This window comes from Rutilus rutilus, assembly GCF_951802725.1.
Source record: "Rutilus rutilus genome assembly, chromosome: 11".
NCBI classification, from domain to species: Eukaryota; Metazoa; Chordata; class Actinopteri; order Cypriniformes; family Leuciscidae; genus Rutilus; species Rutilus rutilus.
Window position 1 is genome coordinate 23611848 of NC_140216.1, and position 144179 is coordinate 23756026.

Genomic DNA, 144179 nt, shown 5'->3' on the forward strand with positions numbered 1-144179 from the left:
GCACATGTGGAAAAATGTAATTAATAAGTAGAATGGCCAGCAGAGGGCAGTAGAAGACCACTTATTGGCTCACTTTCACTTTAAACCTCATGATTTTGACCAGTTTTCTGCACTAAAGCAAACCAGTGTTTCCATGTTAACTCAATAATGCATACTTGCTACATATGCTACACACAATAATGCTACACACACACACACACACACACACACACACAAATGTTTCAGTGATATTGGTGTCACATTCACCTTCATCACATTCACCTTCTGTCTTCATCACATTCACCATCTGTCGTCATCACCTGCACCTGCTCCTCATCACCCTCCTCATCATCACCTGCTCCTCATCATCATAACCGTCACCTGTTGTCCTTGTCTTGATCTGTGTATTTAAGTTCCCCTCTCATCCATTATCATTGTCGGTTATTGTTTGTGCACTAGCACTCTGTTATGTTTGTTTTCATGTTGGAAAATAAAACCTTTGTTATATTTGTACCACACACACACACACACACACACACACACACACACACACACACACAAACACACACACACACCATCATTTATCATGATTTACCATGGCTGATACCAATACCAATATGAGAAAATGACTATTTTAAACAGCAGGGGGCAGTAAAATACCACTTATTGGCTTAACATGCCATTAATTCATATCATTTTCACCTTTTTAACTGTTATAGAGGCAAATTTTGTCCGATCTGTCTGAAAATTTTCATGCTTGTTCAGGGTGATATTTCACACGTTCTGACTTGTTTTTAAGAAGGTCTGAGCATTGATTAAAATCGATATAGACTTGGTAAAGGCCAGATTTTGAAGTGAACCTATTATAGCTATCCAAATGAAGTAGTTCAACTTTTTCTGACAATTATTGATCTAGTGAGTCCAGAGAATTGTATTGCACTAGTTTTGAACATTATGATATGAAAATTATATGATCAGAGATGGAAAAGACCATTTACAGCCAATACAGGCAGTTTACCATAGGAAATATATGATTTTAAAGCTTTTTAACAGTTATAGCGCCACCTATCGTCCGATCTCCATAGAATTTTTCATGCTTGTTAATGATGTTATGTCACATATGCTGACCAATTTTTGTGAAGTTCTGAGTTTTTATTTAGGATTTATAGGCTTTTTAATGTATTTTGACACGCCCATTTTATAAATGACCCTATTACAGCCATCCAAATGCAAAAGTTCAACTTTTTTTTGATAATTATTGATCTAGAGAGTCCAGAGAATTGTCCTAGACTCGTTTGGTTCCGATCGGGCAAAAAACCAGGGACTAGTTCGCAAAAGTAGGTTTTTAACATATTCGTGAATAATTAATAAACTGTTTGATTGACAGCAATGGTTCTAGAGGCAAAGTTGTTCAGCATAAGCAGATCTATCAAATGATATGCATTTTGTGATGATAAGTGTAACACCACGTGATTACAGAGCCATAAAACTCATTAGCGCCAACTAGTGGCCGATTTCTTTCAAAATTCTTACAGACCTCTAGGGCCATGAGCCGAACATGCCCATTGAGTTTCGTTCCGATCGGCCTCCGTTAACCTTGTCTAATAGGTGCTCAAACTTCATTGGCCGATGGCGGCCATGTTTTTTGAGATACGCCAATGTCCCCATACACATACATGGCACCTTGGACCAAGACACTGCATACCAATTTTCAAGTCAATCGGACTAACGGTCAGGTGGTTATAGCCTGTTTTATGTTTTTTTCATATTATAGCGCCACCATGAGGCCAATCACCGCGATTTTTTTACTGTGACCTCAACTTGAGCTCTTACATATGTGTACCGAGTTTGGTGAAAATATCTCATTTCGTTCACGAGTTATAGCCATTTTCGTATAATTAGCTCCGCCTCCTGCGAACGTTTTGATACCCCTTAGCAACCGTGGATCGAAATTTTACATTTTTTTCGATAATTATTGATCTTCAGACTCCTGTGAATATTTCTGCACTGGTTTGGTTCCGATCGGGCGAAAAACCAGGGACTAGTTCGCAAAAGTAGGTTTTGGACATAATCCAAAATGGCGGGAAAATTTGCATACCGGAAATGAAATCCTTGAGGCCTTTTTTGTTCGGCTTGACCCAAGGATTCCAAAGATATAAGACACTTGAGTCTGTGACAAAGGGTTGATGAGATTTAAGCAAAAATATGCCATTTTTTTGTTTTTTGCACTGTAGCGCCACCTATTGGCCAATCTAGCTCATATTCTCTGAACCTCTCCTCGATTTTTGTACTACCTTCTGGCCAAGTTTCAAGTCTCTAGCACTTACGGTTTAGGCTGCACGATGCGTTTTACGGCAGAATAATAATAATAATAATAATTAAAGCTGCAAGCAGCATTTATCGGGGTTCAAGCAATTAAGGCCTTTAAGGCCTTTAAGCATAAAAGCATCAAAAGTTATTAAGATTTATTTAGCAAGCATGTAACTACTGACATAATAGATGAAAAAGACCACTTACCATAGGAAATATATGGTTTTAAAGCTTTTTAACAGTTATAGCGCCACCTTTGGTCCAATCTCCATAAAATTTTGAATGCTTGTTAATGATGGTATGTCACATATGCTCACCAATTTTTGTGAAGTTCTGAGTTTTTGTTTAGGATTTATAGGCTTTTGATTGCATTTTGCCACGCCCATTTTATAAATGACCCTATTACAGCAATCCAAATGCAAAAGTTCAACTTTTTTTTGATAATTATTGATCTAGAGAGTCCAGAGAATTGTCCTAGACTGGTCTGGTTCCGATCGGGCGAAAAACCTAGGACTAGTTCGCAAAAGTAGGTTTTTAACATATTCATGAATATTTAATGAACTGTTTGATTGACAGCAATGGTTCTAGAGGCAAAGTTGTTCAGCATGAGCAGATCTATCATATGATATGCATTTTGTGACGATAAGTGTAACACCACGTGATTACAGAGCCACAAAACTCGTTAGCGCCAACTAGTGGCCGATTTCTTTCAAAATTCTTACAGACCTCTAGGGGCTTGAGCCGAACATGCCCACTGAGTTTTGTTCCAATCGGCCTCTGTTAACCTTGTCTAATAGGTGCTCAAAGTTCATTGGCCGATAGCGGCCATGTTTTTCGAGATACACCAATGTCCTCATAGACATACATGGCACCTTGGACCAAGACACTGCATACCAATTTTCAAGTCAATCGGACTAACGGTCAGGTGGTTATAGCCTGTTTTATGTTTTTTTCATATTATAGCGCCACCATGAGGCCAATCACCGCGATTTTTTTACTGTGACCTCAACTTGAGCTCATACATATGTGTACCGAGTTTGGTGAAAATATCTCATTTCGTTCACGAGTTATAGCCATTTTCGCATAATTAGCTCCGCCTCCTGCGAACATTTTGATGCCCCTTAGCAACCGTGGATCGAAATTTTAACTTTTTTTCGATAATTATTGATATTCAGACTCCTGTGAATATTTCTGCACTGGTTTGGTTCCGATCGGGCGAAAAACCAGGGACTAGTTCGTAAAAGTAGCTTTTGGACAAAATCCAAAATGGCGGAAAAATTTGCATACCGGAAATGAAATCCTTGAGGCCTTTTTTGTTCGGCTTGACCCAAGGATTCCAAAGATATAAGACACTTGAGTCTGTGACAAAGGGTTGATGAGATTTAAGCAAAAATATGCAATTTTTTTGTTTTTTGCACTGTAGCGCCACCTATTGGCCAATCTAGCTCATATTCTCTGAACCTCTCCTCGATTTTTGTACTACCTTCTGGCCAAGTTTCAAGTCTCTAGCACTTACGGTTTAGGCTGCACGATGCGTTTTACGGCAGAATAATAATAATAATAATAAAAATCAGCACAATTACAATAGGGTTTCAGCATTTCATGCTTGAACCCCTAAAAATCAGCACAATTACAATAGGGTTTCAGCATTTCATGCTTGAACCCCTAATTAAAGCTGCAAGCAGCATTTATCGGGGTTCAAGCATTTAAGGCCTTTAAGCACATAAGCATTTAAGACATTAAAATTTATTTAGAAATCTTTTAACCACTGAAATAATAGATGGAAAAGTCAATTTACAGCCAATACAGGCATTTTGCCATAGGAAATACATGGTTTTAAAGCTTTTTAACAGTTATAGCGCCACCTATCATCCGATGTCCATAACATTGTTCATGCTTGTTAATGATGTTATTGTACATATGCTCACCAATTTTTGTGAAGTTCTGAGTTTTCATTTAGGATTTATAGGCTTTTTAGTGTATTTTGCCACGCCCATTTTCTAAATGACCCTGTTACAGCCACCCAAATGTAAAAGTTCAACTTTTTTTTGATAATTATTGATCTAGAGAGTCCAGAGAATTGTCCTAGACTGGTTTGGTTCTGATCGGGCGAAAAACCTAGGACTAGTTCGCAAAAGTAGGTTTTTAACATATTCATGAATATTTAATGAACTGTTTGATTGACAGCAATAGTTCTTGAGGCAAAGTTGTTCAAGATGAGGAGGTCTATCAAATGATATGCATTTTGTGACAATAAGTGTAACACCACGTGATTACAGAGGGCGTAAACCTCGTTAGCGCCAACTAGTGGCCGATTTCTTTCAAAATTCTTACAGACCTCTAGGGCCATGAGTCGAATATGCCCATCGAGTTTCGTTCCGATCGGCCTCCGTTAACCTTGTCTAATAGGTGCTCAAACTTCATTGGCCGATGGCGGCCATGTTTTTCAAGATACGCCAATGTCCTCATACACATACATGGCACCTTGGACCAAGACACTGCATACCAATTTTCAAGTCAATCGGACTAACGGTCAGGTGGTTATAGCCTGTTTTATGTTTTTGTCATGTTATAGCGCCACCATGTGGCCAATCACCGCGATTTTTTTACTGTGACCTCAGATTGACCTCTTACACATGTGTACCGAGTTTGGTGAAGATACCTGATTTACTTCTGGAGTTATAGCCATTTTAGTAAAATAGGCTCCGCCTTCTTCGAACGTTTTGGCGCCCCTTAGTGACCGTGAATCGAAATTTCAACTTTTTTTCAATAATTATTGATATTCAGACTCCAGACAACATTTCTGCACTGGTTTGGTTCCGATCGGGCGAAAAACCTAGGACTAGTTCGCAAAAGTAGGTTTTGGACAAAATCCAAAATGGCGGAAAAATTTGCATACCGGAAATGAAATCCTTGAGGCCAATTTTGTTCGGCTTGACCCAAGGATTCCAATGATATAAGACACTTGAGTCTGTGACAAACGGTTAATGACATTTAAGCAAAAATGTGCAATTTTTTTGTTTTTTGCGCTGTAGCGCCACCTATTGGCCAATCTGGGTCATATTCTCTGAACCTCTCCTCGATTTTTGTACTACCTTCTGGCCAAGTTTCAAGTCTCTAGCACTTACGGTTTGGGCTGCACGATGCGTTTTAGCGGAGAAGAAAAATAATAATAATAATTAAAGCTGCAAGCAGCATTTATCGGGGTTCAAGCAGTTAAGGCCTTTAAGCACACAAGCATCAAAAGACATTAAGTTTTATTTAGCAGGCATTTAACAATTGACATAATAGACGGAAAAGACCATTTACAGCCAATACAGGCAGTTTACCATGGGAAATATATGGTTTTAAAGCTTTTTAACAGTTATAGCGCCACCTTTGGTCCGATCTCCATAAAATTTGGCATGCTTGTTAATGATGTTATGTCACATATGCTCACCAATTTTTGTGAAGTTCTGAGTTTTCATTTATGATTTATAGGCATTTTAGTGTATTTTGCCAAGCCCCTTTTGTAAATGACCCTGTTACAGCCAGGCAAATGCAAAAGTTCAACTTTTTTTCGATAATTATTTATCTAGAGAGTCCAGAGAATTGTCCTAGACTGGTCTGGTTCCGATCGGGCGAAAAACCAGGGACTAGTTCACAAAAGTAGGTTTTTAACATATTCATGAATATTTAATGAACTGTTTGATTGACAGCAATGGTTCTAGAGGCAAAGTTGTTCAGCATGAGCAGATCTATCATATGATATGCATTTTGTGACGATAAGTGTAACACCACGTGATTACAGAGCCATAAAACTCGTTAGCGCCAACTAGTGGCCGATTTCTTTCAAAGTTCTTACAGACCTCTAGGGGCTTGAGCCGAACAGGCCCACTGAGTTTCGTTCTGATCGGCCTCCGTTAACCTTGTCTAATAGGTGCTCAAACTTCATTGGCCGATAGCGGCCATGTTTTTTGAGATACACCAATGTCCTCATAGACATACATGGCACCTTGGACCAAGACACTGCATACCAATTTTCAAGTCAATCGGACTAACGGTCAGGTGGTTATAGCCTGTTTTATGTTTTTTTCATATTATAGCGCCACCATGAGGCCAATCACCGCGATTTTTTTACTGTGACCTCAACTTGAGCTCTTACATATGTGTACCGAGTTTGGTGAAAATATCTCATTTCGTTCACGAGTTATAGCCATTTTTGTATAATTAGCTCCGCCTCCTGCGAACGTTTTGATACCCTTTAGCAACCGTGGATCGAAATTTTACATTTTTTTCAATAATTATTGATCTTCAGACTCCTGTGAATATTTCTGCACTGGTTTGGTTCCGATCAGGCGAAAAACCAGGGACTAGTTCGCAAAAGTAGGTTTTGGACAAAATCCAAAATGGCGGGAAAATTTGCATACCGGAAATGAAATCCTTGAGGCCTTTTTTGTTCGGCTTGACCCAAGGATTCCAAAGATATAAGACACTTGAGTCTGTGACAAAGGGTTGATGAGATTTAAGCAAAAATATGCCATTTTTTTGTTTTTTGCACTGTAGCGCCACCTATTGGCCAATCTAGCTCATATTCTCTGAACCTCTCCTCGATTTTTGTACTACCTTCTGGCCAAGTTTCAAGTCTCTAGCACTTACGGTTTAGGCTGCACGATGCGTTTTACGGCAGAATAATAATAATAATTAAAGCTGCAAGCAGCATTTATCGGGGTTCAAGCAGTTAAGGCCTTTAAGACCTTTAAGCACAAAAGCATCAAAAGTTATTAAGTTTTATTTAGCAAGCATTTAACCACTGACATATATGACTCCAACGTCACAGTCAGTGTTATGGTGGGATTCACTCATTTTTCAGCGGTCTTTTGCAAACAGGAGATTTACACATGAAGGAGAAAACAATGGTGTTTGAGGCTCACGGTATGTCAGTTCCATGTCCAGAACTCTTATCATTCAACTATGCCAAGATAAATACAGTTTTCAATTGTATGGCACCTTTAAAAATAGATGATTAGTAATGTAATGCTTACTTGCAGTCTGAAATGGCTTTAACAAAAGAAGAAAAATATTCTTAGATTTCTGTTCATTCTAATCATGTACAAATAAAGTAGCACAGTAAGATTACATTTATTTGAATGCATTAGTGAGATTGTGCTGTGTGTGCAGCTTATCAATACTAAAAGTGAAGGTGTAGTTGATATCTTTGGTGATAATATCTGTAATCATAAAAAACAAAAACAATTAAGAAATAAAGAATTAAAATTACAAATAATATTCTATTAAGATATGAGTTGCAATAACATGATTTGTAATAGTAATAATATCAATAATATATGCACAATACACACAGTTTAGACTATCAGGTCTGTGTTTTACAAAAACATTAGTATTGCAGCCAATGTGAGTCTGTGGGATTTATAAACAGACAAAATATGATTTGAAATGTTATTTTAATGATTTTATTAAGTTTAAACAATATTTCAAATGGGAAAAAAAAATGAAAAATAATATTTTAGTGGGTAGAATGAACCAATGAGTGTTCTTCTTCTGGTGGTTAAAATGTAAATGAAAACAATAATACTTAAACAATAATACTTAATACACTAACCATGCTTGAACACACACATGCACACACATTTTGTTGTAGATGTAGATATTTAAAATAAAAGATAGGTAACAAAATGATAATTGCAAATCTCCTCTGTATAACACCATTTTCAGATTTCAAATTAATCACTGAGAGGCAGAATTGTTCAAACTGAGAGCTCAGTACAAATTAAGTGATAAACTTTGACAAAACATGATTGTGTTATAATAGGTGATTTTCATGCAAGTAATTTTATATAGTCCAAAACTTAATGCAAAAGCACAGATGAAAATATTTTATTAAGTAGAATGTCCTGCAGAGGGCAGTAGAAGACCACTAATTGACTCACTTTCATTTGAAAGACTTTTTTATCCACCAGTAAAACAAAGCAGTTTCTCCATGTTCTTTCCATTAAGCATGCTTACACACACAGACACACACACAGACACAAACACATCCACACACACAAAGACAAATGTTTTCAATGTTTTTAGGATGTGATATTGTGAAAATATCTTCATCTCCTCATCCTGAACAACTTTGACTCAAGAATTACTAATGTCAATCAAACCGTTCATAATCATAATAAAAAAAAAATATATATATATACAAATATCATAATAAAATAAAAAAAACATCATAATAAAAAAAGATTGCTTCTTAAAGCATTTGTTTATTTCCCAATACTGAAAGCGAATTAAAAGATCATGCGTAATCCTGCTCCCGAGGCCCGCGACCATACGTTTCGATCAAGAGCCCGGAGACGTCCTTACCATCAAAATTTGAACGCGCAGCGACTTTCCGTTTTCGAGTTATGAGTGAATTTGTACTGGGGGGGCGTGGCCTAAATGGCGGCCTCCGTTTTTACTTTCGTTTCTGGATTCCATTCATTAATGTGACACAATTGTCAATAGTAATACTTCAATAGATGAGTTTTGACAAAATGTGATTGTAAATGTTAAAATAATGATTTTATAAAGTCTAAATATGAATTATATAGCAATATTAGGGAGTAGTATGATGAAATGACAGCAGGGGGCAGTACAATACCACTTATTGGCTTAATATGCCATGTTATATATTTTTTTACATTTTTAACTGTTATAGAGGCAAATTTTGTCCGATCTGTCTGAAATTTTTCATACTTCTTAAGAGTCACATGTTCTGACTTGTTTTTATTAAAGAGATATAGGCTTTTGGAGACACTTGGTCAAGGCTACATATTGAAGTGACACTATTATAGCCATCCAAATGAAGAAGTTATACTTTTTCTGATAATTATTGATCTAGAGAGTCCAGAGAATTGCACTGCACTGGTTTTGAACATTATTATATGAACATTATATGATTATAGAAGGAAAATACCATTTACAAGCAATACGGGCAATTTACCATATAATATATGATTTTAAAGCGTTTTAACAGTTATAGCGCCACCTATTGTCCGATCTCCATGAAATGTTGCATGCTTGTTAAGGATGTTATGTCACATATGCTCACCAATTTTTGTGAAGTTCTGAGTTTTTATTTAGGATTTATAGACTTTTTAGTGTATTTTGCCACGCCCATTTTATAAATGACCCTATTACAGCCATTCAAATGCAAAAGTTCAACGTTTTTTCGATAATTATTGATCTAGAGAGTCCAAAGAATTGTCCTAGACTGGTTTGGTTCCGATCGGGCGAAAAACCAGGGACTAGTTCGCAAAAGTAGGTTTTTAACATGTTCGCGAATATTTAATGAACGGTTTGATTGACAGCAATGGTTCTAGAGGCAAAGTTGTTCAGCATAAGGAGATCTATCAAATGATATGCATTTTGTGATGATAAGTGTAACACCACGTGATTACAGAGCCATAAAACTCATTAGCGCCAACTAGTGGCCGATTTCTTTCAAAATTCTTACAGACCTCTAGGGCCATGAGCTGAACATGCCCATTGAGTTTCGTTCCGATCGGCCTCCGTTAACCTTGTCTAATAGGTGCTCAAACTTCGTTGGCCGATGGCGGCCATGTTTTTTGAGATACGCCAATGTCCTCATACACATACATGGCACCTTGGACCAAGACACTGCATACCAATTTTCAAGTCAATCGGACTAACGGTCAGGTGGTTATAGCCTGTTTTATGTTTTTTTCATTTTATAGCGCCACCATGAGGCCAATCGTCGCGATTTTTTTACTGTGACCCCAGATTGAACTCATACACATGTGTACCAAGTTTGGTGAAGATACCTCATTTACATCGGGAGTTATAGCCATTTTAGTAAAATAGGCCCCTCCCACAACGTACGTTTTGGCGCCCCTTAGCGACCGTGAATCGAAATTTCCACTTTTTTTCGATAATTATTGATATTCAGACTCCAGAGAACATTTCTGCACTGGTTTGGTTCCAATCGGGCAAAAAACCAGGGACTAGTTCGCAAAAGTAGGTTTTTGACAAAATTCAAAATGGCGGAAAATCTATCATGGCGGAAATGAAATCGGAGATATACGTTTTGTTCGTCAGGCATCCAGCTTTCCAATGATATAAGACACTTGAGTCTACGACATACGGTCTAGGAGTTATGAACATTTTCGCGCTTTTGGTTGCTATAGCGCCACCTATGGGCCAATCGGGGTCATAATCTCTGAACCTTTCCTCGATTTTTGTACTACCATCTGTCAAAGTTTCAAAGTTCCAGCTCTTACGGTTTGGGCTGCACGATGCGTTTTACGGCGGAATAATAATAATAATAATAATAATAATAATAATTAAAGCTGCAAGCAGCATTTATCGGGGTTCAAGCAGTTAAGGCCTTTAAGGCCTTTAAGCACACAAGCATCAAAAGACATTAAGTTTTATTTAGCAGGCATTTAACAATTGACATAATAGACGGAAAAGACCATTTACAGCCAATACAGGCAGTTTACCATGGGAAATATATGGTTTTAAAGCTTTTTAACAGTTATAGCGCCACCTTTGGTCCGATCTCCATAAAATTTGGCATGCTTGTTAATGATGTTATGTCATATATGCTCACCAATTTTTGTGAAGTTCTGAGTTTTCATTTATGATTTATAGGCATTTTAGTGTATTTTGCCACGCCCCTTTTGTAAATTACCCTGTTACAGCCAGGCAAATGCAAAAGTTCAACTTTTTTTCGATAATTATTTATCTAGAGAGTCCAGAGAATTGTCCTAGACTGGTCTGGTTCCGATCGGGCGAAAAACCAGGGACTAGTTCGCAAAAGTAGGTTTTTAACATATTCATGAATATTTAATGAACGGTTTGATTGACAGCAATGGTTCTTGAGGCAAAGTTGTTCAGCATGAGGAGATCTATCAAATGATATGCATTTTGTGACAATAAGTGTAACACCACGTGATTACAGAGCCTTAAAACTCGTTAGCGCCAACTAGTGGCCGATTTCTTTCAAAATTGTTACAGACCTCTAGGGGCTTGAGCCGAACATGCCCACCGAGTTTCGCTCCGATCGGACTTCGTTAACGGTGCTCAAACCTCATTGGCCAATGGCGGCCATGTTTTTCGAGATACGCCAATATCCTTTTACACATACATGGCCCCTTAGGCCAAGACACTGCATACCAAATTTCAAGTCATTCGGAAAAACGGTCAGGTGTCTATACGTTTTTTTTTTTTATAGCGCCACCATGTGGCCAATTGACGCATTTTTTTTATTGTGACCTCAGAGTGGCCTCTTACACATGTGTACCAAGTTTGGTGAAGTTTACTTAATTACTTCTTGAGTTATAGCCATTTTAGTAAAATAGGCTCCTCCTACAACGTTAATTTTGCACCCCCTAGGTACCATGAATCGAAATTTCAACGTTTTTTCAATAATTATTGATCTTCAGACTCCAGAGAACAATTCTGCACTGGTTTGGTTCCGATCGGGCGAAAAACCAGGGACTAGTTTGCAAAAGTAGTTTTTTGACAAAATTCAAAATGGCGAAAAATCTATCATGGCGGAAATGAAATCGGAGATATACGTTTTTTTCTTCAGGAGCTCTGGATTTCAATGATATAAGACACTTGAAGCTACGCCTTACGGTCTGGGAGTTCTGAGCAGTTTCGCGCTTTTGATTGCTATAGCGCCACCTATGGGCCGATTGGGCTGAGTCCGTGTATCTGAGTAGCGAGCAATAGTACTACCATCTGGCAAAGTTTCAAGTCTCTAGGTCTTACGGTTTGGGCTGCACGATGCGTTTTATGGCGGAAAAATAATAATAATAAAAATCAGGACAATTACAATAGGGTTTCAGCACTTCGTGCTTGAACCCCTAATAAAAATCAGCACAATTACAATAGGGTTTCAGCACTTCGTGCTTGAACCCCTAATAATAAAAATCAGCACAATTACAATAGGGTTTCAGCATTTCATGCTTGAACCCCTAATAATAAAAATCCTTACAATTACAATAGGGTTTCAGCACTTCGTGCTTGAACCCCTAATTAAAGCTGCAAGCAGCATTTATCGGGGTTCAAGCAGTTAAGGCCTTTAAGCACAAAAGCATCAAAAGTGATTAAGTTTTATTTAGCAAGCATGTAACTACTGACATAATAGATGGAAAAGACCATTTACAGGAAATACCTTAGGAAATATATGGTTTTAAAGCTTTTTAGCAGTTATAGCGCCACCTATGGTCCGATCTCCATAAAAATTGGCATGCTTGTTAATGATGTTATGTCACATATGCTCACCAATTTTTGTGAAGTTCTGAGTTTTCATTTAGGATTTATAGGCTTTTCAGTGTTTTTTTGCCACGCCCCTTTTCTAAATGACCCTATTACAGCCATCTACATGCAAAAGTTCAACTTTTTTTGATAATTATTGATCTAGAGTGTCCAGAGAATTGTCCTAGACTGGTCTGGTTTCGATCGGGCGAAAAACCTAGGACTAGTTTGCAAAAGTAGGTTTATAACATAATTACGAATATTTAATAACCGGTTTAATTGACAGCATTAGTTCTTGAGGCAAAGTTGTTCAGCATGAGCAGATCTATCAGATGATATGCATTTTGTGACGATAAGTGTAACACCACGTGATTACAGAGCCATAAAACTCGTTAGCGCCAACTAGTGGCCGATTTCTTTCAAAACTCTTACAGACCTCTAGGGCCATGAGTCGAACATGCCCATCGAGTTTCGTTCCGATCGGCCTCCGTTAACCTTGTCTAATAGGTGCTCAAATTTCATTGGTCGATGGCGGCCATGTTTTTCGAGATACGCCAATGTCCTCATAGACATACATGGCACCTTGGACCAAGACACTGCATACCAATTTTCAAGTCAATCGGACTAACGGTCACGTGGTCATAGCCGTTTTCATGTTTTTTTCATGTTATAGCGCCACCTAGTGATCAATCGTCGCGATTTTTTTACTGTGACCCCAGATTGAACTCATACACATGTGCACCAAGTTTGGTGAAGATATCTAATTTCCTTCTCGAGTTATAGCCATTTTAGTAAAATAGGCTCCTCCCACAACATTAATTTATCACCCCCTGGCGATCAGGAATCGAAATTTCGACTTTTTTTCGATAATTATTGATATTCAGACTCCAGAGAACATTTCTGCACTGGTTTGGATCCAATTGGACAAAAAACCTAGGACTAGTTCGCAAAAGTCGGTTTTTAACCAAATTCAAAATGGCGGACAATTTGCATACAGGAAATGAAATCGGAGATATACGTTTTGACCATCAGGTTTCCAGCTTTCCAGTGATATAAGACACTTGAGTCTACGTCATACGGTCTAGGAGTTATGAGCAGTTTCGCGCTTTTGGTTGCTATAGCGCCACCTATGGGCCAATTGGGGTCATATTCTCTGAACCTCTCCTCGATTTTTGTACTACCATCTGGCAAAGTTTCAAGGTTCCAGCTCTTACGGTTTGGGCTGCACGATGCGTTTTACGGCAGAATAATAATAATAATTAAAGCTGCAAGCAGCATTTAGCGGGGTTCAAGCATTTAGGGTCTTTAAGCACATAAGGCAGTTTAGTGAGTTGTCTGAGTTTTTGTTTAGGATTTACAGGCTTTTGAGTGTTTTTTGCCATACCCATTTTCTAAATGATCCTGTTATGGCTACCCAATGGATAAAGTTAAAGTTTTTTATATAATTAATAATCTAGAGCAGTGGTTCTCAAACCTGTCCTGGCGTACCCCCAACACTGCACGTTTTCTTTGTCGCCCTAATCAAACACACCTGATTCAACTCATCAGCTCATTATAACATGGGTGAATGAGCTGATGAGTTGAATCAGGTGTGTTTTATTAGGGAGACAAAGAAAACGTGCAGTGTTGGGGGTACGCCAGGACAGGTTTGAGAACCACTGATCTAGAGCTTCCAGAGAATTGTACTGCACTGGTATATTTCCGATCGGGCGAAAAACCTAGGACTAGTTCGCAAAAGTAGGTTTTTAACATAATCGCAAGTATTTAATGAACAAATTGATTGACAGCAGTAGTTCTTGAGGCAAAGTTGTTCAGTATGAGGAGATCTATCAAATGATATGCATCACATGATTACATAGCCGTAAAACCTGTTAGCATCAACTAGTGGCTGATTTTTCAAAATTCTTACAGACCTCTAGGGCCACGAGTCGAACATGCCCATCGAGTTTCGTTCTGATCGGCCTCCGTTAAGAGCAAACTAACAGCTTTGAATTAAAATGGTGAGGTATCCTGTTGTAAACATCAACCATGCCTGTTGACAGTTTTGTGGGAAGGGAATGAAAAGTTCTCAAATCCACAGCACAGCCTCAGACATAACATTTATATCCATGATCTGCCATTTTCACTATTGTCCTTGCTTGCTTCTTCACAATACCTGCAGATCTTCTGATGATTCGGCTGTGCAGGTCCACATTAACACTGCCTGGCCTAGAACATGGACTGGAAAATGCAAATTTGGGGGGTATAAATATTAATGATCCTGACTCCAACATCACAGTCGGTGTTATGGTGGGATTCACTCATTTTTCAGCGGTCTTTTGCAAACAGGAGATTTACACATGAAGGAGGAAACAATGGTGTTTGAGGCTCACGGTATGTCAGTTCCATGTCCAGAACTCTTATCATTCAACTATGCCAAGATAAATACAGTTTTCAATTGTATGGCACCTTTAAAATAGATGATTAGTAATATAATGCTTACTTGGAGTCTGAAATGGCTTTAACAAAAGAAGAAAAATATTCTTAGATTTCTGTTCATTCTAATCATGTACAAATAAAGTAGCACAGTAAGATTACATTTATTTGAATGCATTAGTGAGTGTGTGATTGTGCTGTGTGTGCAGCGTGTCAATACTAAAAGTGAAGGTGTAGTTGATATCTTTGGTGATAATATCTGTAGTAATCATAAAAAAACAATTAAGAAATAAAGAATTAAAATTACAAATAATATTCTATTAAGATATGAGTTACAATAACATGATTTGCAATAGTAATAATATCAATAATATATGCACAATACACACAGATTAGACTATCAGGTCTGTGTTTTACAAAAACATTAGTATTGCAGCCAATGTGAGTCTGTGGGATTTATAAACAGACAAAATATGATTTGAAATGTTATTTTAATGATTTTATTAAGTTTAAATAATATTTCAAATGGAAAAAAAATGAAATATAATATTTTAGTGAGCAGAATGAACCAATGAGTGTTCTTCATCTGGTGGTTAAAATGTAAATGAAAACAATAATACTTAAACAATAATACTTAATACACTAACCATGCTTGAACACACACATGCACACACATTTTGTTGTAGATGGAGATATTTAAAATAAAAGATAGGTAACAAAATGATAATTGCAAATCTCCTCTGTATAACACCATTTTCAGATTTCAAATTAATCACTGAGAGGCAGAATTGTTCAAACTGAGAGCTCAGTACAAATGAAGTGATAAACTTTGACAAAACATGACTGTGTTATAATAGGTGATTTTCATGCAAGTAATTTGATATAGTCCAAAAACTAATGCAAAAGCACAGATGAAAATATTTTATTAAGTAGAATGTCCTGCAGAGGGCAGTAGAAGACCACTAATTGACTCACTTTCATTTGAAAGACTTTTTTATCCACCAGTAAAACAAAGCAGTTTCTCCATGTTCTTTCCATTAAGCATGCTTACACACACAGACACACACACAAACACAAACACATCCACACACACACACACACACACACACACACACACACACACAAAGACAAATATGTTTTCAATGTTTTTAGGATGTGATATTGTGAAAATATCTTCATCTCCTCATCTTGAACAACTTTGCCTCAAGAATCACTAATGTCAATCAAACCGTTCATAATCATAATAAAAAAATAAAATATATACAAATATCATAATAAAAAAAACATCATAATAAAAAAGATTGCTTCTTAAAGCATTTGTTTATTTCCCAATACTGAAGCGAATTAAAAGATCATGCGTAATCCTGCTGCTCCCTCTAGTGGACAACAGTGGTATTATAGCTTACATTTTACAGTTGAGGTGTTTGAATGAATGAATGGGAATTAGTTTTTTTACTTATATCTCAGGAACCAAAAGGCGAAAAATTCTGAAACTCAGAGCATAGATAGTGCTTGAGGAGCCCTGTTGAATGAGACCATCAAGGTGTTTTTGGGCGATTGGGGCTGGGAGTTATGACTGTTATAAGGCATATCTGTTCGGGCTATTATCTCTGGAATGCCCAGGGCAGATAACACCACATTTGAATCGAAGCTAGCCAAGGACGTGCCCTTTCCAACGAGCTCTTACACAATGTTCGGGGTGGTCTGGGTCGGCAGTAATGGCCGTTCAAAATCGGGGGTCCCGCGGGCTGGCGATGCGCGGGGGGCGCGCTCCCGAGGCCCGCGACGACACGTTTCGATCAAGAGCCCGGAGAGGTCCTCACCATCAAAATTTGAGCGCGCAACGACTTTCCGTTTTCGAGTTATGAATGAATTTGTATTCGGGGGCGTGGCTTAAATGCCGTTATACTTTCGTTTCATTTCATTCACTTACTTTCGTCCATTTCCATATCTCAGTGTAACACAATTGTCAATAGTAATACTCAATAGATGAGTTTTGACAAAATGTGATTGTAAATGTTAAAATAATGATTTTATAAAGTCTAAATATGAATTTTATAACAATATTAGGGAGTAGTATGATGAAATGACAGCAGGGGGCAGTAAAATACCACTTATTGGCTTAATATGTCATTATATTCATATAAAATCACCTTTTGAAGAAGTTAAACTTTTTTTCTGATAATTATTGATCTAGAGAGTTCAGAGAATTGTGCTGCACTGGTTTTGAACATTATGATATGAACATTATACAATAATAGATAGAAGACACCATTTACAGCAAATACAGGCAATTTACCATAGGAAATATATGGCTTTAAAGCATTTTAACAGTTATAGCGCCACCTATGCTCCGATCTCCATAAAAATGTCCATGCTTCTTTAGCATGTTATGTCACATATGCTCATCAATTTTTGTGAAGTTCTGAGTTTTCATTTAGGATTTATAGGCTTTTTAGTGTATTTTGCCACGCCCATTTTCTAAATGACCCTATTACAGCCATCCAAATGCAAAAGTTCAACTTTTTTTCGATAATTATTGATCTAGAGAGTCCAGAGAATTACCCTAGACTGGTCTGGTTCTGATCGGGCAAAAAACCAGGGACTAGTTCGCAAAAGTAGGTTTTTAACATGTTTGCGAATATTTAATGAACAGTTTGATTGACAGTAGTGGTTCTTGAGGCAAAGTTGTTCAGCATGAGCAGATCTATCAAATGATATGCATAATGTGACAATAAGTTTAACACCACGTGATTACAGAGCCATAAAACTCGTTAGCGCCAACTAGTGGCCGATTTCTTTCAAAAATCTTACATACCTCTAGGGCCATGAGTTGAACATGCCCATCGAGTTTTGTTCCGATCGGCCTCCGTTAACCTTGTCTAATAGGTGCTCAACTTCATTGGCCGATGGCGGCCATGTTTTTCGAGATACGCCAATATCATCATAGATATACATGGCACCCTGGACCATGAGACTGCATACCAATTTTCAAGTCAATTGGACTAACGGTCAGGTGGTTATAGCCCTTTTCATGTTTTTTTCATGTTATAACGCCACCTAGTGTTCAATCGTCGCGATTTTTTTACTGTGACCCCAGATTGAACTCATACACATGTGTTCCGAGTTTGGTGAAAATATCTAATTTCGTTCATGAGTTATAACCATTTTAGTAAACTGGCTCCGCCTCCTGCGAACGTTTTGACGCCCCTTAGCAACCGTGGATCGAAATTTCAACTTTTTTTCGATAATTACTGATAATCAGACTCCAGAGAACATTTCTGCACTGGTTTGGTTCCGATTGGCCAAAAAAACCCTCTACTAGTTTGCAAAAGTAGGTTTTAGACAAAATTCAAAATGGCGGAAAAATTTGCATACCGGAAATGAAATCGAAGATATACATTTTGTCCGTCTTGAGACAAGGATTACAGTGATATAAGACACTTGAGTCTGTGACAAAGGGTTAAGGAGATTTAAGCAAAACCGTGATTTTTTTTGGTTTTTGGCACTATAGCGCCACCTATGGGCCAATCGGGGTCATACTCTCTGAACCTCTCCTCGATTTTTGTACTACCTTCTGGCCAAGTTTCAAGTCTCTAGCACTTACGGTTTGGGCTGCACGATGCGTTTTACGGCAGAAGAATAATAATAATAATAAAAATCAGTACAATTACAATAGGGTTTCAGCACTTCGTGCTTGAACCCCTAATAAAAATCAGCACAATTACAATAGGGTTTCAGCATTTCATGCTTGAACCCCTAATTAAAGCTGCAAGCAGCATTTATCGGGGTTCAAGCAGTTAAGGCCTTTAAGGCATTTAAGCACAAAAGCATCAAAAGTTATTAAGAGTTATTAAGCAAGCATGTAACCACTGACATAGTAGATGGAAAAGACCATTTACTGCCAATACAGGCAATGTACCATAGGAAATATATGATTTTAAAGCTTTTTAACAGTTATAGCGCCACCTTTGGTCCGATCTCCATAAAATTTGGTACGCTTGTTAATGATGTTATGTCACATATGCGCACCAATTTTTGTCAAATTCTGAGTTTTCATTTATGATTTATAGGCTTTTTAGTGTATTTTGCCACGCCCCTTTTATAAATTACCCTATTACAGCCACCAAAATTAAAAAAAGTTCAACTTTTTTTCGATAATTATTGATCTAGAGAGTCCAGAGAATTGTTCTAGACTGGTCTGGTTCCGATCGGGCAAAAAACCAGGGACTAGTTTGCAAAAGTAGGTTTTTAACATATTCATGAATATTTAATGAACGGTTTGATTGACAGCAATAGTTCTTGAGGCAAAGTTGTTCAGCATAAGTAGATCTATCAGATGATATGCATTTTGTGATGATAAGTGTAACACCACGTGATTACAGAGCCATAAAACTCGTTAGCGCCAACTAGTGGCCGATTTCTTTCAAAATTCTTACAGACCTCTAGGGGCTTGAGCCGAACATGCCCACCGAGTTTCGCTCCGATCGGACTTCGTCAACGGTGCTCAAACCTCATTGGCCAATGGCGGCCATGTTTTTTTAGATACGCCATATTCCTTTTAGACATACATGGCCCCTTGGGCCAAGACACTGCATACCAAATTTCAAGTCAATCGGACTAACGGTCAGGTGTCTATACGTTTTTTTTGTTTTATAGCGCCACCATGTGGCCAATCGACGCAATTTTTTTACTGTGACCTCAGATTGACCTCTTACACACGTTTAGCAAGTTTGGTGAAGTTTACTGAATTACTTCTTGAGTTATAGCCATTTTAGTAAAATAGGCTCCTCCCACAACGTTAATTTTGCACCCCCTAGCGACCGTGAATCGAAATTTCAACTTTTTTTCGATAATTATTGATCTTCAGACTCCACAGAACAATTCTGCACTGGTTTGGTTCCGATCGGGCGAAAAACCAGGGACTAGTTCGCAAAAGTAGGTTTTCGACAAAATTCAAAATGGCGGAAAATCTATCATGGCGGAAATAAAATCGGAGATATACGTTTTGTTCGTCAGGCGTCCAGCTTTCCTCTGATATAAGACACTTGAGTCTATGACTTACGGTCTAGGAGTTATGAGCAGTTTCGCGCTTTTGGTTGCTATAGCGCCACCTATGGGCCAATCGGGGTCATAATTTGATAACCTCTCCTCGATTTTTGTACTACCATCTGGCAAAGTTTCAAGGTTCCAGCTCTTACGGTTTGGGCTGCACGATGCGTTTTACGGCAGAAGAAAAATAATAATAATAATAATTAAAGCTGCAAGCAGCATTTATCGGGGTTCAAGCAGTTAAGGCCTTTAAGGCATTTAAGCACAAAAGCATCAAAAGTTATTAAGATTTATTTAGCAAGCATGTAACCACTGACATAATAGATGGAAAAGACCATTTACAGCCAATACAGGCAATTTGCCATGGGATATATATGGTTTTAAAGCTTTTTAACAGTTATAGCGCCACCTATGGTCCGATCTCCATAAAATTGTTTACTGTGACCTCAAATTGAACCCATACACATGTGTACTGAGTTTGGTGAAGATATCTCATTTACTTCTTGAGTTATAGCCATTTGAGTAAAATAGGCTCCTCCCACAACGATTTGCCACATTCTAGAATTATTTAATATGATTCTAGCATGATTTACTATCATATACCATGTTCCAGAATGATTTATTAGGATTCTAGCATGATTTACCTTGATACACCTCATTTCAGTATTATTTACTATGATTTACAATGTTTCTAGCATGATTAACCACATTACTAGCAATTATGTGAAGTGTCAGTGCAAATGAGGTGATGAACACTGACAAAATATTATTGTGTTATAATAGTTACGTGATTTTTAGTGTGTGTCCAAGTATGAATGCAAAAGCACATGTAAAATATTTCATTATTAAGTAGAATGGCCAGCAGAGGGCACTAGAAGACCACTTATTGGCTCACTTTCACTTTAAACCAGTTTTCTGCACTAAAGCAAACCAGTTTTTCCATGTTAACTCAATGCATGCTTACACACACACACACACACACACACACACACACACACACACACACACACACACACACACACACACACACACACACACACACACACACATACACACACAGCATAGTTAACCATGATTTACCATGATATACCATGTTCTAGTATTATTTACCAGGAGATAAACGACAATCTAGTATTATTTACTTTGATTTACCATGTTTGTAGCCTGATTTATCACATTACTAGCAATTATTTGAAGTGTCAGTGCAAATAAAGTGATTAACACTGACAAAATATGATTGTGTTATAATAGTTATTGCTATATAAGTGATTTTTTTAGTGTGTATTCAAGTATGAATGCAAGCACATGTTGAAATATTTCATTAATAAGTAGAATGGCCAGCAGAGGGCAGTAGAAGACCACTTATTGGCTCACTTTCACTTTAAACCAGTTTTCTGCACTAAAGCAAACCATTTTATCCATGTTAACTCAATGCATGCTTACACACACACACACACACACACACACACATACACACACACACACACACACACACACACACACACACACACACACACAGCATAGTTAACCATGATTTACCATGATTTATCACATTACTAGCAATTATTTGAAGTGTCAGTGCAAATAAAGTGATTAACACTGACAAAATATGATTGTGTTATAATAGTTATTGCTATATAAGTGATTTTTAGTGTGTATTCAAGTATAAATGCAAGCACATGTGGAAAATTTTAATTAATAAGTAGAATGGCCAGCAGAGGGCAGTAGAAGACCACTTATTGGCTCACTTTCACTTTAAACCTCATGATTTTGACCAGTTTTCTGCACTAAAGCAAACCAGTGTTTCCATGTTAACTCAATAATGCATACTTGCTACATATGCTACACACAATAATGCTACACACACACACACACACACACACACACACACAAATGTTTCAGTGATATTGGTGTCACATTCACCTTCATCACATTCACCTTCTGTCTTCATCACATTCACCATCTGTCGTCATCACCTGCACCTGCTCCTCATCACCCTCCTCATCATCACCTGCTCCTCATCATCATAACCGTCACCTGTTGTCCTTGTCTTGATCTGTGTATTTAAGTTCCCCTCTCATCCATTATCATTGTCGGTTATTGTTTGTGCACTAGCACTCTGTTATGTTTGTTTTCATGTTGGAAAATAAAACCTTTGTTATATTTGTACCACGCACACACACACACACACACACACACACACACACACACACACACACACACACACACACACACACACACACACACACCATCATTTATCATGATTTACCATGGCTGATACCAATACCAATATGAGAAAATGACTATTTTAAACAGCAGGGGGCAGTAAAATACCACTTATTGGCTTAACATGCCATTAATTCATATCATTTTCACCTTTTTAACTGTTATAGAGGCAAATTTTGTCCGATCTGTCTGAAAATTTTCATGCTTGTTCAGGGTGATATTTCACACGTTCTGACTTGTTTTTAAGAAGGTCTGAGCATTGATTAAAGAGATATAGGCTTTCGGGGACACTTGGTAAAGGCCAGATTTTGAAGTGAACCTATTATAGCTATCCAAATGAAGTAGTTCAACTTTTTCTGACAATTATTGATCTAGTGAGTCCAGAGAATTGTATTGCACTAGTTTTGAACATTATGATATGAAAATTATATGATCAGAGATGGAAAAGACCATTTACAGCCAATACAGGCAGTTTACCATAGGAAATATATGATTTTAAAGCTTTTTAACAGTTATAGCGCCACCTATAGTCCGATCTCCATAGAATTTTTCATGCTTGTTAATGATGTTATGTCACATATGCTGACCAATTTTTGTGAAGTTCTGAGTTTTTATTTAGGATTTATAGGCTTTTTAATGTATTTTGACACGCCCATTTTATAAATGACCCTATTACAGCCATCCAAATGCAAAAGTTCAACTTTTTTTTGATAATTATTGATCTAGAGAGTCCAGAGAATTGTCCTAGACTCGTTTGGTTCCGATCGGGCAAAAAACCAGGGACTAGTTCGCAAAAGTAGGTTTTTAACATATTCGTGAATAATTAATAAACTGTTTGATTGACAGCAATGGTTCTAGAGGCAAAGTTGTTCAGCATAAGCAGATCTATCAAATGATATGCATTTTGTGATGATAAGTGTAACACCACGTGATTACAGAGCCATAAAACTCATTAGCGCCAACTAGTGGCCGATTTCTTTCAAAATTCTTACAGACCTCTAGGGCCATGAGCCGAACATGCCCATTGAGTTTCGTTCCGATCGGCCTCCGTTAACCTTGTCTAATAGGTGCTCAAACTTCATTGGCCGATGGCGGCCATGTTTTTTGAGATACGCCAATGTCCTCATACACATACATGGCACCTTGGACCAAGACACTGCATACCAATTTTCAAGTCAATCGGACTAACGGTCAGGTGGTTATAGCCTGTTTTATGTTTTTTTCATATTATAGCGCCACCATGAGGCCAATCACCGCGATTTTTTTACTGTGACCTCAACTTGAGCTCTTACATATGTGTACCGAGTTTGGTGAAAATATCTCATTTCGTTCACGAGTTATAGCCATTTTCGTATAATTAGCTCCGCCTCCTGCGAACGTTTTGATACCCCTTAGCAACCGTGGATCGAAATTTTACATTTTTTTCGATAATTATTGATCTTCAGACTCCTGTGAATATTTCTGCACTGGTTTGGTTCCGATCGGGCGAAAAACCAGGGACTAGTTCGCAAAAGTAGGTTTTGGACATAATCCAAAATGGCGGGAAAATTTGCATACCGGAAATGAAATCCTTGAGGCCCTTTTTGTTCGGCTTGACCCAAGGATTCCAAAGATATAAGACACTTGAGTCTGTGACAAAGGGTTGATGAGATTTAAGCAAAAATATGCATTTTTTTTGTTTTTTGCACTGTAGCGCCACCTATTGGCCAATCTAGCTCATATTCTCTGAACCTCTCCTCGATTTTTGTACTACCTTCTGGCCAAGTTTCAAGTCTCTAGCACTTACGGTTTAGGCTGCACGATGCGTTTTACGGCAGAATAATAATAATAATAATTAAAGCTGCAAGCAGCATTTATCGGGGTTCAAGCATTTAAGGCCTTTAAGCACATAAGCATTTAAGACATTTTAACCACTAAAATAATAGATGGAAAAGACCATTTAGAGCCAAAACAGGCAATTTACCAAAGGAAATATATGGTTTTCAAAGCTGTTTAACAGTTATAGCGCCACCTATCGTCCGATCTTCATGAAATTTTACATGCTTGTTTAGAATGTTATGGCACATATGCTCACCATTTTTTGTGAAGTTCTGAGTTTTCGTTTAGGATTTATAGGCTTTTGAGTGCATTTTGCCACGCCCATTTTCTTTATGACCCAATGTACCCATGCGAAAAATGCTAAAGTTCAACTTTTTTTTGATAATTATTGATCTAGAGAGTCCAGAGAATTGTCCTAGACTGGTCTGGTTCCGATCGGGCGAAAAACCTAGGACTAGTTCGCAAAAGTATGTTTTTAACATATTCATGAATATTTAATGAACTGTTTGATTGACAGCAATGGTTCTAGAGGCAAAGTTGTTCAGCATGAGCAGATCTATCATATGATATGCATTTTGTGACGATAAGTGTAACACCACGTGATTACAGAGCCATAAAACTCGTTAGCGCCAACTAGTGGCCGATTTCTTTCAAAATTCTTACAGACCTCTAGGGGCTTGAGCCGAACATGCCCACTGAGTTTCGTTCTGATCGGCCTCCGTTAACCTTGTCTAATAGGTGCTCAAACTTCATTGGCCGATAGCGGCCATGTTTTTTGAGATACACCAATGTCCTCATAGACATACATGGCACCTTGGACCAAGACACTGCATACCAATTTTCAAGTCAATCGGACTAACGGTCAGGTGGTTATAGCCTGTTTTATGTTTTTTTCATATTATAGCGCCACCATGAGGCCAATCACCGCGATTTTTTTACTGTCACCTCAACTTGAGCTCATACATATGTGTACCGAGTTTGGTGAAAATATCTCATTTCGTTCACGAGTTATAGCCATTTTCGTATAATTAGCTCCGCCTCCTGCGAACGTTTTGATACCCCTTAGCAACCGTGGATCGAAATTTTACATTTTTTTCGATAATTATTGATCTTCAGACTCCTGTGAATATTTCTGCACTGGTTTGGTTCCGATCGGGCGAAAAACCAGGGACTAGTTCGCAAAAGTAGGTTTTGGACAAAATCCAAAATGGCGGAAAAATTTGCATACCGGAAATGAAATCCTTGAGGCCTTTTTTGTTCGGCTTGACCCAAGGATTCCAAAGATATAAGACACTTGAGTCTGTGACAAAGGGTTGATGAGATTTAAGCAAAAATATGCCATTTTTTTGTTTTTTGCACTGTAGCGCCACCTATTGGCCAATCTAGCTCATATTCTCTGAACCTCTCCTCGATTTTTGTACTACCTTCTGGCCAAGTTTCAAGTCTCTAGCACTTACGGTTTAGGCTGCACGATGCGTTTTACGGCAGAATAATAATAATAATAATAAAAATCAGCACAATTACAATAGGGTTTCAGCATTTCATGCTTGAACCCCTAATAAAAATCAGCACAATTACAATAGGGTTTCAGCATTTCATGCTTGAACCCCTAATAATAAAAATCAGCACAATTACAATAGGGTTTCAGCATTTCATGCTTGAACCCCTAAAAATCCTTACAATTACAATAGGGTTTCAGCATTTCATGCTTGAACCCCTAATAATAATTAAAGCTGCAAGCAGCATTTATCGGGGTTCAAGCAGTTAAGGCCTTTAAGGCATTTAAGCACAAAAGCATCAAAAGTTATTAAGATTTATTTAGCAAGCATGTAACCACTGACATAATAGATGGAAAAGACCATTTACAGCCAATACAGGCAATTTGCCATGGGATATATATGGTTTTAAAGCTTTTTAACAGTTATAGCGCCACCTATGGTCCGATCTCCATAAAATTGTTTACTGTGACCTCAAATTGAACCCATACACATGTGTACTGAGTTTGGTGAAGATATCTCATTTGCTTCTTGAGTTATAGCCATTTGAGTAAAATAGGCTCCTCCCACAACGATTTGCCACATTCTAGAATTATTTAATATGATTCTAGCATGATTTACTATCATATACCATGTTCCAGAATGATTTATTAGGATTCTAGCATGATTTACCTTGATACACCTCATTTCAGTATTATTTACTATGATTTACAATGTTTCTAGCATGATTAACCACATTACTAGCAATTATGTGAAGTGTCAGTGCAAATGAGGTGATGAACACTGACAAAATATTATTGTGTTATAATAGTTAGTTATATACGTGATTTTTAGTGTGTGTCCAAGTATGAATGCAAAACCACATGTAAAATATTTCATTATTAAGTAGAATGGCCAGCAGAGGGCACTAGAAGACCACTTATTGGCTCACTTTCACTTTAAACCAGTTTTCTGCACTAAAGCAAACCAGTTTTTCCATGTTAACTCAATGCATGCTTACACACACACACACACACACACACACACACACACACACGCACACACAGCATAGTTAACCATGATTTACCATGATATACCACGTTCTAGTATTATTTACCAGGAGATAAACGACAATCTAGTATTATTTACTTTGATTTACCATGTTTCTAGCCTGATTTATCACATTACTAGCAATTATTTGAAGTGTCAGTGCAAATAAAGTGATTAACACTGACAAAATATGATTGTGTTATAATAGTTATTGCTATATAAGTGATTTTTAGTGTGTATTCAAGTATAAATGCAAGCACATGTGGAAAATTTTAATTAATAAGTAGAATGGCCAGCAGAGGGCAGTAGAAGACCACTTATTGGCTCACTTTCACTTTAAACCTCATGATTTTGACCAGTTTTCTGCACTAAAGCAAACCAGTGTTTCCATGTTAACTCAATAATGCATACTTGCTACATATGCTACACACAATAATGCTACACACACACACACACACACACACACAAATGTTTCAGTGATATTGGTGTCACATTCACCTTCATCACATTCACCTTCTGTCTTCATCACATTCACCATCTGTCGTCATCACCTGTACCTGCTCCTCATCACCCTCCTCATCATCACCTGCTCCTCATCATCATAACCGTCACCTGTTGTCCTTGTCTTGATCTGTGTATTTAAGTTCCCCTCTCATCCATTATCATTGTCGGTTATTGTTTGTGCACTAGCACTCTGTTATGTTTGTTTTCATGTTGGAAAATAAAACCTTTGTTATATTTGTACCACACACACACACACACACACACACACACACACACACACACACACACACACACACACACACACACACACCATCATTTATCATGATTTACCATGGCTGATACCAATACCAATATGAGAAAATGACTATTTTAAACAGCAGGGGGCAGTAAAATACCACTTATTGGCTTAACATGCCATTAATTCATATCAGTTTCACCTTTTTAACTGTTATAGAGGCAAATTTTGTCCGATCTGTCTGAAAATTTTCATGCTTGTTCAGGGTGATATTTCACACGTTCTGACTTGTTTTTAAGAAGGTCTGAGCATTGATTAAAGAGATATAGGCTTTCGGGGACACTTGGTAAAGGCCAGATTTTGAAGTGAACCTATTATAGCTATCCAAATGAAGTAGTTCAACTTTTTCTGACAATTATTGATCTAGTGAGTCCAGAGAATTGTATTGCACTAGTTTTGAACATTATGATATGAAAATTATATGATCAGAGATGGAAAAGACCATTTACAGCCAATACAGGCAGTTTACCATAGGAAATATATGATTTTAAAGCTTTTTAACAGTTATAGCGCCACCTATCGTCCGATCTCCATAGAATTTTTCATGCTTGTTAATGATGTTATGTCACATATGCTGACCAATTTTTGTGAAGTTCTGAGTTTTTATTTAGGATTTATAGGCTTTTTAATGTATTTTGACACGCCCATTTTATAAATTACCCTATTACAGCCATCCAAATGCAAAAGTTCAACTTTTTTTTGATAATTATTGATCTAGAGAGTCCAGAGAATTGTCCTAGACTGGTCTGGTTCCGATCGGGCAAAAAACCTAGGACTAGTTCGCAAAAGTAGGTTTTTAACATATTAATGAATAATTAATGAACAGTTTGATTGACAGCAATGGTTCTTGAGGCAAAGTTGTTCAGCATAAGCAGATCTATCAAATGATATGCATTTTGTGATGATAAGTGTAACACCACGTGATTACAGAGCCATAAAACTCATTAGCGCCAACTAGTGGCCGATTTCTTTCAAAATTCTTACAGACCTCTAGGGCCATGAGCCGAACATGCCCATTGAGTTTCGTTCCGATCGGCCTCCGTTAACCTTGTCTAATAGGTGCTCAAACTTCATTGGCCGATGGCGGCCATGTTTTTTGAGATACGCCAATGTCCTCATACACATACATGGCACCTTGGACCAAGACACTGCATACCAATTTTCAAGTCAATCGGACTAACGGTCAGGTGGTTATAGCCTGTTTTATGTTTTTTTCATTTTATAGCGCCACCATGAGGCCAATCGTCGCGATTTTTTTACTGTGACCCCAGATTAAACTCATACACATGTGTACCAAGCTTGGTGAAGATACCTCATTTACATCGGGAGTTATAGCCATTTTAGTAAAATAGGCCCCTCCCACAACGTACGTTTTGGCGCCCCTTAGCGACCGTGAATCGAAATTTCCACTTTTTTTCGATAATTATTGATATTCAGACTCCAGAGAACATTTCTGCACTAGTTTGGTTCCAATCGGGCAAAAAACCAGGGACTAGTTCGCAAAAGTAGATTTTTGACAAAATTCAAAATGGCGGAAAATCTATCATGGCGGAAATTAAATCGGAGATATACGTTTTGTTCGTCAGGCGTCCAGCTTTCCAATGATATAAGACACTTGAGTCTACGACATACGGTCTAGGAGTTATGAGCAGTTTCGCGCTTTTGGTTGTTATAGCGCCACCTATGGGCCAATCGGGGTCATAATCTCTGAACCTTTCCTCGATTTTTGTACTACCATCTGTCAAAGTTTCAAAGTTCCAGCTCTTACGGTTTGGGCTGCACGATGCGTTTTACGGCGGAATAATAATAATAATAATAATTAAAGCTGCAAGCAGCATTTATCGGGGTTCAAGCAGTTAAGGCCTTTAAGGACTTTAAGCACAAAAGCATCAAAAGTTGTTAAGTTTTACACCACGTGATTACAGAGCCATAAAACTCATTAGCGCCAACTAGTGGCCGATTTCTTTCAAAACTCTTACAGACCTCTAGGGCCATGAGTCGAACATGCCCATCAAGTTTCGTTCCGATCGGCCTCCGTTAACCTTGTCTAATAGGTGCTCAAATTTCATTGGTCGATGGCGGCCATGTTTTTCGAGATACGCCAACGTCCTCATAGACATACATGGCACCTTGGACCAAGACACTGCATACCAATTTTCAAGTCAATTGGACTAACGGTCAGGTGGTTATAGCCTGTTTTATGTTTGGAACATGTTTTGTTCCTCGCGGAGTACCTCTGGAATGCTTCTGCGGAGGTTTATTGTTTTATCCGCAGCAATAAAGTTTGTCGGCGTCTAAATGGATCGCGCTCTGGATCACTAACAGGAATTATTCTCGTCATGTATACACTTAACTTGATGAAAAGCGGGATTGACGCACTGCAAGCAGAGAGATGATTTCTGGCTGCCTCCGCAAAAATTGTCTTCGGCGGACAGCCCGCTGTCTTTGGAACGATTTTAGTACTTTTGCGGCAGACAAACACATGTGTTTCTCTTTCTGGATCTTTTCTTTGAAAACAAAACCAAAGGTTAAAAAAAAAAAAAGAACAAATGTGAAGCGAGCAATTCTATCCATTTTGACGCCTTTTCATTCATTACCAAGCAACACGATTACGCACCAGCTGCAACTTGATGACACAAGCATACTGCGGTTCGGATACAAATAATATGTGAACACAAGTCCATCGGGGGCAGGGGGGGAGCAATCGAACTCGGGTTAGGAACAGGCAATCGAACCAAGTGTGAAAGCGCCCTTAGTCTAGTTTTAGTCAATGAAAATTGTATTTTAGTCTCTTTTTAGAAATGCAATTCTATTTAACCCAGTCAATATAGTGTATCACTATGGAAAAATAGCGAAAATAGTGAACAGAAAAGTAACACTCGTCTCATTCGTGGAGGTTGAAAAACAAGTTCTTTCTGACATCCAAGATTTACTGTATTAATTTAAATGCAAAAGAAAAGGCATGAGAGTCGGTTGTTTTTGTCAATTTTAAGTTTTAATTTAAAATATTTGTCATTTTAATATAACTATATGGCTAAATATTTTACCACTTGCTAATAAATCTAGATAGAAGTAGTGCATTGAATACATTGTTTAAATTGTGCTTAAAAGTGAATTACGACCATTAAAGAGTATGTGTGTACAAAGAGAATCGTAATGCTGACAAAACTTTTTTTAAATAAAAGTATTTGATAACTTCTGGATTTGAAATAAAAATAGTGAGTATGTGTTTGTGGTTCAGCCGTGGATCAGTTACGCACTGCAAACGCAGCATATGTGAAAGCACTATAGCGAGTGCTGCTCCTGCACCGCATATGCACTGCACACGGAGTATGGGCCCTATCTTGCACCCAGCGCAATTGACTTTGTACACCGACGCATGTATCATTCCTATTTTGCACCCGCGCACAGCTGACTTTTCCCTCCACAGACGCACGTCGGTTAACTAAGAAATACACTTGCGCTCCCGGGGGCAGTTCAGCGCAAAGAGGCGGCGTGTTCCGGCGCAAACGTTCCCTCATGCTATTTTGCACGTTTAGAAAACAATTCCGCCACTAACTGAAAAAATCTAGTTTAAAGTCAGTGGCGCGTTGCACATGTTATTCTTATGCTATTTTAAGGGCGCATGCTTGGCCATAATCAATGTAGCGTGTGCACAACGCACATACACTTTGATTCTCTCACACAGAAGCAGCCGTTTTCATTTTTGCAAATCATACATTACGATAGATAGATAGATAGATAGATAGATAGATAGATAATTATAAAAGCATACTTCTAGTTTACACATTTACCCAAATTATCATACGCCTGTTTAACCGAAGTTAATTTGGGTGTGTTTCTCCATCCCCAATGTCACTTCTCTGTGTTTTACGGCCCTGACGAGAACGTCGGTCTCCTCGGCTGTGAATCGCTGCTGGCGCGCGTCTGGCAAATCCACCGTTATAATAGGAATCCGCTATAGAATAAGCGCGTCTGCTCTTAAAGTGAATGTGAGATGACGCTCTGATTGGTTTATTTCACGTTACGCCCAAACCACACCTATGAGTAATGAAGCTACTGCAGACCAACACATTTTAGATTTGCGTTGAGCGCAAGAGTAATTTATCCCGCCGGTATAATAGCAACAGCGCCCAAGACCCGGCCACAAAGTTACTTGCGTTTCGCGCTTGATACTTGCGTTTCAGATCGTTAAAATCGGGCCCTATGTGTGAAACGGGCGTCAGACTTAACTTTGTTTGTTGTCGTTTACGCTAACTCACCGCAGCTGCATCTTCTAAATAATGCCGCGAGTGGGGCTTGAGGAAGTGACGTCGTCTGCGCAGTGCGCCCTGATGCAGCCCCTGAAGTGAGACACGGGAAACAGAAATACTGCAAAATAATAATAATAATAATAATGTGACTAAACAAGACGAAATAGCGTCATAACATTTCATCTCGTTTTGGTCAACGAAAATGAAGAGACATTTTAACATAGTTTTTATTTTGTAAACCACATTTAGTCTCGTTTTTATTCGTCAACAATATTGCATTATACATTTAATTATAGTTATTGTCACATGACCAGCATTTACGTTGCGTCTCGTTTTCGTCACGTGGTTCGTTGACGACAATATTTAGTTATAATTTTTGTTGACGAAAGAAATACTAGTAATCCGATATCGGATTTGACTCAAAAGACAATGTGATTCATCATTCCTTCCAATTAACCACCTTATCTTTGTATAGTAAAATAGTATGTTCAACAACATGAATAACGACGTAGCTGACCAGAGTTCGTGAATCAAATGATTCAGTTTAAAGAGTTGTTCAGACTTCTCTCGATCAGTTGAAGTCTCTCCATTTCAGATGTAAAAATAAATTAATTTATTTCACAAATTAAAAGTCCTGTGAGTCCGAAAAACAAAAGAAAATTGTAATTATCCTACCAGTTGATGGTTTCAAATTATGGTTCAAAGTGGAAACCGGTCCATGGGCACTGGTCAGCTAGCCATTTGTGCATATTTAATTGTATTCAATAGGCAGGCGATTCACCTTCACAGGATTATTTATGGCACAAAACAGGATACACTTGCCGATCACGTTCACATAGGAAAAAAAACAGAGAACAAGAAAACGCAGCCTTGGAAAACACAAGGCAAACGTACCATAATTCATTTCTGATTCAACATTTCAGTAACAAATCATATACATGCGCAGTTCAAATGACACATTAATCGAACTTTTCGACAGTTACTTAACACAGACACTCATTAATCACTCAATGGGTCTCATTCATGAAATCGTAAATATACGAGTAAATATGTGAGTGATTTGCGCGTAAAGGCGACATTCCCGAAAATTCTTCTCCTGATTCAGAAATACTTCGTAAACGTCAGATGTGATAGTGAAATGTGTGTGTTAATGAATTCCAATCAGTTGTAAATGGGACGCGTGTGCACGCTCATTCTCTAAATTACCATAAATCCCGCCCATTAAAACCGACTGAAAACTATAGGCTATATGGGCATCATATTATGACACCAAACGAAGGATTTCAACTTGTCTTCTCAAAAACGAATGAAGAAGAGAAATTTCTCAGATGCAGAAATTGAAGTTTATTATCAGAAGTTCATTCAAAACGCCACATTTTGTTTTCAAGCGTACATAGTGGCGTATCAGGCCTAAAAAAAAGGAAGCTTGGCAGCATAGATGCAGTTAATGGAGTTTCATCTGTTAATCGAACAGTCCCAGAAGTGAAAAGAAAATGGTTTGACATGAAGCTTGACTGCATTATTTGTGACTTGCGGACTTGTAAAAGAATAAACAGCTTGAATAAAAAAATTAAATAAAAAAAACTTGCGGACTTTTGTTCCGTTTGCATAGATGGCTCTCGTAATTACTGGCTGTCGTAATAAAAGTAAAAAGAAAAACCGTATGTAATTACTATATATAATATTTGGTAACACTTTACAATACAGGTGCACTAATAACCATTAATTCATGCTTAACTAATGCACAGATAATCATGTGTTAATGTATGACTCATGAAGAACTAAACCATTAATTAATGATTACTGCATCATGAAGATTCTAAATGATTAATATAAAGTAATATATGAATTGTTATTAATTAAATGTGTCATAATGTATTAATTCATTAATAACTTATTTTATTAACTAAAAGTCTAAATCAATGCGTTAATTACCACAATTGGTCAAGGCAATGTACTTCAACTTCCAGTTGTCTGCTTTAATTAATCATTAACTAATGATTTGCAAATGCATCATTATGTTATGACTTTACTTGTTGAGGCACATGACTATTAACTAATTGTTAAGTAATATGCCATTTTGGTTTTGACATCCACACTAAGCCATGGATTTCAATTTCCAACCATGTACAACCAAGATTTCACTGAGTCCGATGAACTTTGTTGTTCATGGCACAGGACTGTCAGGTTAACATACACTGAGAACATGCGGTTGAGCGCTGCTAGTTCATAACACTGTGTCTAGACTGGACAAAGACAATAGAACGTCCATTATAGTCAGTGATACTACACTGGATGCGTCGCGACACTACACGACAAAACCCAGTCAGTAAACCGATGCCACACTCTATTACTGACGTACTCTGAGCTCTTGTGCTAGTTCTGTTACGAAGGACTAATGGACTTGCGATGGTCTGTCATGTCCAGGTGTAGACAGCTGGTCTCGTCCAGTGTAAACACAGTATAACAGCTTCAGGAGTTCAGATTCTGGTGTGCTGATATTTGTGTGCAGCCCAACTCACCCCATCCTTCACACACATTCACCAACATTACATTCACTGCATGTGCAAACTGTCAAAACCCATAAATGGCATATTACTTAACAATTAGTTAATAGTCATGTGCCTCAACAAGTAAAGTCATAACATAATGATGCATTTGCAAATCATTAGTTAATAATTAATTAAAGCAGACAACTGGAAGTTGAAGTACATTGCTTTGACCAACTGTGGTAATTAACGCATTCATTTACACTTTTAGTTAATAAAATAAGTTATTAATTAATTAATACATTGACACATTTAATTAATAACAATTCATATATTACTTAATCTATTAATCATTTAGAATCTTTATTAGTTGCTGATGCAGTAATCATTAATTAATGGTTTAGTTCTTCATGAGTTATACATTAACACATGATTATCTGTGCATTAGTTAAATATGAATTAATGCAGATTAGTGCACCCGTATTGTAAAGTGTTACCTAATATTTTTTCAAAATGCTGTGTAAATATGTACACGATTAAGGTGAATTAAAATGCAGCCTTATTAATGAGCAAAACGTTCGGATGTTAAACGCACTATTTACGCGTGGCTGGAGCAGGTGTAGATCTCTTTCGTACCAACTAACGTTTGGAAAATACGAACATTTTAATGAATCCGAAAATTTACGTCAGAACCACTTTACACACGATTTACACAAAAATTCGTTCTGCTCGTGTTTCATGAATAAGACCCATTGTCTCAACTCATGACACAATGATCATTGTTATACGTGATAGCTTTAGCCTACGGCTAATTAGTTCAGCTCGCGCTGTGCGGCCTACACTCAGCTCATATCAAATCATTTCTGAAATTGACATATCTTTCATAAGATAACATATGATTAAAAAAATGTCACTCACCAAAACGAGATTGCATCACATATTCAATAAAAAAAAGACTACCGGTATTCAATAAAGATTACCGCTCTGGGATCCACTAAATCTTTACTCCGATTTCCACTTCACCTCTCTCTGACGACAACACTCCAGGCCGAAGCATCCAAAGTTTACAAGTGCACACAATCACAGTTCTCGATAGATTATGATTATCATTTAGTGCAAGGAGTTTCTGGAGAAATGCTCCGTGTCTCATTTGATCTGTTCTCATCTGATTCTCTGTTTATGCTGACAGCGGCAGCGCCTGCGCGACCTGTGGGCGGGCCTTATGAATATGCCGCTTCTGTTGGCTCTCAGGGGTGTCAGTCACAGCAGCACAATCAGTGATTGGATGAATCGTGTGTTATTGCCCAGTGGTGTAATCGAGTGCATCAAGTAAAGAAAAAAAAAAAGAACTGATTGTAAAATATAATTTGTCCAGAACAGATCGACACGACTCAATTTAAACTGTTATAGAAGAGCTAATATACTAAGAATGCACTGGTCTCTCAAGGATTGTCTCTCTGCTTTATTTTATAAGAAATATCTCTGTGTCTAAAGTTCCTAATGTCCTGTACTCTCAACTTTTGTATAATAGTACTAGTCATAATTTTTACACCAGGCATGAATAAAAGCAGTAAAATACCACTTATTGGCTTAATGACATGTTATATAATTTTTACCTTTTTGACTGTTATAGAGGCAAATTTTGTCTGATCTGTCTGAAATGTTTCATGCTTATTAAGAGTCATGAACATTATTATATGAAAATTATTTCATTTTGATCAAATTATTTCCTATGGAATTTTTCATAGAAAAAGACCATTCACAGCCAATACAGGCAATTTACCATAGGAAATATATGGTTTTAAAGTGTTTTAACAGTTATAGCGCCACCTTTGGTCCGATCTCCATACAAATTTCCAGGCTTCTTTAGCATGTTATGACAAATATGCGCATACATTTTTGTGAAGTTCTGTGTTTTCGTTTAGGTTTTATAGGCTTTTGAGTGCATTTTGCCACGCCCATTTTCTTTATGACCCAATATACCCATGAGAAAAATGCAAAAGTTCAACTTTTTTTTGATAATTATTGACCTAGAGAGTCCATAGAATTGTCCTAGACTGGTTTGGTTCTGATTGGGCGAAAAACCAGGGACTAGTTCGCAAAAGTAGGTTTTTAACATAATTACGAATATTTAATGAACGGTTTGATTGACAGCAATGGTTCTTGAGGCAAAGTTGTTCAACAAGAGGAGATCTATCAAATGGTATGCATTTTGTGACAATAAGTGTAACACCACGTGATTACAGAGCCATTAAACTCGTTAGCGCCAACTAGTGGCCGATTTCTTTCAAAATTCTTACAGACCTCTAGGGCCATGAGTCGAACATGCCTACCGAGTTTTGTTCCGATCAGCCTCCGTAAACCTTGTCTAATAGGTGCTCAAATTTCATTGGCCGATGGCGGCCATGTTTTTTGAGATACGCCAATGTCCTCATAGACATACATGGCACCTTGGACCAAGACACTGCATACGAATTTTCAAGTCAATCGGACTAACGGTCAGGTGGTTATAGCCTGTTTTATGTTTTTTTCATATTATAGCGCCACCATGTGGCAAATCGCCGCGATTTTTTTACTGTTACCTCATATTGAGCTCATACATATGTGTACCGAGTTTAGTGAAGATACCTCATTTACTTCTGGAGTTATAGCCATTTTAGTAAAATAGGCCCCTCCCACAACGTACGTTTTGGCGCCCCTTAGCGTCCGTGAATCGAAATTTCGACTTTTTTTCGATAATTATTGATCTTCAGTTTCTAGAGAACATTTCTGCACTGGTTTGGTTCCGATCGGGTGAAAAACCAGGGACTAGTTCGCAAAAATAGGTTTTTGACAAAATTCAAAATGGCGGAAAATCCATCATGGCGGAAATGAAATCGGAGATATACGTTTTGTTCGTCAGGCGTCCAGCTTTCCAATGATATAAGACACTTGAGTCTACGACATACGGTCTAGGAGTTCTGAGCAGTTTCGCGCTTTTGGTTGCTATAGCGCCACCTATGGGCCAATCGGGGTCATAATTTGATAACCTCTCCTCGATTTTTGTACTACCATCTGGCAAAGTTTCAAGGTTCCAGCTCTTACGGTTTGGGCTGCACGATGCGTTTTACGGCAGAAGAAAAATAATAATAAAAATCAGGACAATTACAATAGGGTTTCAGCACTTCGTGCTTGAACCCCTAATTAAAGCTGCAAGCAGCATTTATCGGGGTTCAAGCAGTTAAGGCCTTTAAGGCATTTAAGCACAAAAGCATCAAAAGTTATTAAGATTTATTTAGCAAGCATGTAACCACTGACATAATAGATGGAAAAGACCATTTACAGCCAATACAGGCAATTTGCCATGGGATATATATGGTTTTAAAGCTTTTTAACAGTTACAGCGCCACCTATGGTCCGATCTCCATAAAATTGTTTACTGTGACCTCAAATTGAACCCATACACATGTGTACTGAGTTTGGTGAAGATATCTCATTTACTTCTTGAGTTATAGCCATTTGAGTAAAATAGGCTCCTCCCACAACGATTTGCCACATTCTAGAATTATTTAATATGATTCTAGCATGATTTACTATCATATACCATGTTCCAGAATGATTTATTAGGATTCTAGCATGATTTACCTTGATACACCTCATTTCAGTATTATTTACTATGATTTACAATGTTTCTAGCATGATTAACCACATTACTAGCAATTATGTGAAGTGTCAGTGCAAATGAGGTGATGAACACTGACAAAATATTATTGTGTTATAATAGTTAGTTATATACGTGATTTTTTGTGTGTGTCCAAGTATGAATGCAAAAGCACATGTAAAATATTTCATTATTAAGTAGAATGGCCAGCAGAGGGCACTAGAAGACCACTTATTGGCTCACTTTCACTTTAAACCAGTTTTCTGCACTAAAGCAAACCAGTTTTTCCATGTTAACTCAATGCATGCTTACACACACACACACACACACACACACACACACACACACACACACACACACACACACACACACACACAGCATAGTTAACCATGATTTACCATGATATACCACGTTCTAGTATTATTTACCAGGAGATAAACGACAATCTAGTATTATTTACTTTGATTTACCATGTTTCTAGCCTGATTTATCACATTACTAGCAATTATTTGAAGTGTCAGTGCAAATAAAGTGATTAACACTGACAAAATATGATTGTGTTATAATAGTTATTGCTATATAAGTGATTTTTTTAGTGTGTATTCAAGTATGAATGCAAGCACATGTTGAAATATTTCATTAATAAGTAGAATGGCCAGCAGAGGGCAGTAGAAGACCACTTATTGGCTCACTTTCACTTTAAACCAGTTTTCTGCACTAAAGCAAACCAGTTTATCCATGTTAACTCAATGCATGCTTACACACACACACACACACACACACACACACACACACACACACACACACACACACACACACACACACACACACACACACAGCATAGTTAACCATGATTTACCATGATTTACCACATTACTAGCAATTATTTGAAGTGTCAGTGCAAATAAAGTGATTAACACTGACAAAATATGATTGTGTTATAATAGTTATTGCTATATAAGTGATTTTTAGTGTGTATTCAAGTATAAATGCAAGCACATGTGGAAAAATTTAATTAATAAGTAGAATGGCCAGCAGAGGGCAGTAGAAGACCACTTATTGGCTCACTTTCACTTTAAACCTCATGATTTTGACCAGTTTTCTGCACTAAAGCAAACCAGTGTTTCCATGTTAACTCAATAATGCATACTTGCTACATATGCTACACACAATAATGCTACACACACACACACACACACAAATGTTTCAGTGATATTGGTGTCACATTCACCTTCATCACATTCACCATCTGTCGTCATCACCTGCACCTGCTCCTCATCACCCTCCTCATCATCACCTGCTCCTCATCATCATAACCGTCACCTGTTGTCCTTGTCTTGATCTGTGTATTTAAGTTCCCCTCTCATCCATTATCATTGTCGGTTATTGTTTGTGCACTAGCACTCTGTTATGTTTGTTTTCATGTTGGAAAATAAAACCTTTGTTATATTTGTACCACACACACACACACACACACACACACACACACACGCCATCATTTATCATGATTTACCATGGCTGATACCAATACCAATATGAGAAAATGACTATTTTAAACAGTAGGGGGCAGTAAAATACCAATTATTGGCTTAACATGCCATTAATTCATATCATTTTCACCTTTTTAACTGTTATAGAGGCAAATTTTGTCCGATCTGTCTGAAAATTTTCATGCTTGTTCAGGGTGATATTTCACACGTTCTGACTTGTTTTTAAGAAGGTCTGAGCATTGATTAAAGAGATATAGGCTTTCGGGGACACTTGGTAAAGGCCAGATTTTGAAGTGAACCTATTATAGCTATCCAAATGAAGTAGTTCAACTTTTTCTGACAATTATTGATCTAGTGAGTCCAGAGAATTGTATTGCACTAGTTTTGAACATTATGATATGAAAATTATATGATCAGAGATGGAAAAGACCATTTACAGCCAATACAGGCAGTTTACCATAGGAAATATATGATTTTAAAGCTTTTTAACAGTTATAGCGCCACCTATCGTCCGATCTCCATAGAATTTTTCATGCTTGTTAATGATGTTATGTCACATATGCTGACCAATTTTTGTGAAGTTCTGAGTTTTTATTTAGGATTTATAGGCTTTTTAATGTATTTTGACACGCCCATTTTATAAATTACCCTATTACAGCCATCCAAATGCAAAAGTTCAACTTTTTTTTGATAATTATTGATCTAGAGAGTCCAGAGAATTGTCCTAGACTGGTCTGGTTCCGATCGGGCGAAAAACCTAGGACTAGTTCGCAAAAGTAGGTTTTTAACATATTCATGAATATTTAATGAACTGTTTGATTGACAGCAATGGTTCTAGAGGCAAAGTTGTTCAGCATGAGCAGATCTATCATATGATATGCATTTTGTGACGATAAGTGTAACACCACGTGATTACAGAGCCATAAAACTCGTTAGCGCCAACTAGTGGCCGATTTCTTTCAAAATTCTTACAGACCTCTAGGGGCTTGAGCCGAACATGCCCACTGAGTTTTGTTCCGATCGGCCTCCGTTAACCTTGTCTAATAGGTGCTCAAACTTCATTGGCCGATAGCGGCCATGTTTTTTGAGATACACCAATGTCCTCATAGACATACATGGCACCTTGGACCAAGACACTGCATACCAATTTTCAAGTCAATCGGACTAACGGTCAGGTGGTTATAGCCTGTTTTATGTTTTTTTCATATTATAGCGCCACCATGAGGCCAATCACCGCGATTTTTTTACTGTGACCTCAACTTGAGCTCTTACATATGTGTACCGAGTTTGGTGAAAATATCTCATTTCGTTCACGAGTTATAGCCATTTTCGTATAATTAGCTCCGCCTCCTGCGAACGTTTTGATACCCCTTAGCAACCGTGGATCGAAATTTTACATTTTTTTCAATAATTATTGATCTTCAGACTCCTGTGAATATTTCTGCACTGGTTTGGTTCCGATCGGGCGAAAAACCAGGGACTAGTTCGCAAAAGTAGGTTTTGGACAAAATCCAAAATGGCGGGAAAATTTGCATACCGGAAATGAAATCCTTGAGGCCTTTTTTGTTCGGCTTGACCCAAGGATTCCAAAGATATAAGACACTTGAGTCTGTGACAAAGGGTTGATGAGATTTAAGCAAAAATATGCCATTTTTTTGTTTTTTGCACTGTAGCGCCACCTATTGGCCAATCTAGCTCATATTCTCTGAACCTCTCCTCGATTTTTGTACTACCTTCTGGCCAAGTTTCAAGTCTCTAGCACTTACGGTTTAGGCTGCACGATGCGTTTTACGGCAGAATAATAATAATAATTAAAGCTGCAAGCAGCATTTATCGGGGTTCAAGCAGTTAAGGCCTTTAAGGCATTTAAGCACAAAAGCATCAAAAGTTATTAAGATTTATTTAGCAAGCATGTAACCACTGACATAATAGATGGAAAAGACCATTTACAGCCAATACAGGCAATTTGCCATGGGATATATATGGTTTTAAAGCTTTTTAACAGTTATAGCGCCACCTATGGTCCGATCTCCATAAAATTGTTTACTGTGACCTCAAATTGAACCCATACACATGTGTACTGAGTTTGGTGAAGATATCTCATTTACTTCTTGAGTTATAGCCATTTTAGTAAAATAGGCTCCTCCCACAACAATTTACCACATTCTAGTATTATTTACTATGATTCTAGCATGATTTGCCATATTCTAGCAGGATTTACCATGATATACTACATTCTAGTATGATTTACCATACATTCTAGTATGATTTACCATTGTTTACTGTGATTCTAGCATGGTTCACCATAGTTTATCATGATTTATCATAGTTTACCATGATTTACCCTGTTCTAGCAACGTTTACCATGATTTACCATGTTCTAGCATGATGTACCATGATATACCATGTTCTAGAATGATGTACCAGGATTATAGTATGATTTACCTTGATACACCACATTCTAGTATTATTTACTATGATTTACCATGTTTTTAGCGTGATTTACCATGATTTACCACATTGTTAGCAATTATGTGAAGTTAGGTTTCTGAATAAATTCTGAATAATCTGATTAATAGTTTACAAAGACTTTGTGAAGTGTTTATAGACCATTCAAATATATTTTCATAATGACATATCCCAATAGCATTGAAAAAACAACATTTGTGTGTGTGTGTGTGTGTGTGTGTGTGATCTGTCTGAAAATGTTCATGCATGTTTAGAGTGATATTTCACATGTTCTGACTTGTTTTTAAGAAGGTCTGAGCATCTTAAAAGATATAAGCTTTCGGGGACACTTGGTCAAGGCCACGTATTGAAGTGACCCTATTATAGTCATCCAAATGAAGTAGTTCAACTTTTTCTGATAATTATTGATCTAGAGAGTCCAGAGAATTGTACTGCACTAGTTTTGAACATTATGATATGAAAATTATTTGATCATAGATGAAACAGACCATTTGCAGCCAATACAGGCAATTTACCATAGGAAATATATGGTTTTAAAGCTTTTTAACAATTATAGCGCCAACTATGGTCCGATCTCCATAAAATTTGGCATGCTTGTTAAAGATGTTATGGCACATATTCCCACCAATTTTTGTGAAGTTCTGAGTTTTCATTTATGATTTATAGGCTTTTTAGTGCATTTTGCCACACCCATTTTCTTTATGACCCTATTATAGCCATGCGCAAAATGCAAAAGTTCAACTTTTTTTTGATAATTATAGATCTAGAGAGTCCATAGAATTGTCCTAGACTGGTCTGGTTCCGATCGGGCGAAAAACCTAGGACTAGTTCGCAAAAGTAGGTTTTTAACATATTCGCAAATAATTAATGAACGGTTTGATTGACAGCAATGGTTCTTGAGGCAAAGTTGTTCAGCATGAGCAGATCTATTAAATGATATGCATTTTGTGACAATAAGTGTAACACCACGTGATTACAGAGCCATAAAACTCGTTAGCACCAACTAGTGGCCGATTTCTTTCAAAATTCTTACAGACCTCTAGGGCCATGAGTCGAACATGCCCACCGAGTTTCGTTCCGATCGGCCTCCGTTAACCTTGTCTAATAGGTGCTCAAACTTCATTGGCCGATGGCGGCCATGTTTTTTGAGATACACCAATGTCCTCATAGACATACATGGGGCCTTGGACCAAGACACTGCATGCCAATTTTCAAGTCAATCGGACTAACGGTCAGGTGGTTATAGCCTGTTTTATGTTTTTTTCATGTTATAGCGCCACCATGTGGCCAATCGCCACGATTTTTTTACTGTGACCTCAGATTGACCTCTTACATATACGTACCAAGTTTGGTGAATATATCTCATTCATTTCTGGAGTTATAGCTGTTTTAGTACAATAGGCTCCTCCCACAACATACATTTTGGCGCCCCTTAGCGACCGTGAATCGAAATTTCGACTTTTTTCCGATAATTATTGATATTCAGACTCCAGAGAACATTTCTGCACTGGTTTGGTTCCGATCGGACGAAAAACCTAGGACTAGTTCGCAAAAGTAGGTTTATAACAAAATTCAAAATGGCGGAAAAATTTGCATACCGGAAATGAAATCGGAGATATACGTTTTGTTCTTCAAGTGTCCAGCTTTCCAATGATATAAGACACTTGAGTCTACGACATACGGTCTAGGAGTTATGAACAGTTTCGCGCTTTTGGTTGCTATAGCGCCACCTATGGGCCAATCGGGGTCATACTCTCTGAACCTCTCCTCGATTTTTGTACTACCATCTGGCAAAGTTTCAAGGTTCCAGCTCTTACGGTTTGGGCTGCACGATGCGTTTTAGCGGAGAAGAAAAATAATAATAAAAATCAGTACAATTACAATAGGGTTTCAGCACTTCGTGCTTGAACCCCTAATAATAAAAATCAGCACAATTACAATAGGGTTTCAGCATTTCATGCTTGAACCCCTAATTAAAGCTGCAAGCAGCATTTATCGGGGTTCAAGCATTTAAGGCCTTTAAGCACATAAGCATTTAAGACATTTTAACCACTAAAATAATAGATGGAAAAGACCATTTAGAGCCAAAACAGGCAATTTACCAAAGGAAATATATGGTTTTCAAAGCTGTTTAACAGTTATAGCGCCACCTATCGTCCGATCTTCATGAAATTTTACATGCTTGTTTAGAATGTTATGGCACATATGCTCACCATTTTTTGTGAAGTTCTGAGTTTTCGTTTAGGATTTATAGGCTTTTGAGTGCATTTTGCCACGCCCATTTTCTTTATGACCCAATGTACCCATGCGAAAAATGCTAAAGTTCAACTTTTTTTTGATAATTATTGATCTAGAGAGTCCAGAGAATTGTCCTAGACTGGTCTGGTTCCGATCGGGCGAAAAACCTAGGACTAGTTCGCAAAAGTATGTTTTTAACATATTCATGAATATTTAATGAACTGTTTGATTGACAGCAATGGTTCTAGAGGCAAAGTTGTTCAGCATGAGCAGATCTATCATATGATATGCATTTTGTGACGATAAGTGTAACACCACGTGATTACAGAGCCATAAAACTCGTTAGCGCCAACTAGTGGCCGATTTCTTTCAAAATTCTTACAGACCTCTAGGGGCTTGAGCCGAACATGCCCACTGAGTTTCGTTCTGATCGGCCTCCGTTAACCTTGTCTAATAGGTGCTCAAACTTCATTGGCCGATAGCGGCCATGTTTTTTGAGATACACCAATGTCCTCATAGACATACATGGCACCTTGGACCAAGACACTGCATACCAATTTTCAAGTCAATCGGACTAACGGTCAGGTGGTTATAGCCTGTTTTATGTTTTTTTCATATTATAGCGCCACCATGAGGCCAATCACCGCGATTTTTTTACTGTCACCTCAACTTGAGCTCATACATATGTGTACCGAGTTTGGTGAAAATATCTCATTTCGTTCACGAGTTATAGCCATTTTCGTATAATTAGCTCCGCCTCCTGCGAACGTTTTGATACCCCTTAGCAACCGTGGATCGAAATTTTACATTTTTTTCGATAATTATTGATCTTCAGACTCCTGTGAATATTTCTGCACTGGTTTGGTTCCGATCGGGCGAAAAACCAGGGACTAGTTCGCAAAAGTAGGTTTTGGACAAAATCCAAAATGGCGGAAAAATTTGCATACCGGAAATGAAATCCTTGAGGCCTTTTTTGTTCGGCTTGACCCAAGGATTCCAAAGATATAAGACACTTGAGTCTGTGACAAAGGGTTGATGAGATTTAAGCAAAAATATGCCATTTTTTTGTTTTTTGCACTGTAGCGCCACCTATTGGCCAATCTAGCTCATATTCTCTGAACCTCTCCTCGATTTTTGTACTACCTTCTGGCCAAGTTTCAAGTCTCTAGCACTTACGGTTTAGGCTGCACGATGCGTTTTACGGCAGAATAATAATAATAATTAAAGCTGCAAGCAGCATTTATCGGGGTTCAAGCAATTAAGGCCTTTAAGGCCTTTAAGCATAAAAGCATCAAAAGTTATTAAGATTTATTTAGCAAGCATGTAACTACTGACATAATAGATGAAAAAGACCATGTACCATAGGAAATATATGGTTTTAAAGCTTTTTAACAGTTATAGCGCCACCTTTGGTCCAATCTCCATAAAATTTTGCATGCTTGTTAATGATGGTATGTCACATATGCTCACCAATTTTTGTGAAGTTCTGAGTTTTTGTTTAGGATTTATAGGCTTTTGATTGCATTTTGCCACGCCCATTTTATAAATGACCCTATTACAGCAATCCAAATGCAAAAGTTCAACTTTTTTTTGATAATTATTGATCTAGAGAGTCCAGAGAATTGTCCTAGACTGGTCTGGTTCCGATCGGGCAAAAAACCTAGGACTAGTTCGCAAAAGTAGGTTTTTAACATATTCATGAATATTTAATGAACTGTTTGATTGACAGCAATGGTTCTAGAGGCAAAGTTGTTCAGCATGAGCAGATCTATAAAATGATATGCATTTTGTGACGATAAGTGTAACACCACGTGATTACAGAGCCACAAAACTCGTTAGCGCCAACTAGTGGCCGATTTCTTTCAAAATTCTGACAGACCTCTAGGGGCTTGAGCCGAACATGCCCACTGAGTTTTGTTCCGATCGGCCTCCGTTAACCTTGTCTAATAGGTGCTCAAACTTCATTGGCCGATAGCGGCCATGTTTTTTGAGATACACCAATGTCCTCATAGACATACATGGCACCTTGGACCAAGACACTGCATACCAATTTTCAAGTCAATCGGACTAACGGTCAGGTGGTTATAGCCTGTTTTATGTTTTTTTCATATTATAGCGCCACCATGAGGCCAATCGCCGCGATTTTTTTACTGTGACCTCAGATTGACCTCTTACACATGTGTACCGAGTTTAGTGAAGATACCTGATTTACTTCTGGAGTTATAGCCATTTTAGTAAAATAGGCTCCGCCTTCTTCAAACGTTTTGGCGCCCCTTAGTGACCGTGAATCGAAATTTCAACTTTTTTTCGATAATTATTGATATTCAGACTCCAGACAACATTTCTGCACTGGTTTGGTTCCGATCGGGCGAAAAACCTAGGACTAGTTCGCAAAAGTAGGTTTTGGACAAAATCCAAAATGGCGGAAAAATTTGCATACCGGAAATGAAATCCTTGAGGCCAATTTTGTTCGGCTTGACCCAAGGATTCCAATGATATAAGACACTTGAGTCTGTGACAAACGGTTAATGAGATTTAAGCAAAAATGTGCAATTTTTTTGTTTTTTGCGCTGTAGCGCCACCTATTGGCCAATCTGGGTCATATTCTCTGAACCTCTCCTCGATTTTTGTACTACCCTCTGGCCAAGTTTCAAGTCTCTAGCACTTACGGTTTGGGCTGCACGATGCGTTTTAGCGGAGAAGAAAAATAATAATAATAAAAATCCTTACAATTACAATAGGGTTTCAGCATTTCATGCTTGAACCCCTAATAATAATTAAAGCTGCAAGCAGCATTTAGCGGGGTTCAAGCATTTAGGGTCTTTAAGCACATAAGGCAGTTTAGTGAGTTGTCTGAGTTTTTGTTTAGGATTTACAGGCTTTTGAGTGTTTTTTGCCATACCCATTTTCTAAATGATCCTGTTATGGCTACCCAATGGATAAAGTTAAAGTTTTTTATATAATTAATAATCTAGAGCTTCCAGAGAATTGTACTGCACTGGTATATTTCCGATCGGGCGAAAAACCTAGGACTAGTTCGCAAAAGTAGGTTTTTAACATAATCGCAAGTATTTAATGAACAAATTGATTGACAGCAGTAGTTCTTGAGGCAAAGTTGTTCAGTATGAGGAGATCTATCAAATGATATGCATCACATGATTACATAGCCGTAAAACCTGTTAGCATCAACTAGTGGCTGATTTTTCAAAATTCTTACAGACCTCTAGGGCCACGAGTCGAACATGCCCATCGAGTTTCGTTCTGATCGGCCTCCGTTAAGAGCAAACTAACAGCTTTGAATTAAAATGGTGAGGTATCCTGTTGTAAACATCAACCATGCCTGTTGACAGTTCTTTTTTGTGGGAAGGGAATGAAAAGTTCTCAAATCCGCAGCACAGCCTCAGACATAACATTTATATCCATGATCTGCCATTTTCACTATTGTCCTTGCTTGCTTCTTCACAATACCTGCAGATCTTCTGATGATTCGGCTGTGCAGGTCCACATTAACACTGCCTGGCCTAGAACATGGACTGGAAAATGCAAATTTGGGGGGTATAAATATTAATGATCCTGACTCCAACGTCACAGTCGGTGTTATGGTGGGATTCACTCATTTTTCAGCGGTCTTTTGCAAACAAGAGATTTACACATGAAGGAGGAAACAATGGTGTTTGAGGCTCACGGTATGTCAGTTCCATGTCCAGAACTCTTATCATTCAACTATGCCAAGATAAATACAGTTTTCAATTGTATGGCACCTTTAAAATAGATGATTAGTAATATAATGCTTACTTGGAGTCTGAAATGGCTTTAACAAAAGAAGAAAAATATTCTTAGATTTCTGTTCATTCTAATCATGTACAAATAAAGTAGCACAGTAAGATTACATTTATTTGAATGCATTAGTGAGTGTGTGATTGTGCTGTGTGTGCAGCGTGTCAATACTAAAAGTGAAGGTGTAGTTGATATCTTTGGTGATAATATCTGTAGTAATCATAAAAAAACAATTAAGAAATAAAGAATTAAAATTACAAATAATATTCTATTAAGATATGAGTTACAATAACATGATTTGCAATAGTAATAATATCAATAATATATGCACAATACACACAGATTAGACTATCAGGTCTGTGTTTTACAAAAACATTAGTATTGCAGCCAATGTGAGTCTGTGGGATTTATAAACAGACAAAATATGATTTGAAATGTTATTTTAATGATTTTATTAAGTTTAAATAATATTTCAAATGGAAAAAAAATGAAATATAATATTTTAGTGAGCAGAATGAACCAATGAGTGTTCTTCTTCTGGTGGTTAAAATGTAAATGAAAACAATAATACTTAAACAATAATACTTAATACACTAACCATGCTTGAACACACACGCACACACATTTTGTTGTAGATGTAGATATTTAAAATAAAAGATAGGTAACAAAATGATAATTGCAAATCTCCTCTGTATAACACCATTTTCAGATTTCAAATTAATCACTGAGAGGCAGAATTGTTCAAACTGAGAGCTCAGTACAAATGAAGTGATAAACTTTGACAAAACATGACTGTGTTATAATAGGTGATTTTCATGCAATAATTTTATATAGTCCAAAAACTTATGCAAAAGCACAGATGAAAATATTTTATTAAGTAGAATGTCCTGCTTCCATAGTAGAAGACCACTAATTGACTCACTTTCATTTGAAAGACTTTTTTTATCCACCAGTAAAACAAAGCAGTTTCTCCATGTTCTTTCCATTAAGCATGCTTAAACAGACAGACACACACACAAACACATCCACACACACACACACACACACACACACACACACACACACACACACACACACACACACACACACACACACACAAAGACAAATATGTTTTCAATGTTTTTAGGATGTGATATTGTGAAAATATCTTCATCTCCTCATCTTGAACAACTTTGCCTCAAGAATCACTAATGTCAATCAAACCGTTCATAATCATAATAAAAAAATAAAATATATACAAATATCATAATAAAAAAAAAAAATCATAATAAAAAAGATTGCTTCTTAAAGCATTTGTTTATTTCCCAATACTGAAAGCGAATTAAAAGATCATGCGTAATCCTGCTGCTCCCTCTAGTGGACAACAGTGGTATCATAGCTTACATTTTACAGTTGAAGTGTTTGAATGAATGAATGGGAATTTGTTTTTTTACTTATATCTCAGGAACCAAAAGGCGAAAAATTCTGAAACTCAGAGCATAGATAGTGCTTGAGGAGCCCTGTTGAATGAGACCATCAAGGTGTTTTTGGGCGATTGGGGCTGGGAGTTATGGCTGTTATAAGGCATATCTGTTCGGGCTATTATCTCTGGAATGCCCAGGGCAAATAACACCACATTTGAATCGAAGCTAGCCAAAGACGGGACCTTTCCAACGAGCTCTCACACAATGTTCGGGGTGGTCTGGGTCGGGAGTAATGGTCGTTCAAAATCGGGGGTCCCGCGGACTGGCGATGCGCGGGGGGCGCGCTCCCGAGGCCCGCGACGACACGTTTCGATCAAGAGCCCGGAGATGTCCTCACCATCAAAATTTGAGCGCGCAACGACTTTCCGTTTTCGAGTTATGAATGAATTTGTATTCGGGGGCGTGGCTTAAATGCCGTTATACTTTCGTTTCATTTCATTCATTTACTTTCGTCCATTTCCATATCTCAGTGTAACACAATTGTCAATAGTAATACTCAATAGATGAGTTTTGACAAAATGTGATTGTAAATGTTAAAATAATGATTTTATAAAGTCTAAATATGAATTTTATAACAATATTAGGGAGTAGTATGATGAAATGACAGCAGGGGGCAGTAAAATACCACTTATTGGCTTAATATGTCATTATATTCATATAAAATCACCTTTTGAAGAAGTTAAACTTTTTTTCTGATAATTATTGATCTAGAGAGTTCAGAGAATTGTGCTGCACTGGTTTTGAACATTATGATATGAACATTATATGATGATAGAAGACACCATTTACAGCAAATACAGGCAATTTACCATAGGAAATATATGGTTTTAAAGCGTTTTAACAGTTATAGCGCCAACTATGGTCCGATCTCCATAAAATTTCCCATGCTTCTTTAGCAGGTTATGACACATATGCTCATCAATTTTTGTGAAGTTCTGAGTTTTCGTTTAGGATTTATAGGCTTTTGAGTGCATTTTACCACGCCCCTTTTCTAAATGACCCTATTACAGCCATACTCATGCAAAAGTTAAACTTTTTTTTGATAATTATTGATCTAGAGAGTCCAGAGAATTGTCCTAGACTGGTGTGGTTCCGATCGGGCGAAAAACCAGGGACTAGTTCGCAAAAGTAGGTTTTTAACATATTCATGAATATTTAATGAACGGTTTAATTGACAGCAATGGTTCTAGAGGCAAAGTTGTTCAGGATGAGCAGATCTATCAAATGATATGCATTTTGTGACGATAAGTGTAACACCACGTGATTACAGAGCCATAAAACTCGTTAGCGCCAACTAGTGGCCGATTTCTTTCAAAATTCTTACAGACCTTTAGGGCCATGAGTCGAACATGCTCATCGAGTTTCGTTCCGATCGGCCTCCGTTAACCTTGTCTAATAGGTGCTCAAACTTCATTGGCCGATGGCGGCCATGTTTTTTGAGATACGCCAATGTCCTCATACACATACATGGCACCTTGGACCAAGACACTGCATACCAATTTTCAAGTCAATCGGACTAACGGTCAGGTGGTTATAGCCTGTTTTATGTTTTTTTCAATTTATAGCGCCACCATGAGGCCAATCGTCGCGATTTTTTTACTGTGACCCCAGATTAAACTCATACACATGTGTACCAAGCTTGGTGAAGATACCTCATTTACATCGGGAGTTATAGCCATTTTAGTAAAATAGGCCCCTCCCACAACGTACGTTTTGGCGCCCCTTAGCGACCGTGAATCGAAATTTCCACTTTTTTTCGATAATTATTGATATTCAGTCTCCAGAGAACATTTCTGCACTAGTTTGGTTCCAATCGGGCAAAAAACCAGGGACTAGTTCGCAAAAGTAGGTTTTTGACAAAATTCAAAATGGCGGAAAATCTATCATGGCGGAAATGAAATCGGAGATATACGTTTTGTTCGTCAGGCGTCTAGCTTTCCAATGATATAAGACACTTGAGTCTACGACATACGGTCTAGGAGTTATGAGCAGTTTCGCGCTTTTGGTTGTTATAGCGCCACCTATGGGCCAATCGGGGTCATAATCTCTGAACCTTTCCTCGATTTTTGTACTACCATCTGACAAAGTTTCAAAGTTCCAGCTCTTACGGTTTGGGCTGCACGATGCGTTTTACGGCGGAATAATAATAATAATAATAATAATAATAATAATAAAAATCAGCACAATTACAATAGGGTTTCAGCACTTCGTGCTTGAACCCCTAAAAATCAGCACAATTACAATAGGGTTTCAGCATTTCATGCTTGAACCCCTAATAATTAAAGCTGCAAGCAGCATTTATCGGGGTTCAAGCATTTAAGGCCTTTAAGCACATAAGCATTTAAGACATTTTAACCACTAAAATAATAGATGGAAAAGACCATTTAGAGCCAAAACAGGCAATTTACCAAAGGAAATATATGGTTTTCAAAGCTGTTTAACAGTTATAGCGCCACCTATCGTCCGATCTTCATGAAATTTTACATGCTTGTTTAGAATGTTATGGCACATATGCTCACCATTTTTTGTGAAGTTCTGAGTTTTCGTTTAGGATTTATAGGCTTTTGAGTGCATTTTGCCACGCCCATTTTCTTTATGACCCAATGTACCCATGCGAAAAATGCTAAAGTTCAACTTTTTTTTGATAATTATTGATCTAGAGAGTCCAGAGAATTGTCCTAGACTGGTCTGGTTCCGATCGGGCGAAAAACCTAGGACTAGTTCGCAAAAGTATGTTTTTAACATATTCATGAATATTTAATGAACTGTTTGATTGACAGCAATGGTTCTAGAGGCAAAGTTGTTCAGCATGAGCAGATCTATCATATGATATGCATTTTGTGACGATAAGTGTAACACCACGTGATTACAGAGCCATAAAACTCGTTAGCGCCAACTAGTGGCCGATTTCTTTCAAAATTCTTACAGACCTCTAGGGGCTTGAGCCGAACATGCCCACTGAGTTTCGTTCTGATCGGCCTCCGTTAACCTTGTCTAATAGGTGCTCAAACTTCATTGGCCGATAGCGGCCATGTTTTTTGAGATACACCAATGTCCTCATAGACATACATGGCACCTTGGACCAAGACACTGCATACCAATTTTCAAGTCAATCGGACTAACGGTCAGGTGGTTATAGCCTGTTTTATGTTTTTTTCATATTATAGCGCCACCATGAGGCCAATCACCGCGATTTTTTTACTGTCACCTCAACTTGAGCTCATACATATGTGTACCGAGTTTGGTGAAAATATCTCATTTCGTTCACGAGTTATAGCCATTTTCGTATAATTAGCTCCGCCTCCTGCGAACGTTTTGATACCCCTTAGCAACCGTGGATCGAAATTTTACATTTTTTTCGATAATTATTGATCTTCAGACTCCTGTGAATATTTCTGCACTGGTTTGGTTCCGATCGGGCGAAAAACCAGGGACTAGTTCGCAAAAGTAGGTTTTGGACAAAATCCAAAATGGCGGAAAAATTTGCATACCGGAAATGAAATCCTTGAGGCCTTTTTTGTTCGGCTTGACCCAAGGATTCCAAAGATATAAGACACTTGAGTCTGTGACAAAGGGTTGATGAGATTTAAGCAAAAATATGCCATTTTTTTGTTTTTTGCACTGTAGCGCCACCTATTGGCCAATCTAGCTCATATTCTCTGAACCTCTCCTCGATTTTTGTACTACCTTCTGGCCAAGTTTCAAGTCTCTAGCACTTACGGTTTAGGCTGCACGATGCGTTTTACGGCAGAATAATAATAATAATTAAAGCTGCAAGCAGCATTTATCGGGGTTCAAGCAATTAAGGCCTTTAAGGCCTTTAAGCATAAAAGCATCAAAAGTTATTAAGATTTATTTAGCAAGCATGTAACTACTGACATAATAGATGAAAAAGACCATTTACCATAGGAAATATATGGTTTTAAAGCTTTTTAACAGTTATAGTGCCACCTTTGGTCCAATCTCCATAAAATTTTGCATGCTTGTTAAGGATGGTATGTCACATATGCTCACCAATTTTTGTGAAGTTCTGAGTTTTTGTTTAGGATTTATAGGCTTTTGATTGTATTTTGCCACGCCCATTTTATAAATGACCCTATTACAGCAATCCAAATGCAAAAGTTCAACTTTTTTTTGATAATTATTGATCTAGAGAGTCCAGAGAATTGTCCTAGACTGGTCTGGTTCCGATCGGGCGAAAAACCTAGGACTAGTTCGCAAAAGTAGGTTTTTAACATATTCATGAATATTTAATGAACTGTTTGATTGACAGCAATGGTTCTAGAGGCAAAGTTGTTCAGCATGAGCAGATCTATCATATGATATGCATTTTGTGACGATAAGTGTAACACCACGTGATTACAGAGCCATAAAACTCGTTAGCGCCAACTAGTGGCCGATTTCTTTCAAAGTTCTTACAGACCTCTAGGGGCTTGAGCCGAACATGCCCACTGAGTTTCATTCTGATCGGCCTCCGTTAACCTTGTCTAATAGGTGCTCAAACTTCATTGGCCGATAGCGGCCATGTTTTTTGAGATACACCAATGTCCTCATAGACATACATGGCACCTTGGACCAAGACACTGCATACCAATTTTCAAGTCAATCGGACTAACGGTCAGGTGGTTATAGCCTGTTTTATGTTTTTTTCATATTATAGCGCCACCATGAGGCCAATCACCGCGATTTTTTTACTGTGACCTCAACTTGAGCTCTTACATATGTGTACCGAGTTTGGTGAAAATATCTCATTTCGTTCACGAGTTATAGCCATTTTTGTATAATTAGCTCCGCCTCCTGCAAACGTTTTGATACTCCTTAGCAACCGTGGATCGAAATTTTACATTTTTTTCGATAATTATTGATCTTCAGACTCCTGTGAATATTTCTGCACTGGTTTGGTTCCGATCGGGCGAAAAACCAGGGACTAGTTCGCAAAAGTAGGTTTTGGACAAAATCCAAAATGGCGGGAAAATTTGCATACCGGAAATGAAATCCTTGAGGCCTTTTTTGTTCGGCTTGACCCAAGGATTCCAAAGATATAAGACACTTGAGTCTGTGACAAAGGGTTGATGAGATTTAAGCAAAAATATGCCATTTTTTTGTTTTTTGCACTGTAGCGCCACCTATTGGCCAATCTAGCTCATATTCTCTGAACCTCTCCTCGATTTTTGTACTACCTTCTGGCCAAGTTTCAAGTCTCTAGCACTTACGGTTTAGGCTGCACGATGCGTTTTACGGCAGAATAATAATAATAATTAAAGCTGCAAGCAGCATTTATCGGGGTTCAAGCAGTTAAGGCCTTTAAGGCATTTAAGCACAAAAGCATCAAAAGTTATTAAGATTTATTTAGCAAGCATGTAACCACTGACATAATAGATGGAAAAGACCATTTACAGCCAATACAGGCAATTTGCCATGGGATATATATGGTTTTAAAGCTTTTTAACAGTTATAGCGCCACCTATGGTCCGATCTCCATAAAATTGTTTACTGTGACCTCAAATTGAACCCATACACATGTGTACTGAGTTTGGTGAAGATATCTCATTTACTTCTTGAGTTATAGCCATTTGAGTAAAATAGGCTCCTCCCACAACGATTTGCCACATTCTAGAATTATTTAATATGATTCTAGCATGATTTACTATCATATACCATGTTCCAGAATGATTTATTAGGATTCTAGCATGATTTACCTTGATACACCTCATTTCAGTATTATTTACTATGATTTACAATGTTTCTAGCATGATTAACCACATTACTAGCAATTATGTGAAGTGTCAGTGCAAATGAGGTGATGAACACTGACAAAATATTATTGTGTTATAATAGTTAGTTATATACGTGATTTTTAGTGTGTGTCCAAGTATGAATGCAAAAGCACATGTAAAATATTTCATTATTAAGTAGAATGGCCAGCAGAGGGCACTAGAAGACCACTTATTGGCTCACTTTCACTTTAAACCAGTTTTCTGCACTAAAGCAAACCAGTTTTTCCATGTTAACTCAATGCATGCTTACACACACACACACACACACACACACACACACACACACACACACACACACACACACACACACAGCATAGTTAACCATGATTTACCATGATATACCACGTTCTAGTATTATTTACCAGGAGATAAACGACAATCTAGTATTATTTACTTTGATTTACCATGTTTCTAGCCTGATTTATCACATTACTAGCAATTATTTGAAGTGTCAGTGCAAATAAAGTGATTAACACTGACAAAATATGATTGTGTTATAATAGTTATTGCTATATAAGTGATTTTTTTAGTGTGTATTCAAGTATGAATGCAAGCACATGTTGAAATATTTCATTAATAAGTAGAATGGCCAGCAGAGGGCAGTAGAAGACCACTTATTGGCTCACTTTCACTTTAAACCAGTTTTCTGCACTAAAGCAAACCAGTTTATCCATGTTAACTCAATGCATGCTTACACACACACACACACACACACACACACACACACACACACACACACACACACACAGCATAGTTAACCATGATTTACCATGATTTACCACATTACTAGCAATTATTTGAAGTGTCAGTGCAAATAAAGTGATTAACACTGACAAAATATGATTGTGTTATAATAGTTATTGCTATATAAGTGATTTTTAGTGTGTATTCAAGTATAAATGCAAGCACATGTGGAAAAATTTAATTAATAAGTAGAATGGCCAGCAGAGGGCAGTAGAAGACCACTTATTGGCTCACTTTCACTTTAAACCTCATGATTTTGACCAGTTTTCTGCACTAAAGCAAACCAGTGTTTCCATGTTAACTCAATAATGCATACTTGCTACATATGCTACACACAATAATGCTACACACACACACACACACACAAATGTTTCAGTGATATTGGTGTCACATTCACCTTCATCACATTCACCTTCTGTCTTCATCACATTCACCATCTGTCGTCATCACCTGCACCTGCTCCTCATCACCCTCCTCATCATCACCTGCTCCTCATCATCATAACCGTCACCTGTTGTCCTTGTCTTGATCTGTGTATTTAAGTTCCCCTCTCATCCATTATCATTGTCGGTTATTGTTTGTGCACTAGCACTCTGTTATGTTTGTTTTCATGTTGGAAAATAAAACCTTTGTTATATTTGTACCACACACACACACACACACACACACACACACACACACACGCCATCATTTATCATGATTTACCATGGCTGATACCAATACCAATATGAGAAAATGACTATTTTAAACAGTAGGGGGCAGTAAAATACCAATTATTGGCTTAACATGCCATTAATTCATATCATTTTCACCTTTTTAACTGTTATAGAGGCAAATTTTGTCCGATCTGTCTGAAAATTTTCATGCTTGTTCAGGGTGATATTTCACACGTTCTGACTTGTTTTTAAGAAGGTCTGAGCATTGATTAAAGAGATATAGGCTTTCGGGGACACTTGGTAAAGGCCAGATTTTGAAGTGAACCTATTATAGCTATCCAAATGAAGTAGTTCAACTTTTTCTGACAATTATTGATCTAGTGAGTCCAGAGAATTGTATTGCACTAGTTTTGAACATTATGATATGAAAATTATATGATCAGAGATGGAAAAGACCATTTACAGCCAATACAGGCAGTTTACCATAGGAAATATATGATTTTAAAGCTTTTTAACAGTTATAGCGCCACCTATCGTCCGATCTCCATAGAATTTTTCATGCTTGTTAATGATGTTATGTCACATATGCTGACCAATTTTTGTGAAGTTCTGAGTTTTTATTTAGGATTTATAGGCTTTTTAATGTATTTTGACACGCCCATTTTATAAATTACCCTATTACAGCCATCCAAATGCAAAAGTTCAACTTTTTTTTGATAATTATTGATCTAGAGAGTCCAGAGAATTGTCCTAGACTGGTCTGGTTCCGATCGGGCGAAAAACCTAGGACTAGTTCGCAAAAGTAGGTTTTTAACATATTCATGAATATTTAATGAACTGTTTGATTGACAGCAATGGTTCTAGAGGCAAAGTTGTTCAGCATGAGCAGATCTATCATATGATATGCATTTTGTGACGATAAGTGTAACACCACGTGATTACAGAGCCATAAAACTCGTTAGCGCCAACTAGTGGCCGATTTCTTTCAAAATTCTTACAGACCTCTAGGGGCTTGAGCCGAACATGCCCACTGAGTTTTGTTCCGATCGGCCTCCGTTAACCTTGTCTAATAGGTGCTCAAACTTCATTGGCCGATAGCGGCCATGTTTTTTGAGATACACCAATGTCCTCATAGACATACATGGCACCTTGGACCAAGACACTGCATACCAATTTTCAAGTCAATCGGACTAACGGTCAGGTGGTTATAGCCTGTTTTATGTTTTTTTCATATTATAGCGCCACCATGAGGCCAATCACCGCGATTTTTTTACTGTGACCTCAACTTGAGCTCTTACATATGTGTACCGAGTTTGGTGAAAATATCTCATTTCGTTCACGAGTTATAGCCATTTTCGTATAATTAGCTCCGCCTCCTGCGAACGTTTTGATACCCCTTAGCAACCGTGGATCGAAATTTTACATTTTTTTCAATAATTATTGATCTTCAGACTCCTGTGAATATTTCTGCACTGGTTTGGTTCCGATCGGGCGAAAAACCAGGGACTAGTTCGCAAAAGTAGGTTTTGGACAAAATCCAAAATGGCGGGAAAATTTGCATACCGGAAATGAAATCCTTGAGGCCTTTTTTGTTCGGCTTGACCCAAGGATTCCAAAGATATAAGACACTTGAGTCTGTGACAAAGGGTTGATGAGATTTAAGCAAAAATATGCCATTTTTTTGTTTTTTGCACTGTAGCGCCACCTATTGGCCAATCTAGCTCATATTCTCTGAACCTCTCCTCGATTTTTGTACTACCTTCTGGCCAAGTTTCAAGTCTCTAGCACTTACGGTTTAGGCTGCACGATGCGTTTTACGGCAGAATAATAATAATAATAATAAAAATCAGCACAATTACAATAGGGTTTCAGCATTTCATGCTTGAACCCCTAATTAAAGCTGCAAGCAGCATTTATCGGGGTTCAAGCAGTTAAGGCCTTTAAGGCATTTAAGCACAAAAGCATCAAAAGTTATTAAGATTTATTTAGCAAGCATGTAACCACTGACATAATAGATGGAAAAGACCATTTACAGCCAATACAGGCAATTTGCCATGGGATATATATGGTTTTAAAGCTTTTTAACAGTTATAGCGCCACCTATGGTCCGATCTCCATAAAATTGTTTACTGTGACCTCAAATTGAACCCATACACATGTGTACTGAGTTTGGTGAAGATATCTCATTTACTTCTTGAGTTATAGCCATTTGAGTAAAATAGGCTCCTCCCACAACAATTTGCCACATTCTAGAATTATTTAATATGATTCTAGCATGATTTACTATCATATACCATGTTCCAGAATGATTTATTAGGATTCTAGCATGATTTACCTTGATACACCTCATTTCAGTATTATTTACTATGATTTACAATGTTTCTAGCATGATTAACCACATTACTAGCAATTATGTGAAGTGTCAGTGCAAATGAGGTGATGAACACTGACAAAATATTATTGTGTTATAATAGTTAGTTATATACGTGATTTTTAGTGTGTGTCCAAGTATGAATGCAAAAGCACATGTAAAATATTTCATTATTAAGTAGAATGGCCAGCAGAGGGCACTAGAAGACCACTTATTGGCTCACTTTCACTTTAAACCAGTTTTTCCATGTTAACTCAATGCATGCTTACACACACACACACACACACACACACACACACACACACACACACAGCATAGTTAACCATGATTTACCATGATATACCACGTTCTAGTATTATTTATCAGGAGATAAACGACAATCTAGTATTATTTACTTTGATTTACCATGTTTCTAGCCTGATTTATCACATTACTAGCAATTATTTGAAGTGTCAGTGCAAATAAAGTGATTAACACTGACAAAATATGATTGTGTTATAATAGTTATTGCTATATAAGTGATTTTTTTAGTGTGTATTCAAGTATGAATGCAAGCACATGTTGAAATATTTCATTAATAAGTAGAATGGCCAGCAGAGGGCAGTAGAAGACCACTTATTGGCTCACTTTCACTTTAAACCAGTTTTCTGCACTAAAGCAAACCAGTTTATCCATGTTAACTCAATGCATGCTTACACACACACACACACACACAGCATAGTTAACCATGATTTACCATGATTTACCACATTACTAGCAATTATTTGAAGTGTCAGTGCAAATAAAGTGATTAACACTGACAAAATATGATTGTGTTATAATAGTTATTGCTATATAAGTGATTTTTAGTGTGTATTCAAGTATAAATGCAAGCACATGTGGAAAAATTTAATTAATAAGTAGAATGGCCAGCAGAGGGCAGTAGAAGACCACTTATTGGCTCACTTTCACTTTAAACCTCATGATTTTGACCAGTTTTCTGCACTAAAGCAAACCAGTGTTTCCATGTTAACTCAATAATGCATACTTGCTACATATGCTACACACAATAATGCTACACACACACACACACACACACACACACACAAATGTTTCAGTGATATTGGTGTCACATTCACCTTCATCACATTCACCTTCTGTCTTCATCACATTCACCATCTGTCGTCATCACCTGCACCTGCTCCTCATCACCCTCCTCATCAACACCTGCTCCTCATCATCATAACCGTCACCTGTTGTCCTTGTCTTGATCTGTGTATTTAAGTTCCCCTCTCATCCATTATCATTGTCGGTTATTGTTTGTGCACTAGCACTCTGTTATGTTTGTTTTCATGTTGGAAAATAAAACCTTTGTTATATTTGTACCACACACACACACACACACACACACACACACACACACACACACACACACACACACACACACACACACACACACACACACCATCATTTATCATGATTTACCATGGCTGATACCAATACCAATATGAGAAAATGACTATTTTAAACAGCAGGGGGCAGTAAAATACCACTTATTGGCTTAACATGCCATTAATTCATATCATTTTCACCTTTTTAACTGTTATAGAGGCAAATTTTGTCCGATCTGTCTGAAAATTTTCATGCTTGTTCAGGGTGATATTTCACACGTTCTGACTTGTTTTTAAGAAGGTCTGAGCATTGATTAAAGAGATATAGGCTTTCGGGGACACTTGGTAAAGGCCAGATTTTGAAGTGAACCTATTATAGCTATCCAAATGAAGTAGTTCAACTTTTTCTGACAATTATTGATCTAGTGAGTCCAGAGAATTGTATTGCACTAGTTTTGAACATTATGATATGAAAATTATATGATCAGAGATGGAAAAGACCATTTACAGCCAATACAGGCAGTTTACCATAGGAAATATATGATTTTAAAGCTTTTTAACAGTTATAGCGCCACCTATCGTCCGATCTCCATAGAATTTGTCATGCTTGTTAATGATGTTATGTCACATATGCTGACCAATTTTTGTGAAGTTCTGAGTTTTTATTTAGGATTTATAGGCTTTTTAATGTATTTTGACACGCCCATTTTATAAATTACCCTATTACAGCCATCCAAATGCAAAAGTTCAACTTTTTTTTGATAATTATTGATCTAGAGAGTCCAGAGAATTGTCCTAGACTCGTTTGGTTCCGATCGGGCAAAAAACCAGGGACTAGTTCGCAAAAGTAGGTTTTTAACATATTCGTGAATAATTAATAAACTGTTTGATTGACAGCAATGGTTCTAGAGGCAAAGTTGTTCAGCATAAGCAGATCTATCAAATGATATGCATTTTGTGATGATAAGTGTAACACCACGTGATTACAGAGCCATAAAACTCATTAGCGCCAACTAGTGGCCGATTTCTTTCAAAATTCTTACAGACCTCTAGGGCCATGAGCCGAACATGCCCATTGAGTTTCGTTCTGATCGGCCTCCGTTAACCTTGTCTAATAGGTGCTCAAACTTCATTGGCCGATGGCGGCCATGTTTTTTGAGATACGCCAATGTCCTCATACACATACATGGCACCTTGGACCAAGACACTGCATACCAATTTTCAAGTCAATCGGACTAACGGTCAGGTGGTTATAGCCTGTTTTATGTTTTTTTCATATTATAGCGCCACCATGAGGCCAATCACCGCGATTTTTTTACTGTGACCTTAACTTGAGCTCTTACATATGTGTACCGAGTTTGGTGAAAATATCTCATTTCCTTCACGAGTTATAGCCATTTTCGTATAATTAGCTCCGCCTCCTGCGAACGTTTTGATACCCCTTAGCAACCGTGGATCGAAATTTTACATTTTTTTCGATAATTATTGATCTTCAGACTCCTGTGAATATTTCTGCACTGGTTTGGTTCCGATCGGGCGAAAAACCAGGGACTAGTTCGCAAAAGTAGGTTTTGGACATAATCCAAAATGGCGGGAAAATTTGCATACCGGAAATGAAATCCTTGAGGCCTTTTTTGTTCGGCTTGACCCAAGGATTCCAAAGATATAAGACACTTGAGTCTGTGACAAAGGGTTGATGAGATTTAAGCAAAAATATGCCATTTTTTTGTTTTTTGCACTGTAGCGCCACCTATTGGCCAATCTAGCTCATATTCTCTGAACCTCTCCTCGATTTTTGTACTACCTTCTGGCCAAGTTTCAAGTCTCTAGCACTTACGGTTTAGGCTGCACGATGCGTTTTACGGCAGAATAATAATAATAATAATAAAAATCAGCACAATTACAATAGGGTTTCAGCATTTCATGCTTGAACCCCTAATAATAAAAATCAGCACAATTACAATAGGGTTTCAGCATTTCATGCTTGAACCCCTAATAATAAAAATCAGCACAATTACAATAGGGTTTCAGCATTTCATGCTTGAACCCCTAATTAAAGCTGCAAGCAGCATTTATCGGGGTTCAAGCAGTTAAGGCCTTTAAGCACACAAGCATCAAAAGACATTAAGTTTTATTTAGCAGGCATTTAACAATTGACATAATAGACGGAAAAGACCATTTACAGCCAATACAGGCAGTTTACCATGGGAAATATATGGTTTTAAAGCTTTTTAACAGTTATAGCGCCACCTTTGGTCCGATCTCCATAAAATTTGGCATGCTTGTTAATGATGTTATGTCACATATGCTCACCAATTTTTGTGAAGTTCTGAGTTTTCATTTATGATTTATAGGCATTTTAGTGTATTTTGCCAAGCCCCTTTTGTAAATTACCCTGTTACAGCCAGGCAAATGCAAAAGTTCAACTTTTTTTCGATAATTATTTATCTAGAGAGTCCAGAGAATTGTCCTAGACTGGTCTGGTTCCGATCGGGCGAAAAACCAGGGACTAGTTCGCAAAAGTAGGTTTTTAACATATTCATGAATATTTAATGAACTGTTTGATTGACAGCAATGGTTCTAGAGGCAAAGTTGTTCAGCATGAGCAGATCTATCATATGATATGCATTTTGTGACGATAAGTGTAACACCACGTGATTACAGAGCCATAAAACTCGTTAGCGCCAACTAGTGGCCGATTTCTTTCAAAGTTCTTACAGACCTCTAGGGGCTTGAGCCGAACAGGCCCACTGAGTTTCGTTCTGATCGGCCTCCGTTAACCTTGTCTAATAGGTGCTCAAACTTCATTGGCCGATAGCGGCCATGTTTTTTGAGATACACCAATGTCCTCATAGACATACATGGCACCTTGGACCAAGACACTGCATACCAATTTTCAAGTCAATCGGACTAACGGTCAGGTGGTTATAGCCTGTTTTATGTTTTTTTCATATTATAGCGCCACCATGAGGCCAATCACCGCGATTTTTTTACTGTGACCTCAACTTGAGCTCTTACATATGTGTACCGAGTTTGGTGAAAATATCTCATTTCGTTCACGAGTTATAGCCATTTTTGTATAATTAGCTCCGCCTCCTGCGAACGTTTTGATACCCTTTAGCAACCGTGGATCGAAATTTTACATTTTTTTCAATAATTATTGATCTTCAGACTCCTGTGAATATTTCTGCACTGGTTTGGTTCCGATCAGGCGAAAAACCAGGGACTAGTTCGCAAAAGTAGGTTTTGGACAAAATCCAAAATGGCGGGAAAATTTGCATACCGGAAATGAAATCCTTGAGGCCTTTTTTGTTCGGCTTGACCCAAGGATTCCAAAGATATAAGACACTTGAGTCTGTGACAAAGGGTTGATGAGATTTAAGCAAAAATATGCCATTTTTTTGTTTTTTGCACTGTAGCGCCACCTATTGGCCAATCTAGCTCATATTCTCTGAACCTCTCCTCGATTTTTGTACTACCTTCTGGCCAAGTTTCAAGTCTCTAGCACTTACGGTTTAGGCTGCACGATGCGTTTTACGGCAGAATAATAATAATAATTAAAGCTGCAAGCAGCATTTATCGGGGTTCAAGCAGTTAAGGCCTTTAAGCACAAAAGCATCAAAAGTGATTAAGTTTTATTTAGCAAGCATGTAACTACTGACATAATAGATGGAAAAGACCATTTACAGGAAATACCATAGGAAATATATGGTTTTAAAGCTTTTTAGCAGTTATAGCGCCACCTATGGTCCGATCTCCATAAAAATTGGCATGCTTGTTAATGATGTTATGTCACATATGCTCACCAATTTTTGTGAAGTTCTGAGTTTTCATTTAGGATTTATAGGCTTTTTAGTGTTTTTTTGCCGCGCCCCTTTTCTAAATGACCCTATTACAGCCATCTACATGCAAAAGTTCAACTTTTTTTTGATAATTATTGATCTAGAGTGTCCAGAGAATTGTCCTAGACTGGTCTGGTTTCGATCGGGCGAAAAACCTAGGACTAGTTTGCAAAAGTAGGTTTTTAACATAATTACGAATATTTAATAAACGGTTTAATTGACAGCATTAGTTCTTGAGGCAAAGTTGTTCAGCATGAGCAGATCTATCAGATGATATGCATTTTGTGACGATAAGTGTAACACCACGTGATTACAGAGCCATAAAACTCGTTAGCGCCAACTAGTGGCCGATTTCTTTCAAAACTCTTAGAGACCTCTAGGGCCATGAGTCGAACATGCCCATCGAGTTTCGTTCCGATCGGCCTCCGTTAACCTTGTCTAATAGGTGCTCAAATTTCATTGGTCGATGGCGGCCATGTTTTTCGAGATACGCCAATGTCCTCATAGACATACATGGTACCTTGGACCAAGACACTGCATACCAATTTTCAAGTCAATCGGACTAACGGTCACGTGGTCATAGCCGTTTTCATGTTTTTTTCATGTTATAGCGCCACCTAGTGATCAATCGTCGCGATTTTTTTACTGTGACCCCAGATTGAACTCATACACATGTGCACCAAGTTTGGTGAAGATATCTAATTTTATTCTCGAGTTATAGCCATTTTAGTAAAATAGGCTCCTCCCACAACATTAATTTATCACCCCCTGGCGATCAGGAATCGAAATTTCGACTTTTTTTCGATAATTATTGATATTCAGACTCCAGAGAACATTTCTGCACTGTTTTGGATCCAATTGGACAAAAAACCTAGGACTAGTTCGCAAAAGTAGGTTTTTAACTAAATTCAAAATGGCGGACAATTTGCATACAGGAAATGAAATCGGAGATATACGTTTTGACCTTCAGGTTTCCATCTTTCCAGTGATATAAGACACTTGAGTCTACGTCATACGGTCTAGGAGTTATGAGCAGTTTCGCGCTTTTGGTTGCTATAGCGCCACCTATGGGCCAATTGGGGTCATATTCTCTGAACCTCTCCTCGATTTTTGTACTACCATCTGGCAAAGTTTCAAAGCTCCAGCTCTTACGGTTTGGGCTGCACGATGAGTTTTACGGCAGAAGAAAAATAATAATAATAATAATAATAATAATAATAATAATAATAATAAAAATCAGTACAATTACAATAGGGTTTCAGCACTTCGTGCTTGAACCCCTAATTAAAGCTGCAAGCAGCATTTATCGGGGTTCAAGCAGTTAAGGCCTTTAAGCACAAAAGCATCAAAAGTGATTAAGTTTTATTTAGCAAGCATGTAACTACTGACACAATAGATGGAAAAGACCATTTACAGGAAATACCATAGGAAATATATGGTTTTAAAGCTTTTTAGCAGTTATAGCGCCACCTATGGTCCGATCTCCATAAAAATTGGCATGCTTGTTAATGATGTTATGTCACATATGCTCACCAATTTTTGTGAAGTTCTGAGTTTTCATTTAGGATTTATAGGCTTTTTAGTGTTTTTTTGCCACGCCCCTTTTCTAAATGACCCTATTACAGCCATCTACATGCAAAAGTTCAACTTTTTTTTGATAATTATTGATCTAGAATGTCCAGAGAATTGTCCTAGACTGGTCTGGTTTCGATCGGGCGAAAAACCTAGGACTAGTTTGCAAAAGTAGGTTTATAACATAATTACGAATATTTAATAACCGTTTTAATTGACAGCATTAGTTCTTGAGGCAAAGTTGTTCAGCGTGAGCAGATCTATCAGATGATATGCATTTTGTGACGATAAGTGTAACACCACGTGATTACAGAGCCATAAAACTCGTTAGCGCCAACTAGTGGCCGATTTCTTTCAAAACTCTTACAGACCTCTAGGGCCATGAGTCGAACAAGCCCATCGAGTTTCGTTCCGATCGGCCTCCGTTAACCTTGTCTAATAGGTGCTCAAATTTCATTGGTTGATGGCGGCCATGTTTTTCGAGATACGCCAATGTCCTCATAGACATACATGGCACCTTGGACCAAGACACTGCATACCAATTTTCAAGTCAATCGGACTAACGGTCACGTGGTCATAGCCGTTTTCATGTTTTTTTCATGTTATAGCGCCACCTAGTGATCAATCGTCGCGATTTTTTTACTGTGACCCCAGATTGAACTCATACAAATGTGCACCAAGTTTGGTGAAGATATCTAATTTCATTCTCGAGTTATAGCCATTTTAGTAAAATAGGCTCCTCCCACAACATTAATTTATCACCCCCTGGCGATCAGGAATCGAAATTTCGACTTTTTTTCGATAATTATTGATATTCAGACTCCAGAGAAAATTTCTGCACTGTTTTGGATCCAATTGGACAAAAAACCTAGGACTAGTTCGCAAAAGTAGGTTTTTAACTAAATTCAAAATGGCGGACAATTTGCATACAGGAAATGAAATCGGAGATATACGTTTTGACCTTCAGGTTTCCAGCTTTCCAGTGATATAAGACAGTTGAGTCTACGTCATACGGTCTAGGAGTTATGAGCAGTTTCGCGCTTTTGGTTGCTATAGCGCCACCTATGGGCCAATTGGGGTCATATTCTCTGAACCTCTCCTCGATTTTTGTACTACCATCTGGCAAAGTTTCAAAGCTCCAGCTCTTACGGTTTGGGCTGCACGATGAGTTTTACGGCAGAAGAAAAATAATAATAATAATAATAATAATAATAATAATAATAATAATAAAAATCAGTACAATTACAATAGGGTTTCAGCACTTCGTGCTTGAACCCCTAATAATAAAAATCAGCACAATTACAATAGGGTTTCAGCATTTCATGCTTGAACCCCTAATAATAATAAAAATCAGCACAATTACAATAGGGTTTCAGCACTTCGTGCTTGAACCCCTAATAATAATAATAAAAATCAGTACAATTACAATAGGGTTTCAGCACTTCGTGCTTGAACCCCTAATAAAAATCAGCACAATTACAATAGGGTTTCAGCACTTCGTGCTTGAACCCCTAATAAAAATCAGGGCAATTACAATAGGGTTTCAGCACTTCGTGCTTGAACCCCTAAAAATCAGAGCAATTACAATAGGGTTTCAGCACTTCGTGCTTGAACCCCTAATTAAAGCTGCAAGCAGCATTTATCGGGGTTCAAGCAGTTAAGGCCTTTAAGACCTTTAAGCACAAAAGCATCAAAAGTTATTAAGTTTTATTTAGCAAGCATTTAACCACTGACATATATGACTCCAACGTCACAGTCAGTGTTATGCTGGGATTCACTCATTTTTCAGCGGTCTTTTGCAAACAGGAGATTTACACATGAAGGAGAAAACAATGGTGTTTGAGGCTCACGGTATGTCAGTTCCATGTCCAGAACTCTTATCATTCAACTATGCCAAGATAAATACAGTTTTCAATTGTATGGCACCTTTAAAATAGATGATTAGTAATGTAATGCTTACTTGCAGTCTGAAATGGCTTTAACAAAAGAAGAAAAATATTCTTAGATTTCTGTTCATTCTAATCATGTACAAATAAAGTAGCACAGTAAGATTACATTTATTTGAATGCATTAGTGAGTGTGTGATTGTGCTGTGTGTGCAGCTTATCAATACTAAAAGTGAAGGTGTAGTTGATATCTTTGGTGATAATATCTGTAATCATAAAAAACAAAAACAATTAAGAAATAAAGAATTAAAATTACAAATAATATTCTATTAAGATATGAGTTACAATAACATGATTTGTAATAGTAATAATATCAATAATATATGCACAATACACACAGTTTAGACTATCAGGTCTGTGTTTTACAAAAACATTAGTATTGCAGCCAATGTGAGTCTGTGGGATTTATAAACAGACAAAATATGATTTGAAATGTTATTTTAATGATTTTATTAAGTTTAAACAATATTTCAAATGGGAAAAAAAAAAGAAAAATAATATTTTAGTGGGTAGAATGAACCAATGAGTGTTCTTCTTCTGGTGGTTAAAATGTAAATGAAAACAATAATACTTAAACAATAATACTTAATACACTAACCATGCTTGAACACACACATGCACACACATTTTGTTGTAGATGTAGATATTTAAAATAAAAGATAGGTAACAAAATGATAATTGCAAATCTCCTCTGTATAACACCATTTTCAGATTTCAAATTAATCACTGAGAGGCAGAATTGTTCAAACTGAGAGCTCAGTAAAAATGAAGTGATAAACTTTGACAAAACATGACTGTGTTATAATAGGTGATTTTCATGCAAGTCATTTTATATAGTCCAAAACTTAATGCAAAAGCACAGATGAAAATATTTTATTAAGTAGAATGTCCTGCAGAGGGCAGTAGAAGACCACTAATTGACTCACTTTCATTTGAAAGACTTTTTTATCCACCAGTAAAACAAAGCAGTTTCTCCATGTTCTTTCCATTAAGCATGCTTACACACACAGACACACACACAGACACAAACACATCCACACACACAAAGACAAATGTTTTCAATGTTTTTAGGATGTGATATTGTGAAAATATCTTCATCTCCTCATCCTGAACAACTTTGACTCAAGAATTACTAATGTCAATCAAACTGTTCATAATCATAATAAAATATATATATATATATATATATATATATACAAATATCATAAAAAAAAAAACATCATAATAAAAAAAGATTGCTTCTTAAAGCATTTGTTTATTTCCCAATACTGAAAGCGAATTAAAAGATCATGCGTAATCCTGCTGCTCCCTCTAGTGGACAACAGTGGAATTACAGTCTCCATCTTACAGTTGAAGTGTTTGAATGAATGAATGGGAATTTGGTTTTTCACTTATATCTCGGGAACCAGAAGGCGAAAAATTCTGAAACTCAGAGCATAGATAGTGCTTGAGGAGTCCTGTTGAATGAGACCATCGCAGTGTTTTTGGGCGATTGGGCCCGGGAGTTATGAGGCATATTATTTTGGGGCTTTTATCTCTGGAATGCCCAGGGCAAATTACACCACATTTGAATCGATGCTAGCCAAGGACGCGCCCTTTCCAACGAGCTCTCACACAAGGTTCGGGGTGGTCTGGGTCGGGAGTTACGGCGTTCAAAGTCGGGGTCCCGCGGACTAACGATCCGCGGGGGGGGGGGGGCGCTCCCGAGGCCCGCGACCATACGTTTCGATCAAGAGCCCGGAGACGTCCTTACCATCAAAATTTGAACGCGCAGCGACTTTCCGTTTTCGAGTTATGAGTGAATTTGTACTGGGGGGGGCGTGGCCTAAATGGCGGCCTCCGTTTTTACTTTCGTTTCTGGATTCCATTCATTAATGTGACACAATTGTCAATAGTAATACTTCAATAGATGAGTTTTGACAAAATGTGATTGTAAATGTTAAAATAATGATTTTATAAAGTCTAAATATGAATTATATAGCAATATTAGGGAGTAGTATGATGAAATGACAGCAGGGGGCAGTACAATACCACTTATTGGCTTAATATGCCATGTTATATATTTTTTTTACATTTTTAACTGTTATAGACGCAAATTTTGTCCGATCTGTCTGAAATTTTTCATACTTCTTAAGAGTCACATGTTCTGACTTGTTTTTATTAAAGAGATATAGGCTTTTGGAGACACTTGGTCAAGGCTACATATTGAAGTGACACTATTATAGCCATCCAAATGAAGAAGTTATACTTTTTCTGATAATTATTGATCTAGAGAGTCCAGAGAATTGCACTGCACTGGTTTTGAACATTATTATATGAACATTATATGATTATAGATGGAAAATACCATTTACAGCCAATACGGGCAATTTACCATATAATATATGATTTTAAAGCGTTTTAACAGTTATAGCGCCACCTATTGTCCGATCTCCATGAAATGTTGCATGCTTGTTAATGATGTTATGTCACATATGCTCACCAATTTTTGTGAAGTTCTGAGTTTTTATTTAGGATTTATAGACTTTTTAGTGTATTTTGCCACGCCCATTTTATAAATGACCCTATTACAGCCATTCAAATGCAAAAGTTCAACTTTTTTTCGATAATTATTGATCTAGAGAGTCCAAAGAATTGTCCTAGACTGGTTTGGTTCCGATCGGGCGAAAAACCAGGGACTAGTTCGCAAAAGTAGGTTTTTAACATGTTCGCGAATATTTAATGAACGGTTTGATTGACAGCAATGGTTCTAGAGGCAAAGTTGTTCAGCATAAGCAGATCTATCAAATGATATGCATTTTGTGATGATAAGTGTAACACCACGTGATTACAGAGCCTTAAAACTCATTAGCGCCAACTAGTGGCCGATTTCTTTCAAAATTCTTACAGACCTCTAGGGCCATGAGCCGAACATGCCCATTGAGTTTCGTTCCGATCGGCCTCCGTTAACCTTGTCTAATAGATGCTCAAACTTCATTGGCCGATGGCGGCCATGTTTTTTGAGATACGCCAATGTCCTCATACACATACATGGCACCTTGGACCAAGACACTGCATACCAATTTTCAAGTCAATCGGACTAACGGTCAGGTGGTTATAGCCTGTTATATGTTTTTTTCATTTTATAGCGCCACCATGAGGCCAATCGTCGCGATTTTTTTACTGTGACCCCAGATTGAACTCATACACATGTGTACCAAGTTTGGTGAAGATACCTCATTTACATCGGGAGTTATAGCCATTTTAGTAAAATAGGCCCCTCCCACAACGTACGTTTTGGCGCCCCTTAGCGACCGTGAAGCGAAATTTCCACGTTTTTTCGATAATTATTGATATTCAGACTCCAGAGAACATTTCTGCACTGGTTTGGTTCCAATCGGGCAAAAAACCAGGGACTAGTTCGCAAAAGTAGGTTTTTGACAAAATTCAAAATGGCGGAAAATCTATCATGGCGGAAATGAAATCGGAGATATACGTTTTGTTCGTCAGGCATCCAGCTTTCCAATGATATAAGACACTTGAGTCTACGACATACGGTCTAGGAGTTATGAACAGTTTCGCGCTTTTGGTTGCTATAGCGCCACCTATGGGCCAATCGGGGTCATAATCTCTGAACCTTTCCTCGATTTTTGTACTACCATCTGTCAAAGTTTCAAAGTTCCAGCTCTTACGGTTTGGGCTGCACGATGCGTTTTACGGCGGAATAATAATAATAATTAAAGCTGCAAGCAGCATTTATCGGGGTTCAAGCAGTTAAGGCCTTTAAGGCATTTAAGCACAAAAGCATCAAAAGTTATTAAGATTTATTTAGCAAGCATGTAACCACTGACATAATAGATGGAAAAGACCATTTACAGCCAATACAGGCAATTTGCCATGGGATATATATGGTTTTAAAGCTTTTTAACAGTTATAGCGCCACCTATGGTCCGATCTCCATAAAATTGTTTACTGTGACCTCAAATTGAACCCATACACATGTGTACTGAGTTTGGTGAAGATATCTCATTTACTTCTTGAGTTATAGCCATTTGAGTAAATAGGCTCCTCCCACAACGATTTGCCACATTCTAGAATTATTTAATATGATTCTAGCATGATTTACTATCATATACCATGTTCCAGAATGATTTATTAGGATTCTAGCATGATTTACCTTGATACACCTCATTTCAGTATTATTTACTATGATTTACAATGTTTCTAGCATGATTAACAACATTACTAGCAATTATGTGAAGTGTCAGTGCAAATGAGGTGATGAACACTGACAAAATATTATTGTGTTATAATAGTTAGTTATATACGTGATTTTTTGTGTGTGTCCAAGTATGAATGCAAAAGCACATGTAAAATATTTCATTATTAAGTAGAATGGCCAGCAGAGGGCACTAGAAGACCACTTATTGGCTCACTTTCACTTTAAACCAGTTTTCTGCACTAAAGCAAACCAGTTTTTCCATGTTAACTCAATGCATGCTTACACACACACACACACACACAAACACACACACACACACACACCATCATTTATCATGATTTACCATGGCTGATACCAATACCAATATGAGAAAATGACTATTTTAAACAGCAGGGGGCAGTAAAATACCACTTATTGGCTTAACATGCCATTAATTCATATCATTTTCACCTTTTTAACTGTTATAGAGGCAAATTTTGTCCGATCTGTCTGAAAATTTTCATGCTTGTTCAGGGTGATATTTCACACGTTCTGACTTGTTTTTAAGAAGGTCTGAGCATTGATTAAAGAGATATAGGCTTTCGGGGACACTTGGTAAAGGCCAGATTTTGAAGTGAACCTATTATAGCTATCCAAATGAAGTAGTTCAACTTTTTCTGACAATTATTGATCTAGTGAGTCCAGAGAATTGTATTGCACTAGTTTTGAACATTATGATATGAAAATTATATGATCAGAGATGGAAAAGACCATTTACAGCCAATACAGGCAGTTTACCATAGGAAATATATGATTTTAAAGCTTTTTAACAGTTAAAGCGCCAGCTATCGTCCGATCTCCATAGAATTTTTCATGCTTGTTAATGATGTTATGTCACATATGCTGACCAATTTTTGTGAAGTTCTGAGTTTTCATTTAGGATTTATAGGCTTTTTAATGTATTTTGACACGCCCATTTTATAAATTACCCTATTACAGCCATCCAAATGCAAAAGTTCAACTTTTTTTTTATAATTACTGATCTAGAGAGTCCAGAGAATTGTCCTAGACTGGTCTGGTTCCGATCGGGCAAAAAACCTAGGACTAGTTCGCAAAAGTAGGTTTTTAACATATTAATGAATAATTAATGAACAGTTTGATTGACAGCAATGGTTCTTGAGGCAAAGTTGTTCAGGATGAGGAGATCTATCAAATGATATGCATATTGTGTGGATATTTGTAACACCACGTGATTACAGAGCCTTAAAACTCGTTAGCGCCAACTAGTGGCCGATTTCTTTCAAAATTCTTACAGACCTTTAGGGCCATGAGCCGAACATGCCCATTGAGTTTCGTTCCGATCGGCCTCCGTTAACCTTGTCTAATAGGTGCTCAAACTTCGTTGGCCGATGGCGGCCATGTTTTTTGAGATACGCCAATGTCCTCATACACATACATGGCACCTTGGACCAAGACACTGCATACCAATTTTCAAGTCAATCGGACTAACGGTCAGGTGGTTATAGCCTGTTTTATGTTTTTTTCATTTTATAGCGCCACCATGAGGCCAATCGTCGCGATTTTTTTACTGTGACCCCAGAGTAAGCTCATACACATGTGGACCAAGTTTGGTGAAGATACCTCATTTACATCGGGAGTTATAGCCATTTTAGTAAAATAGGCCCCTCCCACAACGTACGTTTTGGCGCCCCTTAGCGACCGTGAATCGAAATTTCCACTTTTTTTCGATAATTATTGATATTCAGTCTCCAGAGAACATTTCTGCACTAGTTTGGTTCCAATCGGGCAAAAAACCAGGGACTAGTTCGCAAAAGTAGATTTTTGATAAAATTCAAAATGGCGGAAAATCTATCATGGCGGAAATGAAATCGGAGATATACGTTTTGTTCGTCAGGCGTCCAGCTTTCCAATGATATAAGACACTTGAGTCTACGACATACGGTCTAGGAGTTATGAGCAGTTTCGCGCTTTTGGTTGTTATAGCGCCACCTATGGGCCAATCGGGGTCATAATCTCTGAACCTTTCCTCGATTTTTGTACTACCATCTGTCAAAGTTTCAAAGTTCCAGCTCTTACGGTTTGGGCTGCACGATGCGTTTTAGGGCGGAATAATAATAATAATTAAAGCTGCAAGCAGCATTTATCGGGGTTCAAGCAGTTAAGGCCTTTAAGACCTTTAAGCACAAAAGCATCAAAAGTTATTAAGTTTTATTTAGCAAGCATTTAACCACTGACATATATGACTCCAACGTCACAGTCAGTGTTATGCTGGGATTCACTCATTTTTCAGCGGTCTTTTGCAAACAGGAGATTTACACATGAAGGAGAAAACAATGGTGTTTGAGGCTCACGGTATGTCAGTTCCATGTCCAGAACTCTTATCATTCAACTATGCCAAGATAAATACAGTTTTCAATTGTATGGCACCTTTAAAATAGATGATTAGTAATGTAATGCTTACTTGCAGTCTGAAATGGCTTTAACAAAAGAAGAAAAATATTCTTAGATTTCTGTTCATTCTAATCATGTACAAATAAAGTAGCACAGTAAGATTACATTTATTTGAATGCATTAGTGAGTGTGTGATTGTGCTGTGTGTGCAGCTTATCAATACTAAAAGTGAAGGTGTAGTTGATATCTTTGGTGATAATATCTGTAATCATAAAAAACAAAAACAATTAAGAAATAAAGAATTAAAATTACAAATAATATTCTATTAAGATATGAGTTACAATAACATGATTTGTAATAGTAATAATATCAATAATATATGCACAATACACACAGTTTAGACTATCAGGTCTGTGTTTTACAAAAACATTAGTATTGCAGCCAATGTGAGTCTGTGGGATTTATAAACAGACAAAATATGATTTGAAATGTTATTTTAATGATTTTATTAAGTTTAAACAATATTTCAAATGGGAAAAAAAATGAAAAATAATATTTTAGTGGGTAGAATGAACCAATGAGTGTTCTTCTTCTGGTGGTTAAAATGTAAATGAAAACAATAATACTTAAACAATAATACTTAATACACTAACCATGCTTGAACACACACATGCACACATTTTGTTGTAGATGTAGATATTTAAAATAAAAGATAGGTAACAAAATGATCATTGCAAATCTCCTCTGTATAACACCATTTTCAGATTTCAAATTAATCACTGAGAGGCAGAATTGTTCAAACTGAGAGCTCAGTACAAATGAAGTGATAAACTTTGACAAAACATGATTGTGTTATAATAGGTGATTTTCATGCAAGTAATTTTATATAGTCCAAAACTTAATGCAAAAGCACAGATGAAAATATTTTATTAAGTAGAATGTCCTGCAGAGGGCAGTAGAAGACCACTAATTGACTCACTTTCATTTGAAAGACTTTTTTATCCACCAGTAAAACAAAGCAGTTTCTCCATGTTCTTTCCATTAAGCATGCTTACACACACAGACACACACACAGACACAAACACATCCACACACACAAAGACAAATGTTTTCAATGTTTTTAGGATGTGATATTGTGAAAATATCTTCATCTCCTCATCCTGAACAACTTTGACTCAAGAATTACTAATGTCAATCAAACCGTTCATAATCATAATAAAAAAAAAATATATATATATATATATATATATATACAAATATCATAATAAAATAAAAAAACATCATAAAAAAAGATTGCTTCTTAAAGCATTTGTTTATTTCCCAATACTGAAAGCGAATTAAAAGATCATGCGTAATCCTGCTGCTCCCTCTAGTGGACAACAGTGGAATTACAGTCTCCATCTTACAGTTGAAGTGTTTGAATGAATGAATGGGAATTTGGTTTTTCACTTATATCTCGGGAACCAGAAGGCGAAAAATTCTGAAACTCAGAGCATAGATAGTGCTTGAGGAGTCCTGTTGAATGAGACCATCGCAGTGTTTTTGGGCGATTGGGCCCGGGAGTTATGAGGCATATTATTTTGGGGCTTTTATCTCTGGAATGCCCAGGGCAAATTACACCACATTTGAATCGATGTTAGCCAAGGACGCGCCCTTTCCAACGAGCTCTCACACAAGGTTCGGGGTGGTCTGGGTCGGGAGTTACGGGCGTTCAAAGTCGGGGTCCCGCGGACTAACGATCCGCGGGGGGGGGGCGCTCCCGAGGCCCGCGACCATACGTTTCGATCAAGAGCCCGGAGACGTCCTTACCATCAAAATTTGAGCGCGCAGCGACTTTCCGTTTTCGAGTTATGAGTGAATTTGTACTGGGGGGGCGTGGCCTAAATGGCGGCCTCCGTTTTTACTTTCGTTTCTGGATTCCATTCATTAATGTGACACAATTGTCAATAGTAATACTTCAATAGATGAGTTTTGACAAAATGTGATTGTAAATGTTAAAATAATGATTTTATAAAGTCTAAATATGAATTATATAGCAATATTAGGGAGTAGTATGATGAAATGACAGCAGGGGGCAGTACAATACCACTTATTGGCTTAATATGCCATGTTATATATTTTTTTACATTTTTAACTGTTATAGAGGCAAATTTTGTCCGATCTGTCTGAAATTTTTCATACTTCTTAAGAGTCACATGTTCTGACTTGTTTTTATTAAAGAGATATAGGCTTTTGGAGACACTTGGTCAAGGCTACATATTGAAGTGACACTATTATAGCCATCCAAATGAAGAAGTTATACTTTTTCTGATAATTATTGATCTAGAGAGTCCAGAGAATTGCACTGCACTGGTTTTGAACATTATTATATGAACATTATATGATTATATGAAAATACCATTTACAGCCAATACGGGCAATTTACCATATAATATATGATTTTAAAGCGTTTTAACAGTTATAGCGCCACCTATTGTCCGATCTCCATGAAATGTTGCATGCTTGTTAAGGATGTTATGTCACATATGCTCACCAATTTTTGTGAAGTTCTGAGTTTTTATTTAGGATTTATAGACTTTTTAGTGTATTTTGCCACGCCCATTTTATAAATGACCCTATTACAGCCATTCAAATGCAAAAGTTCAACTTTTTTTCGATAATTATTGATCTAGAGAGTCCAAAGAATTGTCCTAGACTGGTTTGGTTCCGATCGGGCGAAAAACCAGGGACTAGTTCGCAAAAGTAGGTTTTTAACATGTTCGCGAATATTTAATGAACGGTTTGATTGACAGCAATGGTTCTAGAGGCAAAGTTGTTCAGCATAAGCAGATCTATCAAATGATATGCATTTTGTGATGATAAGTGTAACACCACGTGATTACAGAGCCATAAAACTCATTAGCGCCAACTAGTGGCCGATTTCTTTCAAAATTCTTACAGACCTCTAGGGCCATGAGCCGAACATGCCCATTGAGTTTCGTTCCGATCGGCCTCCGCTAACCTTGTCTAATAGGTGCTCAAACTTCATTGGCCGATGGCGGCCATGTTTTTTGAGATACGCCAATGTTCTCATACACATACATGGCACCTTGGACCAAGACACTGCATACCAATTTTCAAGTCAATCGGAGTAACGGTCAGGTGGTTATAGCCTGTTTTATGTTTTTTTCATGTTATAGCGCCACCATGAGGCCAATCGTCGCGATTTTTTTACTGTGACCCCAGATTGAACTCATACACATGTGTACCAAGTTTGGTGAAGATACCTCATTTACTTCGGGAGTTATAGCCATTTTAGTAAAATAGGCCCCTCCCACAACGTACGTTTTGGCGCCCCTTAGCGACCGTGAATCGAAATTTCCACTTTTTTTCGATAATTATTGATAATCAGACTCCAGAGAACATTTCTGCACTGGTTTGGTTCCAATCGGGCAAAAAACCAGGGACTAGTTCGCAAAAGTAGGTTTTTGACAAAATTCAAAATGGCGGAAAATCTATCATGGCGGAAATGAAATCGGAGATATACGTTTTGTTCGTCAGGCATCCAGCTTTCCAATGATATAAGACACTTGAGTCTACGACATACGGTCTAGGAGTTATGAACAGTTTCGCGCTTTTGGTTGCTATAGCGCCACCTATGGGCCAATCGGGGTCATAATCTCTGAACCTTTCCTCGATTTTTGTACTACCATCTGTCAAAGTTTCAAAGTTCCAGCTCTTACGGTTTGGGCTGCACGATGCGTTTTACGGCGGAATAATAATAATAATAATAATAATAATAATAATAATAATAAAAATCAGCACAATTACAATAGGGTTTCAGCACTTCGTGCTTGAACCCCTAATAATAATTAAAGCTGCAAGCAGCATTTATCGGGGTTCAAGCAGTTAAGGCCTTTAAGCACAAAAGCATCAAAAGTGATTACGTTTTATTTAGCAAGCATGTAACTACTGACATAATAGATGGAAAAGACCATTTACAGGAAATACCATAGGAAATATATGGTTTTAAAGCTTTTTAGCAGTTATAGCGCCACCTATGGTCCGATCTCCATAAAAATTGGCATGCTTGTTAATGATGTTATGTCACATATGCTCACCAATTTTTGTGAAGTTCTGAGTTTTCATTTAGGATTTATAGGCTTTTTAGTGTTTTTTGCCACGCCCCTTTTATAAATGACCCTATTACAGCCATCTACATGCAAAAGTTCAACTTTTTTTTGATAATTATTGATCTAGAGTGTCCAGAGAATTGTCCTAGACTGGTCTGGTTTCGATCGGGCGAAAAACCTAGGACTAGTTTGCAAAAGTAGGTTTTTAACATAATTACAAATATTTAATAAACGGTTTAATTGACAGCATTAGTTCTTGAGGCAAAGTTGTTCAGCATGAGCAGATCTATCAGATGATATGCCTTTTGTGACGATAAGTGTAACACCACGTGATTACAGAGCCATAAAACTCGTTAGCGCCAACTAGTGGCCGATTTCTTTCAAAACTCTTACAGACCTCTAGGGCCATGAGTCGAACATGCCCATCGAGTTTCGTTCCGATCGGCCTCCGTTAACCTTGTCTAATAGGTGCTCAAATTTCATTGGTTGATGGCGGCCATGTTTTTCGAGATACGCCAATGTCCTCATAGACATACATGGCACCTTGGACCAAGACACTGCATACCAATTTTCAAGTCAATCGGACTAACGGTCACGTGGTCATAGCTGTTTTCATGTTTTTTTCATGTTATAGCGCCACCTAGTGATCAATCGTCGCGATTTTTTTACTGTGACCCCAGATTGAACTCATACACATGTGCACCAAGTTTGGTGAAGATATCTAATTTCATTCTCGAGTTATAGCCATTTTAGTAAAATAGGCTCCTCCCACAACATTAATTTATCACCCCCTGGCGATCAGGAATCGAAATTTCGACTTTTTTTCGATAATTATTGATATTCAGACTCCAGAGAACATTTCTGCACTGGTTTGAATCCAATTGGACAAAAAACCTAGGACTAGTTCGCAAAAGTAGGTTTTTAACTAAATTCAAAATGGCGGACAATTTGCATACAGGAAATGAAATCGGAGATATACGTTTTGACCTTCAGGTTTCCAGCTTTCCAGTGATATAAGACACTTGAGTCTACGTCATACGGTCTAGGAGTTATGAGCAGTTTCGCGCTTTTGGTTGCTATAGCGCCACCTATGGGCCAATTGGGGTCATATTCTCTGAACCTCTCCTCGATTTTTGTACTACCATCTGGCAAAGTTTCAAAGCTCCAGCTCTTACGGTTTGGGCTGCACGATGAGTTTTACGGCAGAAGAAAAATAATAATAATAATAATAATAATAATAATAATAATAATAATAAAAATCAGTACAATTACAATAGGGTTTCAGCACTTCGTGCTTGAACCCCTAATAATTAAAGCTGCAAGCAGCATTTATCGGGGTTCAAGCAGTTAAGGCCTTTAAGGTATTTAAGCACAAAAGCATCAAAAGTTATTAAGATTTATTTAGCAAGCATGTAACCACTGACATAATAGATGGAAAAGACCATTTACAGCCAATACAGGCAATTTGCCATGGGATATATATGGTTTTAAAGCTTTTTAACAGTTATAGCGCCACCTATGGTCTGATCTCCATAAAATTGTTTACTGTGACCTCAAATTGAACCCATACACATGTGTACTGAGTTTGGTGAAGATATCTCATTTACTTCTTGAGTTATAGCCATTTGAGTAAAATAGGCTCCTCCCACAACGATTTGCCACATTCTAGAATTATTTAATATGATTCTAGCATGATTTACTATCATATACCATGTTCCAGAATGATTTATTAGGATTCTAGCATGATTTACCTTGATACACCTCATTTCAGTATTATTTACTATGATTTACAATGTTTCTAGCATGATTAACCACATTACTAGCAATTATGTGAAGTGTCAGTGCAAATGAGGTGATGAACACTGACAAAATATTATTGTGTTATAGTAGTTAGTTATATACGTGATTTTTAGTGTGTGTCCAAGTATGAATGCAAAAGCACATGTAAAATATTTCATTATTAAGTAGAATGGCCAGCAGAGGGCACTAGAAGACCACTTATTGGCTCACTTTCACTTTAAACCAGTTTTCTGCACTAAAGCAAACCAGTTTTTCCATGTTAACTCAATGCATGCTTACACACACACACACACACACACACACACACACACACACACACACACACACACACACACACACACACACACACACACACACACACACAGCATAGTTAACCATGATTTACCATGATATACCACGTTCTAGTATTATTTACCAGGAGATAAACGACAATCTAGTATTATTTACTTTGATTTACCATGTTTCTAGCCTGATTTATCACATTACTAGCAATTATTTGAAGTGTCAGTGCAAATAAAGTGATTAACACTGACAAAATATGATTGTGTTATAATAGTTATTGCTATATAAGTGATTTTTTTAGTGTGTATTCAAGTATGAATGCAAGCACATGTTGAAATATTTCATTAATAAGTAGAATGGCCAGCAGAGGGCAGTAGAAGACCACTTATTGGCTCACTTTCACTTTAAACCAGTTTTCTGCACTAAAGCAAAACAGTTTATCCATGTTAACTCAATGCATGCTTACACACACACACACACACACACACACACACACACACACACACACACACACACACACACACACACACACACACACACACACACAGCATAGTTAACCATGATTTACCATGATTTACCACATTACTAGCAATTATTTGAAGTGTCAGTGCAAATAAAGTGATTAACACTGACAAAATATGATTGTGTTATAATAGTTATTGCTATATAAGTGATTTTTAGTGTGTATTCAAGTATAAATGCAAGCACATGTGGAAAAATTTAATTAATAAGTAGAATGGCCAGCAGAGGGCAGTAGAAGACCACTTATTGGCTCACTTTCACTTTAAACCTCATGATTTTGACCAGTTTTCTGCACTAAAGCAAACCATTGTTTCCATGTTAACTCAATAATGCATACTTGCTACATATGCTACACACAATAATGCTACACACACACACACACACAAATGTTTCAGTGATATTGGTGTCACATTCACCTTCATCACATTCACCTTCTGTCTTCATCACATTCACCATCTGTCGTCATCACCTGCACCTGTTCCTCATCACCCTCCTCATCATCACCTGCTCCTCATCATCATAACCGTCACCTGTTGTCCTTGTCTTGATCTGTGTATTTAAGTTCCCCTCTCATCCATTATCATTGTCGGTTATTGTTTGTGCACTAGCACTCTGTTATGTTTGTTTTCATGTTGGAAAATAAAACCTTTGTTATATTTGTACCACACACACACACACACACACACACACACACACACACACACACACACACACACACACCATCATTTATCATGATTTACCATGGCTGATACCAATACCAATATGAGAAAATGACTATTTTAAACAGCAGGGGGCAGTAAAATACCACTTATTGGCTTAACATGCCATTAATTCATATCATTTTCACCTTTTTAACTGTTATAGAGGCAAATTTTGTCCGATCTGTCTGAAAATTTTCATGCTTGTTCAGGGTGATATTTCACACGTTCTGACTTGTTTTTAAGAAGGTCTGAGCATTGATTAAAATCGATATAGACTTGGTAAAGGCCAGATTTTGAAGTGAACCTATTATAGCTATCCAAATGAAGTAGTTCAACTTTTTCTGACAATTATTGATCTAGTGAGTCCAGAGAATTGTATTGCACTAGTTTTGAACATTATGATATGAAAATTATATGATCAGAGATGGAAAAGACCATTTACAGCCAATACAGGCAGTTTACCATAGGAAATATATGATTTTAAAGCTTTTTAACAGTTATAGCGCCACCTATCGTCCGATCTCCTTAGAATTTTTCATGCTTGTTAATGATGTTATGTCACATATGCTGACCAATTTTTGTGAAGTTCTGAGTTTTTATTTAGGATTTATAGGCTTTTTAATGTATTTTGACACGCCCATTTTATAAATGACCCTATTACAGCCATCCAAATGCAAAAGTTCAACTTTTTTTTTGATAATTATTGATCTAGAGAGTCCAGAGAATTGTCCTAGACTCGTTTGGTTCCGATCGGGCAAAAAACCAGGGACTAGTTCGCAAAAGTAGGTTTTTAACATATTCGTGAATAATTAATAAACTGTTTGATTGACAGCAATGGTTCTAGAGGCAAAGTTGTTCAGCATAAGCAGATCTATCAAATGATATGCATTTTGTGATGATAAGTGTAACACCACGTGATTACAGAGCCATAAAACTCATTAGCGCCAACTAGTGGCCGATTTCTTTCAAAATTTTTACAGACCTCTAGGGCCATGAGCCGAACATGCCCATTGAGTTTCGTTCCGATCGGCCTCCGTTAACCTTGTCTAATAGGTGCTCAAACTTCATTGGCCGATGGCGGCCATGTTTTTTGAGATACGCCAATGTCCTCATACACATACATGGCACCTTGGACCAAGACACTGCATACCAATTTTCAAGTCAATCGGACTAACGGTCAGGTGGTTATAGCCTGTTTTATGTCTTTTTCATATTATAGCGCCACCATGAGGCCAATCACCGCGATTTTTTTACTGTGACCTCAACTTGAGCTCTTACATATGTGTACCGAGTTTGGTGAAAATATCTCATTTCGTTCACGAGTTATAGCCATTTTCGTATAATTAGCTCCGCCTCCTGCGAACGTTTTGATACCCCTTAGCAACCGTGGATCGAAATTTTACATTTTTTTCGATAATTATTGATCTTCAGACTCCTGTGAATATTTCTGCACTGGTTTGGTTCCGATCGGGCGAAAAACCAGGGACTAGTTCGCAAAAGTAGGTTTTGGACATAATCCAAAATGGCGGGAAAATTTGCATACCGGAAATGAAATCCTTGAGGCCTTTTTTGTTCGGCTTGACCCAAGGATTCCAAAGATATAAGACACTTGAGTCTGTGACAAAGGGTTGATGAGATTTAAGCAAAAATATGCCATTTTTTTGTTTTTTGCACTGTAGCGCCACCTATTGGCCAATCTAGCTCATATTCTCTGAACCTCTCCTCGATTTTTGTACTACCTTCTGGCCAAGTTTCAAGTCTCTAGCACTTACGGTTTAGGCTGCACGATGCGTTTTACGGCAGAATAATAATAATAATAATAAAAATCAGCACAATTACAATAGGGTTTCAGCATTTCATGCTTGAACCCCTAATTAAAGCTGCAAGCAGCATTTATCGGGGTTCAAGCAGTTAAGGCCGTTAAGGACTTTAAGCACAAAAGCATCAAAAGTTATAAAGTTTTATTTAGGAAGCATGTAACCATTGACATCATAGATGGAAAAGACCATGTTCTAGCATCATTTACCATGATATACCACATTCTAGCATGATTTACCATAGTATATCGTGATATACCATGGTTTACCATGATTTACCATGAATTTATCTCAGTTTATCTTGATTTACCATGTTCTAGCATGATTTACCATGATATACCACATTCTAGCATGATTTACCATAGTTTATCATGATTTACCATGGCTTACCATGATTTACCTTGTTCTAACATAGTTTACCATGAATTTATCTGTTTACCTTGATTTACCATGTTCTAGCATGATTTACCATGATATACCACATTCTAGCATGATTTACCATAGTTTATCTTGATTTACCATGGTTTACCATGATTTACCCTGTTCTAGCATAGTTTACCATGAATTTATTTTAGTTTACCTTGATTTACCATGTTCTAGCATAATTTACCATGATATACCACATTCTAGCATGATTTACCATAGTTTATCATGATTTACCATGGTTTACCATGATTTACCCTGTTCTAGCATGATATACCATGATATATCACGTTCTAGAATGATTTACCAGGATTCTAGCATGATTTACCTTGATACACCACATTCTAGTATGATTTACTATGATTTACCATGTTTCTAGCGTGATTTACCATGATTTACCACATTACTAGCAATTATGTGAAGTGTCAGTGTAAATGAAGTGATAAACACTGTCAAAATATGATTTTGTTATAATAGTTATTGTTATATAAGTGATTTGCACAAAGCACATGTGAAAAGACTTCATAAGTAGAATGGCCAGCAGAGGGCACTAGAAGACCACTTATTGGCTCAGTTTCACTTTAAATGTCATTATTTTTACCAGTTTTCTGCACTAAATCAAACCAGTTTTTCCATGTTAACTCAATAATGCATGCTTACACACACACACACACACAAAGACAAATGTTGTTGTTTTTTCAATGCTATTGGGATATGTCATTATGAAAATGTATTTCAATGGTCTATAAACATTTCACAAAGTATTTGTAAGCTATTAAGCAGAGATTATTCAGAATTTATTCAGAAACCTAAGACTACACACACACATTATGTTGTAGATACAGATATTTGAAATATATAATGTGATCAAACTGTCAATACTAATATTTTAACAGATGGATTTTGAGTAAATGTAATTGTAAATGTTAAAATAGGGATTTTATAAAGTCTAAATATAAATTATAGAACAATATGACAAAATGACTATTTTAAACAGCAGGGGGCAGTAAAATACCACTTATTGGCTTAATATGCCATTATATCCATATCCTTTTCACCTTTTTAACTGTTATAGAGGCAAATTTTGTCTGATCTGTCTGAAAATTTTCATGCATGTTCAGAGTGATATTTCACATGTTCTGACTTGTTTTTAAGAAGGTTTGAACATTCATTAAAGAGATATAGGCTTTCGGGGACACTTGGTAAAGGCTACATTTTGAAGTGAACCTATTATAGCTATCCAAATGAAGTAGTTCAACTTTTTCTGTCAATTATTGTTCTAGTGAGTCCAGAGAATTGTATTGCACTAGTTTTTAACATTATGATATGACAATTATATGATCAGAGATGGAAAAGACCATTTATAGCCAATACAGGCAGTTTACCATAGGAAATATATGTTTTTAAAGCCCTTTAACAGTTATAGCGCCAACTATTGTCCGATCTCCATAAAATTTTGTATGCTTGTTAAAGATGGTATGTCACATATGCTCACCAATTTTTGTGAAGTTCTGAGTTTTTGTTTAGGATTTATAGGCTTTTGATTGCATTTTGCCAAGCCCATTTTATAAATTACCCTATTACAGCAATCCAAATGCAAAAGTTCAACTTTTTTTTGATAATTATTGATCTAGAGAGTCCAGAGAATTGTCCTAGACTGGTCTGGTTCCGATCGGGCGAAAAACCTAGGACTAGTTCGCAAAAGTAGGTTTTCAACATATTCATGAATATTTAATGAACTGTTTGATTGACAGCAATGGTTCTAGAGGCAAAGTTGTTCAGCATGAGCAGATCTATCATATGATATGCATTTTGTGACGATAAGTGTAACACCACGTGATTACAGAGCCATAAAACTCGTTAGCGCCAACTAGTGGCCGATTTCTTTCAAAATTCTTACAGACCTCTAGGGGCTTGAGCCGAACATGCCCACTGAGTTTCGTGCCGATCGGCCTCCGTTAACCTTGTCTAATAGGTGCTCAAACTTCATTGGCCGATAGCGGCCATGTTTTTTGAGATACACCAATGTCCTCATAGACATACATGGCACCTTGGACCAAGACACTGCATACCAATTTTCAAGTCAATCGGACTAACGGTCAGGTGGTTATAGCCTGTTTTATGTTTTTTTCATATTATAGCGCCACCATGAGGCCAATCACCGCGATTTTTTTACTGTGACCTCAACTTGAGCTCATACATATGTGTACCGAGTTTGGTGAAAATATCTCATTTCGTTCACGAGTTATAGCCATTTTCGTATAATTAGCTCCGCCTCTTGAGAACGTTTTGATGCCCCTTAGCAACCGTGGATCGAAATTTTAACTTTTTTTCGATAATTATTGATATTCAGACTCCTGTGAATATTTCTGCACTGGTTTGGTTCCGATCGGGCAAAAAACCAGGGACTAGTTCGCAAAAGTAGGTTTTGGACAAAATCCAAAATGGCGGAAAAATTTGCATACCGGAAATGAAATCCTTGAGGCCTTTTTTGTTCGGCTTGACCCAAGGATTCCAAAGATATAAGACACTTGAGTCTGTGACAAAGGGTTGATGAGATTTAAGCAAAAATATGCAATTTTTTTGTTTTTTGCACTGTAGCGCCACCTATTGGCCAATCTAGCTCATATTCTCTGAACCTCTCCTCGATTTTTGTACTACCTTCTGGCCAAGTTTCAAGTCTCTAGCACTTACGGTTTAGGCTGCACGATGCGTTTTAGGGCGGAATAATAATAATAATAATAATTAAAGCTGCAAGCAGCATTTATCGGGGTTCAAGCTATTAAGGCCTTTAAGGGTTTTTAAGCACAAAAGCATCAAAAGTTATCAGGTTTTATTTAGCAAGCATGTAACCACTGACATAATAGATGGAAAAGACCATTTACAGCCAATACAGGCAATTTGCCATGGGATATATATGGTTTTAAAGCTTTTTAACAGTTATAGCGCCACCTATGGTCCGATCTCCATAAAATTGTTTACTGTGACCTCAAATTGAACCCATACACATGTGTACTGAGTTTGGTGAAGATATCTCATTTACTTCTTGAGTTATAGCCATTTGAGTAAAATAGGCTCCTCCCACAACGATTTGCCACATTCTAGAATTATTTAATATGATTCTAGCATGATTTACTATCATATACCATGTTCCAGAATGATTTATTAGGATTCTAGCATGATTTACCTTGATACACCTCATTTCAGTATTATTTACTATGATTTACAATGTTTCTAGCATGATTAACCACATTACTAGCAATTATGTGAAGTGTCAGTGCAAATGAGGTGATGAACACTGACAAAATATTATTGTGTTATAATAGTTAGTTATATACGTGATTTTTAGTGTGTGTCCAAGTATGAATGCAAAAGCACATGTAAAATATTTCATTATTAAGTAGAATGGCCAGCAGAGGGCACTAGAAGACCACTTATTGGCTCACTTTCACTTTAAACCAGTTTTCTGCACTAAAACAAACCAGTTTTTCCATGTTAACTCAATGCATGCTTACACACACACACACACACACACACACACACACACACACACACACAGCATAGTTAACCATGATTTACCATGATATACCACGTTCTAGTATTATTTACCAGGAGATAAACGACAATCTAGTATTATTTACTTTGATTTACCATGTTTCTAGCCTGATTTATCACATTACTAGCAATTATTTGAAGTGTCAGTGCAAATAAAGTGATTAACACTGACAAAATATGATTGTGTTATAATAGTTATTGCTATATAAGTGATTTTTTTAGTGTGTATTCAAGTATGAATGCAAGCACATGTTGAAATATTTCATTAATAAGTAGAATGGCCAGCAGAGGGCAGTAGAAGACCACTTATTGGCTCACTTTCACTTTAAACCAGTTTTCTGCACTAAAGCAAACCAGTTTATCCATGTTAACTCAATGCATGCTTACACACACACACACACACACACACACACACACACACACACACACACACACACACACACACACACACACACACACACACACACACACACACACACAGCATAGTTAACCATGATTTACCATGATTTACCACATTACTAGCAATTATTTGAAGTGTCAGTGCAAATAAAGTGATTAACACTGACAAAATATGATTGTGTTATAATAGTTATTGCTATATAAGTGATTTTTAGTGTGTATTCAAGTATAAATGCAAGCACATGTGGAAAAATTTAATTAATAAGTAGAATGGCCAGCAGAGGGCAGTAGAAGACCACTTATTGGCTCACTTTCACTTTAAACCTCATGATTTTGACCAGTTTTCTGCACTAAAGCAAACCAGTGTTTCCATGTTAACTCAATAATGCATACTTGCTACATATGCTACACACAATAATGCTACACACACACACACACACACACACACACACACACAAATGTTTCAGTGATATTGGTGTCACATTCTGTCTTCATCACATTCACCATCTGTCGTCATCACCTGCACCTGCTCCTCATCACCCTCCTCATCATCACCTGCTCCTCATCATCATAACCGTCACCTGTTGTCCTTGTCTTGATCTGTGTATTTAAGTTCCCCTCTCATCCATTATCATTGTCGGTTATTGTTTGTGCACTAGCACTCTGTTATGTTTGTTTTCATGTTGGAAAATAAAACCTTTGTTATATTTGTACCACACACACACACACACACACACACACACACACACACACACACACACACACACACACACACACAGACACACACACACACACACACACCATCATTTATCATGATTTACCATGGCTGATACCAATACCAATATGAGAAAATGACTATTTTAAACAGCAGGGGGCAGTAAAATACCACTTATTGGCTTAACATGCCATTAATTCATATCATTTTCACCTTTTTAACTGTTATAGAGGCAAATTTTGTCCGATCTGTCTGAAAATTTTCATGCTTGTTCAGGGTGATATTTCACACGTTCTGACTTGTTTTTAAGAAGGTCTGAGCATTGATTAAAGAGATATAGGCTTTCGGGGACACTTGGTAAAGGCCAGATTTTGAAGTGAACCTATTATAGCTATCCAAATGAAGTAGTTCAACTTTTTCTGACAATTATTGATCTAGTGAGTCCAGAGAATTGTATTGCACTAGTTTTGAACATTATGATATGAAAATTAAATGATCAGAGATGGAAAAGACCATTTACAGCCAATACAGGCAGTTTACCATAGGTAATATATGATTTTAAAGCTTTTTAACAGTTATAGCGCCACCTATCGTCCGATCTCCATAGAATTTTTCATGCTTGTTAATGATGTTATGTCACATATGCTGACCAATTTTTGTGAAGTTCTGAGTTTTTATTTAGGATTTATAGGCTTTTTAATGTATTTTGACACGCCCATTTTATAAATTACCCTATTACAGCCATCCAAATGCAAAAGTTCAACTTTTTTTTGATAATTATTGATCTAGAGAGTCCAGAGAATTGTCCTAGACTGGTCTGGTTCCGATCGGGCAAAAAACCTAGGACTAGTTCGCAAAAGTAGGTTTTTAACATATTAATGAATAATTAATGAACAGTTTGATTGACAGCAATGGTTCTTGAGGCAAAGTTGTTCAGGATGAGGAGATCTGTCAAATTATATGCATATTGTGTGGATATTTGTAACACCACGTGATTACAGAGCCGTAAAACTCGTTAGCGCCAACTAGTGGCCGATTTCTTTCAAAATTCTTACAGACCTTTAGGGCCATGAGCCGAACATGCCCATTGAGTTTCGTTCCGATCGGCCTCCGTTAACCTTGTCTAATAGGTGCTCAAACTTCATTGGCCGATGGCGGCCATGTTTTTTGAGATACGCCAATGTCCTCATACACATACATGGCACCTTGGACCAAGACACTGCATACCAATTTTCAAGTCAATCGGACTAACGGTCAGGTGGTTATAGCCTGTTTTATGTTTTTTTCATGTTATAGCGCCACCATGAGGCCAATCGTCGCGATTTTTTTACTGTGACCCCAGAGTAAGCTCATACACATGTGTACCAAGTTTGGTGAAGATACCTCATTTACATCGGGAGTTATAGCCATTTTAGTAAAATAGGCCCCTCCCACAACGTACGTTTTGGCGCCCCTTAGCGACCGTGAATCGAAATTTCCACTTTTTTTCGATAATTATTGATATTCAGTCTCCAGAGAACATTTCTGCACTAGTTTGGTTCCAATCGGGCAAAAAACCAGGGACTAGTTCGCAAAAGTAGATTTTTGACAAAATTCAAAATGGCGGAAAATCTATCATGGCGGAAATGAAATCGGAGATATACGTTTTGTTCGTCAGGCGTCCAGCTTTCCAATGATATAAGACACTTGAGTCTACGACATACGGTCTAGGAGTTATGAGCAGTTTCGCGCTTTTGGTTGTTATAGCGCCACCTATGGGCCAATCGGGGTCATAATCTCTGAACCTTTCCTCGATTTTTGTACTACCATCTGTCAAAGTTTCAAAGTTCCAGCTCTTACGGTTTGGGCTGCACGATGCGTTTTACGGCGGAATAATAATAATAATTAAAGCTGCAAGCAGCATTTATCGGGGTTCAAGCAGTTAAGGCCTTTAAGCACAAAAGCATCAAAAGTGATTAAGTTTTATTTAGCAAGCATGTAACTACTGACATAATAGATGGAAAAGACCATTTACAGGAAATACCATAGGAAATATATGGTTTTAAACCTTTTTAGCAGTTATAGCGCCACCTATGGTCCGATCTCCATAAAAATTGGCATGCTTGTTAATGATGTTATGTCACATATGCTCACCAATTTTTGTGAAGTTCTGAGTTTTCATTTAGGATTTATAGGCTTTTTAGTGTTTTTTTGCCACGCCCCTTTTCTAAATGACCCTATTACAGCCATCTACATGCAAAAGTTCAACTTTTTCTTGATAATTATTGATCTAGAGTGTCCAGAGAATTGTCCTAGACTGGTCTGGTTTCGATCGGGCGAAAAACCTAGGACTAGTTTGCAAAAGTAGGTTTTTAACATAATTACGAATATTTAATAAACGGTTTAATTGACAGCATTAGTTCTTGAGGCAAAGTTGTTCAGCATGAGCAGATCTATCAGATGATATGCATTTTGTGACGATAAGTGTAACACCACGTGATTACAGAGCCATAAAACTCGTTAGCGCCAACTAGTGGCCGATTTCTTTCAAAACTCTTACAGACCTCTAGGGCCATGAGTCGAACATGCCCATCGAGTTTCGTTCCGATCAGCCTCCGTTAACCTTGTCTAATAGGTGCTCAAATTTCATTGGTCGATGGCGGCCATGTTTTTCGAGATACGCCAATGTCCTCATAGACATACATGGCACCTTGGACCAAGACACTGCATACCAATTTTCAAGTCAATCGGACTAACGGTCACGTGGTCATAGCCGTTTTCATGTTTTTTTCATGTTATAGCGCCACCTAGTGATCAATCGTCGCGATTTTTTTACTGTGACCCCAGATTGAACTCATACAAATGTGCACCAAGTTTGGTGAAGATATCTAATTTCATTCTCGAGTTATAGCCATTTTAGTAAAATAGGCTCCTCCCACAACATTAATTTATCACCCCCTGGCGATCAGGAATCGAAATTTCGACTTTTTTTCGATAATTATTGATATTCAGACTCCAGAGAAAATTTCTGCACTGTTTTGGATCCAATTGGACAAAAAACCTAGGACTAGTTCGCAAAAGTAGGTTTTTAACTAAATTCAAAATGGCGGACAATTTGCATACAGGAAATGAAATCGGAGATATACGTTTTGACCTTCATGTTTCCAGCTTTCCAGTGATATAAGACACTTGAGTCTACGTCATACGGTCTAGGAGTTATGAACAGTTTCGCGCTTTTGGTTGCTATAGCGCCACCTATGGGCCAATTGGGGTCATATTCTCTGAACCTCTCCTCGATTTTTGTACTACCATCTGGCAAAGTTTCAAAGCTCCAGCTCTTACGGTTTGGGCTGCACGATGAGTTTTACGGCAGAAGAAAAATAATAATAATAATAATAATAATAATAATAATAATAATAATAAAAATCAGTACAATTACAATAGGGTTTCAGCACTTCGTGCTTGAACCCCTAAAAATCAGCACAATTACAATAGGGTTTCAGCATTTCATGCTTGAACCCCTAATTAAAGCTGCAAGCAGCATTTATCGGGGTTCAAGCATTTAAGGCCTTTATGCACATAAGCATTTAAGACATTAAGATTTATTTAGAAAGCTTTTAACCACTGAAATAATAGATGGAAAAGTCCATTTACAGCCAATACAGGCAATTTACCATAGGAAATATATGGTTTTCAAAGCTTTTTAACAGTTATAGCGCCACCTATCGTCCGATCTTCATGAAATTTTACATGCTTGTTCAGAATGTTATGGCACATATGTTCACCAATTTTTGTGAAGTTCTGAATTTTCGTTTAGGATTTATATGCTTTTGAGTGCATTTTGCCACGCCCATTTTCTTTATGACCCAATATACCCATGCGAAAAATGCTAAAGTTCAACTTTTTTTTAATAATTATTTATCTAGAGAGTCCATAGAATTGTCCTAGACTTGTTTGGTTCCGATCGGGCGAAAAACCTAGGACTAGTTCGCAAAAGTAGGTTTTTAACATAATTACAAATATTTAATGAACGGTTTGATTGACAGCAATAGTTCTTGAGGCAAAGTTGTTCAGCATGAGCAGATCTATCAAATGATATGCATTTTGTGACAATAAGTGTAACACCACGTGATTACAGAGCCATTAAACTCGTTAGCGCCAACTAGTGGCCGATTTCTTTCAAAATTCTTACAGACCTCTAGGGGCTTGAGCCGAACATGCCCACTGAGTTTCGTTCTGATTGGCCTCCGTTAACCTTGTCTAATAGGTGCTCAAACTTCATTGGCCGATGGCGGCCATGTTTTTCGAGATACACCAATGTCCTCATAGACATACATGGCACCTTGGACCAAGACACTGCATACCAATTTTCAAGTCAATCGGACAAACGGTCAGGTGGTTATAGCCTGTTTTATGTTTTTTTTATGTTATAGCGCCACCATGTGGCTAATCACGGCGATTTCTTTACTGTAACCTTAGATTGACCTCTTACACATGTGTACCAAGTTTGGTGAAGATAACTCATTTACTTCTGGAGTTATAGCCATTTTAGTAAAACTAGCTCCGCCTCCTTCGAACGTTTTGGCGCCCCTTAGCGACCGTGAATCGAAATTTAAACTTTTTTTTAATAATTATTTATATTCAGACTCCAGAGAACATTTCTGCACTGGTTTGGTTCCGATCGGACAAAAAACCTAGGACTAGTTCGCAAAAGTAGGTTTTGGACAAAATCCAAAATGGCGGAAAATTTGCATACCGGAAAGGAAATCTTTGAGGCCTTTTTTGTTCGGCTTGAGCCAAGGATTCCAATGATATAAGACACTTGAGTCTGTGACAAAGGGTTGGTGAGATTTAAGCAAAAATATGCCATTTTTTTGGTTTTTGCACTGTAGCGCCACCTATTGGCCAATCTGGCTCATATTCTCTGAACCTCTCCTCGATTTTTGTACTACCATCTGGCAAAGTTTCAAGTCTCTAGCACTTACGGTTTGGGCTGTACGATGCGTTTTAGGGGAAAATAATAATAATAATTAAAGCTGCAAGCAGCATTTATCGGGGTTCAAGCAGTTAAGGCCTTTAAGCACAAAAGCATCAAAAGTGATTAAGTTTTATTTAGCAAGCATGTAACTACTGACATAATAGATGGAAAAGACCATTTACAGGAAATACCATAGGAAATATATGGTTTTAAAGCTTTTTAGCAGTTATAGCGCCACCTATCGTCCGATCTCCGTGAAAATTGGCATGCTTGTTAATGATGTTATGTCACATATGCTCACCAATTTTTGTGAAGTTCTGAGTTTTCATTTAGGATTTATAGGCTTTTTAATGTTTTTTTGCCACGCCCATTTTCTAAATGACCCTATTACAACCATCTACATGCAAAAGTTCAACTTTTTTTTTGATAATTATTGATCTAGAGTGTCCAGAGAATTGTCCTAGACTGGTCTGGTTTCGATCGGGCGAAAAACCTAGGACTAGTTTGCAAAAGTAGGTTTATAACATAATTACGAATATTTAATAACCGGTTTAATTGACAGCATTAGTTCTTGAGGCAAAGTTGTTCAGCATGAGCAGATCTATCAGATGATATGCATTTTGTGACGATAAGTGTAACACCACGTGATTACAGAGCCATAAAACTCGTTAGCGCCAACTAGTGGCCGATTTCTTTCAAAACTCTTACAGACCTCTAGGGCCATGAGTCGAACATGCCCATCGAGTTTCGTTCCGATCGGCCTCCGTTAACCTTGTCTAATAGGTGCTCAAATTTCATTGGTTGATGGCGGCCATGTTTTTCGAGATACGCCAATGTCCTCATAGACATACATGGCACCTTGGACCAAGACACTGCATACCAATTTTCAAGTCAATCGGACTAACGGTCACGTGGTCATAGCCGTTTTCATGTTTTTTTCATGTTATAGCGCCACCTAGTGATCAATCGTCGCGATTTTTTTACTGTGACCCCAGATTGAACTCATACACATGTGCACCAAGTTTGGTGAAGATATCTAATTTCATTCTCGAGTTATAGCCATTTTAGTAAAATAGGCTCCTCCCACAACATTAATTTATCACCCCCTGGCGATCAGGAATCGAAATTTCGACTTTTTTTCGATAATTATTGATATTCAGACTCCAGAGAACATTTCTGCACTGTTTTGGATCCAATTGGACAAAAAACCTAGGACTAGTTCGCAAAAGTAGGTTTTTAACTAAATTCAAAATGGCGGACAATTTGCATACAGGAAATGAAATCGGAGATATACGTTTTGACCTTCAGGTTTCCAGCTTTCCAGTGATATAAGACACTTGAGTCTACGTCATACGGTCTAGGAGTTATGAGCAGTTTCGCGCTTTTGGTTGCTATAGCGCCACCTATGGGCCAATTGGGGTCATATTCTCTGAACCTCTCCTCGATTTTTGTACTACCATCTGGCAAAGTTTCAAAGCTCCAGCTCTTACGGTTTGGGCTGCACGATGAGTTTTACGGCAGAAGAAAAATAATAATAATAATAATAATAATAATAATAATAATAATAATAAAAATCAGTACAATTACAATAGGGTTTCAGCACTTCGTGCTTGAACCCCTAATAATAAAAATCCTTACAATAACAATAGGGTTTCAGCACTTCGTGCTTGAACCCCTAATAATAAAAATCAGCACAATTACAATAGGGTTTCAGCACTTCGTGCTTGAACCCCTAATTAAAGCTGCAAGCAGCATTTAGCGGGGTTCAAGCATTTAGGGTCTTTAAGCACATAAGGCAGTTTAGTGAGTTTTTGTTTAGGATTTACAGGCTTTTGAGTGTTTTTTGCCATACCCATTTTCTAAATGATCCTGTTATGGCTACCCAATGGGTAAAGTTAAAGTTTTTTATATAATTAATAATCTAGAGCTTCCAGAGAATTGTACTGCACTGGTATATTTCTGATCGGGCGAAAAACCTAGGACTAGTTCGCAAAAGTAGGTTTTTAACATAATCGCAAGTATTTAATGAACAAATTGATTGACAGCAGTAGTTCTTGAGGCAAAGTTGTTCAGTATGAGGAGATCTATCAAATGATATGCATCACGTGATTACATAGCCGTAAAACCTGTTAGCATCAACTAGTGGCTGATTTTTCAAAATTCTTACAGACCTCTAGGGCCACGAGTCGAACATGCCCACCGAGTTTCGTTCTGATCGGCCTCCGTTAAGAGCAAACTAACAGCTTTGAATTAAAATGGTGAGGTATCCTGTTGTAAACATCAACCATGCCTGTTGACAGTTCTCTTTTGTGGGAAGGGAATGAAAAGTTCTCAAATCCGCAGCACAGCCTCAGACATAACATTTATATCCATGATCTGCCATTTTCACTATTGTCCTTGCTTGCTTCTTCACAATACCTGCAGATCTTCTGATGATTTGGCTGTGCAGGTCCACATTAACACTGCCTGGCCTAGAAAATGGACTGGGAAATGCAAATTTGGGGGGTATAAATATTAATGATCCTGACTCCAACGTCACAGTCGGTGTTATGGTGGGATTCACTCATTTTTCAGCGGTCTTTTGCAAACAGGAGATTTACACATGAAGGAGGAAACAATGGTGTTTGAGGCTCAAGGTATGTCAGTTCCATGTCCAGAACTCTTATCATTCAACTATGCCAAGATAAATACAGTTTTCAATTGTATGGCACCTTTAAAATAGATGATTAGTAATATAATGCTTACTTGGAGTCTGAAATGGCTTTAACAAAAGAAGAAAAATAGTCTTAGATTTCTGTTCATTCTAATCATGTACAAATAAAGTAGCACAGTAAGATTACATTTATTTGAATGCATTAGTGAGTGTGTGATTGTGCTGTGTGTGCAGCATGTCAATACTAAAAGTGAAGGTGTAGTTGATATCTTTGGTGATAATATCTGTAGTAATCATAAAAAAACAATTAAGAAATAAAGAATTAAAATTACAAATAATATTCTATTAAGATATGAGTTATAATAACATGATTTGCAATAGTAATAATATCAATAATATATGCACAATACACACAGATTAGACTATCAGGTCTGTGTTTTACAAAAACATTAGTATTGCAGCCAATGTGAGTCTGTGGGATTTATAAACAGACAAAATATGATTTGAAATGTTATTTTAATGATTTTATTAAGTTTAAACAATATTTCAAATGGAAAAAAAATGAAAAATAATATTTTAGTGAGCAGAATGAACCAATGAGTGTTCTTCTTCTGGTGGTTAAAATGTAAATGAAAACAATAATACTTAAACAATAATACTTAATACACTAACCATGCTTGAACACACACATGCACACACATTTTGTTGTAGATGTAGATATTTAAAATAAAAGATAGGTAACAAAATGATAATTGCAAATCTCCTCTGTATAACACCATTTTCAGATTTCAAATTAATCACTGAGAGGCAGAATTGTTCAAACTGAGAGCTCAGTAAAAATGAAGTGATAAACTTTGACAAAACATGACTGTGTTATAATAGGTGATTTTCATGCAATAATTTTATATAGTCCAAAAACTTATGCAAAAGCACAGATGAAAATATTTTATTAAGTAGAATGTCCTGCTTCCATAGTAGAAGACCACTAATTGACTCACTTTCATTTGAAAGACTTTTTTTATCCACCAGTAAAACAAAGCAGTTTCTCCATGTTCTTTCCATTAAGCATGCTTACACACACAGACACACACACAAACACATCCACACACACACACACACACACACACACACACACACACACACACACACACACACACACACACACACACACACACACACAAAGACAAATATGTTTTCAATGTTTTTAGGATGTGATATTGTGAAAATATCTTCATCTCCTCATCTTGAACAACTTTGCCTCAAGAATCACTAATGTCAATCAAACCGTTCATAATCATAATAAAAAAATTAAATATATACAAATATCATAAAAAAAAAAATCATAATAAAAAAGATTGCTTCTTAAAGCATTTGTTTATTTCCCAATACTGAAAGCGAATTAAAAGATCATGCGTAATCCTGCTGCTCCCTCTAGTGGACAACAGTGGTATCATAGCTTACATTTTACAGTTGAAGTGTTTGAATGAATGAATGGGAATTTGTTTTTTTACTTATATCTCAGGAACCAAAAGGCGAAAAATTCTGAAACTCAGAGCATAGATAGTGCTTGAGGAGCCCTGTTGAATGAGACCATCAAGGTGTTTTTGGGCGATTGGGGCTGGGAGTTATGGCTATTATAAGGCATATCTGTTCGGGCTATTATCTCTGGAATGCCCAGGGCAAATAACACCACATTTGAATCGAAGCTAGCCAAAGACGGGACCTTTCCAACGAGCTCTCACACAATGTTCGGGGTGGTCTGGGTCGGGAGTAATGGTCGTTCAAAATCGGGGGTCCCGCGGACTGGCGATGCGCGGGGGGCGCGCTCCCGAGGCCCGCGACGACACGTTTCGATCAAGAGCCCGGAGATGTCCTCACCATCAAAATTTGAGCGCGCAACGACTTTCCGTTTTCGAGTTATGAATGAATTTGTATTCGGGGGCGTGGCTTAAATGCCGTTATACTTTCGTTTCATTTCATTCATTTACTTTCGTCCATTTCCATATCTCAGTGTAACACAATTGTCAATAGTAATACTCAATAGATGAGTTTTGACAAAATGTGATTGTAAATGTTAAAATAATGATTTTATAAAGTCTAAATATGAATTTTATAACAATATTAGGGAGTAGTATGATGAAATGACAGCAGGGGGCAGTAAAATACCACTTATTGGCTTAATATGTCATTATATTCATATAAAATCACCTTTTGAAGAAGTTAAACTTTTTTTCTGATAATTATTGATCTAGAGAGTTCAGAGAATTGTGCTGCACTGGTTTTGAACATTATGATATGAACATTATATGATGATAGAAGACACCATTTACAGCAAATACAGGCAATTTACCATAGGAAATATATGGTTTTAAAGCGTTTTAACAGTTATAGCGCCAACTATGGTCCGATCTCCATAAAATTTCCCATGCTTCTTTAGCAGGTTATGACACATATGCTCATCAATTTTTGTGAAGTTCTGAGTTTTCGTTTAGGATTTATAGGCTTTTGAGTGCATTTTACCACGCCCCTTTTCTAAATGACCCTATTACAGCCATACTCATGCAAAAGTTAAACTTTTTTTTGATAATTATTGATCTAGAGAGTCCAGAGAATTGTCCTAGACTGGTGTGGTTCCGATCGGGCGAAAAACCAGGGACTAGTTCGCAAAAGTAGGTTTTTAACATATTCATGAATATTTAATGAACGGTTTGATTGACAGCAATGGTTCTAGAGGCAAAGTTGTTCAGGATGAGCAGATCTATCAAATGATATGCATTTTGTGACGATAAGTGTAACACCACGTGATTACAGAGCCATAAAACTCGTTAGCGCCAACTAGTGGCCGATTTCTTTCAAAATTCTTACAGACCTTTAGGGCCATGAGTCGAACATGCTCATCGAGTTTCGTTCCGAATGGCCTCCGTTAACCTTGTCTAATAGGTGCTCAAACTTCATTGGCCGATGGCGGCCATGTTTTTTGAGATACGCCAATGTCCTCATACACATACATAGCACCTTGGACCAAGACACTGCATACCAATTTTCAAGTCAATCGGACTAACGGTCAGGTGGTTATAGCCTGTTTTATGTTTTTTTCAATTTATAGCGCCACCATGTGGCCAATCGTCGCGATTTTTTTACTGTGACCCCAGATTAAACTCATACACAGGTGTACCAAGCTTGGTGAAGATACCTCATTTACATCGGGAGTTATAGCCATTTTAGTAAAATAGGCCCCTCCCACAACGTACGTTTTGGCGCCCCTTAGCGACCGTGAATCGAAATTTCCACTTTTTTTCGATAATTATTGATATTCAGTCTCCAGAGAACATTTCTGCACTAGTTTGGTTCCAATCGGCCAAAAAACCAGGGACTAGTTCGCAAAAGTAGGTTTTTGACAAAATTCAAAATGGCGGAAAATCTATCATGGCGGAAATGAAATCGGAGATATACGTTTTGTTCGTCAGGCGTCTAGTTTTCCAATGATATAAGACACTTGAGTCTACGACATACGGTCTAGGAGTTATGAGCAGTTTCGCGCTTTTGGTTGTTATAGCGCCACCTATGGGCCAATCGGGGTCATAATCTCTGAACCTTTCCTCCATTTTTGTACTACCATCTGTCAAAGTTTCAAAGTTCCAGCTCTTACGGTTTGGGCTGCACGATGCGTTTTACGGCGGAATAATAATAATAATTAAAGCTGCAAGCAGCATTTATCGGGGTTCAAGCATTTAAGGCCTTTAAGCACATAAGCATTTAAGACATTAAGTTTTATTTAGAAAGCTTTTAACCACTGAAATAATAGATGGAAAAGTCCATTTACAGCCAATACAGGCAATTTACCATAGGAAATATATGGTTTTCAAACCTTTTTAACAGTTATAGCGCCACCTATGGTCCGATCAACATGAAATTTGGCATGCTTGTTTAGAATATTATGGCACATATGCTCACCAATTTTCGTGAAGTTCTGAGTTTTCGTTTAGGATTTATAAGCTTTTGAGTGCATTTTGCCACGCCCATTTTCTTTATGACCCAATTATAGCCATACGAAAAATTCAAAAGTTCAACTTTTTTTCGATAATTATTGATATAGAGAGTCCAGAGAATTGTCCTAGACTGGTCTGGTTCCGATCGGGCGAAAAACCAGGGACTAGTTCGCAAAAGTAGGTTTTTAACATATTCGCGAATAATTAATGAACGATTTGATTGACAGCTATGGTTCTTGAGGCAATGTTGTTCAGCATGAGCAGATCTATCAAATGATATGCATTTTGTGACAATAAGTGTAACACCACGTGATTACAGAGCCGTAAAACTCGTTAGCGCCAACTAGTGGCCGATTTCTTTCAAAATTCTTACAGACCTTTAGGGCCATGAGCCGAACATGCCCATTGAGTTTCGTTCCGATCGGCCTCCGTTAACCTTGTCTAATAGGTGCTCAAACTTCGTTGGCCGATGGCGGCCATGTTTTTTGAGATACGCCAATGTCCTCATACACATACATGGCACCTTGGACCAAGACACTGCATACCAATTTTCAAGTCAATCGGACTAACGGTCAGGTGGTTATAGCCTGTTTTATGTTTTTTTCATTTTATAGCGCCACCATGAGGCCAATCGTCGCGATTTTTTTACTGTGACCCCAGATTGAACTCATACACATGTGTACCAAGTTTGGTGAAGATACCTCATTTACATCGGGAGTTATAGCCATTTTAGTAAAATAGGCCCCTCCCACAACGTACGTTTTGGCGCCCCTTAGCGACCGTGAATCGAAATTTCCACTTTTTTTCGATAATTATTGATATTCAGACTCCAGAGAACATTTCTGCACTGGTTTGGTTCCAATCGGGCAAAAAACCAGGGACTAGTTCGCAAAAGTAGGTTTTTGACAAAATTCAAAATGGCGGAAAATCTATCATGGCGGAAATGAAATCGGAGATATACGTTTTGTTCGTCAGGCATCCAGCTTTCCAATGATATAAGACACTTGAGTCTACGACATACGGTCTAGGAGTTATGAACAGTTTCGCGCTTTTGGTTGCTATAGCGCCACCTATAGGCCAATCGGGGTCATAATCTCTGAACCTTTCCTCGATTTTTGTACTACCATCTGTCAAAGTTTCAAAGTTCCAGCTCTTACGGTTTGGGCTGCACGATGCGTTTTACGGCGGAATAATAATAATAATAATAATAAAAATCAGCACAATTACAATAGGGTTTCAGCACTTCGTGCTTGAACCCCTAATAATAATTAAAGCTGCAAGCAGCATTTATCGGGGTTCAAGCAATTAAGGCCTTTAAGGCCTTTAAGCATAAAAGCATCAAAAGTTATTAAGATTTATTTAGCAAGCATGTAACTACTGACATAATAGATGAAAAAGACCATTTACCATAGGAAATATATGGTTTTAAAGCTTTTTAACAGTTATAGTGCCACCTTTGGTCCAATCTCCATAAAATTTTGCATGCTTGTTAAGGATGGTATGTCACATATGCTCACCAATTTTTGTGAAGTTCTGAGTTTTTGTTTAGGATTTATAGGCTTTTGATTGTATTTTGCCACGCCCATTTTATAAATGACCCTATTACAGCAATCCAAATGCAAAAGTTCAACTTTTTTTTGATAATTATTGATCTAGAGAGTCCAGAGAATTGTCCTAGACTGGTCTGGTTCCGATCGGGCGAAAAACCTAGGACTAGTTCGCAAAAGTAGGTTTTTAACATATTCATGAATATTTAATGAACTGTTTGATTGACAGCAATGGTTCTAGAGGCAAAGTTGTTCAGCATGAGCAGATCTATCATATGATATGCATTTTGTGACGATAAGTGTAACACCACGTGATTACAGAGCCATAAAACTCGTTAGCGCCAACTAGTGGCCGATTTCTTTCAAAGTTCTTACAGACCTCTAGGGGCTTGAGCCGAACATGCCCACTGAGTTTCATTCTGATCGGCCTCCGTTAACCTTGTCTAATAGGTGCTCAAACTTCATTGGCCGATAGCGGCCATGTTTTTTGAGATACACCAATGTCCTCATAGACATACATGGCACCTTGGACCAAGACACTGCATACCAATTTTCAAGTCAATCGGACTAACGGTCAGGTGGTTATAGCCTGTTTTATGTTTTTTTCATATTATAGCGCCACCATGAGGCCAATCACCGCGATTTTTTTACTGTGACCTCAACTTGAGCTCTTACATATGTGTACCGAGTTTGGTGAAAATATCTCATTTCGTTCACGAGTTATAGCCATTTTTGTATAATTAGCTCCGCCTCCTGCAAACGTTTTGATACTCCTTAGCAACCGTGGATCGAAATTTTACATTTTTTTCGATAATTATTGATCTTCAGACTCCTGTGAATATTTCTGCACTGGTTTGGTTCCGATCGGGCGAAAAACCAGGGACTAGTTCGCAAAAGTAGGTTTTGGACAAAATCCAAAATGGTGGGAAAATTTGCATACCGGAAATGAAATCCTTGAGGCCTTTTTTGTTCGGCTTGACCCAAGGATTCCAAAGATATAAGACACTTGAGTCTGTGACAAAGGGTTGATGAGATTTAAGCAAAAATATGCCATTTTTTTGTTTTTTGCACTGTAGCGCCACCTATTGGCCAATCTAGCTCATATTCTCTGAACCTCTCCTCGATTTTTGTACTACCTTCTGGCCAAGTTTCAAGTCTCTAGCACTTACGGTTTAGGCTGCACGATGCGTTTTACGGCAGAATAATAATAATAATAATAAAAATCAGCACAATTACAATAGGGTTTCAGCATTTCATGCTTGAACCCCTAATAATAATAATAATAAAAATCAGCACAATTACAATAGGGTTTCAGCACTTCGTGCTTGAACCCCTAATAATAATAAAAATCAGTACAATTACAATAGGGTTTCAGCACTTCGTGCTTGAACCCCTAATAATAAAAATCAGCACAATTACAATAGGGTTTCAGCACTTCGTGCTTGAACCCCTAATAATAAAAATCCTTACAATTACAATAGGGTTTCAGCACTTCGTGCTTGAACCCCTAATAAAAATCAGCACAATTACAATAGGGTTTCAGCACTTCGTGCTTGAACCCCTAATAAGAAGAGACGTTTTGGACAGTTATAGCGCCACCTATTGTCCGATCTTCACGAAACTTGGCATGCTTCTTCTCCATGTTCTGACACATCTGCTCATCGATTTTTGTGAACTTTGGGGTTTTCCCTTAGGTTGTATAGGCTTTTGAGTGTTTTTTTTGTCCCGCCCCTTTGCTAAATGACCCTGTTACAGCCAGGCCAATGCAAAAGTTCAACTTTTTTTCAATAATTATTGATCTAGAGAGTCCAGAGAACTGTGCTAGACTGGTCTGGTCTGGATTGGGCCAAAAACCAGGGACTAGTTGGCCAAAGTAGGTTTTGGACTAAAGTGCCCATATAAATTTTTTTTTTGCTCGTAGGCGAATTTGGAGATAGCCATCTTGTCCGTCTGGAGCCAGGGATCACAGTGATGCTAAAATTGAGATTCTAGGACCAAGTGTCTAGGAGTTATGAGCAATTTAGTAAATGTGGTCATTATAGCTCCACCTATGGGCCAATCTGGGCCATACTTTGATAGGTTCTCCCCAAATTGAGGACTACCATTTGGCCAAGTTTCAAGGTTCCAGCTCTTACGGTTTGGGCTGCACGATGCGTTTTACGGCGGAATAATAATAATAATAATAATAATAATAATAATAATTAAAGCTGCAAGCAGCATTTATCGGGGTTCAAGCAGTTAAGGCCTTTAAGCACAAAAGCATCAAAAGTGATTAAGTTTTATTTAGCAAGCATGTAACTACTGACATAATAGATGGAAAAGACCATTTACAGGAAATACCATAGGAAATATATGGTTTTAAAGCTTTTTAGCAGTTATAGCGCCACCTATGGTCCGATCTCCATAAAAATTGGCATGCTTGTTAATGATGTTATGTCACATATGCTCACCAATTTTTGTGAAGTTCTGAGTTTTCATTTAGGATTTATAGGCTTTTTAGTGTTTTTTTGCCACGCCCCTTTTCTAAATGACCCTATTACAGCCATCTACATGCAAAAGTTCAACTTTTTTTTTGATAATTATTGATCTAGAGTGTCCAGAGAATTGTCCTAGACTGGTCTGGTTTCGATCGGGCGAAAAACCTAGGACTAGTTTGCAAAAGTAGGTTTTTAACATAATTACGAATATTTAATAAACGGTTTAATTGACAGCATTAGTTCTTGAGGCAAAGTTGTTCAGCATAAGCAGATCTATCAGATGATATGCATTTTGTGACGATAAGTGTAACACCACGTGATTACAGAGCCATAAAACTCGTTAGCGCCAACTAGTGGCCGATTTCTTTCAAAACTCTTAGAGACCTCTAGGGCCATGAGTCGAACATGCCCATCGAGTTTCGTTCCGATCGGCCTCCGTTAACCTTGTCTAATAGGTGCTCAAATTTCATTGGTCGATGGCGGCCATGTTTTTCGAGATACGCCAATGTCCTCATAGACATACATGGTACCTTGGACCAAGACACTGCATACCAATTTTCAAGTCAATCGGACTAACGGTCACGTGGTCATAGCCGTTTTCATGTGTTTTTCATGTTATAGCGCCACCTAGTGATCAATCGTCGCGATTTTTTTACTGTGACCCCAGATTGAACTCATACACATGTGCACCAAGTTTGGTGAAGATATCTAATTTCATTCTCGAGTTATAGCCATTTTAGTAAAATAGGCTCCTCCCACAACATTAATTTATCACCCCCTGGCGATCAGGAATCGAAATTTCGACTTTTTTTCGATAATTATTGATATTCAGACTCCAGAGAACATTTCTGCACTATTTTGGATCCAATTGGACAAAAAACCTAGGACTAGTTCGCAAAAGTAGGTTTTTAACTAAATTCAAAATGGCGGACAATTTGCATACAGGAAATGAAATCGGAGATATACGTTTTGACCTTCAGGTTTCCAGCTTTCCAGTGATATAAGACACTTGAGTCTACGTCATACGGTCTAGGAGTTATGAGCAGTTTCGCGCTTTTGGTTGCTATAGCGCCACCTATGGGCCAATTGGGGTCATATTCTCTGAACCTCTCCTCGATTTTTGTACTACCATCTGGCAAAGTTTCAAAGCTCCAGCTCTTACGGTTTGGGCTGCACGATGAGTTTTACGGCAGAAGAAAAATAATAATAATAATAATAATAATAATAATTAAAGCTGCAAGCAGCATTTATCGGGGTTCAAGCAATTAAGGCCTTTAAGCATAAAAGCATCAAAAGTTATTAAGATTTATTTAGCAAGCATGTAACTACTGACATAATAGATGAAAAAGACCATTTACCATAGGAAATATATGGTTTTAAAGCTTTTTAACAGTTATAGCGCCACCTTTGGTCCGATCTCCATAAAATTTGGCATGCTTGTTAATGATGTTATTTCACATATGTTCACCAATTTTTGTGAAGTTCTGAGTTTTTATTTATGATTTATAGGTTTTTTTATTTATTTTGCCCCGCCCATTTTATAAATGACCCTATTACAGCCATCCAAATGCAAAAGTTCAACTTTTTTTTGATAATTATTGATCTAGAGAGTCCAGAGAATTGTCCTAGACTGGTCTGGTTCCGATCGGGCGAAAAACCAGGGACTAGTTCGCAAAAGTAGGTTTTTAACATAATTATGAATATTTAATGAACGGTTTGATTGACAGCAATAGTTCTTGAGGCAAAGTTGTTCAGCATGAGCAGATCTATCAAATGATATGCATTTTGTGACAATAAGTGTAACACCACGTGATTACAGAGCCATTAAACTCGTTAGCGCCAACTAGTGGCCGATTTCTTTCAAAATTCTTACAGACCTCTAGGGGCTTGAGCCGAACATGCCCACTGAGTTTCGTTCTGATTGGCCTCCGTTAACCTTGTCTAATAGGTGCTCAAACTTCATTGGCCGATGGCGGCCATGTTTTTCGAGATACACCAATGTCCTCATAGACATACATGGCACCTTGGACCAAGACACTGCATACCAATTTTCAAGTCAATCGGACAAACGGTCAGGTGGTCATAGCCGTTTTCATATTTTTTTCATGTTATAGCGCCACCTAGTGATCAATCGTCGCGATTTTTTTACTGTGACCCCAGATTGAACTCATACACATGTGCACCAAGTTTGGTAAAGATATCTAATTTCATTCTCGAGTTATAGCCATTTTAGTAAAATAGGCTCCTCCCACAACATTAATTTATCACCCCCTGGCGATCAGGAATCGAAATTTCGACTTTTTTTCGATAATTATTGATAGTCAGACTCCAGAGAACATTTCTGCAATGTTTTGGATCCAATTGGACAAAAAACCTAGGACTAGTTCGCAAAAGTAGGTTTTTAACAAAATTCAAAATGGCGGACAATTTGCATACAGGAAATGAAATCGGAGATATACGTTTTGACCTTCAGGTTTCCAGCTTTCCAGTGATATAAGACACTTGAGTCTACGTCATACGGTCTAGGAGTTATGAGCAGTTTCGCGCTTTTGGTTGCTATAGCGCCACCTATGGGCCAATTGGGGTCATATTCTCTGAACCTCTCCTCGATTTTTGTACTACCATCTGGCAAAGTTTCAAAGCTCCAGCTCTTACGGTTTGGGCTGCACGATGAGTTTTACGGCAGAAGAAAAATAATAATAATAATAATAATTAAAGCTGCAAGCAGCATTTATCGGGGTTCAAGCAGTTAAGGCCTTTAAGGCATTTAAGCACAAAAGCATCAAAAGTTATTAAGATTTATTTAGCAAGCATGTAACCACTGACATAATAGATGGAAAAGACCATTTACAGCCAATACAGGCAATTTGCCATGGGATATATATGGTTTTAAAGCTTTTTAACAGTTACAGCGCCACCTATGGTCCGATCTCCATAAAATTGTTTACTGTGACCTCAAATTGAACCCATACACATGTGTACTGAGTTTGGTGAAGATATCTCATTTACTTCTTGAGTTATAGCCATTTGAGTAAAATAGGCTCCTCCCACAACGATTTGCCACATTCTAGAATTATTTAATATGATTCTAGCATGATTTACTATCATATACCATGTTCCAGAATGATTTATTAGGATTCTAGCATGATTTACCTTGATACACCTCATTTCAGTATTATTTACTATGATTTACAATGTTTCTAGCATGATTAACCACATTACTAGCAATTATGTGAAGTGTCAGTGCAAATGAGGTGATGAACACTGACAAAATATTATTGTGTTATAATAGTTAGTTATATACGTGATTTTTTGTGTGTGTCCAAGTATGAATGCAAAAGCACATGTAAAATATTTCATTATTAAGTAGAATGGCCAGCAGAGGGCACTAGAAGACCACTTATTGGCTCACTTTCACTTTAAACCAGTTTTCTGCACTAAAGCAAACCAGTTTTTCCATGTTAACTCAATGCATGCTTACACACACACACACACACACACACACACACACACACACACACACACACACACACACACACACACACACAGCATAGTTAACCATGATTTACCATGATATACCACGTTCTAGTATTATTTACCAGGAGATAAACGACAATCTAGTATTATTTACTTTGATTTACCATGTTTCTAGCCTGATTTATCACATTACTAGCAATTATTTGAAGTGTCAGTGCAAATAAAGTGATTAACACTGACAAAATATGATTGTGTTATAATAGTTATTGCTATATAAGTGATTTTTTTAGTGTGTATTCAAGTATGAATGCAAGCACATGTTGAAATATTTCATTAATAAGTAGAATGGCCAGCAGAGGGCAGTAGAAGACCACTTATTGGCTCACTTTCACTTTAAACCAGTTTTCTGCACTAAAGCAAACCAGTTTATCCATGTTAACTCAATGCATGCTTACACACACACACACACACACACACACACACACACACACACACACACACACACACACACACACACACACACACACACACACACAGCATAGTTAACCATGATTTACCATGATTTACCACATTACTAGCAATTATTTGAAGTGTCAGTGCAAATAAAGTGATTAACACTGACAAAATATGATTGTGTTATAATAGTTATTGCTATATAAGTGATTTTTAGTGTGTATTCAAGTATAAATGCAAGCACATGTGGAAAAATTTAATTAATAAGTAGAATGGCCAGCAGAGGGCAGTAGAAGACCACTTATTGGCTCACTTTCACTTTAAACCTCATGATTTTGACCAGTTTTCTGCACTAAAGCAAACCAGTGTTTCCATGTTAACTCAATAATGCATACTTGCTACATATGCTACACACAATAATGCTACACACACACACACACACACAAATGTTTCAGTGATATTGGTGTCACATTCACCTTCATCACATTCACCATCTGTCGTCATCACCTGCACCTGCTCCTCATCACCCTCCTCATCATCACCTGCTCCTCATCATCATAACCGTCACCTGTTGTCCTTGTCTTGATCTGTGTATTTAAGTTCCCCTCTCATCCATTATCATTGTCGGTTATTGTTTGTGCACTAGCACTCTGTTATGTTTGTTTTCATGTTGGAAAATAAAACCTTTGTTATATTTGTACCACACACACACACACACACACACACACACACACACACACACACGCCATCATTTATCATGATTTACCATGGCTGATACCAATACCAATATGAGAAAATGACTATTTTAAACAGTAGGGGGCAGTAAAATACCAATTATTGGCTTAACATGCCATTAATTCATATCATTTTCACCTTTTTAACTGTTATAGAGGCAAATTTTGTCCGATCTGTCTGAAAATTTTCATGCTTGTTCAGGGTGATATTTCACACGTTCTGACTTGTTTTTAAGAAGGTCTGAGCATTGATTAAAGAGATATAGGCTTTCGGGGACACTTGGTAAAGGCCAGATTTTGAAGTGAACCTATTATAGCTATCCAAATGAAGTAGTTCAACTTTTTCTGACAATTATTGATCTAGTGAGTCCAGAGAATTGTATTGCACTAGTTTTGAACATTATGATATGAAAATTATATGATCAGAGATGGAAAAGACCATTTACAGCCAATACAGGCAGTTTACCATAGGAAATATATGATTTTAAAGCTTTTTAACAGTTATAGCGCCACCTATCGTCCGATCTCCATAGAATTTTTCATGCTTGTTAATGATGTTATGTCACATATGCTGACCAATTTTTGTGAAGTTCTGAGTTTTTATTTAGGATTTATAGGCTTTTTAATGTATTTTGACACGCCCATTTTATAAATTACCCTATTACAGCCATCCAAATGCAAAAGTTCAACTTTTTTTTGATAATTATTGATCTAGAGAGTCCAGAGAATTGTCCTAGACTGGTCTGGTTCCGATCGGGCGAAAAACCTAGGACTAGTTCGCAAAAGTAGGTTTTTAACATATTCATGAATATTTAATGAACTGTTTGATTGACAGCAATGGTTCTAGAGGCAAAGTTGTTCAGCATGAGCAGATCTATCATATGATATGCATTTTGTGACGATAAGTGTAACACCACGTGATTACAGAGCCATAAAACTCGTTAGCGCCAACTAGTGGCCGATTTCTTTCAAAATTCTTACAGACCTCTAGGGGCTTGAGCCGAACATGCCCACTGAGTTTTGTTCCGATCGGCCTCCGTTAACCTTGTCTAATAGGTGCTCAAACTTCATTGGCCGATAGCGGCCATGTTTTTTGAGATACACCAATGTCCTCATAGACATACATGGCACCTTGGACCAAGACACTGCATACCAATTTTCAAGTCAATCGGACTAACGGTCAGGTGGTTATAGCCTGTTTTATGTTTTTTTCATATTATAGCGCCACCATGAGGCCAATCACCGCGATTTTTTTACTGTGACCTCAACTTGAGCTCTTACATATGTGTACCGAGTTTGGTGAAAATATCTCATTTCGTTCACGAGTTATAGCCATTTTCGTATAATTAGCTCCGCCTCCTGCGAACGTTTTGATACCCCTTAGCAACCGTGGATCGAAATTTTACATTTTTTTCAATAATTATTGATCTTCAGACTCCTGTGAATATTTCTGCACTGGTTTGGTTCCGATCGGGCGAAAAACCAGGGACTAGTTCGCAAAAGTAGGTTTTGGACAAAATCCAAAATGGCGGGAAAATTTGCATACCGGAAATGAAATCCTTGAGGCCTTTTTTGTTCGGCTTGACCCAAGGATTCCAAAGATATAAGACACTTGAGTCTGTGACAAAGGGTTGATGAGATTTAAGCAAAAATATGCCATTTTTTTGTTTTTTGCACTGTAGCGCCACCTATTGGCCAATCTAGCTCATATTCTCTGAACCTCTCCTCGATTTTTGTACTACCTTCTGGCCAAGTTTCAAGTCTCTAGCACTTACGGTTTAGGCTGCACGATGCGTTTTACGGCAGAATAATAATAATAATAATAAAAATCAGCACAATTACAATAGGGTTTCAGCATTTCATGCTTGAACCCCTAAAAATCAGCACAATTACAATAGGGTTTCAGCATTTCATGCTTGAACCCCTAATAATAATTAAAGCTGCAAGCAGCATTTATCGGGGTTCAAGCAATTAAGGCCTTTAAGGCCTTTAAGCATAAAAGCATCAAAAGTTATTAAGATTTATTTAGCAAGCATGTAACTACTGACATAATAGATGAAAAAGACCATTTACCATAGGAAATATATGGTTTTAAAGCTTTTTAACAGTTATAGTGCCACCTTTGGTCCAATCTCCATAAAATTTTGCATGCTTGTTAAGGATGGTATGTCACATATGCTCACCAATTTTTGTGAAGTTCTGAGTTTTTGTTTAGGATTTATAGGCTTTTGATTGTATTTTGCCACGCCCATTTTATAAATGACCCTATTACAGCAATCCAAATGCAAAAGTTCAACTTTTTTTTGATAATTATTGATCTAGAGAGTCCAGAGAATTGTCCTAGACTGGTCTGGTTCCGATCGGGCGAAAAACCTAGGACTAGTTCGCAAAAGTAGGTTTTTAACATATTCATGAATATTTAATGAACTGTTTGATTGACAGCAATGGTTCTAGAGGCAAAGTTGTTCAGCATGAGCAGATCTATCATATGATATGCATTTTGTGACGATAAGTGTAACACCACGTGATTACAGAGCCATAAAACTCGTTAGCGCCAACTAGTGGCCGATTTCTTTCAAAGTTCTTACAGACCTCTAGGGGCTTGAGCCGAACATGCCCACTGAGTTTCATTCTGATCGGCCTCCGTTAACCTTGTCTAATAGGTGCTCAAACTTCATTGGCCGATAGCGGCCATGTTTTTTGAGATACACCAATGTCCTCATAGACATACATGGCACCTTGGACCAAGACACTGCATACCAATTTTCAAGTCAATCGGACTAACGGTCAGGTGGTTATAGCCTGTTTTATGTTTTTTTCATATTATAGCGCCACCATGAGGCCAATCACCGCGATTTTTTTACTGTGACCTCAACTTGAGCTCTTACATATGTGTACCGAGGTTGGTGAAAATATCTCATTTCGTTCACGAGTTATAGCCATTTTTGTATAATTAGCTCCGCCTCCTGCAAACGTTTTGATACTCCTTAGCAACCGTGGATCGAAATTTTACATTTTTTTCGATAATTATTGATCTTCAGACTCCTGTGAATATTTCTGCACTGGTTTGGTTCCGATCGGGCGAAAAACCAGGGACTAGTTCGCAAAAGTAGGTTTTGGACAAAATCCAAAATGGCGGGAAAATTTGCATACCGGAAATGAAATCCTTGAGGCCTTTTTTGTTCGGCTTGACCCAAGGATTCCAAAGATATAAGACACTTGAGTCTGTGACAAAGGGTTGATGAGATTTAAGCAAAAATATGCCATTTTTTTGTTTTTTGCACTGTAGCGCCACCTATTGGCCAATCTAGCTCATATTCTCTGAACCTCTCCTCGATTTTTGTACTACCTTCTGGCCAAGTTTCAAGTCTCTAGCACTTACGGTTTAGGCTGCACGATGCGTTTTACGGCAGAATAATAATAATAATTAAAGCTGCAAGCAGCATTTATCGGGGTTCAAGCAGTTAAGGCCTTTAAGGCATTTAAGCACAAAAGCATCAAAAGTTATTAAGATTTATTTAGCAAGCATGTAACCACTGACATAATAGATGGAAAAGACCATTTACAGCCAATACAGGCAATTTGCCATGGGATATATATGGTTTTAAAGCTTTTTAACAGTTATAGCGCCACCTATGGTCCGATCTCCATAAAATTGTTTACTGTGACCTCAAATTGAACCCATACACATGTGTACTGAGTTTGGTGAAGATATCTCATTTACTTCTTGAGTTATAGCCATTTGAGTAAAATAGGCTCCTCCCACAACGATTTGCCACATTCTAGAATTATTTAATATGATTCTAGCATGATTTACTATCATATACCATGTTCCAGAATGATTTATTAGGATTCTAGCATGATTTACCTTGATACACCTCATTTCAGTATTATTTACTATGATTTACAATGTTTCTAGCATGATTAACCACATTACTAGCAATTATGTGACGTGTCAGTGCAAATGAGGTAATGAACACTGACAAAATATTATTGTGTTATAATAGTTAGTTATATACGTGATTTTTAGTGTGTGTCCAAGTATGAATGCAAAAGCACATGTAAAATATTTCATTATTAAGTAGAATGGCCAGCAGAGGGCACTAGAAGACCACTTATTGGCTCACTTTCACTTTAAACCAGTTTTCTGCACTAAAGCAAACCAGTTTTTCCATGTTAACTCAATGCATGCTTACACACACACACACACACACACACACACACACACACACACACACACACACACACACACACACACACACAGCATAGTTAACCATGATTTACCATGATATACCACGTTCTAGTATTATTTACCAGGAGATAAACGACAATCTAGTATTATTTACTTTGATTTACCATGTTTCTAGCCTGATTTATCACATTACTAGCAATTATTTGAAGTGTCAGTGCAAATAAAGTGATTAACACTGACAAAATATGATTGTGTTATAATAGTTATTGCTATATAAGTGATTTTTTTAGTGTGTATTCAAGTATGAATGCAAGCACATGTTGAAATATTTCATTAATAAGTAGAATGGCCAGCAGAGGGCAGTAGAAGACCACTTATTGGCTCACTTTCACTTTAAACCAGTTTTCTGCACTAAAGCAAACCAGTTTATCCATGTTAACTCAATGCATGCTTACACACACACACACACACACACACACACACACACACACACACACACACACACACACACACACACACACACACACACACAGCATAGTTAACCATGATTTACCATGATTTACCACATTACTAGCAATTATTTGAAGTGTCAGTGCAAATAAAGTGATTAACACTGACAAAATATGATTGTGTTATAATAGTTATTGCTATATAAGTGATTTTTAGTGTGTATTCAAGTATAAATGCAAGCACATGTGGAAAAATTTAATTAATAAGTAGAATGGCCAGCAGAGGGCAGTAGAAGACCACTTATTGGCTCACTTTCACTTTAAACCTCATGATTTTGACCAGTTTTCTGCACTAAAGCAAACCAGTGTTTCCATGTTAACTCAATAATGCATACTTGCTACATATGCTACACACAATAATGCTACACACACACACACACACACACAAATGTTTCAGTGATATTGGTGTCACATTCACCTTCATCACATTCACCTTCTGTCTTCATCACATTCACCATCTGTCGTCATCACCTGCACCTGCTCCTCATCACCCTCCTCATCATCACCTGCTCCTCATCATCATAACCGTCACCTGTTGTCCTTGTCTTGATCTGTGTATTTAAGTTCCCCTCTCATCCATTATCATTGTCGGTTATTGTTTGTGCACTAGCACTCTGTTATGTTTGTTTTCATGTTGGAAAATAAAACCTTTGTTATATTTGTACCACACACACACACACACACACACACACACACACACACACACACACACACACCATCATTTATCATGATTTACCATGGCTGATACCAATACCAATATGAGAAAATGACTATTTTAAACAGCAGGGGGCAGTAAAATACCACTTATTGGCTTAACATGCCATTAATTCATATCATTTTCACCTTTTTAACTGTTATAGAGGCAAATTTTGTCCGATCTGTCTGAAAATTTTCATGCTTGTTCAGGGTGATATTTCACACGTTCTGACTTGTTTTTAAGAAGGTCTGAGCATTGATTAAAGAGATATAGGCTTTTGGAGACACTTGGTCAAGGCTACATATTGAAGTGACACTATTATAGCCATCCAAATGAAGAAGTTATACTTTTTCTGATAATTATTGATCTAGAGAGTCCAGAGAATTGCACTGCACTGGTTTTGAACATTATTATATGAACATTATATGATTATAGATGGAAAATACCATTTACAGCCAATACGGGCAATTTACCATATAATATATGATTTTAAAGCGTTTTAACAGTTATAGCGCCACCTATTGTCCGATCTCCATGAAATGTTGCATGCTTGTTAAGGATGTTATGTCACATATGCTCACCAATTTTTGTGAAGTTCTGAGTTTTTATTTAGGATTTATAGACTTTTTAGTGTATTTTGCCACGCCCATTTTATAAATGACCCTATTACAGCCATTCAAATGCAAAAGTTCAACTTTTTTTCGATAATTATTGATCTAGAGAGTCCAAAGAATTGTCCTAGACTGGTTTGGTTCCGATCGGGCGAAAAACCAGGGACTAGTTCGCAAAAGTAGGTTTTTAACATGTTCGCGAATATTTAATGAACGGTTTGATTGACAGCAATGGTTCTAGAGGCAAAGTTGTTCAGCATAAGCAGATCTATCAAATGATATGCATTTTGTGATGATAAGTGTAACACCACGTGATTACAGAGCCATAAAACTCATTAGCGCCAACTAGTGGCCGATTTCTTTCAAAATTCTTACAGACCTCTAGGGCCATGAGCCGAACATGCCCATTGAGTTTCGTTCCGATCGGCCTCCGTTAACCTTGTCTAATAGGTGCTCAAACTTCATTGGCCGATGGCGGCCATGTTTTTTGAGATACGCCAATGTCCTCATACACATACATGGCACCTTGGACCAAGACACTGCATACCAATTTTCAAGTCAATCGGACTAACGGTCAGGTGGTTATAGCCTGTTTTATGTTTTTTTCATTTTATAGCGCCACCATGAGGCCAATCGTCGCGATTTTTTTACTGTGACCCCAGATTGAACTCATACACATGTGTACCAAGTTTGGTGAAGATACCTCATTTACATCGGGAGTTATAGCCATTTTAGTAAAATAGGCCCCTCCCACAACGTACGTTTTGGCGCCCCTTAGCGACCGTGAATCGAAATTTCCACTTTTTTTCAATAATTATTGATATTCAGACTCCAGAGAACATTTCTGCACTGGTTTGGTTCCAATCGGGCAAAAAACCAGGGACTAGTTCGCAAAAGTAGGTTTTTGACAAAATTCAAAATGGCGGAAAATCTATCATGGCGGAAATGAAATCGGAGATATACGTTTTGTTCGTCAGGCATCCAGCTTTCAAATGATATAAGACACTTGAGTCTACGACATACGGTCTAGGAGTTATGAACAGTTTCGCGCTTTTGGTTGCTATAGCGCCACCTATGGGCCAATCGGGGTCATAATCTCTGAACCTTTCCTCGATTTTTGTACTACCATCTGTCAAAGTTTCAAAGTTCCAGCTCTTACGGTTTGGGCTGCACGATGCGTTTTACGGCGGAATAATAATAATAATAATAATTAAAGCTGCAAGCAGCATTTATCGGGGTTCAAGCAATTAAGGCCTTTAAGGCCTTTAAGCACAAAAGCATCAAAAGTTATTAAGTTTTATTTAGCAAGCATGTAACGACTGACATAATAGATGGAAAAGACCATTTACAGCCAATACAGGCAATGTACCATAGGAATTATATGGTTTTAAAGCTTTTGAACAGTTATAGCGCCACCTATCTTCCGATCTCCATGAAATTAGGCATGCTTCTTAATGATGTTATGTCACATATGCTCACCAATTTTTGTGAAGTTCTGAGTTTTTATTCAGGATTTATAGGCTTTTTAGTGTATTTTGCCACACCCCTTTTTTAAATGAGCCTATTATAGCCATCCAAATGCAAAAGTTCAACCTTTTTTTGATAATTATTGATCTAGAGAGTCCAGAGAATTGTCCTAGACTGGTTTGGTTCCGATCGGGCGAAAAACCTAGGACTAGTTCGCAAAAGTAGGTTTTTAACATGTTCGCGAATATTTAATGAACGGTTTGATTGACAGCAGTGGTTCTTGAGGCAAAGTTGTTTGGGATGAGGAGATCTATCAAATGATATGCATATTTTGTGGATGTGTGCAACACCACATGATTACAGGACCAAAAAATCTCGTTAGCGCCAACTAGTGGCCGATTTCTTTCAAAATTCTTACAGACCTCTTAGGCCATGAGTCGAACATGCCCATCGAGTTTCGTTCCGATCAGCCTCCGTTTACCTTGTCTAATAGGTGCTCAAACTTCATTGGCCGATGGCGGCCATGTTTTTTGAGATACGCCAATGTCCTCATAGACATACATAGCACCTTGGACCAAGACACTGCATACCAATTTTCAAGTCAATCGGACTAACGGTCAGGTGGTTATAGCCCTTTTCATGTTTTTTTCAAGTTATAGCGCCACCTAGTGTTCAATCGTCGCGATTTTTTTACTGTGACCTCAAATTGAACTCTTACACATCTGTACCGAGTTTGGTGAAGATACCTCATTTACTTCTCGAGTTATAGCCGTTTTAGTAAAATAGGCTCCTCCCACAACATACGTTTTGGCGTCCCTTAGCGACCATGAATCGAAATTTCAACTTTTTTTCGATAATTCTTGATATTCAGACTCCACAGAACATTTCTGCACTGGTTTGGTTCCGATCGGACGAAAAACCTAGGACTAGTTCGCAAAAGTAGGTTTTTGACAAAATTCAAAATGGCGGAAAATTTTCCCAGGCGGAAATGAAATCGGAGATATACGTTTTGTCCGTCTTGAGCCAAGGATTACAGTGATATAAGACACTTGAGTCTATGACAAACCGTCTAGGAGTTATTAGCGATTTCATACTTTTGCTTGCTATAGCGCCACCTATGGGCCAATCGGGGTCATACTTTGTCAACCTTTCCTCGATTTTTGTACTACCATCTGGCAAAGTTTCAAGTCTCCAGCACTTACGGTTTGGGCTGCACGATGCGTTTTACGGCAGAAGAATAATAATAAAAATCCTTACAATTACAATAGGGTTTCAGCACTTCGTGCTTGAACCCCTAATAATAATAATAATTAAAGCTGCAAGCAGCATTTAGCGGGGTTCAAGCATTTAGGGTCTTTAAGCACATAAGGCAGTTTAGTGAGTTGTCTGAGTTTTCGTTTAGGATTTACAGGCTTTTGAGTGTTTTTTTGCCATACACATTTTCTAAATGATCCTATTATGGCTACCCAATGGGTAAAGTTTAAGTTTTTTATATAATTATTGATCTAGAGCTTCCAGAGAATTGTACTGCACTGGTATATTTCCGATCGGGTGAAAAACATAGGACTAGTTTGCAAAAGTAGGTTTTTAACATAATCGCAAGTATTTAATGAACAAATTAATTGACAGCAGTAGTTTTTGAGGCAAAGTTGTTCAGTATGAGGAGATCTATCAAATGACACGCATCACGTGATTACAGAGCAGTAAAACCTGTTAGCGCCAACTAGTGGCTGATTTCTTTCAAAATTCTTACAGACCTCTAGGGCCACGAGTCGAACATGCCCACCGAGTTTCGTTCCAATCGGCCTTCGTTAACCTTGTCTAAGAGGTGCACAAACTTTATTGGCCGATGGCGGCATAGACATACATGGCACCTTGGACCAAGACACTGCATACCAATTTTAAAGTCAATCGAACTAATGGTCAGGTGGTTATAGCCCTTTTCATGTTTTTGTGATGTTATGGCCTGATCTCCATTTTAAATAATTATTTTAAAGGTGCTGTAGAATGCATTGATATATTTTAAATTGTTCTCTGATATCTCTGAAACAGAAATGTCTTCAACAGTCAAGTAGTGGATAAAATCACTAATGTTACTTTCTGCTTGCGGTAGGGGTTGTAATGGAAATATAACATTAGTTGGAACTGCCCCCTTCTTGAGTATCAAACGATGAGCGAAACCTGCTTGATATTGTCCCAGGTTAGAAAAACTGTCTGGGGTAAAATGGGCAGAGCAAACTAACAGCTTTGAATTAAAATGGTGAGGTATCCTGTTGTAAACATCAACCATGCCTGTTGACAGTTCTCTTTTGTGGGAAGGGAATGAAAAGTTCTCAAATCCGCAGCACAGCCTCAGACATAACATTTATATCCATGATCTGCCATTTTCACTATTGTCCTTGCTTGCTTCTTCACAACACCTGCAGATCTTCTGATGATTCGGCTGTGCAGGTCCACATTAACACTGCCTGGCCTAGAACATGGACTGGAAAATGCAAATTTGGGGGGTATAAATATTAATGATCCTGACTCCAACGTCACAGTCGGTGTTATGGTGGGATTCACTCATTTTTCAGCGGTCTTTTGCAAACAGGAGATTTACACATGAAGGAGGAAACAATGGTGTTTGAGGCTCACGGTATGTCAGTTCCATGTCCAGAACTCTTATCATTCAACTATGCCAAGATAAATACAGTTTTCAATTGTATGGCACCTTTAAAATAGATGATTAGTAATATAATGCTTACTTGGAGTCTGAAATGGCTTTAACAAAAGAAGAAAAATATTCTTAGATTTCTGTTCATTCTAATCATGTACAAATAAAGTAGCACAGTAAGATTACATTTATTTGAATGCATTAGTGAGTGTGTGATTGTGCTGTGTGTGCAGCTTATCAATACTAAAAGTGAAGGTGTAGTTGATATCTTTGGTGATAATATCTGTAGTAATCATAAAAAAACAATTAAGAAATAAAGAATTAAAATTACAAATAATATTCTATTAAGATATGAGTTACAATAACATGATTTGCAATAGTAATAATATCAATAATATATGCACAATACACACAGATTAGACTATCAGGTCTGTGTTTTACAAAAACATTAGTATTGCAGCCAATGTGAGTCTGTGGGATTTATAAACAGACAAAATATGATTTGAAATGTTATTTTAATGATTTTATTAAGTTTAAAAAATATTTCAAATGGAAAAAAAATGAAAAATAATAATTTTAGTGAGCAGAATGAACCAATGAGTGTTCTTCTTCTGGTGGTTAAAATGTAAATGAAAACAATAATACTTAAACAATAATACTTAATACATGCTTGAACACACACATGCACACACATTTTGTTGTAGATGTAGATATTTAAAATAAAAGATAGGTAACAAAATGATAATTGCAAATCTCCTCTGTATAACACCATTTTCAGATTTCAATTTAATCACTGAGAGGCAGAATTGTTCAAACTGAGAGCTCAGTAAAAATGAAGTGATAAACTTTGACAAAACATGACTGTGTTATAATAGGTGATTTTCATGCAAGTAATTTTATATAGTCCAAAAACTAATGCAAAAGCACAGATGAAAATATTTTATTAAGTAGAATGTCCTGCAGAGGGCAGTAGAAGACCACTAATTGACTCACTTTCATTTGAAAGACTTTTTTTATCCACCAGTAAAACAAAGCAGTTTCTCCATGTTCTTTCCATTAAGCATGCTTACACACACAGACACACACACAAACACACACACACACACAAAGACAAATATGTTTTCAATGTTTTTAGGATGTGATATTGTGAAAATATCTTCATCTCCTCATCTTGAACAACTTTGCCTCAAGAATCACTAATGTCAATCAAACCGTTCATAATCATAATAAAAAAATAAAATATATACAAATATCATAATAAAAAAAAAAACATCATAATAAAAAAGATTGCTTCTTAAAGCATTTGTTTATTTCCCAATACTGAAGCGAATTAAAAGATCATGCGTAATCCTGCTGCTCCCTCTAGTGGACAACAGTGGTATTATAGCTTACATTTTACAGTTGAAGTGTTTGAATGAATGAATGGGAATTTGTTTTTTTACTTATATCTCAGAAACCAAAAGGCGAAAAATTCTGAAACTCAGAGCATAGATAGTGCTTGAGGAGCCCTGTTGAATGAGACCATCAAGGTGTTTTTGGGCGATTGGGGCTGGGAGTTATGACTGTTATAAGGCATATCTGTTCGGGCTATTATCTCTGGAATGCCCAGGGCAAATAACACCACATTTGAATCGAAGCTAGCCAAGGACGCGCCCTTTCCAACGAGCTCTCACACAATGTTCGGGGTGGTCTGGGTCGGGAGTAATGGCCGTTCAAAATCGGGGGTCCCGCGGATTCGCGACGCGCGGGGGGCGCGCTCCCGAGGCCCGCGACGACACGTTTCGATCAAGAGCCCGGAGAGGTCCTCACCATCAAAATTTGAGCGCGCAACGACTTTCCGTTTTCGAGTTATGAATGAATTTGTATTCGGGGGCGTGGCTTAAATGCCGTTACTTTCGTTTCATTTCATTCATTTACTTTCGTCCATTTCCATATCTCAGTGTAACACAATTGTCAATAGTAATACTCAATAGATGAGTTTTGACAAAATGTGATTGTAAATGTTAAAATAATGATTTTATAAAGTCTAAATATGAATTGTATAACAATATTAGGGAGTAGTATGATGAAATGACAGCAGGGGGCAGTAAAATACCACTTATTGGCTTAATATGTCATTATATTCATATAAAATCACCTTTTGAAGAAGTTAAACTTTTTTTCTGATAATTATTGATCTAGAGAGTTCATAGAATTGTGCTGCACTGGTTTTGAACATTATGATATGAACATTATATGATGATAGAAGACACCATTTACAGCAAATACAGGCAATTTACCATAGGAAATATATGGTTTTAAAGCGTTTTAACAGTTATAGCGCCAACTATGGTCCGATCTCCATAAAATTTCCCATGCTTCTTTAGCAGGTTATGACACATATGCTCATCAATTTTTGTGAAGTTCTGAGTTTTCGTTTAGGATTTATAGGCTTTTGAGTGCATTTTACCACGCCCCTTTTCTAAATGACCCTATTACAGCCATACTCATGCAAAAGTTAAACTTTTTTTTGATAATTATTGATCTAGAGAGTCCAGAGAATTGTCCTAGACTGGTGTGGTTCCGATCGGGCGAAAAACCAGGGACTAGTTCGCAAAAGTAGGTTTTTAACATATTCATGAATATTTAATGAACGGTTTGATTGACAGCAATGGTTCTAGAGGCAAAGTTGTTCAGGATGAGCAGATCTATCAAATGATATGCATTTTGTGACGATAAGTGTAACACCACGTGATTACAGAGCCATAAAACTCGTTAGCGCCAACTAGTGGCCGATTTCTTTCAAAATTCTTACAGACCTTTAGGGCCATGAGTCGAACATGCTCATCGAGTTTCGTTCCGATCGGCCTCCGTTAACCTTGTCTAATAGGTGCTCAAATTTCATTGGCCGATGGCGGCCATGTTTTTTGAGATACGCCAATGTCCTCATACACATACATGGCACCTTGGACCAAGACACTGCATACCAATTTTCAAGTCAATCGGACTAACGGTCAGGTGGTTATAGCCTGTTTTATGTTTTTTTCAATTTATAGCGCCACCATGAGGCCAATCGTCGCGATTTTTTTACTGTGACCCCAGATTAAACTCATACACATGTGTACCAAGCTTGGTGAAGATACCTCATTTACATCGGGAGTTATAGCCATTTTAGTAAAATAGGCCCCTCCCACAACGTACGTTTTGGCGCCCCTTAGCGACCGTGAATCGAAATTTCCACTTTTTTTCGATAATTATTGATATTCAGTCTCCAGAGAACATTTCTGCACTAGTTTGGTTCCAATCGGGCAAAAAACCAGGGACTAGTTCGCAAAAGTAGGTTTTTGACAAAATTCAAAATGGCGGAAAATCTATCATGGCGGAAATGAAATCGGAGATATACGTTTTGTTCGTCAGGCGTCTAGCTTTCCAATGATATAAGACACTTGAGTCTACGACATACGGTCTAGGAGTTATGAGCAGTTTCGCGCTTTTGGTTGTTGTAGCGCCACCTATGGGCCAATCGGGGTCATAATCTCTGAACCTTTCCTCGATTTTTGTACTACCATCTGTCAAAGTTTCAAAGTTCCAGCTCTTACGGTTTGGGCTGCACGATGCGTTTTACGGCGGAATAATAATAATAATTAAAGCTGCAAGCAGCATTTATCGGGGTTCAAGCAGTTAAGGCCTTTAAGGCCTTTAAGCACAAAAGCATCAAAAGTTATTAGTTTTATTAAGCAAGCATGTAACCACTGACATAATAGATGAAAAAGACAATTTACAGCCAATACAGGCAATGTACCATAGGAAATATATGGTTTTAAAGCTTTTTAACAGTTATAGCGACACCTATGGTCCGATCTCCATAAAATTGTTTACTGTGACCTCAAATTGAACCCATACACATGTGTACTGAGTTTGGTGAAGATATCTCATTTACTTCTTGAGTTATAGCCATTTTAGTAAAATAGGCTCCTCCCACAACAATTTACCACATTCTAGTATTATTTACTATGATTCTAGCATGATTTGCCATATTCTAGCAGGATTTACCATGATATACTACATTCTAGTATGATTTACCATACATTCTAGTATGATTTACCATTGTTTACTGTGATTCTAGCATGGTTCACCATAGTTTATCATGATTTATCATAGTTTACCATGATTTACCCTGTTCTAGCAACGTTTACCATGATTTACCATGTTCTAGCATGATGTACCATGATATACCATGTTCTAGAATGATGTACCAGGATTATAGTATGATTTACCTTGATACACCACATTCTAGTATTATTTACTATGATTTACCATGTTTTTAGCGTGATTTACCATGATTTACCACATTGTTAGCAATTATGTGAAGTTAGGTTTCTGAATAAATTCTGAATAATCTGATTAATAGTTTACAAAGACTTTGTGAAGTGTTTATAGACCATTCAAATATATTTTCATAATGACATATCCCAATAGCATTGAAAAAACAACATTTGTGTGTGTGTGTGTGTGTGTGTGTGTGTGTGATCTGTCTGAAAATGTTCATGCATGTTTAGAGTGATATTTCACATGTTCTGACTTGTTTTTAAGAAGGTCTGAGCATCTTAAAAGATATAAGCTTTCGGGGACACTTGGTCAAGGCCACGTATTGAAGTGACCCTATTATAGTCATCCAAATGAAGTAGTTCAACTTTTTCTGATAATTATTGATCTAGAGAGTCCAGAGAATTGTACTGCACTAGTTTTGAACATTATGATATGAAAATTATTTGATCATAGATGAAACAGACCATTTGCAGCCAATACAGGCAATTTACCATAGGAAATATATGGTTTTAAAGCTTTTTAACAATTATAGCGCCAACTATGGTCCGATCTCCATAAAATTTGGCATGCTTGTTAAAGATGTTATGGCACATATTCCCACCAATTTTTGTGAAGTTCTGAGTTTTCATTTATGATTTATAGGCTTTTTAGTGCATTTTGCCACACCCATTTTCTTTATGACCCTATTATAGCCATGCGCAAAATGCAAAAGTTCAACTTTTTTTTGATAATTATTGATCTAGAGAGTCCATAGAATTGTCCTAGACTGGTCTGGTTCCGATCGGGCGAAAAACCTAGGACTAGTTCGCAAAAGTAGGTTTTTAACATATTCGCGAATAATTAATGAACGGTTTGATTGACAGCAATGGTTCTTGAGGCAAAGTTGTTCAGCATGAGCAGATCTATTAAATGATATGCATTTTGTGACAATAAGTGTAACACCACGTGATTACAGAGCCATAAAACTCGTTAGCGCCAACTAGTGGCCGATTTCTTTCAAAATTCTTACAGACCTCTAGGGCCATGAGTCGAACATGCCCACCGAGTTTCGTTCCGATCGGCCTCCGTTAACCTTGTCTAATAGGTGCTCAAACTTCATTGGCCGATGGCGGCCATGTTTTTTGAGATACACCAATGTCCTCATAGACATACATGGGGCCTTGGACCAAGACACTGCATGCCAATTTTCAAGTCAATCGGACTAACGGTCAGGTGGTTATAGCCTGTTTTATGTTTTTTTCATGTTATAGCGCCACCATGTGGCCAATCGCCACGATTTTTTTACTGTGACCTCAGATTGACCTCTTACATATACGTACCAAGTTTGGTGAAGATACCTCATTCATTTCTGGAGTTATAGCTGTTTTAGTACAATAGGCTCCTCCCACAACATACATTTTGGCGCCCCTTAGCGACCGTGAATCGAAATTTCGACTTTTTTTCGATAATTATTGATATTCAGACTCCAGAGAACATTTCTGCACTGGTTTGGTTCCGATCGGACGAAAAACCTAGGACTAGTTCGCAAAAGTAGGTTTATAACAAAATTCAAAATGGCGGAAAAATTTGCATACCGGAAATGAAATCGGAGATATACGTTTTGTTCTTCAAGTGTCCAGCTTTCCAATGATATAAGACACTTGAGTCTACGACATACGGTCTAGGAGTTATGAACAGTTTCGCGCTTTTGGTTGCTATAGCGCCACCTATGGGCCAATCGGGGTCATACTCTCTGAACCTCTCCTCGATTTTTGTACTACCATCTGGCAAAGTTTCAAGGTTCCAGCTCATACGGTTTGGGCTGCACGATGCGTTTTAGCGGAGAAGAAAAATAATAATAAAAATCAGTACAATTACAATAGGGTTTCAGCACTTCGTGCTTGAACCCCTAATAATAATTAAAGCTGCAAGCAGCATTTATCGGGGTTCAAGCAGTTAAGGCCTTTAAGGCATTTAAGCACAAAAGCATCAAAAGTTATTAAGATTTATTTAGCAAGCATGTAACCACTGACATAATAGATGGAAAAGACCATTTACAGCCAATACAGGCAATTTGCCATGGGATATATATGGTTTTAAAGCTTTTTAACAGTTATAGCGCCACCTATGGTCCGATCTCCATAAAATTGTTTACTGTGACCTCAAATTGAACCCATACACATGTGTACTGAGTTTGGTGAAGATATCTCATTTAGTTCTTGAGTTATAGCCATTTGAGTAAAATAGGCTCCTCCCACAACGATTTGCCACATTCTAGAATTATTTAATATGATTCTAGCATGATTTACTATCATATACCATGTTCCAGAATGATTTATTAGGATTCTAGCATGATTTACCTTGATACACCTCATTTCAGTATTATTTACTATGATTTACAATGTTTCTAGCATGATTAACCACATTACTAGCAATTATGTGAAGTGTCAGTGCAAATGAGGTGATGAACACTGACAAAATATTATTGTGTTATAATAGTTAGTTATATACGTGATTTTTAGTGTGTGTCCAAGTATGAATGCAAAAGCACATGTAAAATATTTCATTATTAAGTAGAATGGCCAGCAGAGGGCACTAGAAGACCACTTATTGGCTCACTTTCACTTTAAACCAGTTTTCTGCACTAAAGCAAACCAGTTTTTCCATGTTAACTCAATGCATGCTTACACACACACACACACACACACACACACACACACACACACACACACACACACACACACACACACACACACATACATAGTTAACCATGATTTACCATGATATACCACGTTCTAGTATTATTTACCAGGAGATAAACGACAATCTAGTATTATTTACTTTGATTTACCATGTTTCTAGCCTGATTTATCACATTACTAGCAATTATTTGAAGTGTCAGTGCAAATAAAGTGATTAACACTGACAAAATATGATTGTGTTATAATAGTTATTGCTATATAAGTGATTTTTTTAGTGTGTATTCAAGTATGAATGCAAGCACATGTTGAAATATTTCATTAATAAGTAGAATGGCCAGCAGAGGGCAGTAGAAGACCACTTATTGGCTCACTTTCACTTTAAACCAGTTTTCTGCACTAAAGCAAACCAGTTTATCCATGTTAACTCAATGCATGCTTACACACACACACACACACCCACACACACACACACACACACACACACACCCACACACACACACACACACACACACACACACACACACACACACACACAGCATAGTTAACCATGATTTACCACATTACTAGCAATTATTTGAAGTGTCAGTGCAAATAAAGTGATTAACACTGACAAAATATGATTGTGTTATAATAGTTATTGCTATATAAGTGATTTTTAGTGTGTATTCAAGTATAAATGCAAGCACATGTGGAAAAATTTAATTAATAAGTAGAATGGCCAGCAGAGGGCAGTAGAAGACCACTTATTGGCTCACTTTCACTTTAAACCTCATGATTTTGACCAGTTTTCTGCACTAAAGCAAACCAGTGTTTCCATGTTAACTCAATAATGCATACTTGCTACATATGCTACACACAATAATGCTACACACACACACACACACACACACACACAAATGTTTCAGTGATATTGGTGTCACATTCACCTTCATCACATTCACCTTCTGTCTTCATCACATTCACCATCTGTCGTCATCACCTGCACCTGCTCCTCATCACCCTCCTCATCATCACCTGCTCCTCATCATCATAACCGTCACCTGTTGTCCTTGTCTTGATCTGTGTATTTAAGTTCCCCTCTCATCCATTATCATTGTCGGTTATTGTTTGTGCACTAGCACTCTGTTATGTTTGTTTTCATGTTGGAAAATAAAACCTTTGTTATATTTGTACCACACACACACACACACACACACACACACACACACACACACACACACACACACACACACACACACATCATTTATCATGATTTACCATGGCTGTTACCAATACCAATATGAGAAAATGACTATTTTAAACAGCAGGGGGCAGTAAAATACCACTTATTGGCTTAACATGCCATTAATTCATATCATTTTCACCTTTTTAACTGTTATAGAGGCAAATTTTGTCCGATCTGTCTGAAAATTTTCATGCTTGTTCAGGGTGATATTTCACACGTTCTGACTTGTTTTTAAGAAGGTCTGAGCATTGATTAAAGAGATATAGGCTTTCGGGGACACTTGGTAAAGGCCAGATTTTGAAGTGAACCTATTATAGCTATCCAAATGAAGTAGTTCAACTTTTTCTGACAATTATTGATCTAGTGAGTCCAGAGAATTGTATTGCACTAGTTTTGAACATTATGATATGAAAATTATATGATCAGAGATGGAAAAGACCATTTACAGCCAATACAGGCAGTTTACCATAGGAAATATATGATTTTAAAGCTTTTTAACAGTTATAGCGCCACCTATCGTCCGATCTCCATAAAATTTTTCATGCTTGTTAATGATGGTATGTCACATATGCTCACCAATTTTTGTGAAGTTCTGAGTTTTTGTTTAGGATTTATAGGCTTTTGATTGCATTTTGCCACGCCCATTTTATAAATGACCCTATTACAGCAATCCAAATGCAAAAGTTCAACTTTTTTTTGATAATTATTGATCTAGAGAGTCCAGAGAATTGTCCTAGACTGGTCTGGTTCCGATCGGGCGAAAAACCTAGGACTAGTTCGCAAAAGTAGGTTTTTAACATATTCATGAATATTTAATGAACTGTTTGATTGACAGCAATGGTTCTAGAGGCAAAGTTGTTCAGCATGAGCAGATCTATCATATGATATGCATTTTGTGACGATAAGTGTAACACCACGTGATTACAGAGCCACAAAACTCGTTAGCGCCAACTAGTGGCCGATTTCTTTCAAAATTCTTACAGACCTCTAGGGGCTTGAGCCGAACATGCCCACTGAGTTTTGTTCCGATCGGCCTCCGTTAACCTTGTCTAATAGGTGCTCAAACTTCATTGGCCGATAGCGGCCATGTTTTTTGAGATACACCAATGTCCTCATAGACATACATGGCACCTTGGACCAAGACACTGCATACCAATTTTCAAGTCAATCGGACTAACGGTCAGGTGGTTATAGCCTGTTTTATGTTTTTTTCATATTATAGCGCCACCATGAGGCCAATCACCGCGATTTTTTTACTGTGACCTCAACTTGAGCTCATACATATGTGTACCGAGTTTGGTGAAAATATCTCATTTCGTTCACGAGTTATAGCCATTTTCGTATAATTAGCTCCGCCTCCTGCGAACGTTTTGATACCCCTTAGCAACCGTGGATCGAAATTTTACATTTTTTTCGATAATTATTGATCTTCAGACTCCTGTGAATATTTCTGCACTGGTTTGGTTCCGATCGGGCGAAAAACCAGGGACTAGTTCGCAAAAGTAGGTTTTGGACTAAATCCAAAATGGAGGAAAAATTTGCATACCGGAAATGAAATCCTTGAGGCCTTTTTTGTTCGGCTTGACCCAAGGATTCCAAAGATATAAGACACTTGAGTCTGTGACAAAGGGTTGATGAGATTTAAGCAAAAATATGCAATTTTTTTGTTTTTTGCACTGTAGCGCCACCTATTGGCCAATCTAGCTCATATTCTCTGAACCTCTCCTCGATTTTTGTACTACCTTCTGGCCAAGTTTCAAGTCTCTAGCACTTACGGTTTAGGCTGCACGATGCGTTTTACGGCAGAATAATAATAATAATAATAAAAATCAGCACAATTACAATAGGGTTTCAGCATTTCATGCTTGAACCCCTAATTAAAGCTGCAAGCAGCATTTAGCGGGGTTCAAGCATTTAGGGTCTTTAAGCACATAAGGCAGTTTAGTGAGTTTTTGTTTAGGATTTACAGGCTTTTGAGTGTTTTTTGCCATACCCATTTTCTAAATGATCCTGTTATGGCTACCCAATGGGTAAAGTTAAAGTTTTTTATATAATTAATAATCTAGAGCTTCCAGAGAATTGTACTGCACTGGTATATTTCTGATCGGGCGAAAAACCTAGGACTAGTTCGCAAAAGTAGGTTTTTAACATAATCGCAAGTATTTAATGAACAAATTGATTGACAGCAGTAGTTCTTGAGGCAAAGTTGTTCAGTATGAGGAGATCTATCAAATGATATGCATCACGTGATTACATAGCCGTAAAACCTGTTAGCATCAACTAGTGGCTGATTTTTCAAAATTCTTACAGACCTCTAGGGCCACGAGTCGAACATGCCCACCGAGTTTCGTTCTGATCGGCCTCCGTTAAGAGCAAACTAACAGCTTTGAATTAAAATGGTGAGGTATCCTGTTGTAAACATCAACCATGCCTGTTGACAGTTCTCTTTTGTGGGAAGGGAATGAAAAGTTCTCAAATCCGCAGCACAGCCTCAGACATAACATTTATATCCATGATCTGCCATTTTCACTATTGTCCTTGCTTGCTTCTTCACAATACCTTCAGATCTTCTGATGATTTGGCTGTGCAGGTCCACATTAACACTGCCTGGCCTAGAAAATGGACTGGGAAATGCAAATTTGGGGGGTATAAATATTAATGATCCTGACTCCAACGTCACAGTCGGTGTTATGGTGGGATTCACTCATTTTTCAGCGGTCTTTTGCAAACAGGAGATTTACACATGAAGGAGGAAACAATGGTGTTTGAGGCTCACGGTATGTCAGTTCCATGTCCAGAACTCTTATCATTCAACTATGCCAAGATAAATACAGTTTTCAATTGTATGGCACCTTTAAAATAGATGATTAGTAATATAATGCTTACTTGGAGTCTGAAATGGCTTTAACAAAAGAAGAAAAATATTCTTAGATTTCTGTTCATTCTAATCATGTACAAATAAAGTAGCACAGTAAGATTACATTTATTTGAATGCATTAGTGAGTGTGTGATTGTGCTGTGTGTGCAGCATGTCAATACTAAAAGTGAAGGTGTAGTTGATATCTTTGGTGATAATATCTGTAGTAATCATAAAAAAACAATTAAGAAATAAAGAATTAAAATTACAAATAATATTCTATTAAGATATGAGTTATAATAACATGATTTGCAATAGTAATAATATCAATAATATATGCACAATACACACAGATTAGACTATCAGGTCTGTGTTTTACAAAAACATTAGTATTGCAGCCAATGTGAGTCTGTGGGATTTATAAACAGACAAAATATGATTTGAAATGTTATTTTAATGATTTTATTAAGTTTAAACAATATTTCAAATGGAAAAAAAAATGAAAAATAATATTTTAGTGAGCAGAATGAACCAATGAGTGTTCTTCTTCTGGTGGTTAAAATGTAAATGAAAACAATAATACTTAAACAATAATACTTAATACACTAACCATGCTTGAACACACACATGCACACACATTTTGTTGTAGATGTAGATATTTAAAATAAAAGATAGGTAACAAAATGATAATTGCAAATCTCCTCTGTATAACACCATTTTCAGATTTTAAATTAATCACTGAGAGGCAGAATTGTTCAAACTGAGAGCTCAGTAAAAATGAAGTGATAAACTTTGACAAAACATGACTGTGTTATAATAGGTGATTTTCATGCAATAATTTTATATAGTCCAAAAACTTATGCAAAAGCACAGATGAAAATATTTTATTAAGTAGAATGTCCTGCTTCCATAGTAGAAGACCACTAATTGACTCACTTTCATTTGAAAGACTTTTTTTATCCACCAGTAAAACAAAGCAGTTTCTCCATGTTCTTTCCATTAAGCATGCTTAAACAGACAGACACACACACAAACACATCCACACACACACACACACACACACACACACACACACAAAGACAAATATGTTTTCAATGTTTTTAGGATGTGATATTGTGAAAATATCTTCATCTCCTCATCTTGAACAACTTTGCCTCAAGAATCACTAATGTCAATCAAACCGTTCATAATCATAATAAAAAAATAAAATATATACAAATATCATAATAATAAAAAAAAATCATAATAAAAAAGATTGCTTCTTAAAGCATTTGTTTATTTCCCAATACTGAAAGCGAATTAAAAGATCATGCGTAATCCTGCTGCTCCCTCTAGTGGACAACAGTGGTATCATAGCTTACATTTTACAGTTGAAGTGTTTGAATGAATGAATGGGAATTTGTTTTTTTACTTATATCTCAGGAACCAAAAGGCGAAAAATTCTGAAACTCAGAGCATAGATAGTGCTTGAGGAGCCCTGTTGAATGAGACCATCAAGGTGTTTTTGGGCGATTGGGGCTGGGAGTTATGGCTGTTATAAGGCATATCTGTTCGGGCTATTATCTCTGGAATGCCCAGGGCAAATAACACCACATTTGAATCGAAGCTAGCCAAAGACGGGACCTTTCCAACGAGCTCTCACACAATGTTCGGGGTGGTCTGGGTCGGGAGTAATGGTCGTTCAAAATCGGGGGTCCCGCGGACTGGCGATGCGCGGGGGGCGCGCTCCCGAGGCCCGCGACGACACGTTTCGATCAAGAGCCCGGAGATGTCCTCACCATCAAAATTTGAGCGCGCAACGACTTTCCGTTTTCGAGTTATGAATGAATTTGTATTCGGGGGCGTGGCTTAAATGCCGTTATACTTTCGTTTCATTTCATTCATTTACTTTCGTCCATTTCCATATCTCAGTGTAACACAATTGTCAATAGTAATACTCAATAGATGAGTTTTGACAAAATGTGATTGTAAATGTTAAAATAATGATTTTATAAAGTCTAAATATGAATTTTATAACAATATTAGGGAGTAGTATGATGAAATGACAGCAGGGGGCAGTAAAATACCACTTATTGGCTTAATATGTCATTATATTCATATAAAATCACCTTTTGAAGGAGTTAAACTTTTTTTCTGATAATTATTGATCTAGAGAGTTCAGAGAATTGTGCTGCACTGGTTTTGAACATTATGATATGAACATTATATGATGATAGAAGACACCATTTACAGCAAATACAGGCAATTTACCATAGGGAATATATGGTTTTAAAGCGTTTTAACAGTTATAGCGCCAACTATGGTCCGATCTCCATAAAATTTCCCATGCTTCTTTAGCAGGTTATGACACATATGCTCATCAATTTTTGTGAAGTTCTGAGTTTTCGTTTAGGATTTATAGGCTTTTGAGTGCATTTTACCACGCTCCTTTTCTAAATGACCCTATTACAGCCATACTCATGCAAAAGTTAAACTTTTTTTTGATAATTATTGATCTAGAGAGTCCAGAGAATTGTCCTAGACTGGTGTGGTTCCGATCGGGCGAAAAACCAGGGACTAGTTCGCAAAAGTAGGTTTTTAACATATTCATGAATATTTAATGAACGGTTTAATTGACAGCAATGGTTCTAGAGGCAAAGTTGTTCAGGATGAGCAGATCTATCAAATGATATGCATTTTGTGACGATAAGTGTAACACCACGTGATTACAGAGCCATAAAACTCGTTAGCGCCAACTAGTGGCCGATTTCTTTCAAAATTCTTACAGACCTTTAGGGCCATGAGTCGAACATGCTCATCGAGTTTCGTTCCGATCGGCCTCCGTTAACCTTGTCTAATAGGTGCTCAAACTTCATTGGCCGATGGCGGCCATGTTTTTTGAGATACGCCAATGTCCTCATACACATACATGGCACCTTGGACCAAGACACTGCATACCAATTTTCAAGTCAATCGGACTAACGGTCAGGTGGTTATAGCCTGTTTTATGTTTTTTTCAATTTATAGCGCCACCATGAGGCCAATCGTCGCGATTTTTTTACTGTGACCCCAGATTAAACTCATACACATGTGTACCAAGCTTGGTGAAGATACCTCATTTACATCGGGAGTTATAGCCATTTTAGTAAAATAGGCCCCTCCCACAACGTACGTTTTGGCGCCCTTTAGCGACCGTGAATCGAAATTTCCACTTTTTTTCGATAATTATTGATATTCAGTCTCCAGAGAACATTTCTGCACTAGTTTGGTTCCAATCGGGCAAAAAACCAGGGACTAGTTCGCAAAAGTAGGTTTTTGACAAAATTCAAAATGGCGGAAAATCTATCATGGCGGAAATGAAATCGGAGATATACGTTTTGTTCGTCAGGCGTCTAGCTTTCCAATGATATAAGACACTTGAGTCTACGACATACGGTCTAGGAGTTATGAGCAGTTTCGCGCTTTTGGTTGTTATAGCGCCACCTATGGGCCAATCGGGGTCATAATCTCTGAACCTTTCCTCGATTTTTGTACTACCATCTGTCAAAGTTTCAAAGTTCCAGCTCTTACGGTTTGGGCTGCACGATGCGTTTTACGGCGGAATAATAATAATAATAATAATAATTAAAGCTGCAAGCAGCATTTATCGGGGTTCAAGCAGTTAAGGCCTTTAAGCACAAAAGCATCAAAAGTGATTAAGTTTTATTTAGCAAGCATGTAACTACTGACATAATAGATGGAAAAGACCATTTACAGGAAATACCATAGGAAATATATGGTTTTAAAGCTTTTTAGCCGTTATAGCGCCACCTATGGTCCGATCTCCATAAAAAATGGCATGCTTGTTAATGATGTTATGTCACATATGCTCACCAATTTTTGTGAAGTTCTGAGTTTTCATTTAGGATTTATAGGCTTTTTAGTGTTTTTTTGCCACGCCCCTTTTCTAAATGACCCTATTACAGCCATCTACATGCAAAAGTTCAACTTTTTTTTGATAATTATTGATCTAGAGTGTCCAGAGAATTGTCCTAGACTGGTCTGGTTTCGATCGGGCGAAAAACCTAGGACTAGTTTGCAAAAGTAAGTTTTTAACATAATTACGAATATTTAATAAACGGTTTAATTGACAGCATTAGTTCTTGAAGCAAAGTTGTTCAGCATGAGCAGATCTATCAGATGATATGCATTTTGTGACGATAAGTGTAACACCACGTGATTACAGAGCCATAAAACTCGTTAGCGCCAACTAGTGGCCGATTTCTTTCAAAACTCTTACAGACCTCTAGGGCCATGAGTCGAACATGCCCATCGAGTTTCGTTCCGATCGGCCTCCGTTAACCTTGTCTAATAGGTGCTCAAATTTCATTGGTTGATGGCGGCCATGTTTTTCGAGATACGCCAATGTCCTCATAGACATACATGGCACCTTGGACCAAGACACTGCATACCAATTTTCAAGTCAATCGGACTAACGGTCACGTGGTCATAGCTGTTTTCATGTTTTTTTCATGTTATAGCGCCACCTAGTGATCAATCGTCGCGATTTTTTTACTGTGACCCCAGATTGAACTCATACACATGTGCACCAAGTTTGGTGAAGATATCTAATTTCATTCTCGAGTTATAGCCATTTTAGTAAAATAGGCTCCTCCCACAACATTAATTTATCACCCCCTGGCGATCAGGAATCGAAATTTCGACTTTTTTTCGATAATTATTGATATTCAGACTCCAGAGAACATTTCTGCACTGTTTTGGATCCAATTGGACAAAAAACCTAGGACTAGTTCGCAAAAGTAGGTTTTTAACTAAATTCAAAATGGCGGACAATTTGCATACAGGAAATGAAATCGGAGATATACATTTTGACCTTCAGGTATCCAGCTTTCCAGTGATATAAGACACTTGAGTCTACGTCATACGGTCTAGGAGTTATGAGCAGTTTCGCGCTTTTGGTTGCTATAGCGCCACCTATGGGCCAATTGGGGTCATATTCTCTGAACCTCTCCTCGATTTTTGTACTACCATCTGGCAAAGTTTCAAAGCTCCAGCTCTTACGGTTTGGGCTGCACGATGAGTTTTACGGCAGAAGAAAAATAATAATAATAATTAAAGCTGCAAGCAGCATTTATCGGGGTTCAAGCAGTTAAGGCCTTTAAGGCATTTAAGCACAAAAGCATCAAAAGTCATTAAGATTTATTTAGCAAGCATGTAACCACTGACATAATAGATGGAAAAGACCATTTACAGCCAATACAGGCAAATTGCCATGGGATATATATGGTTTTAAAGCTTTTTAACAGTTATAGCGCCACCTATGGTCCGATCTCCATAAAATTGTTTACTGTGACCTCAAATTGAACCCATACACATGTGTACTGAGTTTGGTGAAGATATCTCATTTACTTCTTGAGTTATAGCCATTTGAGTAAAATAGGCTCCTCCCACAACGATTTGCCACATTCTAGAATTATTTAATATGATTCTAGCATGATTTACTATCATATACCATGTTCCAGAATGATTTATTAGGATTCTAGCATGATTTACCTTGATACACCTCATTTCAGTATTATTTACTATGATTTACAATGTTTCTAGCATGATTAACCACATTACTAGCAATTATGTGAAGTGTCAGTGCAAATGAGGTGATGAACACTGACAAAATATTATTGTGTTATAATAGTTAGTTATATACGTGATTTTTAGTGTGTGTCCAAGTATGAATGCAAAAGCACATGTAAAATATTTCATTATTAAGTAGAATGGCCAGCAGAGGGCACTAGAAGACCACTTATTGGCTCACTTTCACTTTAAACCAGTTTTCTGCACTAAAGCAAACCAGTTTTTCCATGTTAACTCAATGCATGCTTACACACACACACACACACACACACACACACACACACACACACACACACACACACACACACACACACACACAGCATAGTTAATCATGATTTACCATGATATACCACGTTCTAGTAGTATTTACCAGGAGATAAACGACAATCTAGTATTATTTACTTTGATTTACCATGTTTCTAGCCTGATTTATCACATTACTAGCAATTATTTGAAGTGTCAGTGCAAATAAAGTGATTAACACTGACAAAATATGATTGTGTTATAATAGTTATTGCTATATAAGTGATTTTTAGTGTGTATTCAAGTATAAATGCAAGCACATGTGGAAAAATTTAATTAATAAGTAGAATGGCCAGCAGAGGGCAGTAGAAGACTACTTATTGGCTCACTTTCACTTTAAACCTCATGATTTTGACCAGTTTTCTGCACTAAAGCAAACCAGTGTTTCCATGTTAACTCAATAATGCATACTTGCTACATATGCTACACACAATAATGCTACACACACACACACACACACACACACACACACACACACACACAAATGTTTCAGTGATATTGGTGTCACATTCACCTTCATCACATTCACCTTCTGTCTTCATCACATTCACCATCTGTCGTCATCACCTGCACCTGCTCCTCATCACCCTCCTCATCATCACCTGCTCCTCATCATCATAACCGTCACCTGTTGTCCTTGTCTTGATCTGTGTATTTAAGTTCCCCTCTCATCCATTATCATTGTCGGTTATTGTTTGTGCACTAGCACTCTGTTATGTTTGTTTTCATGTTGGAAAATAAAACCTTTGTTATATTTGTACCACACACACACACACACACACACACACACACACACACACACACACACACACACCATCATTTATCATGATTTACCATGGCTGATACCAATACCAATATGAGAAAATGACTATTTTAGACAGCAGGGGGCAGTAAAATACCACTTATTGGCTTAACATGCCATTAATTCATATCATTTTCACCTTTTTAACTGTTATAGAGGCAAATTTTGTCCGATCTGTCTGAAAATTTTCATGCTTGTTCAGGGTGATATTTCACATGTCCTGACTTGTTTTTAAGAAGGTCTGAGCATTGATTAAAATCGATATAGACTTGGTAAAGGCCAGATTTTGAAGTGAACCTATTATAGCTATCCAAATGAAGTAGTTCAACTTTTTCTGACAATTATTGATCTAGTGAGTCCAGAGAATTGTATTGCACTAGTTTTGAACATTATGATATGAAAATTATATGATCAGAGATGGAAAAGACCATTTACAGCCAATACAGGCAGTTTACCATAGGAAATATATGATTTTAAAGCTTTTTAACAGTTATAGCGCCACCTATCGTCCGATCTCCATAGAATTTTTCATGCTTGTTAATGATGTTATGTCACATATGCTGACCAATTTTTGTGAAGTTCTGAGTTTTTATTTAGGATTTATAGGCTTTTTAATGTATTTTGACACGCCCATTTTATAAATTACCCTATTACAGCCATCCAAATGCAAAAGTTCAACTTTTTTTTGATAATTATTGATCTAGAGAGTCCAGAGAATTGTCCTAGACTCGTTTGGTTCCGATCGGGCAAAAAACCAGGGACTAGTTCGCAAAAGTAGGTTTTTAACATATTCGTGAATAATTAATAAACTGTTTGATTGACAGCAATGGTTCTAGAGGCAAAGTTGTTCAGCATAAGCAGATCTATCAAATGATATGCATTTTGTGATGATAAGTGTAACACCACGTGATTACAGAGCCATAAAACTCATTAGCGCCAACTAGTGGCCGATTTCTTTCAAAATTCTTACAGACCTCTAGGGCCATGAGCCGAACATGCCCATTGAGTTTCGTTCCGATCGGCCTCCGTTAACCTTGTCTAATAGGTGCTCAAACTTCATTGGCCGATGGCGGCCATGTTTTTTGAGATACGCCAATGTCCTCATACACATACATGGCACCTTGGACCAAGACACTGCATACCAATTTTCAAGTCAATCGGACTAACGGTCAGGTGGTTATAGCCTGTTTTATGTTTTTTTCATATTATAGCGCCACCATGAGGCCAATCACCGCGATTTTTTTACTGTGACCTCAACTTGAGCTCTTACATATGTGTACCGAGTTTGGTGAAAATATCTCATTTTGTTCACGAGTTATAGCCATTTTCGTATAATTAGCTCCGCCTCCTGCGAACGTTTTGATACCCCTTAGCAACCGTGGATCGAAATTTTACATTTTTTTCGATAATTATTGATCTTCAGACTCCTGTGAATATTTCTGCACTGGTTTGGTTCCGATCGGGCGAAAAACCAGGGACTAGTTCGCAAAAGTAGGTTTTGGACATAATCCAAAATGGCGGGAAAATTTGCATACCGGAAATGAAATCCTTGAGGCCTTTTTTGTTCGGCTTGACCCAAGGATTCCAAAGATATAAGACACTTGAGTCTGTGACAAAGGGTTGATGAGATTTAAGCAAAAATATGCCATTTTTTTGTTTTTTGCACTGTAGCGCCACCTATTGGCCAATCTAGCTCATATTCTCTGAACCTCTCCTCGATTTTTGTACTACCTTCTGGCCAAGTTTCAAGTCTCTAGCACTTACGGTTTAGGCTGCACGATGCGTTTTACGGCAGAATAATAATAATAATTAAAGCTGCAAGCAGCATTTATCGGGGTTCAAGCAGTTAAGGCCTTTAAGCACAAAAGCATCAAAAGTGATTAAGTTTTATTTAGCAAGCATGTAACTACTGACATAATAGATGGAAAAGACCATTTACAGGAAATACCATAGGAAATATATGGTTTTAAAGCTTTTTAGCAGTTATAGCGCCACCTATGGTCCGATCTCCATAAAAATTGGCATGCTTGTTAATGATGTTATGTCACATATGCTCACCAATTTTTGTGAAGTTCTGAGTTTTCATTTAGGATTTATAGGCTTTTTAGTGTTTTTTTGCCACGCCCCTTTTCTAAATGACCCTATTACAGCCATCTACATGCAAAAGTTCAACTTTTTTTTGATAATTATTGATCTAGAGTGTCCAGAGAATTGTCCTAGACTGGTCTGGTTTCGATCGGGCGAAAAACCTAGGACTAGTTTGCAAAAGTAGGTTTTTAACATAATTACGAATATTTAATAAACGGTTTAATTGACAGCATTAGTTCTTGAGGCAAAGTTGTTCAGCATGAGCAGATCTATCAGTTGATATGCATTTTGTGACGATAAGTGTAACACCACGTGATTACAGAGCCATAAAACTCGTTAGCGCCAACTAGTGGCCGATTTCTTTCAAAACTCTTACAGACCTCTAGGGCCATGAGTCGAACATGCCCATCGAGTTTCGTTCCGATCGGCCTCCGTTAACCTTGTCTAATAGGTGCTCAAAATTCATTGGTCGATGGCGGCCATGTTTTTCGAGATACGCCAATGTCCTCATAGACATACATGGCACCTTGGACCAAGACACTGCATACCAATTTTCAAGTCAATCGGACTAACGGTCACGTGGTCATAGCCGTTTTCATGTTTTTTTCATGTTATAGCGCCACCTAGTGATCAATCGTCGCGATTTTTTTACTGTGACCCCAGATTGAACTCATACACATGTGCACCAAGTTTGGTGAAGATATCTAATTTCATTCTCGAGTTATAGCCATTTTAGTAAAATAGGCTCCTCCTACAACATTAATTTATCACCCCCTGGCGATCAGGAATCGAAATTTCGACTTTTTTTCGATAATTATTGATATTCAGACTCCAGAGAACATTTCTGCACTGTTTTGGATCCGATTGGACAAAAAACCTAGGACTAGTTCGCAAAAGTAGGTTTTTAACTAAATTCAAAATGGCGGACAATTTACATACCGGAAATGAAATAGGAGATATACGTTTTGACCTTCAGGTGTCCAGCTTTCCAGTGATATAAGACACTTGAGTCTACGTCATACGGTCTAGGAGTTATGAACAGTTTCGCGCTTTTGGTTGCTATAGCGCCACCTATGGGCCAATTGGGGTCATATTCTCTGAACCTCTCCTCGATTTTTGTACTACCATCTGGCAAAGTTTCAAAGCTCCAGCTCTTACGGTTTGGGCTGCACGATGAGTTTTACGGCAGAAGAAAAATAATAATAATAATAATAATAATAATAATAATAATAATAATAAAAATCAGTACAATTACAATAGGGTTTCAGCACTTCGTGCTTGAACCCCTAATAATAAAAATCAGCACAATTACAATAGGGTTTCAGCATTTCATGCTTGAACCCCTAATTAAAGCTGCAAGCAGCATTTATCGGGGTTCAAGCAATTAAGGCCTTTAAGGCCTTTAAGCATAAAAGCATCAAAAGTTATTAAGATTTATTTAGCAAGCATGTAACTACTGACATAATAGATGAAAAAGACCATTTACCATAGGAAATATATGGTTTTAAAGCTTTTTAACAGTTATAGCGCCACCTTTGGTCCGATCTCCATAAAATTTGGCATGCTTGTTAATGATGTTATTTCACATATGTTCACCAATTTTTGTGAAGTTCTGAGTTTTTATTTATGATTTATAGGTTTTTTTATTTATTTTGCCCCGCCCATTTTATAAATGACCCTATTACAGCCATCCAAATGCAAAAGTTCAACTTTTTTTTGATAATTATTGATCTAGAGAGTCCAGAGAATTGTCCTAGACTGGTCTGGTTCCGATTGGGCGAAAAACCAGGGACTAGTTCGCAAAAGTAGGTTTTTAACATAATTACGAATATTTAATGAACGGTTTGATTGACAGCAATAGTTCTTGAGGCAAAGTTGTTCAGCATGAGCAGATCTATCAAATGATATGCATTTTGTGACAATAAGTGTAACACCACGTGATTACAGAGCCATTAAACTCGTTAGCGCCAACTAGTGGCCGATTTCTTTTAAAATTCTTACAGACCTCTAGGGGCTTGAGCCGAACATGCCCACTGAGTTTCGTTCTGATTGGCCTCCGTTAACCTTGTCTAATAGGTGCTCAAACTTCATTGGCCGATGGCGGCCATGTTTTTCGAGATACACCAATGTCCTCATAGACATACATGGCACCTTGGACCAAGACACTGCATACCAATTTTCAAGTCAATCGGACAAACGGTCAGGTGGTTATAGCCTGTTTTATGTTTTTTTAATGTTATAGCGCCACCATGTGGCTAATCACCGCGATTTCTTTACTGTGACCTTAGATTGACCTCTTACACATGTGTACCAAGTTTGGTGAAGATAACTCATTTACTTCTGGAGTTATAGCCATTTTAGTAAAACTAGCTCCGCCTCCTTCGAACGTTTTGGCGCCCCTTAGCGACCGTGAATCAAAATTTAAACTTTTTTTTAATAATTATTGATATTCAGACTCCAGAGAACATTGTTGCACTTGTTTGGTTCCGATCGGACAAAAAACCTAGGACTAGTTCGCAAAAGTAGGTTTTGGACAAAATCCAAAATGGCGGAAAATTTGCATACCGGAAAGGAAATCCTTGAGGCCTTTTTTGTTCGGCTTGAGCCAAGGATTCCAATGATATAAGACACTTGAGTCTGTGACAAAGGGTTGGTGAGATTTAAGCAAAAATATGCCATTTTTTTGGTTTTTGCACTGTAGCGCCACCTACTGGCCAATCTGGCTCATATTTTGATAACCTCTCCTCGATTTTTGTACTACCATATGGCAAAGTTTCAAGTCTCTAGCACTTACGGTTTGGGCTGCACGATGCGTTTTACGGCAGAAGAAAAATAATAATAATAAAAATCCTTACAATTACAATAGGGTTTCAGCACTTCGTGCTTGAACCCCTAAAAATCCTTACAATTACAATAGGGTTTCAGCACTTCGTGCTTGAACCCCTAATAATAATAATTAAAGCTGCAAGCAGCATTTAGCGGGGTTCAAGCATTTAGGGTCTTTAAGCACATAAGGCAGTTTAGTGAGTTGTCTGAGTTTTTGTTTAGGATTTACAGGCTTTTGAGTGTTTTTTTGCCATACCCATTTTCTAAATGATCCTGTTATGGCTACCCAATGGGTAAAGTTAAAGTTTTTTATATAATTAATAATCTAGAGCTTCCAGAGAATTGTACTGCACTGGTATATTTCCGATCGGGCGAAAAACCTAGGACTAGTTCCCAAAAGTAGGTTTTTAACATAATCGCAAGTATTTAATGAACAAATTGATTGACAGCAGTAGTTCTTGAGGCAAAGTTGTTCAGTATGAGGAGATCTATCAAATGATATGCATCACGTGATTACATAGCTGTAAAACCTGTTAGCATCAACTAGTGGCTGATTTTTAAAAATTCTTACAGACCTCTAGGGCCACGAGTCGAACATGCCCACCGAGTTTCGTTCTGATCGGCCTCCGTTAAGAGCAAACTAACAGCTTTGAATTAAAATGGTGAGGTATCCTGTTGTAAACATCAACCATGCCTGTTGACAGTTTTGTGGGAAGGGAATGAAAAGTTCTCAAATCCGCAGCACAGCCTCAGACATAACATTTATATCCATGATCTGCCATTTTCACTATTGTCCTTGCTTGCTTCTTCACAATACCTGCAGATCTTCTGATGATTCGGCTGTGCAGGTCCACATTAACACTGCCTGGCCTAGAACATGGACTGGAAAATGCAAATTTGGGGGGTATAAATATTAATGATCCTGACTCCAACGTCACAGTCGGTGTTATGGTGGGATTCACTCATTTTTCAGCGGTCTTTTGCAAACAGGAGATTTACACATGAAGGAGGAAACAATGGTGTTTGAGGCTCACGGTATGTCAGTTCCATGTCCAGAACTCTTATCATTCAACTATGCCAAGATAAATACAGTTTTCAATTGTATGGCACCTTTAAAATAGATGATTAGTAATATAATGCTTACTTGGAGTCTGAAATGGCTTTAACAAAAGAAGAAAAATATTCTTAGATTTCTGTTCATTCTAATCATGTACAAATAAAGTAGCACAATAAGATTACATTTATTTGAATGCATTAGTGAGTGTGTGATTGTGCTGTGTGTGCAGCGTGTCAATACTAAAAGTGAAGGTGTAGTTGATATCTTTGGTGATAATATCTGTAGTAATCATAAAAAAACAATTAAGAAATAAAGAATTAAAATTACAAATAATATTCTATTAAGATATGAGTTACAATAACATGATTTGCAATAGTAATAATATCAATAATATATGCACAATACACACAGATTAGACTATCAGGTCTGTGTTTTACAAAAACATTAGTATTGCAGCCAATGTGAGTCTGTGGGATTTATAAACAGACAAAATATGATTTGAAATGTTATTTTAATGATTTTATTAAGTTTAAACAATATTTCAAATGGAAAAAAAATGAAAAATAATATTTTAGTGAGCAGAATGAACCAATGAGTGTTCTTCTTCTGGTGGTTAAAATGTAAATGAAAACAATAATACTTAAACAATAATACTTAATACACTAACCATGCTTGAACACACACATGCACACACATTTTGTTGTAGATGTAGATATTTAAAATAAAAGATAGGTAACAAAATGATAATTGCAAATCTCCTCTGTATAACACCATTTTCAGATTTCAAATTAATCACTGAGAGGCAGAATTGTTCAAACTGAGAGCTCAGTAAAAATGAAGTGATAAAATTTGACAAAACATGACTGTGTTATAATAGGTGATTTTCATGCAAGTAATTTTATATAGTCCAAAAACTAATGCAAAAGCACAGATGAAAATATTTTATTAAGTAGAATGTCCTGCAGAGGGCAGTAGAAGACCACTAATTGACTCACTTTCATTTGAAAGACTTTTTTTATCCACCAGTAAAACAAAGCAGTTTCTCCATGTTCTTTCCATTAAGCATGCTTACACACACACACACACACACACAAACACATCCACACACACACACACACACAAAGACAAATATGTTTTCAATGTTTTTAGGATGTGATATTGTGAAAATATCTTCATCTCCTCATCTTGAACAACTTTGCCTCAAGAATCACTAATGTCAATCAAACCGTTCATAATCATAATAAAAAATAAAATGTATAAAAAAATATCATAATAAAAAAAAACATCATAATAAAAAAGATTGCTTCTTAAAGCATTTGTTTATTTCCCAATACTGAAGCTAATTAAAAGATCATGCGTAATCCTGCTGCTCCCTCTAGTGGACAACAGTGGTATTATAGCTTACATTTTACAGTTGAAGTGTTTGAATGAATGAATGGGAATTTGTTTTTTTACTTATATCTCAGGAACCAAAAGGCGAAAAATTCTGAAACTCAGAGCATAGATAGTGCTTGAGGAGCCCTGTTGAATGAGACCATCAACGTGTTTTTGGGCGATTGGGGCTGGGAGTTATGATTGTTATAAGGCATATCTGTTCGGGCTATTAT